The 143,812-nt window shown below is 49.7% G+C and overlaps 2 protein-coding genes across 2 annotated transcripts; one reads left to right on the top strand and one right to left on the bottom strand.

The window, feature by feature from the left end:
* Positions 1 to 19,076: 19,076 nt before the first annotated feature.
* Positions 19,077 to 20,165, top strand: LOC311512818 (4-galactosyl-N-acetylglucosaminide 3-alpha-L-fucosyltransferase FUT6-like; the record flags this gene model as incomplete). The annotated part of the gene is made up of 1 exon (XM_084614176.1): positions 19,077 to 20,165. One exon carries the CDS (start codon positions 19,077 to 19,079, stop codon positions 20,163 to 20,165), a length of 1,089 nt encoding a protein of 362 aa, XP_084470302.1.
* Positions 20,166 to 62,848: 42,683 nt separating this feature from the next.
* Positions 62,849 to 137,245, bottom strand: NRTN (neurturin). Its single transcript, XM_084614707.1, has 3 exons — positions 137,081 to 137,245; positions 74,154 to 74,388; positions 62,849 to 63,780 (listed from the first exon to the last, which is right to left on the bottom strand). The coding sequence occupies exons 2-3, from the start codon at positions 74,359 to 74,361 to the stop codon at positions 63,332 to 63,334; spliced, it is 657 nt and encodes a 218-aa protein (XP_084470833.1). The 5' UTR covers positions 74,362 to 74,388; positions 137,081 to 137,245; the 3' UTR covers positions 62,849 to 63,331.
* Positions 137,246 to 143,812: the final 6,567 nt, after the last annotated feature.

Genomic DNA, 143,812 nt, shown 5'->3' with positions numbered 1-143,812 from the left:
TGCCTCAGTTTCCCCTCCCACCTTTTGCCTATTGTCATTTATTTAGCTTGTAAGCTCTTTGGGGGCAGGGACTGTCTCTCAGGGTGTATACAGATAGCACCTAGCCCAGTAGGGCCCCCATCTCAGCCTCTAGGTGCTACTTTCCTACAAATAATAACAGAGTCACAGAGAAGAGGGAAGCCCAAGAAAATCCATGCACAATGGCTGGCTGGGTTGCAATGGAAGGAGTCGTTAGTTAATTGCTGACTATCTTGCTGGAGACAGCCCAGCTCTTGTATACTTCTCGGACTAATGAGACGTTTACATTTCAGCCTGAATTAGGTCACTGAATGTGCAGTCACCTATGCATTTAATATAGTAACGGCCAAGAAGAACAATTGCAATTTTTCTACTCTCACACATTAAATGACTTCTAGCTCTTGGTCTTTTTCTGGAGACCTGTGGCAGACCAATGAAAAATAATCCACCCGAACTGCTAAATCTCTCCGTATTCCCTCCCCCCAAACCACACTACCTTCCTGCGTTGTTGGGCTGAAACGACTCTTCTTGGTACCATTAATCAACTGCTTTGGCTCCTGGATGCCTCATAGTCTGTGTATACTTGGGGAAACCCTCTCATTTATAAAACACCAGGACCTCACACAGTCTCCCATTCCCCATGACCCCAGAGAGGGGGTTAATATACATTGTAAGCCAGCTGTGTGGGAAGGTTCGAATATTTATATGGCAGGCCATTAGCAGCCATGTCTTAGCTCCCTTCTGTTGGAATGGATGCTGGACCCCATGGCTCTCGGTCCTATGGATAGTCCTATGGATAGGTCGTTGCCTCAGAAACAGAATGACTTCGTCCTTTTTTTCTGGCCATCCCAGCTTGTGACTTGATTCCAGGGTATAAGTAGGCTTGGCAGAATTCGATTATGTGCTGGATAATATTGCTGTTTATTTTTAAGATTGTTTTTCTTCTAATTTTTATTTATTTCAGTGTTTACAGTTGCCGGAAATTAGGGGGGGGGGTCAGATTTCGGGGGGGTGGGTGGGTGGGTGTCAGACAATAATTATTTAATGACAGTAGATGTAGAGATTCAAAAAGTTAAAACTTCATAATCATGAAAACACAAATAGTCAACATCTCATGCAAAATATACAAAGGAAATGTCCTTAAATCAAAATCATCTTCTCTCTCAAGCCGTGTTTTTCTTACGTTGCTGAGCTGTCACTTTCAATGATCATTGATGGAAATTTTTTTGTCGGATTCTGTGTGTACAGTGAAGTTGACATTTACCAATAATTGTCTAATCCTTTTAAACCTGTTTCAGAGTAGCAGCCGTGTTAGTCTGTATTCGCAAAAAGAAAAGGAGGACTAGTGGCACCTTAGAGACTAACCAATTTATTTGAGCATAAGCTTTCGTGAGCTACAGCTCACTTCATTGGATGCATGTACTCCTTTTCCTTTTAAACCTGTATGTAAGTGCCTTCATGGGGAGAAAATGCCGGGCATTAAAAGGCTCTTTAATGTAGCATAGAAAGGTATAACAAGAACCAATGGCTGGAATTTAAATTCAGATTAGACGTAAGGCAAAACATTTTAACAGTGATGTTGATTAATCATTGGAACAAACTGCAAAGAGACGTGGTAGATTCTCGATCTCCTGAAATCTTCAGATCGAGACTGGATGCCTTTCTGGAAGATGAGAGTTAGCCCTGCCCAAGTGTTTGGGCTCAAAGCAGACGTAACTGGAAGAAATTCTCTGGCCTGTGTTATACAGAAAGGCAGACTACATGATCTCATTGTTCCTTTTGGCCTTAAAAATCTATAAAACCATTATATTTTGTTGGAGTTTAAACTTGACGTTGTCACATCCTTCCTGATATTACCTCACTGACTTTGAGTACAGAATGCAACTGGTTGCAATGTTTTAATCAAAACTGTTTATTACCAAAAAACGGCTTCTCTGCCAAAATTCTGTGGAGGATTTTTAGTCTGGTTGCAATTTGCCAGTTGCAGTGTGTTTGCCGTTTTAATCCCCACTGTAAGTGCAAAACACAACTCAACTGAACTATGCCTCCGGAGGGGCATTTCTGTAGTGGAGATGAAATAGGGCTAATTAAAGATAAGCAACTGCCTGACTGTATTAAAAAGGAACTTGAAGGAACCCAGTCAGTTCACTCCAAAAGAAGCATTTACACTAAAATCTTTTTACACGGCACTTACCCTGTAAAAGGCCATTCGAATGAGTATAAATGTAATTTATGCACATTTACATCCCCTTAGGGCTCTGAGTGTGAATGAAAATCCGGCTCTATGTCTTTCTTTTACAAGAAAAGACCATTTGATAGAGTGGACTGAGGGTACCTCCAAGCAGAGAGACAATTCATTCTTGGCAGAAGTTTTTTTAAACTCCTGGGATGACATAAAAGGGGAACTGGAGAAAAATGTTCAAGTGTCAGGCAGGACAAGGAAAAACAAATGATGAAAGCGGTGAGGAGGAGGACAACATTATGGGGCATGGATTGCATGCATCTACTGGGCATTGTGAATGGCTCAGTTAATAGACGTTAATCATTTGCAGCCCAAACAGTTTCACCCAGCAATAGATGTCCCACTCTTTAATCATGTACCCACATCAAGCCCTTTGTACTAAGTGTGCCCAGGACTGCTTTGTTGGAAGTTAACTGAGAGGCAACACCCATGAAGATGGAAGCAATTGGCTTGGCAACGACACTCAACGGGGAACAATATGTGACTGAAATGTACAGAGCTGCCTTCCTGGTGGCATGTGACGCAGCAGAGCTCTGTCAGAGTGGGAAGGGTAGAGCAGTGTGTGTGCTGGGATTCAAAAGGCACATTCCAGGTTTCCTTCAGCTCTTTACAGAGCAAGGAAGCTGGGGATGGGTGGAACAGCCCTCAGATTTCTGCCCTGTTATCTCCAGCGTCGGCCCACGTGCCCCGCCGAACACAGGAGCCTGTGAAAAGCTGCCACTCTCCACCCTCCTCTTTCCCCCACCCTGCTTCTCTGCAGGGCCCCTTTGTCATGGAGGAGTTGCCAAGGCTGATCGGCAACAGAGGCTAGGGACACACAGAACGTGGTGTTGGATCCCTGCCCATGCTGGCTAATAGTCATTGACGGACCTATCCTCAGTGAACTTATCTAGTTCTTATTGGAGCCCTGTTATAGTTTTGGCCTTCACAACATCCCCTGGCAAAGAGTTCAACAGGTCGACTGTGAAGAAATACTTTCTTATTCACCCATGAAAGCGTATGCTCCAATACGTCTATTAGTCTATAAGGTGCCACAGGATTCTTTGCCGTTTTCACAGATCCAGACTAACACGGCTACCCCCTCTGATACTTTCTTAGTCTCTAAGGTGCCACAAGTCCTCCTTTTCTTTTTGCAGATACAGACTAACACGGCTGCTACTCTGAAACTTTTCTTTTGTTTGTTTTAAATCTACTGCCTATTAATTTCATTGGGTGACAACCACGTCCTTGTGTTATGGAAGGAGTAAATAACATTTCTTAGTTCAAGTTTTCCACACCATTCATGATTTTATGGACGTTTATCATATCTCCTCTTAGTCATCTCTTTTCCAAGCTGAAAAGTCCCAGTCTGTTTAATCTCTCCTCATATGGAAGCCATTCCATACCCCCTAATCATTTCTGTTGCCCTTCTCTGTAGCTTTTCCAAATCCAGTATATCTTTTTTGAGACAGGGTGACCAAATCTGCACTCGGTATTTAATATATAGGCACACCATGGTTTTATATAGAGGCAATATGATATTTTCTGTCTTATTATCTCTCCCTTTCTTAATAATTTCCAATATTCTGTTCGCTTTTTTCATTGCCATTGTACATTGAGCAAATGTTTTCAGAGAACTAGCCACAAATACGCCAAGACCTCTTTCTTGACAGGTAACAGCTAATTTAGACCCCATCATTTTGTACGTATAGTTGGGATTATATTTTTCCAGGTGCATTACTTTGCATTTATCACCATTGAATTTCATCTGTCATTGTGTCGCCCAGTCACCCAGTTTTGTGAGATCCCTTTGTAGCTGTTTGCAGTCAGTTTCAGACTTAACTATCCTGAGTAGTTTTGTATCATCTGCAAATTTTGCCATCTCCCTGTTCACCCCTTTTCCAGATCATTGATGAATATGTTGAACAGCACTGGGCCCAGGACAGACCCCTGGAGGACACCACCATTTACCTCTGTCCATTCTGAAAAGGGACTCTTTATTCCCACGTATAATGACAGGTTTCAGAGTAACAGCCGTGTTAGTCTGTATTCGCAAAAAGAAAAGGAGTACTTGTGGCACCTTAGAGACTAACCAATTTATTAGAGCATAAGCTTTCGTGAGCTACAGCTCACTTCATCAGATGCATATCGTGGAAACTGCAGCAGACTTTATATATACACAGAGAATAGGAAACAATACCTCCTCCCACCCCACTGTCCTGCTGGTAATAGCTTATCTAAAGTGATCATCAGGTGGGCCATTTCCAGCACAAATCCAGGTTTTCTCACCCTCCACCCCCCCACACAAATTCACTCTCCTGCTGGTGATAGCCCATCCAAAGTGACAACTCTTTACACAATGTGCATGACAATCAAGTTGGGCTATTTCCTGCACAAATCCAGGTCTTCTCACATCCCCCCCACCCCCATACACACACAAACTCACTCTCCTGCTGGGAATAGCTCATCCAAACTGACCACTCTTCAAGTTTAAATCCAAGTTAAACCAGAACATATGGGGGGGGGGGGTAGGAAAAAACAAGAGGAAACAGGCTACCTTGCATAATGACTTAGCCACTCCCAGTCTCTATTTAAGCCTAAATTAATAGTATCCAATTTGCAAATGAATTCCAATTCAGCAGTTTCTCGCTGGAGTCTGGATTTGAAGTTTTTTTGTTTTAAGATAGCGACCTTCATGTCTGTGATTGCGTGACCAGAGAGATTGAAGTGTTCTCCGACTGGTTTATGAATGTTATAATTCTTGACATCTGATTTGTGTCCATTTATTCTTTTACGCAGAGATTGTCCAGTTTGACCAATGTACATGGCAGAGGGGCATTGCTGGCACATGATGGCATATATCACATTGGTGGATGTGCAGGTGAACGAGCCTCTGATAGTGTGGCTGATGTTATTAGGCCCTGTGATGGTGTCCCCTGAATAGATATGTGGGCACAATTGGCAACGGGCTTTGTTGCAAGGATAAGTTCCTGGGTTAGTGGTTCTGTTGTGTGGTATGTGATTGTTGGTGAGTATTTGCTTCAGGTTGCGGGGCTGTCTGTAGGCAAGGACTGGCCTGTCTCCCAAGATTTGTGAGAGTGTTGGGTCATCCTTTAGGATAGGTTGTAGATCCTTAATAATGCGTTGGAGGGGTTTTAGTTGGGGGCTGAAGGTGACGGCTAGTGGCGTTCTGTTATTTTCTTTGTTAGGCCTGTCCTGTAGTAGGTAACTTCTGGGAACTCTTCTGGCTCTATCAATCTGTTTCTTTACTTCTGCAGGTGGGTATTGTAGTTGTAAGAAAGCTTGACAGAGATCTTGTAGGTGTTTGTCTCTGTCTGGTTTATGGATCTTGGGTAGTAGATAGAATATCCCAGGTCGGGGTTCCAGGGGTGTGTCTGTGCGGATTTGATCTTGTGCTTTTTCAAGGAAGTTTCTTGAGCAAATGCTCGGCAGCTCTCCAACACGAGTTTCTACAAGCCATTACCCTCTGATCCCACTGAGAGTTACCAAAAGCAACTACAGCATTTGCTCAAGAAACTTCCTGAAAAAGCACAAGATCAAATCCGCACAGACACACCCCTGGAACTCCGACCTGGGATATTCTATCTACTACCCAAGATCCATAAACCTGGAAATCCTGGGCGCCCCATCATCTCAGGCATTGGCACCCTGACAGCAGGATTGTCTGGCTATGTAGACTCCCTCCTCAGGCCCTATGCTACCAGCACTCCCAGCTACCTTCGAGACACCACTGACTTCCTGAGGAAACTTCAATCCATCGGTGATCTTCCTGATAACACCATCCTGGCCACTATGGATGTAGAAGCCCTCTACACCAACATTCCACACAAAGATGGACTACAAGCCGTCAAGAACACTATCCCCGATAATGTCACAGCTAACCTGGTGGCTGAACTTTGTGACTTTGTCCTTACCCATAACTACTTCACATTTGGGGACAATGTATACCTTCAGATCAGCGGCACTGCTATGGGTACCCGCATGGCCCCACAGTATGCCAACATTTTTATGGCTGATTTAGAACAACGCTTCCTCAGCTCTCGTCCCCTAAAGCCCCTACTCTACTTGCACTATATTGATGACATCTTCATCATCTGGACCCATGGAAAAGAAGCCCTTGAGGAATTCCACCATGATTTCAACAATTTCCATCCCACCACCAACCTCAGCCTGGTCCAGTCCACACAAGAGATCCACTTCCTGGACACTACAGTGCTAATAAACAATGGTCACATAAACACCACCCTATACCGGAAACCTACTGACCGCTATTCCTACCTGCATGCCTCCAGCTTTCACCCAGACCACACCACACGATCCATCGTCTACAGCCAAGCTCTGCGATACAACCGCATTTGCTCCAACCCCTCAGACAGAGACAAACACCTACAAGATCTCTGTCAAGCTTTCTTACAACTACAATACCCACCTGCAGAAGTAAAGAAACAGATTGATAGAGCCAGAAGAGTTCCCAGAAGTTACCTACTACAGGACAGGCCTAACAAAGAAAATAACAGAACGCCACTAGCCGTCACCTTCAGCCCCCAACTAAAACCCCTCCAACGCATTATTAAGGATCTACAACCTATCCTAAAGGATGACCCAACACTCTCACAAATCTTGGGAGACAGGCCAGTCCTTGCCTACAGACAGCCCCGCAACCTGAAGCAAATACTCACCAACAATCACATACCACACAACAGAACCACTAACCCAGGAACTTATCCTTGCAACAAAGCCCGTTGCCAATTGTGCCCACATATCTATTCAGGGGACACCATCACAGGGCCTGATAACATCAGCCACACTATCAGAGGCTCGTTCACCTGCACATCCACCAATGTGATATATGTCATCATGTGCCAGCAATGCCCCTCTGCCATGTACATTGGTCAAACTGGACAATCTCTGCGTAAAAGAATAAATGGACACAAATCAGATGTCAAGAATTATAACATTCATAAACCAGTCGGAGAACACTTCAATCTCTCTGGTCACGCAATCACAGACATGAAGGTCGCTATCTTAAAACAAAAAAACTTCAAATCCAGACTCCAGCGAGAAACTGCTGAATTGGAATTCATTTGCAAATTGGATACTATTAATTTAGGCTTAAATAGAGACTGGGAGTGGCTAAGTCATTATGCAAGGTAGCCTGTTTCCTCTTGTTTTTTCCTACCCCCCCCCCCATATGTTCTGGTTTAACTTGGATTTAAACTTGAAGAGTGGTCAGTTTGGATGAGCTATTCCCAGCAGGAGAGTGAGTTTGTGTGTGTATGGGGGTGGGGGGGATGTGAGAAGACCTGGATTTGTGCAGGAAATAGCTCAACTTGATTGTCATGCACATTGTGTAAAGAGTTGTCACTTTGGATGGGCTATCACCAGCAGGAGAGTGAATTTGTGTGTGTGGGGGGTGGAGGGTGAGAAAACCTGGATTTGTGCTGGAAATGGCCCACCTGATGATCACTTTAGATAAGCTATTACCAGCAGGACAGTGGGGTGGGAGGAGGTATTGTTTCCTATTCTCTGTGTATATATAAAGTCTGCTGCAGTTTCCACGATATGCATCTGATGAAGTGAGCTGTAGCTCACGAAAGCTTATGCTCTAATAAATTGGTTAGTCTCTAAGGTGCCACAAGTACTCCTTTTCTTTTATTCCCATGCTTTGTTTCCTATATTTTACCTGGAATGCCTGTCAATGCTTTCAGGATCACCAAAAGACCCTTAATTTAATGTAATGACAAGTCTTTTGTTCTCTTAATTAACGTAATGTAATTAATGTAATGACAAGTCTTTTGTTCTCTTAATTGCCCTGCCTGTTTATAAACAAACTCCCTGCCCCAAGGGCAAAAGGTGGGAGCAGAGCAGAACCCACCACATTCCACACTCAAACTGTGTTGCAGTTAAGAACTCTGTGTGGATCTGTTGTGTGAACTGTGAGCAGATCTCAGGTACAAAATTAGGGTTGGGGCTAGAGCCCTCCCCTCCATCCCTCTTAAATGGCATATCTGCTATGACTCCTGCAGCCTGCAAGAGCTGAGTTGGACAGGGACATGGATATGGGGTCTGCTTCAGAGAGACCAGCTGCTCGGTTGAGTGGGTCTTGTCATAGGCACCTCCTGCCCCGCCCCGCCCCCATTCCAACCCCTTCCCCAAAGTCCCTGCCCCAACTCCGTCCCCTCCCTGCCCCTATTGGACTCCTTCCCCAAATCCCCGCCCCAGCCCCGCCTCTTCCCCACCTCCTCCCCTGAGCGTGCTGTGGTCCCGCTCCTCCCCCCTCCCTCCCAAAGCTTGTTACGCCGCAAAACAGCTGTTTTGCGGCAGCAAGTGCTGGGAGGAGAAGCGGGGAAGGCGCGCTCAGGGGAGGAGGCAGAGGCAAGCTGGGGTGGGGTGCCGGGGCGGGGAGCTGCTGGTGGGTGCAGAGCACCCACCAATTCTTCCCCGTGGGTGCTCCAGCCCCAGAGCACCCATGGAGTCAACACCTATAGGTCTTGCATCTCAGTCAGTGGGGAGAGCCATGCTCTTTGTTTGCTGTGACTGGAGAGAAAAAGAGAACTTGTTCTTTACAATTTACTTGCCTGGCTGCAATGGGCTGGTGCAAAAAGGAAGCTACACATGAAATCAGGATGAAATCTGTTTAAATAGATGCACGGATTGTTTGACTTGAATTATTGTTTCGGAATGGAGGCTGCATGGGGTAGGGGCTCAGGCTGGGATGTTCAGGAATTTGGGGTTAGAAAAATGTAAAAGCTATTTCCATTGGAATGACAACCCTTCAGCTACAACGTCCCTGGCACATGGGACAGAATTAGAGGTCCCGTCCGACTGCTGACCTGCCCTCAGGCGCATCCTGCAGCACTGGAACAGCTTAAGGGTATGAATCTGTGACCCAAAAACAGAGGGCACAGAGTTTGACGGGGATCCCCTGGGTCAAGTGTACAGTAGAACCTCAGAGGTATGAACACCGAGAGTGCTAAAGGAGTTGGCGGATGTGATTGCAGAGCCATTGGCCATTATCTTTGAAAACTCATGGCGATCGGTGGAAGTCCCAGATGACTGGAAAAAGGCTAATGTAGTGACCATCTTAAAAAAAGGGAAGGAGGAGGATCCTGGGAACTACAGGCCAGTCAGCCTCACCTCAGTCCCTGGAAAAATCATGGAGCAGGTCCTCAAGGAATCAATTCTGAAGCACTTAGAGGAGAGGAAAGTGATCAGGAACAGTCAGCATGGATTCACCAAGGGCAAGTCATGCCTGACTAATCTAATTGCCTTCTATGACGAGATAACTGGCTCTGTGGATGAAGGGAAAGCAGTGGACGTGTTGTTCCTTGACTTTAGCAAAGCTTTTGACACGGTCTCCCACAGTATTCTTGCCAGCAAGTTAAAGAAGTATGGGCTGGATGAATGGAATATAAGGCGAATAGAAAGTTGGCTAGATTGTTGGGCTCAATGGGTAGTGATCAATGGCTGCATGTCTAGTTGGCAGCCAGTATCAAGTGGAGTGCCCCAAGGGTCAGTCCTCGGGCCGGTTTTGTTCAATATCTTCATTAATGATCTGGAGGATGGTGTGGATGGCACCCTCAGCAAGTTTGCAGATGACACTAAACTGGGAGGAGAGGTAGATATGCTGGAGGGTAGGGATAGGATACAGAGGGACCTAGACAAATTAGAGAATTGGGCCAAAAGAAATCTGATGAGGTTCAACAAGGACAAGTGCAGCGTCCAGCACTTAGAATGGAAGAATCCCATGCACCGCTAAAGACTAGGGACCGAAGGGCTAGGCAGAAGTTCTGCAGAAAAGGACCTAGGGGTTACAGTGGATGAGAAGCTGGATAGGAGTCCACAGTATGCCCTTGTTGCCAAGAAGGCCAATGGCATTTTGGGATGTATAAGTAGGGGCACAGCCAGCAGATCGAGGGGCGTGATTGTTCCCCTCTATTCGACATTGGTGAGGCCTCATCTGGAGTACTGTGTCCAGTTTTGGGCCCCACACTTCAAGAAGGATGTGGAAAAATTGGAAAGAGTCCAGCGGAGGGCAACAAAAATGATTAGGGGGCTGGAGAACATGACTTATGAGGAGAGGCTGAGGGAACTGGGATTAGTCTGCAGAAGAGAAGAATGAGGGGGGATTTGATAGTTGCTTTCAATTACCTGAAAGGGGGTTCCAAAGAGGATGGATCTAGACTGTTCTCAGGGGTAGCAGATGACAGATAGAGGAGTAAAGGTCTCAAGTTGCAGTGGGGGAGACTTAGGTTGGATATTAGGAAAAACTTTTTCACTAGGAGGGTGGTGAAACACTGGAATGCGTTACCTAGGGAGGTGGTGGAATCTCCTTCCTTAGAAGTTTTTAAGGTCAGGCTTGACAAAGCCTTGGCTGGGAAGATTTAGTTGGGGTTGGTCCTGCTCTGAGCAGGGGGTTGGACTACATGACCTCCTGAGGTCCCTTCCAACCCTGATATTCTATGATTCTATGACCGGTCAATCACACACCTCCTTTGGACTGGAAGTGCACAATCAGGTAGCAGCAGACACGCCCCTCCTCCCCCCCACCCCCCCAAAAAAAGAAAATCAAATACAATACTGTACTGTGTTAAACGTCAACTACTAAAAAAATAAAGCAAAAGCAGCATTTTTCTTCTGCACAGTAAAGTTTCAAAACTGTATTACGTCAATGTTCAGTCACAAACTTTTGAAAGAACAACCATAACCTTTTGTTCAGAGTTATGAACAGCCTCCATTCCCGAGGTGTTTGTAACTCTGAGATTCTACTGTATGTGCAATAATTCACCAAAGCATGGCATGTAAGATCTCTACCCTGCAGACCTGTGGGTCATAAAACAGGCTCTGTTCAGGGAGGGGGCAGGAGATGCGTAGCTTTCTGTCTGGTCATTGTACTTTGAGAGACACCCAATGTAAGTCTATTTTGATATGGAGCCTCCAGCTGATTAGGACTGTGAAACTTGTAAGTGATCACAAAATCAACAGGAAGCAAGACACAGCAGGAGCATGTCCCACTTAGGATTAAGATCAAAGGATTCGTCTGATATATCAGGAGAGAGTAAAGGGACATATAGCATCCTTCACCTAGGGGACAAGCTGACAGCATGGCTGGTCTCATGGAAAAGGGATCACAGGCTGTCTGGTTGACAAGCACTGATGAGCAACACTGTATTAAAGATGTCCCTTGTGAATTAATGCCTGGTTTTATTTTATATGTAGCCCTTTGTTTCCAATATTTCTACTTGCTATCACTTGACTCTATACATTGTTAAACAACTTTTTCTTGTGTTCACTACAAACTTACCTAAGTGCTGTGTTAAATGGAGCAGTGCTCAGAGGTGTAACTGGTAGGCTTTGGGAGCAGTGGATGTGTGAATACTGTGCAGCTCCAGTGGACCAGGGACAGGATGCTCCAGTGGACACATGGAGGGCTCAAGAATAATTGCATTAAGCATCTGCCAGGAACTGCAGTCAAGAAGGGATATGGTTCTCCTCTTTTCATGAAGTGAAGCCCAGTCATTGGTTGAGTTTCCAGATATTGAGCACCTTGAGCAGAGCCTTCAGATCGGGCTTCCCAACAGCAGGGGCCATCACAGAGCAGAATTTCAGAACTTTTCTTTTAAAAATCTACCTGGTTGAACTCTTATGTTGTGGGGGAACAATTACTCTGACTCACCCTGCTCCTATGTAGCCCCATCAAGTCACCCCATGGTTCAGGGTGATACTTGTCAAGGGTATCACAACCTGCCCCTTTGTTTTCTGGGTCTGACACCTTTAAATGGCTAAGGAGCCCACGCGGCTGCCATTTTGTCAGACAGAGCAGATGCAACCTATGCCAGAGGAGATACACACTCTTCTCTTCTAGGAGAACTTTACTTTCGTTCTTTGTTGCTCCCTTTAACCCACAGTGGAAGTTATCAGACACAGAAGGCCTGGTTTTCTGTTGTGACACAGTTCCTTTGCTCCACTGGCACAAAGAGACCATAAGGGAGTAACCCTCTCGCTGGGAATTTCTTTGGCATGGGGGAATCCTGGGGGCAGGGCTGGTGCTACCAGGGGACTGAAGGGGTACATTTGCCCTCCCAAACAATCTTCAAGGGGCCCCAAATGAGAATGAGGCCCAAGGTGCAGGTAAGAGAGAATCAGACCCAAAGCTTTACAAAAGTGAAACATACTATACGCTCTGTATCCTAATAAAATGAGAACCTGGCTACACAGATTCAAAGGCAGAGTTAGAAACCAAGAGAAGGTTTATGTTAGAGCTGGTTGGACGTTTTTTGTCAAATTTTTTTTTGGATGAAAAATGCCATTTTCAGGTCAAAGTATCAAACTGTTTCCCTTAATGTATCTAAAGGCAGCAGTTTGATTCTGCGCAGAATGATTTTTAAAATAAAATAGAATATTTTAACTATTATGTTATATTATGGCAAGTCCTAGTAGTCATGCATATGATGCATGACTATTACGGACACAAAATAATGTAAAAATAATGAAAATATTAAAAAAACGGGGGAGAAAATAGAATATCCAAATTTCAAAATGAAAGTTGTCCAAACCTGAAATTTTTCAGATGTTCTGAAATTTCAAAAATCTTTGTTTTCGTTCCAATTTGGACTAAAACCAAATTTAAAAACATCAAAATTTCCCCATCAACTGGAAATGTCAAGTTTCAACATCTCTTGTTTAAAATGGGGCAACATCATTTTGGCAAATGCAATAAAGAGCAGAGAAAACACAAGCGTTTATTACCTGGCTCCAGTATTCAGGGTCAAGAAGCCATACGGTAGAAGCCTATATTTTACAATAAGCATCTGACACACACAGCAACGAGGAAATCAAAGACCTGTCTCAGGAACATAAAACATGCATTGCATTTCAATCTTGCCACTGCTACCAGCTGTCATGGGCAGGGCATGGGTGCTCCGGCTTAGTGGGTAGAGCTGGAGTTAGGGGCCTGGGACCTGAGCTAAGGGTCAGAGCTGGAGTCGGAGATCAGGAGCCAAAGCAATGCAAAGGAGCAGGCTGTGTCAAAGCAGCCAGCTGAGTATCCACCCAGTTGTACAGAAAATTTTCTTCTGTGCCCTCCAGGCTTAAATAGAGCACCTGGATCAGTCAGGGAACTGGGAAGCACTGCCAATCAGACCCTTTGTGGGCAGCAGCGCCTTTCAGCCCATGGCACCTGCTTCCCCAGAGCTATGCGGTGGAGATGTGGATGGGGCAGACACCCAGGGACCAGCAGCCACATGTTCTGGACCCATGGATGCTCACACCAGTGCTGTTAAGAGCTCTTTCTTGGGACTGCTCTGACTAGACCTCCATGCTTCACTTCAGCAGGGAGTCTGCGTGAACAGGGGTGGTTAGCGGATCAGGCTCCAGCATGGCTTCCAAAACCAAGGACAGCAGCCCTGAAAGAAGTGGGGAAGCCAGTGAAGTCTGAGGATGGAGGGAGGCAGTGTAGCGGGGGAGGTTTCTCAGCATGGAGGGGAGTAGCATTCTGCAGAAGCTGGTGCCTGGAGAGTGGAGATTTGAGGAGGCCAGCTGGAGAGTAGGTGCAACTAATCCAGGGGAGCGAGTTTCAGCAGAGGAAGAGTGGAGCCGGTGTGAAGTGGGTTACACAGTGTCTGGAGGTGGATTATGGGGAGATTATTTTTATAGGCACAAAGAGCAGCTAGGCACCCACTGAAGGGTCACCTATAGGGGATTTGAGACACGAGAGAGTGGTCAGGATCAGGGATGATCCCAAGGTCATGAGCGTTGGGAGCAAAGGCATATTTTAGGCCTGATAAGAAGCCTGCTCTGATTTTTAAGAGCCTGGTTTGGTGACGTTTAACACAGTGGCAGATTTAGAGTTAGTGGGGCCCTGTGCTCAGCTTCATTTTTGGGGCCCCTCCTTGGGACCCGGCCAAGAACATTCTCTCTTATCTCCTCCCCCACCCCCGTTTTTCATTCTTTTTTCCTCCATCCTCCTCCTATAAGTCATAGGAAGTAAATGAATATAAAGGGAGGTACTTTGATTGTTTTTTTGTAGTCTAACTTATTTTTCCACAGACCACTTGAAAAATCGCTGAGGGTCTTGGCAGACCACTTAATGCTCTTTCCAAACATTGTTTGTACCGTTCACTAACTATTGTAAAGCGCTTTGGATAGGAGTGCTTTATAAAGTAAAAAAAGTTGGGGTGTGGGGTCTGGCCAGGACTTTGGGGTGTGGGAGGGGGCTCAGGGCTGGGGGGTGCAGAGTCTGGGTGGGAGTTAGGGTGCAGGATTGGGCTGGAGGTTGGGGTGCAGGGTCTGGCCAGGAGTTAGGATGCAGGAGGGGGCTCAGGGTTGGGGCAGGAGGTTGGGGTGTGGAGCGCTTACCTGGGGCAGCTCCGGTTTGGTGCAAGGGGTGCAGGTGGGAATGTGTGGGGGGGTGCAGGAGCTCCCATTTGGTGCTCAGGGTGGGGGTATGTGTAGCGGGTGCAGGAGTCAGGGAGGGCAGGGGGCTGGGGTTGTGGGGGTGCTCCCAGGTCCCTGCAGCTCATGGCAGGGGGAGGGGTATGTGTAGGGGGAATACGGGGGCCCCGCCTTTGCTCCGCCCTGCCCTGATTCCACCCCCTTCCCCAAGGCCCCGCTGCTGCCTCTTCCCTGCCTCCTCCCCCGAGTGCGCTGTGGCCCTGCTCCTCCCCCTCCCTCCCAGAGCGACCTGAGTAGAACCTGTTCCTTTTGGGGGGGAGGGATTTGAGCATTGGCCTGCTAAACCCAGGGTTGTGAGTTCAATCCTTGAGGGGGCCATTTGGGATCTGGGGCAAAAATTGGGGATTGGTCCTGCTTTGAGCAGGGGGTTGGACTAGATACCTCCTGAGGTCCCTTCCAACCCTGAGATTCTATGATTCTATGAGTGCTGGCAAACAGCTGTTCGGCAGTGGGGAAAGCAGCACACTTGGGGGAGGAGGCGGGGGAGAAGGGAGCTTGGCTGCCGGTGGGGACGAAGCCTGCAGCAGGAGCCGACAGGGCCAAGCTTCTGGCCCCGCCGCTGCCCGGCCCTGGGGCCCCCTGGCCGAGCTGGCATAGCTGGGGCAGGCTGGCTAGGGCTCCTGTGGCCGCGGGGGTGGGGTGGTGGACTTAGGACTCTGGCAGGCGGGGGGCAGGGCCTTAGGCAAAAGGGGTGGGGTCATGGGGCTAGACTCCCCAAAGGTGGGGTTCACCTGCAGCCCGTGAGAAGAAGGAATTCTGATATTTTCTGACACCCAAAGAGCACCCAGAGGCTTTGGGGCAGGAGGAGAGGGAGAAGGTGGTTTTGTCTCACATTTAGGTGCCCTGTATTCTGGGGCCAGTGCAAGTTTAGAGCAGCCTGAAGGCCTCTGTAGTTTGCACCCAGCTGCCTATGCAGTCGAGGGGTTATTCCAGCAACTGGGAATAGGCAGAGCACAGAGTTATGAGGATACCCCCTTTTCCTTAGGCACACCCCCTACGCACCCCCCTAAACTGTGGGCTGCTGGAAGAGGAGGAATTCTGAAGAGCTGCTAACACCAGTTCTACAGCCCCCTGGGGAGTCGCCCAACACCAGAGAAAATCCGGATCCACTTGGCACCAGCAACATATGTTACACGTAAAGGGACACAAGCAAACAAGAAGAAAAGTCAAGTCAAGTCTTCAGGAGAGAGCAGAGTGCGTCTGTCCTGTGGCTCTGTCTCACAAAATGGTAGTTCCTTACCCATTTAAAGGTGCAGTACACAGAACACCCCACATGAGCTGGGATCTTCAGACCCTGAGGGATAGTCAATAGGCAGACCATGGGCCAAATCCAGACCTCCAGATGCTTTTGAAGGGACCCCCAATTTTTGTATTTACTTATTATCATTGTTTTTTTAAAAAAAATTCTCTGGAATCTGGACCCTGACTATACTTTGACCAAGAAATTTGGACCTTGACAAAAAAAATAAATTGACTACCCCTGGGCTTCTGCATCCAACTACCAGTGACAGACTCCCAGAAAGTGCAGTGGTTTCAGACCCTTAAACGCTTTGGAAAACCCCAGTCATGATGGTTTTAATAAAAGGCTCCTTCTGCCCTGTGATATTGCACCAGCCCAAGTGCTGAACCCCAGTGCCTGTGTCTGTCTCCCAGTGAAATAAACCAGAGAACCCACTGCCTTTCCTGGGTAGCGTTCCTGGAACGCAGGGTGGATCAGCCCCAGGTCTGACACAGCTTTTCCCAGTCAGGAATTGGAGTCTGTGACCTCAGGCACTCTGGGCAACCAAACCCAAGTATATCGCTCCCCTTTGCTCGATGACATTTTTCATATTCCTCCCTGTTAGAACCCTACCCTTAAAAGCAGCTCCAGTCTGGAGGATGTACCTGGGGGCAAGCCTAGGGGATAAAAGGCACCTCTAGACCTGACCCTTGTGCCTGGCACATAGGGATTAGAAGAATTTAAAAGCCCTTCACAGCAAATTCCTGAACATCCCATGCCTGATTCCTGCCCCCCCTTCCAGGTGCAGCCTCCATCCAGAAACTGTAATTCAAGTCAAACAGCCCGCGCTTCCATTTAAATACATTTCATCCTGATTTAATGCATGAACGTCCTTCTCATGCCAGCCACTTGCAGCCCGGCAGGTGCACAAAAAAACAATTCACCCCAGTTGCAGCAACTGAAAAGCATGGCTCACCCCAGTGACTAAGATACATAAGACCAACTCATCTGGGTTGCCGGGGAGGGGAAGGGAGCCCAAAGCAGGGCCTGGCGAGCATTGTAGCAGGACAGGGCCCCCCATAGCTGGTCTTCCCCAAGCAGAGTTGGTATCGCTCCATGTCCCTGTCCAGCTCACCTCTCAAGTGCTGTGAGTCACGAGGGGATGAAGGAGTCAGAAGGCAAAAGCTTGAAGGCCTTGGTGACACGTCCAGGCCTGAGACCCCGGTTGAGGTTTTCAAAGGGGGTTTGGCAGCACACTGGAATCAATGGGAGCTGTGCGGCTAAATCTGCTCTTTAGCTTTGAAACTCGTGGTGACTAATAAAGTCCTTATCAGCCTAGGCAATGCCTCTATGGCAAAGGAGAAATGGAGGGTGGAGAGTGGCAGGTCTGCACACACTCCTGTGTTCTGCAGGGCATTTGGGCCATCTCTGCAGCTGATGTCTGTACCGGGCAGAGCTCTGAGAACTGTTCCATCCATCCCCTGCTTGCTTGCACTGCAAAGAGCACTTGGGAGCTCAAGAAGATCTGGAATCCCAGCAAACACACATTGCTCCGCCCATCCCATTCACAGGGAAAGGTGGAGCGTCACATCCAACCAGGAAGGCCAATCCGATATGTTTCAATCTTGTATCGCCCCTCTTTGAATGCTGTTTCCAGTCCAATTGCTTCCCTCTTCTTTGGCATCAGCGCTCAATTAACTTCAAACAAATCAGTCTTGGGCACAATTGTTACGAAAGGGCTTGGGGTGGGGATGTTCAAAGAGGGCAGGACTTATTTCTTGGGGACCTTGTTCTGGCTGCAGTTGATTAGCATACAGTAAACAATTGGCCCAGAGATACATGAAATCCACTCCCTGTAACTTTGCCCTCCTCATTCTGTTTTGCGTCACTTGCTTTCTCTTATCCCACTTGCCGCTTCAACTCATCTCACAAGAGCACTTTGTAGTCATTTCAGGAATTTGTCAGGACGGAAGCCAGAGGTGAGTCGCTTTCTTCACTGCTGTCTGGAATGCTGTTTGGGAGGTAAATTCTCTAATCATAGGCAGTCTGGTCCAGGGTCTAGGGGCACTGGCTGAGGTGGCAGGATCCCTGGGTTCTATTCCCACTTCTGCCAGCCATCTGGTCTATGACCTTGGGCAAGCTGTTTCTTCTCCTCTGCTGCATCTGTGTTGGTGTGAGCTCTTCCGGGACGGGACTACGGCAGTGCTGAGTAGATAGCACCATGAATCCTGGACTCCTTGCTGCTGTACTGTTATGCAAATGAATTTCTAAAAAAGGGACAGGGAAAAGTGGAGTAAAAGGCTGAGGAATAACTGAGGTGGGCGGCGGTGAAGGAAACCCCAAGGCCTTTGGAAGATCCTATGTAACCCACCGGCGAGTGTGTATTATAGCAGACAGCTATGGCGCCTGGTATCCTCAGCTCACGCTTTTAGCTCTGGGAGTTCCTGGTACGTCAGCCAAAGGGGTGGCAGTCACATCTAAACTGGTGGGTGTTCCCACTGTACTCTGAATGAGGAACCGGGTGAAACTGCAACCTGGAATTACCTGATGCCTCCCTAAATCCCTCCTGCCAGCTGGAGATGGCCATCTCCATTTTCTGTCCTGAGACGCCGGCTCCATTTACACAACTGTAACGCTTGTGGGGGTGACACCCTAAGCCGGCGGGAGAGAGCTTAATAACTCCACCTCCATGAAAGGCGGAAGCTAAGTCAACACCGGCGCCTAGGTTGGGGTAATTAGGGTCACTCAGGGATGTGGATAATCCACACCCCTGAGAGATGTAAGTTCTACCAAAGTAAACTGTAGTGTAGACGAGGTCTAAGTGGTTGGAAAGGACTAACCATTTCAGTTTTCTCTGGGCAACCCAGTTTGCTCTGGGTAATTCCCAGCCACAAGGGCAGCATCATACCTAAATGAGGTTATTTCAGCGGGGGCGCATTGGTGTAGGGCGCCAAAGAACTTGTTTGCCTTTGGTGTGAGTCTGCGAGTGATTCTGCTTCACGTTGCTTCAGATTTGTGGGGAACACTTTCTAACATGCTTTGCCAGTTCTTGGCATTGTTCCTTCCCGCCCAGCCCCACCATGTTCAGTTATTGCTATCACTAATCATGCCATTATTGGTGTCTCCTGCATTCCCAGGCCAGCAATGCCGCTCAGCAACCAGAAGAAAAGCCCACCCTGCAAGCACCTCCTAATCTTTATTCTCTCCCAATTGGTAACCGCCTTCTGTTTGTTTCTTTACCTTCGGCCCTCCAGGGACCCTGGCCTAGAGGCCTGGGCTGGCAATTCCTCTTCAGTCACAGTCCATCCTGGAAACAACCCCACAGCTCCAGAGGCTGGTTCGGAGCTGACCATCCTCCTGTGGACCTGGCCCTTTGGGCAACGTGCTGCTCTGCAAAAATGCTCCGAGCTCTTTGGCATCCAGGACTGTCACATCACGGCCAACCGTAGCTGGTACCACAAGGCCAATGCAGTGATTGTGCATCACAGGGATGTGTGCTCCAGCCCAAAGAAACTGCCCCAGGCCCCACGGCCGCCTTCCCAGCACTGGATCTGGTTCAACTTGGAGTCCCCCAGCCACAGCCCTAACCTGGGCTTCATGGATAACCTCTTCAACCTGACCATGTCTTACCGGAGGGACTCTGATATCTTCACCCCCTACGGGTGGCTGGAGGTCCTCAGCCAGCCCCAGAACGTCAGCATCCCAGCCAAGTCCAAGCTGGTGGCCTGGGCAGTGAGTAACTGGAATCCAGCCTCCCGCCGGGTGCAGTACTATGAGGAGCTGAAGAAATACCTCCACGTGGATATATACGGCAGCCATCACATGTCTCTGCCCCGGGACAAGCACTTCTCCACCCTGTCCCAGTACAAATTCTACCTGGCCTTTGAGAACTCGCTTCATGAGGACTACATCACTGAGAAGCTCTGGAACAATGCCCTGGGCTCAGGGGCTGTGCCTGTTGTCTGCGGCCCCCCCCGAAAAAACTACGAGCGCTTTCTGCCCCCCGATGCCTTTATTCACATTGATGACTTTCCCAATGCTCAAGGGCTGGCCCAGTATCTCCAGGAGCTGGACAAGGACCCAGCACGTTACCAGCGCTACTTCCAGTGGCGAACATGGCTAAAACCGTCCAAGCAAAGTTCCTGGACCATCCACTTCTGCAAAGCCTGCCGGGCCTTGCAAATGACAGAGACCTACCAGACCAGGCCTGGTTTGGCCAAGTGGTTCCGCTAGGAGTTACATGCTCAGTTTGCTGTGTTTAGTGCAGATCATTTCCTGTGGGTTCAGTTGCAATTAGCCAAGACTGCTACTTTTCTTTGTATAGAGACATGCCTGCATTTGTTACAAGCTGTGTAGACTTTGCACCAGGAATTGGCTGTTCCGTGCACCCCGCACCCCTCTGCTCGGCTGACTAGCTTCAAAAATCTGAAACTGTGAAATGCAGAATGAGGAAGAGATAACAGAACAAAAGGCAGCTTCTGGGAGTGAAGGGAGGGGACCAGTTTGTTGGAGCTCTGGTTATGGCTGGTCTAGGACGTTGGCAGGAACTCAGTCTTAGTTTGAAACAGTCAGGAAAGATCTGCTTCACCCTTGGAGACTGACATCGCACAATGGCACTGTAAGAACCAGAGGGCAGGCAAATAAGCTGATGAGGGCTAGGAATAAAGAACCCTTTGTGGATTACTTGGAGGGGGAAGATAATGGGGTAGTGAATAGAAGGATGAGGGGCTCATGGGGCATTGTGGCTTTCAAGCTGAGCAATTTTTAGGCCTGGTTGAACTATTAAGGGGCAGGTGTATGCTAGACAGATACATAGATCAAGGCCAGTTCTAGGGTCCTTTTATGGTGGAGCAGGGGGCAAGTGGGTATTTTGGGTCCCCTGGATATTGCAGTTAAAAAATAAACCAATCAGAAGTCCAGGGGCTAGTTAGATCTTTGGGAATGCTTGGATTTTAACAGTTTAATAAAGAAAAAAAAGTCAGACAAGTGTGTCAATATTTTGCTGTGATCTATAATTTAACTAAGGAACGAAGACTCTCCAATCTGCGGCTGTTCCACTGCCCAGCGCTGGATAACGTTACATATTTTGGCCTTCCTGACAATAATTTGGGCCCCCTTGAAGTTCATTTGGTGTGGGGGTGAAGGAAGGTCTTCTTTGCCCACCTGGTTGCGCAGAGCCTGAGACGATTAGATTGATAGATAATTTTGGCTCATCTACGACCTTACTTGGTCTTCATCTTCTGCAGCAGGTGACCCTAATGTTAGGGCTAATAGGAATGGGAGCCCAGATGGGACATAACCTCAAGAGCCATGCAAGGGTAATGTCCAAATTACCGAAAGCCCCTTTCATGCCAAAGTTTGCAACTCTAACACCAACACACTTTATTAAGTGATGAGAAGCTGCATTCAGAGGGACCACCTCGCCCAGCAGTGAAATGCAGCCACCTCTCAGGTGTAAATTACCAACGTTTGAACTGTACAGAGCTAGGGTGACCAGACAGCAAGTGTGAAAAAAATCGGGACAGGGATAATAGGAGCCTATAAGAAAAAGACCCCAAAATTGGGACTGTCCCATAAAATTGGGACATCTGGTCACCCTATACAGGGTAGAACTTTAAAAAGTTCAGGCCAGAATGCATCTCCTTGCTGTGCTAGTGGATTTCAGGCTGGCTGAATGTAATACATATCGATTGGAATGTGCCCAGCTCTTGAAAGAAGAAAAACCAAACCAAAAAAACCACCCCAACCAACAGGACTCTGGTTTTGCCTCCAGCCTGCAAGCACCCTGCAGGGGGTTGGCCCTTTGAGCTATTAAATCAAGTTCAAAGTCTCAGTCCTTCTCTTCAAAGCACTCCATGGTCTGGTATGCCCATGCACCTGTTCTGTGTTTAGAGCTCAGAAGCAAGGTCAAAAAAAATGAGCCTTGCGCATGGGACTGGAAAGTGGGGAGGGTTGTGATGGTCCCTTGTTCCTGGGGGAGTTCATTCCATGGTCTCAGGGCGGGACTGCATTAGAGTGACCCAGCAACATCGCTCAGGGCGGTGAAAAATCCCCACCCCTGGGCAATGCAGTTAAACCGCCCCTAAGACCCCGTGTAGGCAGCACTAGGGGTGTTATCACATGGCTTAATGCAGTGGTTGTCAACCAGGATTCCGGGGCCCCCTGGGGGCCATGAGCTCATTTCGGGGGGGCGGGGGGAAGCACCAAGCAGGACCAGCATTAGACTCGCAGTGGCCCAGGGCAGAAAGCTGAAGCCTCACTGCATGGAGCTGAAGCCCCAGGCCCTGAGCCCCACCACCCAGGTGGAAGCCAAAGTCTGAGCAGCTTAGTTTCACGGAAGCCCCTGTGGCGTGGGGCCCCAGGGAACTGCCCTGCCCCTAATGCCAACCCTGGCTTGTACACGCTGAAAACCAGTTGTTGTTGTACAGGGGTGGGCCGTGGCATTTTTAATCTTATGTTGGGGTAGGAGGGCTCAGAAAGAAAACGGTTGAGAACCCCTGACTTAACGCACCACTGGAAGGAGCTCAGATACTAGAAAAACGAACTAAACGGGCGCAGACTCAGCGGTGGCGCCCCCTGCTGGTCGTCTCTGGGAATTAGCATCCCAGCCTCCGGAGCGCCCTCTTCAGGCCGGTGTCTCACCTTGCTCCTGGCTCCCATGTCCCTCCCAGGACCCCGGTGCCCCTTCCACTGGGGGCTGCCCCCTGGCAGTACACCCACAGTTCTGGGTCTCCCCCTCCCAGGGGAACCCAGCCACCCACCCACTATCCCTACCTCGCCTCAGTTGTAGGCTCCTGCCAGTCACCAGCTAGCCCCCGCGCCCTGCAGCATGAGCCACTCATCACCGGCAAGGTTGGGCTTGGACCTGCTGCCTCTATCTAACCTTGGGCTGCAACCTCAGTACCTGTTGGGCCTAATAGTAGGCCACAGCCTTGGGCTTTCCTGGCTGGCCCTCCCCAGCCCTGCTCCAATCCAATTTAGGTACGCTGCTTAGAGCCCCTACAGCCAGGTCCTTCCCTCTCAGAAGCTAACAAGAGTACACTCTTCTCCTCCTGGCCTCCCTGGTTTTTATAAGGCCCACGGGCGCAGGGTCTGTGTGGGGCGTGGCCCCCAGCTGCGGCTGCTCTGCCAATCAGCCCAGCTCTTCCCCTGCCCCAGCCCTCTCCCAGGGCTATCTTAAACCCCTCTGGGCCCGAGCGGGGGGGCTCACCCCGCTTCAGAACACAATGGGAGCAAACTGCACCTGCAGAAAAGCAGCAGCTTTGAAAACATCTGACTTCTTTTCTAAGCACAGTCGCTCCCGGGATATTCCTGCCAGCCACAGGGCAGCACACCAGCTACTAAGCCGCAGCCCTGTGGAGGCAGCTGGCGTTTAAACTGTGGTTGAGTGGAAAAGTGTGTAAAACCTTCGAGTCAGTAGTGTCTGAGCACCTCTCTGCCTCTTTCCAGCAGGCAGCTTGCTGATGGGAAGACCCAGGAGAGAAAGAAAGGGGAGTTTTTACAAGCGCACCCCCCGCAGCTTGGCCGGGGAAGCCTGAGCCGAGTGGAAGGAATGCTGAGATGTGAAGCAGCTTTGTGATTTGCTCAGGCTGCGGGAGCCAGAGGAGGAAATGTGGAAGATCAGGATTGAGCCCCCTTTCTGCGTGGCCCCTGCCAATGGCCACCAAAGAGACGCTCACTGTCTCCTGGGTTCTCTTCCTCATGGGGTTCCTCAGACCCTGCCGTGAGGGGAGGCAGTTTAAAACCCTGTGAGCGGAAGATCCTGTAAATGCCCCCCCCGCCCCCCCTGGAGATGTGGGCTGTATTTTCACAAACAGCCTCTCAAATCAGCTCCTGCAGTTCCCCCACCCCTAACTCTTGGCTCCAGCAAAAGGCCTCTGGGTGTGTAAATCGGCTTCTCAAATGCACGCCCTCTGGCAAACTTGGGGGCCTGGCTGGACAGTGCAGCTTGCTCATAAAGTGTGTGTTTTGCCACGCTCCAGCGGCTGGCCCACATAGGGGGTAAAGGCAGACTACTGCTGCCAGGGAACGGAGTTACTCTGTCGGCTTGTGGGGTAGAGGTGAGAACTGTGGCGGAATAGGGCCTGGACTTCAGCCATTTGATAGGGGTTGTCATGGGAGCGTATTGGCCATAAACTAAATTTTACTGCAGCAATCCAGACTACAGACACTCAAAAAATTTAATTGCTTTCCCAGCAGGAATCCTGGGTTTCTCTCTCTGCAGGATCCTCCAAGCTTCCCCAAACCCTCTAGCCGGGATCGAGAAACCCAGATAGGATATTGGAATTTTGCTCAGTTTGATCCCATGGGCTGTTCAATGTAGAGGCTCTGGGAATCCATCCTGCCCGGTATGGGTTACATCAGACCCTCCTCTGATGGGATTCTCAACCTCACAGCCTAGGCTGTGCTCTGGGGACAGGGGGAGGCAAAGCTGGGGCATAGAGCAGAGTAGTACCAAGGTAACTGTTTCTGCAGGGGGTTGGTGCACAGGGACTGCTCTGCAAAACCACAGCAGCACAAACCACCTATAATCCCAGAGACCGGCTAGCTTGTCACCCAAGAAGGTGGCCGTGGGGAGTCCCCTACACCTCGTCCCCTCGTAGCTGTCACCACGGAGCTCCACTGGTATTTGTATTCCAGTAGGACCTAGAGGGGCAGATAAAGATCAGAGGAGCTGCTTCCTAAACACATAGCAACAAACAGCCCATGTCTTGAAAAGCTGGCAGTCTAATTAGACTACGAGGAGGAGGAGGAGATGCCTGCTACTAACAGGTGGCTCTTGTCACAAATGCAGCTTTTCCAAGGAGGGGAGACTCATTAGTGGGAAACTGAGGCACAGAGAAGGGAAGCTGGAGGTGGGTGGCAGAGCCAGGAAAGGAACCCTTGTTTCATAGAGCCACAGCCATGTAGGGCAGGAAGGAACGTGAGGGGTCCTGTAGTCCATTCTCCCACTGCTGCGCTGTGGCAGAAGTAGGTATACCTAGACCTGAGCTCTGCTCCCATCCCCTGGACGGTTCTTAGCAGAGTGGCTGCAATCCCACTTAGGACGTGAGGACCCTCTTTCAGTGGCAGCTCTTTGGCTCACTGGCAGTGCCTCGTCTAGCTTCATAACCACACTGCAGATTTCACGTCCAAGGCAGGACACGGGCATACAGTTAAGTACATGCAAGAGACCTGCAATGACATCAGTCTCGCGGGGCTGTGGAGATCCCCAGACAGCTGGATGGGGTATTCCAGGGGTGGCCAACCTGAGCCTGAGAAGGAGCCAGAATTTACCAATGGACATTGCCAAAGAGCCACAGTAACACGTTAGCAGCCCCCCATCAGTTCCCCCTTCCCCCCCACTCCCAGCGCCTCCTGCCCACCGGCAGCCCCACTGATCAGCGCCTTCCCTCTCCCTCCCCGCACCTCCCGCTCAGCTGTTTCGTGGCTCGCAGGAGGCTCTGGGGGGAAGTGGGGAGGAGCGAGGGCATGGCAGGCTCAGGGGAGGGGGCAGGAAGGGGTGGAGTGGGGGCATAGCCAGGGGTTGAGCAGTGAGCACCCCCCGGCCCATTGGAAAGTTGGCGCCGGCAGCTCCAGCCCCGGAGTGGGTGCCTGTACAAGGAGCCACATCTTAACCTCTGAAGAGCCGCTCCTGGGCTATTACCTGGGGTAGAAACGGTGAGTTTCCCCTGTGCAAGCTCAGTCTGTAACCAACCCTCAGGCCTTCTGAGCAAATCCGCATGGGTTACGATTGAAAAGGGTTGTTTATGGCCAGCTGTATGTGCTAGCTAGGAAGACCCCACTCACCACTGAGTGGTCGATTTTGGAGTGGAATATACAAAGTTACAGCCTGGGGTCTCCTCTCGACTGACGCAATGGGAACAGCCAGCCCAGCGGAGCCCTGGGGGCTGGACAGGAGCCCACAACAGGCGGTGGTTGGGGATGTCTACACTGCATTGGAAACGTGGGGCTGGGGGACCCAGGCTCATGGACTTGGTGTTTCCAAGCCCGCGCCTGAGCCTCCGCACTGCATTTTAAACCGAAGCTTACAATTGCTGGACCCTTGTTTCACAGCCTTGCTGATGTGGCCATAGAATCATAGGAGATCAGGGTTGGAAGAGCCCTCAGGAGGTATCTAGTCCAACCCCCTGCTCAAAGCAGGACCAACCCCAACTAAATCACCCCAGCCAGGGCTTTGTCAAGCCTGACCTTAAAAACTTCAAAGGAGGGAGATACCACCACCTCCCTAGGTAACACATTCCAGTGCTTCACCACTCTCCTAGGGAAAAAGCTTTTCCTAATATCCAACCTAGACCTTCCCCACTGCAACTTGAGACCATTACTCCTCGTTCTGTCATCTACCACCACTGAGAACAGCCGAGCTCCATCCTCTTTGGAACCCCCCTTCAGGTAGTTGAAGGCTGCTATCAAATCCCCCCTCACTCTTCTCTTCTGCAGACTAAACAAGCCCAGTTCCCTCAGCCTCTCCTCGTAAGTCATGTGCCCCAGCCTCCCAATCATTTTCATTGTGCTCCGCTGGACTCTCTCCAATTTGTCCACATCCCTTCTGTAGTGGGGGGCCCAAAACTGGACGCAGTACTCCAGATGTGGCCTCACCCGTGCCGAATAGAGGGGAATAATCACTTCCCTCCATCTGCTGGCAATGCTCCTACTAATGCGGCCCAATATGCCGTTAGCCTTCTTGGCAACAAGGGCACACTGCTGACTCATATCCGGCTTCTCATCCACTATAATTCCCAGGTCCTTTTCTGAAGAACTGCTGCTTAGCCAGTCGGTCCCCAGCCATATGTCAGTACACCGACCGTCTAACTCAGGTCTGCGGCTTGAGCTGTGTCCATGCCGCAAAATGACAGGGCTGGGACCCAAGTTACAGCAGGCCTCAGGCTCTGACCCCTCCACCCCACTGCAGGGTCCTACGACCTGGGCCCTGCGTAGTTGCTGACCTGAGTCAGACTGATTTGTGTGTGGATGGAAGAGGGGCTTAGGCTCAAACGTGAGACAGAGCCTGGGCTTAGTGGGCAGTGGAGACATACCCTGGACTTAGAGCACATCTAGACAGCAAAAAACACCCTGCGAGGCAACGAGTTTCAGAGCCCAGGTCTACAGACTTGGGCTTGTGCTACGGCCCTAAAAATAGCCAGGAAGACGCTCCAGCTTGGACTGCAGCTGATGCCCAGTGAAGGGGGTGGGTTTCAGAACCCCGAGCTCCAGCCAGAGCCGGAACGTCTACATGGGTGGTTCTAATGGTTCAGACCCAGGCTCTGCGATTCGCTGCCATGGTGGTTCCCCTGCCCAGTGTTTTTCCCTGACGCGGTTCACCTGTGACACTTAGAAGGGAGCTCCGCAGAGGGAGTTTGATGCCCCCTCCTAGAAAGTGAAGCCTACAGCTAAGCAAGAAAACGTCCAAGTGAATGGTGCATCCATTGCTAGGGCTTGGCCAATGGTCTGCTTCTGTGGTAATGGTGATAAGACTCCTTAGGAGAGTACAGCAAGGAGCAGTGAAAAGGTCTCTCAGACTTCAGTGCACAGAGGGGCCTGTTTCTCTGTTGTTCCACATTGCTGGGCCAGATCCTCAGGGACTTGATTTCAGTGGAACTACACCAGCCGATCTAGCCCACTGAGTTATTTACACCATTGCAAAATGGGTACCAACCACCACTGTCCTGGGGATACTTTGAACGTTACAGGAGCTGTCTAGTCTGAAAAATGGTGCTGACGTGAGAGAGAAAAACCCCTGAACTCGTTTCCCTTGTTGAGTCCTGCTGCAAACACCATGGCCCGATTCCCTGTTGCCTGCAGCTCATGGAGTCATTTAACACCTCTGCAAAGTGAGTGTACGATGCCGCCATTCTGATGTGGTGGCATTTCACACCCGCTTGGTCCAATGTAAACTGTGGCACAAGGTGCAGAGCGATGGAGAATCCCGCCAATGATGGCTCATTTTGCTCTCAGACTCGGGTTATTTTTAAATGGTGAGACAGGCTCTCTATGCAGAAGCAGAGCTGTGATTCTCCTGGCTGTAAACTCCAGATCTCCTTCTGCATAGGCACCAGCCACCAGGTTTTTAACAGCTTCACTTACAGCCAGCCAATTCAGGCAATGATACACTGAGCCACAATGCATTCAGCAAGCCATTCCAGTGGGTATCTGGCCAAGACTCTAGGGTGTATCTGACCACGGAGTCTGAAGCGGCCAGACCAGACACAAAGCCAAAGCCCTGTGTCAATCAACGGCAAAATGTAGATGCAAAAGACTGTCTATTTTCCCAAGTGAAATTCACTTTGTTCTCTCATAAATCCAGCTCTGTGCTATGATCATTTCAACAGCGACTGTAAAAATAGGCTTGGCAGAATTCAATTTTCATTTTTTAGAATTTCAGCGGATAACATCAGTGTTTATTTTTAAGCATTTTAAAAACACTTTTGATCTAGTTAAATGCTCACACTTGTGCAGAATCATGGGGCTTTTAAAGCATGTTTCAAACTTTTTTATCAAGTTACATTTTCACAGTTGCAGGAAAAATTAAAGCTTTACAACTGTTTAAAACCAAACAGTCAACCTCATATATCAAAATTTTAGTCATAAATCAAACTTCAATCAATTCTCAAGCCGCATTTTTCTTACTTTGCCTATCTGTACATTGCTATTATTATCGATGGAAGTATTTTTTTTCCATCGGTTTGTGTGTGTCCAGGGAAATCAACATTTATTGACATTTACTGATAAAAATCTAATCCTTCCAAGCCTATATATATATATAAAAAATACCCTGAAATAATAAAAAAAATTGCCAAGGAATTAATGGAATAACTCAAAACTGTAAGTGTTTGCTTTCAACACTGTCAGCGCACACCTGGCCTCTCCAAGTTCACTCTCGAAAGCAGCCCCATTTCCAAGGTGCTTACGATTTGCACGGTGCATTAAGCTGATCTGGTAACAATATTATTTATACTGGCCTAGTGGCTGGTATGCAGTGTGGAGGACACCATGCAAAAGGCAAGTACTTGAGAATATGGACCATGTGTTTGTCCATGTTTGTACAGCACCAAGCACTGCATAGCTCCGATTAGGGTGTCTGAGTGCACAGTATGGCCCTGGCCTCTAAAATATTCAGGCCCCAAAGACTTGCTTAACGGAAGTTCACAGTCCAATTGGACTACTTCCAGGACGCAAGTTTAGCTCTATTTTCCCATAGGAATGGGATCCTCATCTGAGTTGGGGCCTCTGGATGCTACTGCAATATAAATGATCATGATTATTATTGTATTACTAATACAAGAGACTGGATCTGACAGGCAGAGGAGGGAGCTCAGGTAACAGTGAGCAGAGTGATAAGCAACATAGAATCATAGAAGATTAGGGTTGGAAGGGACCTCAGGAGGTCATCGAGTCCAACCCCTGCTCAAAGCAGGACCAACCCCAACTAAATCATCCCAGCCAGGGCTTTGTCCACCACCTCCCTAGGGAACCCATTCCAGTGCTTCACCACCCTCCTAGTGAAATAGTGTTTCTTCATCTCCAGCCTAGACCTCCCCCACTGCAACTTGAGACCGTTGCTTCTTGTTCCGCCATCTGCCACCACTGAGAACAGCTGAGCTCCACAGCCATGGTCAAGTTTTATGGAGCCATCACAACAGAGGGAGTTTTAAGGAGGCATAGTTTGTATTATTATTTATTATTGGAGTCCTGCTAAGTGCGAGGTTTTTTCCCTTTCCCTGAAAGTTGGGACACAGGATGAGATTTTCACCAGGATCAGGTGGGGGGTTTGATTGGACCAGCTAGAAACATCTCTGGCTATTTTTGGAAGTTTTCAGGAACCTGCACAGTGAATCATTTGGCCCTTTGGATCGGGTTTTCCATCAGCTGCCAAGGCTTTAGGAGCACAGGCAAAATAAATACCCTAGGTTACGATTTATGAATATTGACTTAGCTGGTCCAACAGCAATATAGCTCCCAGCACGGATGCCCAAAATGGCAATGCAACCTTCAAGGGATCAACTGAACCCTCTTATTTTAACGACACTATAAGCAACGGGATCTGAGAATAAAGCACGGTGTAATGAATGCCCCATGCACAAACAAACACGGGCCATGTGCTTTCCAACAGGAAAACAAGCTTTTATTAACCCGAACCTCCCAGAACTGGCAGCTCCCAGTTTATTGACTCAAAGAAAAGAGAAGTGAGCTTGCAACACTGAGCCATGGAGTTTGAGTTCATTATTGGAAGGGAAAATCGACACCGCAGCCCAAAAACGATGTAATGAAGAAATTCGAGTGAGTGAAACATCTGGATTCCTGGACTTCAGAGGACTGGCTGCCAGGGAGTGGAGAATTACTCTGTAAATGCCAGGCCCATTTATTAAACAAGAGCGCAGGATCGGGGGAGCATTGCTAGGAAGCAGCATGCTTGCTTTCCCTTTCTAAGTGCTCAGTTTCTCCAGTGGCTTAGCCCCCTCTCTCCTTTCAAACAGGCCTTCTTGTTTTACAAAACAGCGGTCCAGAAAAGCAAAAAGAATACACCCAGGTGCAATCACAGGGTGTATGCAAACAGTGCCACGAGCTTGAGAGAAAATTCTGTTCCCAAATTTGGTTCCTTTCCGTAGATTTCCCGGAGGGCGCACGAGTTTTTTAATCAAGGGTTGTTTTGGTGGGTGTTGAAAAAAAAAAGACACCTTCAAACATATGGAACTAGGCCGAACAGCATCATCCAAATTGCAACATGCAGGGAGGTGCAGTTTCGCAGCCCCTGGGGCGGGAACTGTCTTTTTGAGACTGACTGTTAGATAGTTTGGATGGTGAGGCTGTGTCCGGTGGGACTCGCCCCATGTGTGAGGGGATTGGTGGTATATGAGGCTCGGGAGTAGGGGCTAGTGGTTGCAGCATGGGGACTGGGAGTCAGACATTCTGGAGCGTATGTTACTGACTCAATAGCCTTTCCTCAAGCAACCAGAATAGATGGTTCATCTGTATCAATCGCCCCAGCATCCTCATTGTCTCTGCATGGCCCTGTAGCACATGGGGAGCACTCACACATGTGCGGGAAGGAGGATACTGGCCTTCCCGTACAAAGGGAAACACGGAATGGACATTGTGGGGGAAGGAGGCCCATCCTCGCACTCGCCTCCTTTGACGAGCCACGCTGCAGGACCCCTCAGATACTGCACAGATGGGAGCCAGGTAACCGAGAAAGGAACGCAGACCGCCCATTTTCCCAGCAAACTGACTGGAGAGATAACAAGGTCTCCTTCCAGCAGTCAGGAAAATGACTAAATTAACCCCACACAGGGGATTTATAGCTTGCTGCATGGGAATTCTGGAAGAGGGTAACTGAGGCTGGGCACTGCTTTCAGATCTGCCACGCTCTACCATTTGGATCTGGTAACATTCTAGCAAAGGTACTTATCTGGTCCCCGTCATGTCTGAGCCCCTCATAATCTCTGACATGTTTATCCTCACGATACCTCGGGAGTATAGAGGGTCTTCACCCACCGCTCTAGCACTTCTAGGGTAGATCAGCCCTAAGGGACTTGCCCAAGGTCACCGAGGAAGCCTGTGGCAAAGCACAGAATTGAAACCAGGTCCCAGGCTCATGCTCCAACCACTGGACCATGCAGCCTCTGTGCTCTGCCCATGTTGTTCACTGGTGTAAATGACTAGGAGAGATGCAGAGCCATGGAGAATCAGGCCCCATGCATCTCTACTCAGCTGAGGATGTCTGCATATCTAAGGAAAAAATCGTTCCCCCTTTGTTCATTGACTTGGGCATGGCGAAGCTAAGGATGGACACCAACTTCTCCAAAGTTGCTTTGCTCTGTCTAGGAACGAACTGTCAGGAAGAGGTTGGGGATTATGGCCAAGACACAGTCTCCTTTCAGGCCTCTTGTTGCAGGGAAGAATGTGTGTGACACTCTGTCCCTCGCGGGAGTGCCCTATAACCCCCATATATAATTGTGATATTTCATATAAAGCATCCTATGTAAAGTACCATGGGAAAAGTTATGATCTGCTGAAACCCATTGTTCCATCTAAATATGGATATCATTCGTGCAAATGAAGTTATGAGATTGCGTTGTATGGTTGTCACTAAAATATGCTGTAAATTTGGGAATTGCCCAGATATTAACTCCCCAGAAATAACACTAAGGGAGGTAACCAATGCCCAGGCAGGGATTGAACAACTAAAAAAACAGCTATTATCAAGCAAGGGAGTTAAAATTCAATGGCTTACTTGCACAAGGCCACACCAGTGGAATTGTTCAACCTTGCCGGGTGACTTAGCAATGCCTACCAGACACACCTGGAATTGTGTTCTCTATGCACATGGAATGAGGATATAAAATAGGACAAAAACGATTTGGCCTCCGTCCCCTTTCTCCTCTCCTACCCATGCTGAAGGCAATAAGAACGTTGGAGCTGAGGAGACTGGTCCCCAGGCTAACAGGGAGAGCCTGCATATGAAAGACTGTAACAAACCTGCAGTATCCAGTAGGGTGAGAAAAACTGCTTAGTTCGGATATTGTCTAATTTAATAAGGTTGAGAATTAAACTGTGTCCTTATCTTTTATTTTCTTTTGGTGACTACTATGACTTTTTCCCTATCACTTATAATCACTTAAAATCTATCTTTTGTAATCAATAAACTTATTCTAATGTTTATCCTTACCAGTGAGTTTGACTGAAGTGCTTGGTAAACCTGCTCAGGTTACAAAGGCTGGTGTATGTCCAGCCTTTCCATTGATGAAGAGGTAAATCAATTAACAAACTTGCATTGCTCAAGAAAGAGTCTTGAGCAGTGCAAGATAGTATATTCCTGAGGTACAAGGCTGGGAGCAGGGGGGGATTTGGCTGGTGCCTTTCTCTGTGTGCTTCGTGAGTGTCTCTGGGATTCATGCAATCTAGCCGGATGTTGGGCTCCACATGCAATTGTACTGAGTGGTAATAGCACCTGGAAGGGTTTGCTGCTTGTTACCAGTAAGGCATTGTGAGAGACAACCCATGGTAATGAGTTAAGGGGGCACAGTGGTCTTACAGTCCCAGGTTGAACCCCAGGGATCCTGTCACATTGTGTTATCCAATAGGCTCCTGTTACATCTCTGAGAACAACCAAGTGGCCTGGGACAAGGGAGTCTTCATTAACCGTGAGCTATTTCAAACATCCCATAAAATAATCACCCCTGGGATAGGGGGCCCTCTGCAGCCCTGATTGCAAGAGATTTGTAAATGCTGCAGAATCAGAGCACATGGGGGCAAGGGCTCCAGGGGCTAAGGGCCAAGCAACTTCTTCTGGGATAGGAAAAAGGCCTCACAGAGGCCTTATCCAGAGAGATAAGGAGAGATGAGAGTGTAAGACTGATAACTGTGCTGCTTATCAGGGATCATGCCACCCTGCTGGGCAAAACCTAGTGGAGTGAGGCAAGGGGTTGGAAACTAACTGAAACGAAAGTTGGCACAGATAATCTGTAGCCTCTGGGAGAAGGGAGCAGCAGTCTCATGTAAATTGGTCTGGTGTTGGGACTAGAACGGAGTGAAATTTTCTGAACAGACGCTTTTTTGGGGAGGGGTGAACAATGCAAATTTGGCAACATCAAAGTGTTTCATGAATTTGCAGCGGTCTCACGGAATTGTTTTGGTTGTTAATAAACCCAAAAATATATTGTTTCAATGTTTTCTAAATGAAACATTTTGATTTTTTTTTTTAGTTAAAAAATTTCTTAAATTTTTTAAATCGTAAATCTTTAAAAATTCTGTTCAGTTCACCCCAATTTTTATTTTTTCCGACTTGACAAACCCATTATTTGCACAGATCTAGTCATAACCTGCTAACTATGCAGAGTCCCAGGGTTCTCTGAGGAATCCAAGCCTTTATCCCATAGAGCCTTGGGACACCCGTGCAGAGTGCCAGACCCTCTGTCCCAAGATAATAGGGGTCCACCCCATTTCACCCAATGAAATCAATAGGCTGCAGGTTTAAAACAAAAAAGGAAGTACTTCTTCACATAATGCACAGACAACCTGTGGAACTCATTGCCAGGGGATGTTGTGAAGGCCAAAAGTATAACTGAGTTAAAAAAAGAATGAGATAAGCTCCTAGAGGATCATAGAATCATAGAATCATAGAATATCAGGGTTGGAAGGGACCCCAGAAGGTCATCTAGTCCAACCCCCTGCTCAAAGCAGGACCAATTCCCAGTTAAATAATCCCAGCCAGGGCTTTGTCAAGCCTGACCTTAAAAACCTCTAAGGAAGGAGATTCTACCACCTCCCTAGGTAACGCATTCCAGTGTTTCACCACCCTCTTAGTGAAAAAGTTTTTCCTAATATCCAATCTAAACCTCCCTCACTATGATAGATCGGTCCATCAATGGCTATTCGCCAAGATGATCAGGGATGCAGCCCCATACTCTGGGTGTCCCTAAACCTCTGGCTACCAGAAGCTGGGAGTGGATGACAAGGGGTGATGAGATGGTCGGTGCTCATTGGAAGCATCATCTAGTGGTTAGGGGGTCAGGACCTCCTTAATGTGGAAAGGGTTTGGTAGGGGAGCCCGGGCCCTCCCAGTCCACTGGGCTCTGGCCCAGGACCCCGTAGAAGTTAGCAAAGGTCCAACGTCCAGGAGCACCTTGAGGCTGCCCTCCCTGGTCCACTTCCTACCACCCCTCTCTTGTCCAAGTTTTACAATCTGTTGAGAAAAGGTAATAGAAAAACACACACACTGTGCCTTCAGTTTGTCTGGGCCCAGCAGGTAGGGTCCTTTTCTCCAAAAGGAGGCTCCTACAGCATGCCTCTTCAGGGGCTCCCAAGGCAGGTCCTTCTCCCTGCCTTCTCAGCCCCCTTCCTTGTGGTCTGGCTTCCTTTTAAGCTTCACCTCCACCTGGAGCATGCTTTGCAGGTGCGGCTGGGCGGGGTCGTTTGGGCCTAGAATTGCCCTCTAAACCCTTCAGTTCTAGAGCAGAGTTTATACACCCAGTCACAGATGGATCACGTGTTAATTGCTCTATTCCTTTCATTCCCTCTGATGCATCTGGAACTGGCCACTGTCGGAAGACGGGATACTGGTCTAGATGGACCATTGGTCTGACCCAGTCTGGCCGTTCTTATGTTCTTCTCTCCCGTCAATACAACTGGCTTGTCAGGTGTCCTGCCATTGTACCCCCACCTTTGGTTCCTGGTTTGTGTTCCTTCCTCAGGGGTGGCATTTAGCGGGTGCTGGGGGGGAGTCTTGCCCCCCCCAAGTTTCTTACCTGAGGTCTGCTAACAGCACATGCCCTAGCCCCAGACGTGGCTCTTAACAGCAACACAGCTTGTGTGTGATATGTGACGAGTTCTGCGCTGCTCCCAGCTTCTGCCCTGCAGGAAGTTTGTTTATAATAGTTCAGTGGTTTGTGCATTGGCCTGCTAAACCCAGGGTTATGAGTTCAATCCTTGAGGGGGCCATTTAGGGATCTAGGGCAGAAATTGGGGAGTGGTCCTGCTTTGAGCAGGGGGTTGGACTAGATGACCTCCTGAGGTCCCTTCCAACTCTAATATTCTATGATTCTATAAACAGAGCCAGGGTGATTAAATTAAATTAAATTAAATTAAGGATCCTAAAATGATCCTGAAAGCATTGCCAGGCATTCCAGGTAAAAGATAGGAAACAAAACGTGGGAATAAACAGTCACTTTTCAGAATGGAGAGAGGTAAATGGTGGTGTCCCCCAGGGGTCTGTCCTGCGCCCTGTGCTGTTCAACATATTCATCAATGATCTGGGAAAAGGGGTAAACAGGGAGGTGGCAAAATTTGCAGATGATACAAAGTTACTCAAGATAGTTAAGTCCAAAGCCGACTGCGAAGAGTTACAAAGGGATCTCACAAATCTGGGCAACACAATGGCTGATGAAATTCAATGGTGATAAATGCAAAGTAATGCACCTGACAAAATATAATCCCAACTATACATACAAAATGATGGGGTCTAAATTAGCTGTTACCTGTCAAGGAAGAGATCTTGGAGTCATTATGGAGAGTTCTCTGAAAATATTTGCTCAATGTACAGTGGCAATCAAAAAAGCGAACAGAATATTGGGAATCATTTGGAAAGGGAGAGATAATAAGACAGAACATGTCATATTGCTTCTATATAAATCCATGGTACGCTCACATCTTGAATACTGCGTGCAGATGTGGTTGCCCCATCTCAAAAAAGATAAATTGGATTTGGAAAAGGTACAGAGAAGGGCAACAGAAATGATTAGGTGTATGGAACGGTTTTCTTATGAGGAAAGATTAAAACAACTGGGATTTTTCAGCTTGGAAAAGAGATGACTAAGGGGAGATATGATAAAGGTCCATGAAATCATGAATGGTGTGGAAAACTTGAATAAGGAAATGTTCTTTACTCCTTCCCATAACAGAAAAACTTGGTTGTCACCCAATGAAATTAATAGGCAGTAGATTTAAAACAAACAAAAGAAAGTATTTCTTCACAGTCAACCAGTGGAAGGGGATGTTGTGAAGGGGATGTTGTGAAGGCTGAAACTGTAATAGGGCTCCAATAAGAACTAGATAAGTTCATTGAGGATAGGTCCATCAATGGCTATTAGCCAGCGTGGGCAGGGATCCAACACCATGTTCTGTGTGTTCCTAGCCTCTGTTTGCCAGGAGCTGGGAATGGGCAACAGGGGTTGGATCACTTGATGATTTCCTGTTCTGTTTATTCCCTCTGGGGCACCTGGCATTGGCCACTGTCGGAAGACAGGATACTGGGCTGGATGGATCATTGGTCTAACCCAGTATGGCCGTTCTTATGTTCTTATATAGAACCCAGCTGTATCTGCCCCCTGCTGTAACCCACTACTCCCTACTTCCCTCCCAGAACTGAGATACAAGTCCTGATGGGGTCTCTCTCCTGACAGAGTTAATAACAAAGTAAGAATATACATTAAAATCTTAAACCTAACCAGTGTCCCTTAAGTGACTTGCCACAAGATGTCAGAACATGTTAGTATTAGAGCTGAGTGGATCTAATATTTCTTTAATTTTCTTTCTTTTATATAGGAATTAGCTACAGTGCTCCTGCCAGCTAATTGCTAAGTTATCTGCCAAAAAAACTAGAGGTTTCAAGTCCCTAAGTAGCCTCTGGAATCACAGTTAAAGTTGCCCTCCACCCCACCAAAATCTTAAATGGCGCCCCTCTCCTTCCCCCCCTCCCCCACATTCTTTAAATCTGTTTCAGAAGGGTACCAGGAAGGGATCTAGGCAGTGAAGCAGAAAGAGACGGTAGCATTAGGAATTTCCTTATTTTGATAACATTTCTTTTCTGTGTTAGGAGAAAGTGAGCTGGATACTCAGCAGCAAATTATCATGGACTTCAATGGTGCTAGGCCAATGTGCGAAGGATCTGGCCCTTGGCCTGTTTTTGTGATTTTTGTCCATGGTCACATGCCATCAAATGGAAAGACCCGTCAGGAATTGGCAGCTGTACGTTATTTGCCATTTGACAAGGAAGGCCCCATCCCGTTCCTGTCGGAATCAAAAGCAATCCCGCCTTGATTTCAACAGGGGCAAAAGTAAAGATGCCAAAGCAATAGGAACGCGGCAGACACCGTTACTACACTGCCGTCTATTGCAGCAGAACGTTCTGAATTGCGTTGGAATGCTGAGAAAATCCAGCTGTCTCCTCGGTGTCGATTACGCCTGTCAAGCTGTCCTGAGCGACATGAGCACCAGCCTCAGGGCAGACTGGTTAGAACCAGGGCACAAACCCCAAACTGGTTGTGAGTGGTGTACTTAGATTTCACCAACCAATTATCCGGTGTAAACATCTCAGGTGCTCTGACAGCTTTAACACGGAGTCACAGACAGTCCCCTGGTGTACTCCGATCTGTCTTGCCACCCAGGTAAGCCTGCTTTTGTGATAAATGGTCCCGTACACAGCAGTATTCAGGTCACTCCCAGTCCCAAAGGCTCAATCACTTACTGCAGGTCAATTGCACCTTAGATCACACACCAAAGACAATGCTTTTAGCCAATCCTATAATAAACTAACTACAGATTTATTAATAGGAAAAGGAAAGAAGCGTTGTTTACAAGGTTAAAGCAGGTGAACATGGATACACAAATGAGTTACAATCTTAAGTTCAAAAGGTAATAGAAGCTTCTATAATAAGCTTACTCAATAGGTCCTTTAGGGCTAACCCAGGATAAACAGCTGGGGACCTCTTGCTTATGCCTAGAAAATGTTGACCTCCAGAGTCCAAGCAGCTTAGAGATACAGTTTTTTATTGTTAGGGGTTTTTATTCTCTTCCCGCTTTCACTCTGAGCTGCAAACTCAGCTGATGGGAGGAATTCACTTGCATGACTCATCTGTGTGGGGGGGAGGGTGTGGGGGGAGGAAGAGCAATCAATAAAGTCTTTTGTCTTCTTTAATGTTCCACAATAGTTTGTCTAGCACCAATGGGCCTTCCTAGTTGGCCAGAACATAAGACCTTCTGTTGGAGATCAGCACTCTAGTTAATGTCTCTCTCCTATCTGGTGACTTACACTATCATAGAGGCTTATAATATATACATTGAAATATTACCTTACACTATGGGTTGCAGATGTTATAAGCGAAATGAATGCAGGCAGCAACTTCCAAGCGTTCAACAAGGTCTAAACGCTAAGCGTATTTAAATCATTTTAATACCTGTTTCAACAATATTAACACACAGGTGAGCCAGACTGATTCCAGATACGCATTCATCAGCGTCCCACAAGGCATGGGGACCTTGGCGTGTGCTGGCACCTGGTCGGCCAGCATCACAGCTACAACTGTGGGGGCTTTGGGGCACGAACCAGCGTTATGCTATGTGTTCGGACAGTGCTTAGCACAATGGAGGCCTGGTCCATGAAGGGGGGGCTCCTAGGTGCTACCGCAGTATAAATAATGAATTCTCATCATCAGTGGCAAGTGGGAAGCTCCCTGTGGTGAGTGAAGGTGCCTAAATCAAGCCACCATAAGAACCAAGGCCCCATTGTGCTCCGTCCGGTACAAACCCAGAACCCAGCGATGGTCCCAATTTCTGCAGAATTTAAGATTTCTTTTTATAAACAAATTAGGTTTCTAGCCCTCCTCGATAGGACGAAAACCTGCCACACATGATCCCTGGGCAAACCAAGACAGTGCGGTCTGCCAGAGTTTGTGGTCAGACAGCTCGCCTGGTTAGGCTGCTGCACATAGCTTTGCCAAACAGTGCAAGACACCAGTCAGTTTCACTGCTGCTATCAGTAAGTTTCACTCTTCCACTGCTTGGGAAGTCTCTGAGCCTCTTGGTAACTCTTGTCCCTGGACCTATCTGATAACCCTGCCCACATCTCTTGGGTCATCTTTTGTCTGGTAGGTGTAGTCCTTTTGCTATAGGCTGGTCATAGGGAGGTTGCCTCCAGAATGCCCCATTCTGGCCTCAGGGTAGACCTGCAAGCAGCCCCCTGCCTCAGTTTCCCTCCTGCAGAAAACCCAGTAACACGCAGCCAGTTTTTGGAGTATAAATAGCCCTTTGTGGGGTTAACTTACTACAGAAGTCCCACCACCACAACTGAGATTTCCCCAGCACAGTCCAGACAGTACAGTCCATCTTCAAGTCCTAGAAGTCCACTCACCCCCCCGAGTAGAGCTCTGGCATTTCTCACCATGCTCACCACTCAGGTATGGATCTGGAGTCTCTCACTGCGCCTCACCCCAGCCCCTCTCCCTGGGATGCTTCTCTGCCCTGCTCATGCTCAAATTAGGCTCTAGCTCTTCACCAGCGGGGTCACTCCTCTATCATTCCCCAGCCTTCAGCTCTCACAGGCCCACCGGCTTCAGCGCCCAGAGAGCCAGCAGGCATCTCCCTCTGCAGCTGCCAGCCTTCAGCCCTCTCTGGCCTGGGGAAGTCTGTGTGTGAACCCCGCCCCCGACTGCCTGCCGCTTTCACCCTCCTGAACTGACTCCACTACTTGCTAGGGAACTCTGACCGCTCCCTCCTCCGAGGGTGTCCCCTCCCTGACACTCTCAGCCCAGCTCTCCTGAGCTCTCTGTGCTTCTCTGGACACCCCAAGCTCTTCACTCTGGACTCTTCGCTTGCCTTTGGGCTGTCTCCCATTTATAACTCCCGGGTCCAGCCCCACCCACTCATTACCCCAAACTAGGGTGCACCTGGACTGGAACTGGGGAGCTGGGCCCGATTTCATTTACGGGGCCAGCTACCCTGTTGCATAGATCCTCAGCAGGAGTTCAACTCCTGTCACTTGGGATGTGCCAGATACACCGCAGACAGTCCAGATGCTGGAATGCAGGACACCTGGGTTCTATGGCAGACTCTGCCAGTGACCTGCTGCGTGATCTCGGGTGAGGTGTTTCTGTCTGTTGCTGTTTCCTCCCTCACCCTTTGTCTGTCTTGCCTATTTAGATGGTAAACTCTGTGGTGCAGGGACTCTCTCATCTGTATCTGTTCAGAGTCTAGCACACCGGGGCCCTGGTCTAGGATGAAGCCCCACAGTGCTAACATAATAAACATAAACCTGTCATGTTGAGCACCACTGGGAACAAACCAAACCAAGAGGTGTCCAAGACCCACTGCAGTTTGATTAATCCCAGGAATCCAACGCTATGTGAAACAGACAACAGCAGCTTTTCAATGATTGAGACACCAGCCCTTCAATAGCATCAGCGTTTCTGGCCGAGCCGCGTCTGAGGCTTTTGCAGCTGGTTAAATGCCAGGATGAGGTTGAGCCTCCAGTCCTGGAACAGAATCTATATGGTGCAAGAGAGGAGGAGAATCCAGCAGAACGTCACACTCAAAAGAAAAATGAGGTGTCCCTGGCCTCATGGAGACAGCAACTCTGCGCTCATTTGTGCTTTCGAACTTTCTCCTGCTACCTCTTTGGGGTGGGGCTCGTTTGATTTCATTTGCCTCAATGTTTAAGGCCAGAGGAACCATCATGATCATGCAGGCTCAGTGCTATGAACCCCAACTGCTTAGAAACCATAAGGGCAGGAAAAATCTTGAGATTGGCTGGAAAAATCACAACCTTTTTCAAAATAAACTCGGGGCGGGGGGGGGGGGGAGGGCTTTTTATTTGTCGCCCGGTGTCATTGCTTAGGGAGTTCGAGTTTTCAAGCTTTTCTCTGCAACCACAAGGGTTAAAAACGTATTTTGTATTTAAATGCCAGCTGCGATTCTCAGCTAATCACATGCTGCCAGGAGCTGGGGCTTTAGGAAAAGCACCAAATGTCAAGAGACTCGTGATAAAATTGCAAGCACTAGTAATACAGCAGTTCGCCCTCTTGCATAACGCAGGCCCGACAATCTCATCCGGTGGCTCCTCCATGAAACCCAACAATGTGACGGTGAATGTCCCACATCCCTTTTTGGATCTGTCATATACAATGGCTCACTACCCTCATTCTGCACATCATTTGAATTTTTCTGCCTTCAACTTCCAACCATTGGCTCATTGCCTGTTAGCTTATAGCACTGTCTAGTGTCAGATATTTTTCAGTGTCCTTGTTTTTATGTATCAGCTGGGATAGTTGCACACGATCAACCCGGCACAAATAGGCTGCTTTTCAGAGGTGACAGGTTTCAGAGGAGCAGCCGTGTTAGTCTGTATCCGTAAAAAGAAAAGGAGGACTTGTGGCACCTTAGAGACTAACAAATTTATTAGAGCATAAGCTTTCGTGAGCTACAGCTCACTTCATCGGATGCATACAGTGGAAAATACAGTGGGGAGATTTTATGTACACAGAGAACATGAAACAATGGGTGTTACCATACACACTGTAACGAGAGTGATCAGGAAAGGTGAGCTATTACCAGCAGGAGAGTAGAAGGGGAAATAAACAAGGGGAAATAGTTTTACTTTGTGTAATGACCCATCCACTTCCAGTCTTTATTCAAGCCTAAGTTAATTGTATCCAGTTTGCAAATTAATTCCAATTCAGCAGTCTCTCGTTGGAGTCTGTTTTTGAAATTTTTTTGTTGAAGAATTGACACTTTTAGGTCTGTAATCGAGTGACCAAAGAGATTGAAGTGTTCTCCAACTGGTTTTTGAATGTTATAATTCTTGACGTCTGATTTGTGTCCATTTATTCTTTTACGTAGAGACTGTCCAGTTTGGCCAATGTACATGGCAGAGGGGCATTGCTGGCATATGATGGCATATATCCCATTGGTAGATGTGCAGATGATCGAGCCTCTGATAGTGAGGCTGATGTGATTAGGCCCTATGATGGTGTCCCCTGAATAGATATGTGGACACAGTTGGCAACGGACTTTGTTGCAAGGATAGGTTCCTGGGTTAGTGGTACTGTTGTGTGGTGTGTGGTTGCTGGTGAGTATTTGCTTCAGGTTGGGGGGCTGTCTGTAAGCAAGGACTGGCCTGTCTCCCAAGATCTGTGGAGTGATGGGTCGTCCTTCAGGATAGGTTGTAGATCCTTGATGATGCGTTGGAGAGGTTTTAGTTGGGGGCTGAAGGTGATGGCTAGTGGCGTTCTGTTATTTTCTTTGTTGGGCCTGTCCTGTAGTAGGTAACTTCTGGATACTCTTCTGGCTCTGTCAATGTCTCCTGCTGGTAATAGCTCACCTTTCCTGATCACTCTCGTTACAGTGTGTATGGTAACACCCATTGTTTCATGTTCTCTGTGTATATAAAATCTCCCCACTGTATTTTCCACTGTATGCATCCGATGAAGTGAGCTGTAGCTCACGAAAGCTTGTGCTCTAATAAATTGGTTAGTCTCTAAGGTGCCACAAGTCCTCCTTTTCTTTTTTCAGAGGTGAGTTCAGCAGGCGTTTTGTAGGCTCAGCACCAGCGGAAAAATGAGGCCCAAGGACAAGTTCACATCATTGCCCAGTAAACGTGTCAGCAAGAAAAATGTCCCTGAAAGGAAAAAGCTAGTGAAGAAAGGGAGGCCCCAGTGATCAAATCTCTCATCACATGACTAAAAGACTGGGTGGGGCCTGCCCCAGAGGGACCCCAGCTGACGTCTTTGGGCAGGGTTCTGTATCTGAGATCCCTAGAACAGGCCAGCCTGTGTCTCTGAGCTACAGAGCAAGAACAGTTTTGGCTGTTAGCACTTACCTTGTGTAACCCTTCTGCCCGTCAGAGTTGGCAGCAACAAGGGCCGGGTTCAATATCTAGGGGTTCCATTCCAGTAACACAATGCAAACCGGCTCGAGCCCCCACCCAGTGACCTGGGACAAATATATACCACCCCCGCTGGGCGCTTCCAAGAAGCAATACTTCCCCTCTCGCAAGCACATAGTCTGAGTGTAGCAAAAGCCTTTTAATAACAGAGAGAAACAATGTGGCATTATGTTGGGGAAACACCACCAACAGGATTCATAACACAACCCATGAGCAAAAAAAACCCACCCCAGGCAAATTGGGGCATGCCCTTTTCCCTTTGGTTCTTGAGTCCAGCAACCCCAAATCACCCAAAGTCCCAAAAGTCCAATGCCCCAAAAGTCTCTGTCCCTGGTCAGGGCAGCCCCAGAGTTCGAAAGTTTATCTGCAGAGCTTTACCTCCCAACCTGGGTGGAAATGGGACGGGGGTAAGAGGCACCTTACATGATCTGAAGCTGACCGCCCCATAGCTCCATAGCGGTGCTCCGCTCCGCCAGCCGCCTCACAAACTCCTTCGCTCAGCTGCACTCCGCTCCGCCAGCCGCCCCACGAACTCCTTCGCTCAGCTGCGCTCCGCTCCGCCAGCCGCCCCACGAACTCCTTCGCTCAGCTGCGCTCCGCTCCGCCAGCCGCCCCACGAACTCCTTCGCTCAGCTGCGCTCCGCTCCGCCAGCCGCCCCACGAACTCCTTCACTCAGCTCCACGGCCCACAAGCAGCTCCTGCCATCCACACACTGCTCCGCGTCGAACTGCTTCACCAGCCGTCCCGCAAACTGCTCCACAATATATCTTCAAGCTCCCCCACTACTTAACACAACACTCAGTGATTTCAGCTCTTAGGTGAATTCAGCTTATAGTAGGGGAGCCCCAGTGCTGGTGCACTGTCAGCCCAAAGTGAGCTCAGCAGCCTATAACTAGACTTCTAATGAAATCAAAATTAGCTCTGATATTCCACAGTGGAGAGAGGAGGAAGTGCAATTAGCATGTAAGGCCCTCACCAAGGGGCCCATGCCACTAAGTACTACTACTTGTCCCCAGCCTCTCTCCATTCACACAGTTTTGGAACCCATGACCCTTGCCTAGCGAGTGCTACTTAGTTGATGGTGAATCCCTCCATCATAACAAAAGGCCACGTACAGTTCCAAGCACAGTTCCCATAATCAGGGTAATAACAATTTATTCTTCCTGCCCCAATAACAGGGACACTGGGGATCCCACAGCAGCCAAAGTGACCATTTGGGCAGCTATGGTCTCATTCTAGGCGGGGTGGGTGTGCCTATGCAAATGAGATCGGCCCCTGAAGTTCTTTTCCACAACTTGCCACACCTCACCACCAGATGTCAGGGTGGAGCTCATCCTGACACTGCTTACACTTGGATGAATGGAGGGGGATGTGCAGCCACTCACGTGCCTTGGGCATACAGTAGTAATTGTGAGTGCATGGCTCCCTTCTTTCCCATTCCACAGATAGTGCTCCCAAGGAGGGTGGCTGACACGTCTCCATCTAAACAGCTTTTTTGATGGAAAATTGGGGTTTTTTTGCAACTTAATGAAATTTTTCACAGAAAGTGGCCACTTTCCACACAAAATTTTGATTTTTCTTCAAAAAACAGAATGTCCGAAATCGGAAATACTTGTATTTGAAAATGATGCTGCAGTGCCTCGTGGGACATGTAGTCTGGTTGCCTCATATCCTCATTCTCCTCGATGGGCCGGGTTCCCCCCCTGGATTACATCTCCCATGATGCACTGCCTCCCCGCTTCAAGAGGGGAGGCAGTGATGCAACATGGGAAATGTAGCCCAACCAGTGATCCCAGCCCATAGAAAAGAATGGGAGCATGGGGTACCCGAACTACAACTCCCATGAGCCACCACGGCAGCACTTCCAAAGCAAAATATTGTGGTAAACCAATTTTCACTGCAAAAAATCAAAATTTTGTGCAAAACACCCCCTTCCTCCCTTTTTGCTCACCAATTCAAGTCCCCTGGCAGAGCTCAGTGCAGGCCCAGGACCCTGTGGTCATAGCTGCTGACATTGTTTAGTGGTGAGGAAGGCCAACCCCCAGCTCCGCTTCTTCTGGCTCCTAATTGGAAGGACATGAGGAAGGGGTGGTGCATCTGTGGGAGAGTATCCAGCTCTCAGCTCCCCCGACCCTTCCTTATCTTGAAAAGGAGCAGAGTTGGCAGCCACCCTCTCGCCCCCTCAGACAGCCATGTTGGCAGTTGGCTCCATGAGCCCTGACAACACAGAGGTGGTCGTGGTGTGGAGGCCGCTGCCCTCCGGGGCAGCCCCCGTGGCCCATCAAGAGGGCTGCAGTCTGGGAACTACTGTCTGAGCCTCTCACATCAACTGTCGTTTCTTTAAACTGTTGTCAGATTTTCCAGCGGCCTTTTCCAATTTGATCATTAAAAATCAAATCTCCCCCCCCCCGCCCCACTTGGTTTTTGACACAGGCTGGCAGTGAGAGTGTAGAATTTTTCCTGCTTCAGGCACGCACACACACACACACAAAGAGATTTATGAGTCTCCGAAGATGGTTCCTAAAATATTTACAGAGTGTAGCTTTGAATGTGAATGATGGAATCCCCCACAAGCCGGCCGCCGCGGTCAGGAATCTGGGTGGCAAGTGGGGAAAAGTAAACAGACCTTTTTCCATTCCCCCCAAATGCTATAAATCTTCTGGTCCTCCCGCTTTTCCTATTTTTCATCTAAAATCCATTCCCCCACCTCCTGGCCAAAGAGCCCAGCTTAGCTGCAAACCGTGGGGCGGATCAGTCATCAGTCTCTTTCATTCAGATTGGGCGTTCGGCAACCAGGCCCCAAGATGCTTATCTACCCACGCCCACGAGGCGCTGGGTATTTTTAGAGCAGCAGTAAATTAAATCACCTTTGCAGGAAAGAGTTAGGATATGCCTATGCTAGACATTTTTTTGCTAGCATAGCTCTACTGGCAACCCCTCCTAGTGTAGATGCAATTTATACCAGCATAAAAGTATTTCTGCCAGCCTAGTTTACACCAGTTCCCCGAGAGATGTAGGTTATGGCTACACTTCAAATGCTGCAGTGGCCCAGCTTCCGCACTGTTGTACATCCACCTCCCCGAGAGGTGGGAACTAGGCTGATGGAAGAATTCGTCCGCCAACCTAGTGCGAGCTGCACAGGGACTTCAGTCAGCTTATCTACGGTGCTCAGGGGGGTGGGTTTTTCACAGCCCCAAGCGACACAGTTGGGTCAATCGAATCTCCTGGTGTAGACCAGCCCTCATGCCGTAACAGCAGATGCACCGTCATGGGCGGTAGGTATCGTAGGCAAGGGGAGGCGGTGCCTCCCCAAAGAGCCGACTGGCACCCCGCGCCCAGGCCAGCATGCCTCCTGCAGCGACTTGGGCCCACCGGGGTGGCTGGTGCCGCTCTGCCTGCCTGGCGCTGGCCACCCGAGCACTGGGACTGGGGGCTGCCCGGAGCCCCGGGGCTGGGGGTGTGGCGACCGCACTGCCCGGCCGTCTGACCCCCAGGGCTGGGGGCACGGAAACCATGCTGCCCGGCCACCCGCAGCACTGGGGCTAGGGCCTCACCTCCCGCCATGGCCGTCTGGTGCTGGGGCCAGGGGGCCGTAGTGGGGGCGCTATGGGCTCCTGCGGGGGAGATACAAAGGGAGGGAGAGGGGGCAGAAGGGGAGGAGCGGGACCTTGGGCACACGGGGAGGGGCCGGGGTTAGCCTCCCTGGGCGGCCAGGTCGCTGGCTGCCCATGCACACAGTATATGTCAGTATAACTGCATCTGCACTAGGGTGTATACCAGCATAGCTATGGCAGGGCCAGGCTACACTACAAAAGTAAGGCGACCTAACGTCAGCCGCTTGTGCGTGTCTACGCTTTGGTCCTTGGGTTGGCGGTGCACGTCCTCACCAGGGGCACAGCACCCACTGAACTGTGGGGCAGTGTGGGACAGCTTCTGAAAGCCAGCAACGGTCGACATCAGCAGTGCAGTGCCTATATGGACGGCGCATCGAGCTAACTACATCCACTCTATGCTGCTCCTGGAGGCGGGGTTCTTAAGTCAGTGCAGCGGGCCAGTTATGCCGATGGGAGCGACATTTTAGTGTAGACACTTCCCTGGTTAGATCGATGCACGCTGCCTTGCGCCGACCTAACCCTGTAGTGTAAACCAGGGCTCGGTAAAACAATCACACCCCAAAGCCTGCACAGATATGCTGGTTTAAGTTTTAAGGGTAGACCAGGCCTAAGATGGGATTGTTGAGAAGTGCAAGGTAATAGAGAAAAGGTAACATTTTCAAATGCACCTAAATGAGTTAGGTCTGCGCTATACACAAATATTGTACTGGTAAAAATAATTAATATAGTTAGGGGGGTGATTTTTACTGATATTTACTGATATACTGGGACAACCTCTAGTGTAGACACAGTTATAGTGGTATAAAGGTGCCTTCTACCAATGAAGCACATTCCTCTTCCCATACTGTAAGCCATACTGGGCTAAACTCTCTTATATGGGTATAAGTGCATCCACACTAGGGGGTGTTGTACCACATTAACAATACTGGGGTAATTAAAAGGATCCAACTTTTGTGTGCAGACAAGGCCGTAGGAGCCTCAGTTCCATTGACTTTTAATAGGGCTTAGGCCTGGTCTCCACTACAAAGTTCTGCCAACATCCCGACATCACCACCCGTTAGGTGATAAAGCTCTTCCGGCAAAACCCCCAGTGCAGATGCAACTAGGCTGAAAGAAGAGGACTTCTGCTGGCTTAGTTCATGTCATTCGGAGAGGAGGTGTTACTATGTCGGCAGAAGAACTCCTTGTGTTGCCATATGCAGCGCCTATGCTAAGATGGCACAGGCTCTGTAACATAGACATGTCCCTAGATTTTTAGCAGAGGTTCATGCTTTAGATCCAGCCATCTCAGGTTCAATCCCCAGAGATGACCCACCCGGGTTTTCGTTACAGGGAGGGGAAAACAAAAGTATTTGCCCACACCCCGCCACAAACCTGTTTTGGAGAAGGCCAGTTCCAGGCAGCGGCTGAAGTCCATGCTCTGGGTGAAGCCTCCTGCGGCAGACAAGGGCTTGCTGGTTGCTGACGGAAGAGGTGCAGAGTCAAAGCATTGGTTCTGAGCGCTCGGCTTTCGCCCTGCTTTTCAGGGAGGTTTCCACGCACTAGGGGGAAGTTCCCCGCCCAAAGCAAGGCCAAGGTACCATTTCAAACCCATTGGAACCTTTTCAGTAGGGATGAAGCGGTGCACAGGCCCTAAACCCTGGTAAATTACACTCAGCAGTGCAGAGACATGAATAACTCTGGATGCCTGCTCTTAACATAACGTGGGTTACAAGGGGGACATAGACATGTCAGGCAGGGGTGCAAACAGGCCCTTGTCAGGGCCCATACACTTAATGGTGAACTGGGAAGGGAAAACATTAGGGTGAGTAAACAGCCTCAAAGATGGTTCAGGCATATCCAGCCTCAGCTCCTCTGCACCTTGTACAGTCGTTTGTACCAGTGCAAAATACTACTGATATGGGAGATTTTACATCCACTCGTGCCCTTGCTTTGCAGAGGTGTCAATGACTGCACAGGGTGAAGGGTGTCAGAGACTCAGAGCCGTGCTTGTTCCCCAAGTCAAGATGCCTTGCTATAAATAATAGCATAACAGAGCACATAATGCTCTCAGCAGCCACCTTGAGGCTTCAGAGCTGGTTCCCCTCAGTTCTGCTCTTGCAGGACTAAGTCTTATGGAACTAAAGGTTTCCGGTTTTGTTTCCAGCCTGCAGTTTCGTTGATCTTTGTGCCAAACACCAGCCGGGAGGGTATGATTTTTGGCCGGTGACTTGTTTGGCTTAGAAAAGCATCCACCAGCAAAAGAAAACTCCAGTGTAGCAGAAACCCTAGTGCAGCCACTCCATCAGAATATAAAGAAGGGTTTTTTCCCTCACTCATAAGCATCCTCAACATCCCCAACAAGAACAACTCATATGCAAACAGGAGTTTGGTGACATTTGGCAGGAGAGAAAGGCTTCAAAATATGCGGCTCCCCCTGAAGCTGCCGCAAGGTCAGTTCTTAAATGCTCACTAATTTCAGTTTAACAGCTTGTGTGATGAATCACATGCAAACCAGAGATCTTTTCCCAAATGCTAAGCCCTCACGCATCCCCTTGCTTTCAGTGAGAGCAGCAGCTGCTCAGCACCTTGGCAAACCACGACACTTCTATTTAGGTACCTAAGTGTGGATTCCAGAGCCCAGTTAGCGCTCTCTGAAATAAGGAGAGCTTGGCCCTGGAATTTAGCTGACAAGTAGAGCTCGGTGGAATATTCTGGACGAAGAGCTTAGTCATCAAAAATGCAGTTTGGGGGTTGGCTGAAACTATTTGCGAATTCGGGTCAAATTTGCAGCATAGTTTTGGCTAAAAAAAACAGGAGGGGTGGGGGATGGGAAGAGATTCAGAAGGGGATTTAAGTGCCATTCACCAAAGCACCAGAGGCACTGGTCCCTTTATACCACTAGCCCAGTGGTTCGGGCACGCCCCTGAGATGTCAGAGACCCAGGTTCTAGTCCCTATTCTGGAGCAGGAGTGCAGGTCTACCCCCTAACAGGAGGGTGACCTCGGCGTTTGGCTACTCGGGGAGCTCACTTGATCTCGCTTGTTGAAGCTCTTTGACTTTGGGCCAGAAAGAGAGGGTAAGAATCACTTGCCAGCCGGGGGAGGGGGTGGACTCTCCCAACACAAGGATGCCTGGTCCATCCCCGCTCCAGGAACTAGTTAATTATTTTACTCCCAAGGGCATTCTGTGCCAAAAAATTAAAAATTCTGCACCAAAAAAATAAAAATAAAAATTCTGCACACGATATTTTAAAATTCTGCAAATTGTATTTGTTAAACAAATGAGGCTCCAGCATGGCACTGGGGAACACAGGCCACTGGTTGCACAGGGGTGGGAGATCATTGTGCAGCTCCCCCCCAGAACACAGACTCAGTGATGAGGCTGTGCCCAACCCCAACACAGCACAAAGACTTGGCCTGCCCCAGAAACACCCCAGGGCCCTACCCCTCCATGCCAGGTGCACCAGGTGTGGGCAGGCAGGCTCAGCAAGGTAGGAGCCAAGTGTGGAGGGGCTTAGTGTGTGGGTCCAGGTGCAGGTTGAGAGGGTTCTGTGTGTGGCAATCTGGGTGCGGGCGGCTCAGTTGAGAATCTGGGTGCAGGGGGGATCTGGACACACAGGGGCTTGTTGTGGGGTTCTGGGTGCAATGGTAATGGGACTCTGCAGTGGGGTCCAGGTGAAGGTGGTTGGGGCTTAGCAGAGAGGGGTCAGGGTGTGGGGGGGATAGAGCTGGCAGGGGTGTGTGGGGGTGGGGAGCTCAGTGGGGGGATCCAGATGTTGGGGGAGTGGGGCTCATTAGGATGTGGACCCAAGTGCAGCTGGTTGCGGCTCGGTAGGGTGGGGATCCAGATGTGGGTGGCTTGTTGGGGTGGTCCAGGTACAGGTAGGGGGTGAGGCTTGGCAGGAGGGTCTGGGTGCAAGGGGGTCTGGATGCACGGGGGTTGGGTGGATGGGGGAGCAGCTCCCTGTACAGAGATCCCTCCCCCTGCAGCTGAGGAATGATGGGTGCAGGAAGTGCACGGGGGCGGGGTTGGGGAGAGAAGGGAAGAGAGTATGCAGAGCTTCCTACAGCTGGGGGAGAAATCTAGGGGTGGGTCTCATATGGCCCCGGATGCCGTGCAGGGGAAGAGTAAGTCCCGTCCTCCCCAGCCCAGCTGGGACTAGCAGCTGAGCCTGGCGCAGCGTAGGAGCCACTATCCAGGTCTTCCCAAGTCCCGCCCCATCCCCCACAGTGATTTACCTCTCTGCCAGCTGCTCTGGGCACCTGAAACATACTGCTGGGGAGAGTTGCATGACCGCTCTTGTACCTTCCTTTTCCTCCCATCAGAAAGTCATTTTTCTGCGGAGAAGCGAAGAAATCGGTGGGAGGCATATATTCTGCACATGCACAGTGGCACAGAATTCCCCCCAGGAGTATTATTTATACTAAGTGGAACAGCTTCAACAGGAAAGGTTGACAGCAACCCGGCTTGGACTAGCCTAGTGGTGAGTGCTGCCTCCTTGGAGGAGAGAAATCCTGGCGCCAAGTCCCTGCTCAAAGGGGGTGTTCAAGTCCCAGGCCCCATGGTAGTGCTCTAGCTTTTGGGTAGAAGTGGGCCGCCCCCTCCTTCTCCTTGGTTTTGTGACCCATCCCTTCATTTCCTTTGCTTTTATTTCAAAGAAGGTTAAAATGCCTGAAAATTAAATGAACCGTTTCATTTCAGGTTGAATAAAATGTTCCATTTGACCCCAAAGCAAAACTGTTCTGACTTTTTCAATTTGCGAAAAATTGTGAAAAACTCTGGTTTCGATTCGACTGGGCTCAACAGTTTTTCTAATATTTCAAAACCACCAGCGAACTGAAACATCAGTTCTTTGTCCAGCTCTGCTGCCAACAACGCCAAAACGCCGGGGCTGCCAAATAGTGAAGCAGATTCTTTCAAGACTTGCTGAAAAGGATCCTGAATAATATGGTAATACGTGGTAATTTTCAGGTATAGATCTCCAAGAGCTTTACACAGAAGGGCCAGTATTATTAGCCTCATTTTACAGATGGGGAAAAGGCAGGACAGAGAGCTTAAATGCCTGGACGTGCTGTGTAACCTCAGGCAAGTCAGGAGCAGAGTCAGAAATGGACCCTAGGAATTCTAGCTTGTAGACTTTGTAGTTGAGCTGGTGTAGAGCTGTAATGTAGACAATTCCTATGTGGACAGAAGGGATATTTTCTGTTGATGTGGTTAATCCATCTCTCTGAAAGGCGGTAGCTAGGTCAGTGGGAGAATTCTTCCATTAACATACCTGCAGCTACAGAGATAGGTTGACCTATACATGGCACTCAGGGCAAAAATTTTTCACAGCCCTGTGCAAGGAAGCTAAGTTGATCGAATTTTTAAGTGCAGACCAGGCCTTAGTTTTACATGCTATCCACTGGAAGATGCAGCCAGAGAGACAACAAAGGGAACAGCTGGCTGCACTGAGACTGAACAAATGAAAGAACTTCTTAAACACTAATACAAATTAGGACCAGGTTCTCCCCTGCTCTGAAAGCTTTGCCCAATGGGCCAAGTGAGGTCCATGTGAATAAAGTCTACAGGGAGGGCTCCCATAAGGGCAGCTTTGTTCGGCTTTTTACCCAGCTCTAGCCGTTGCAAAGTTAATAGCAAAAAATGAATGCCATTGATTAGACAGAGACAGAAGTGAAAGAAAATAACTGGACAGAAATCAATACAATCCTCACTTTATTTTCACCTTGTCGTAAGTATGTAACAGCATCACACCTGGCTTTAGGTTGGTTTAAAAAAATCATACGGCATTTTATTCACTGTTCAGAATAAATGGTAAAATGTAATAAATGTAAACTGCACTGGCACCATTTTTGCTCAATAAATAAAAAAAAAAAAAGAAAGAAAGAATGCTTTATGTCGACTGCACACTACAGTATCTAAATAAATAACATAAGTTACTTTGAATAAATAGAGATCATCTCAAATACAGATGCATTGCATCAACTTCTTGCAGTTGGTCATTCAAGCCCAACAATGCGGGAATGGAAGTGGTTGAACCAATGAAATTGACCAGTGCTGAAGAATGGACCATGGTTACTAGGAGGAACCCAGTAAAACAACTTGATCCTGTGTAATTTACAAAGAGAAAGGAAATGCTGGTTCCCATTCCCATTGTGTTTCTTTCAATTAATCTGAAACTACTCTCCTCTTTGAAATTGGGACTATGCCATAACTGTATTCCTTGCTCAACCAACAGTGAAAGTACTCAGTAACCCTGTTTATTAAGAAAACAGATTTTTTTCCCTCCCTAAAAATAATTTGTCTTCATAAATTAGGCAAACCGATTTAACAAAAAGTTTCTGGAACTATTTAAATAAAGAATAGCCCATTTGCCAATGGTTTCACTCAAATGAAAACAATGAAATAGGGCTGCTTCTCACACATACACCAATGCAAATCAGAGGTGACTCCATTTCAGCCCCCTGGAGAACTCTGGCAAAAAGCAGCATGGAATCACTGACTTGGACAGGATGGATTCACCATAAATTTACTAAGTCAAGAATTCCAGCCTCAGTATTTCAGCCACGGCCTTCAGATCATGAAAAATATGGAGGCGATCATCAGCAGCCTCACAAACTGCATCTTGTCACTAGTGTGGAGTTGCAACGGGTCTTAATGACAGAAGGACTAGTCTCCTAACTTCACAATCCTTCTTGCACTGGCCAATGCTATGGATATGTAGCAAAAACACAGTGAATTGTGCTGTAGCTCATTATCAGACAGAAGAGGGTAAAATAATCCAATGCTCATGCTTGATCACAACTGCCAGAATTTTTTTTTTTTCCTAATTTGTCGTGCCTGGAAAGCTTGTCATTTTTCAAACGCTATGAAATATCTTCGCCGCCCTTTATTGCTGGGTAGTATTTAAAGCTAATGGCCGATCTGCAGCATACAGATATGCAAGTTGCAGGGAACCTCCCCCCCACCCCCTGTCCTCATAACAGATGTTACACGCCGTTTACTGTTATTAACAATAAATAATTCATGGGGTGGTGAAGAAAGAGCCAGGCGACAGATTTGAATGTTGCTTTCATGTAGAGAATTTTCCATCCTTTTGCCCTTTCTGCATTTTAGACATTCTTTGGGCGGCCTAAAATCTCTTACTGCAGCCGAGAAGGAGAAGCAGAAGCATTTGTCAAATAATAGAAAGAGAGCCTATTAAAACCAGATTTCAGTGAATAAGTAATGGAGGAGCACCCGGAATGTGACCGATTGAGCAACATTATTATGTAACACAAACAGAGGGACTTACAGTTCCTCTGTGTGATGACCCCAAATACAGCACTGGACAGAGACACACACATTAAAATCCTTTGGCGAGAGGATCCGTGGATAAACAAAGGGAGGGAGCTTGCATTCTGAAACCCAAACTTTAACACTCACATTCAAACAAGAAATCAAACCAAACCAATTTAAGCAGGCCACATTTGTGGTACGGCACTGCAGAGATCAGGCCTTCGAGTGCCCTCTGCTGTGCTCCTGAATCATTTCCTTGGTTGTTCACTAACAATGGGGCTGTGATTTTTGGAAAGGGGTTTTACTAACCGACGCCTTGCCTGCAAACGCCAGGCGGAATCGCCTTGGGCTAGAGCAGGTTGGTAGCCAGAATGACAATGCAGTCAGCAAGGCTTTCAAAGGCTTTATTGGGCATTCGGATAGATCAGAACATTTTCATCAGCTTCAAGACGAGAAAAAGCAGGCCTCAACTATCGCCTGGAAAACTGAGGCAAACAGGGCAGCTGTAGCTCCGAGTTAATGGATGGCCTCAACACTCCATATAATGAAACTTCGCTTTTCCTTGGCAACCCCTCCTGTCACAACGATTCAGTGCCGGCCAGCCAGCCAGATCTCAAAGCACTACACTAACCCATTGTACAAACGGTGACCAAATTCTGCCCTTGGACACATACAAGTGACATGCAGGTATCTGAGGATGGGACTTGGTCCAGTGTACACAAGGATTCACTCCCACTCCACCCCCCAAAATTCAGCCTCCTCTGGGGTGAAACTGAGATCGGCTCAGGAGATGTCACTCCACAGTCCCTCCTTCTGTGGCACCTTTGCAACATCAGAGCCAAGGTCCAACCAATAGGAACCATCTCGCTCCTTGTCTCACTCCTGTTTCCATGCCTCTCACTACAACTGCTCCTTGAAGTCTTTAAACCACGGTTTGAGGACTTCAATAGCTCAGACATAGGCGAGAGGTTTTTCGCAGGAGTGGGTGGGTGAGATTCCGTGGCCTGCGTTGTGCAGGAGGTCAGACTAGATGATCATAATGGTCCCTTCTGACCTTAATATCTATGAATCTAAGTCTCCCACATGTCTATTCATCACATCCTCTTCTAGAATTATGTGATACCTGCCACCTTGGCTGGTACTCTGGGGATCTGAAGCGGGGAACCTACAGAGGCCAGAAGCTACAGCTGGGGCTAAATCTCCCTAGCCAGGGCAGTAACAGACATATCCTCTGTGGATCAGGCCCAGAGCGGGACCTGTAGCTCTCACTGACCCGTGAGTTAGCCCATCTCTACATTAGTGTCAGCGTGGGTTTCTGGAATGAGAGGGAGAAGAGCTGGACTGCTATATAGGAAACAGTCGTACTCCATGAATAAACTCAAAGGGCCTGATTCTGACTCACACAGGTTATAATGCTGGCTCACTGGACCCATTTCTGTTTCTCACACAAGGGTTGCCAGCCCTCCTCCAGGACTGTCTGGAAGTCTCCAGGAACGAAGGAGGACGCTTTAATTCAAGATGCTGTCATGTGATGAAACCTCCAGGAACACGTCCAACCAAAACTGGCAACCCTGTTTTACACCAGCATAAGTGATTTCAGAATCCAGCTCGAAAGGCCAAGATTTTCTGTTGTGACCAGCAATCCTCAGTGCCCCGCTGGAGACACCTTTAGGGGGCCTGATTTCCGGAGCGGGGAGAAGAGGGCAGCTCAGCCCTTGCTGAAAATCAGGGTTGCTTAAGATAACTCAGGTCAGGAACCCAGAATTATGAAACATTCTGAAAATCTTGGCCTTTGGGCCTGATTTTGACACCACTTAAAACAGGTGTGATCCCACTGACATCAGTGTAAACCAAACTCTTCCCCCCAATTCCCACTGACTTCAATGGGAGCCCGATGTGAAGAATTTCCACTGGATCAGACCATAAGAGTTTGTCTTCCCTGCGAAGGTAAGTTGAGTGTTCCCCTAACTCAAGTCCCAGCCACACACAGAAGGCTTCACTGGAGTATGGCGGTGCATTTAGCTGCAGTCAGCTGGCCTGTCCGGGGTTATAAGTCACATCTCGAGTGAGCACAACTCATCAGTTGCTAACACAGCCACTCCGTAGTGTGGACGCAGGGTACGGCCACTCCCACACCTCTGCTCCTCCAGAGCCTTCCCACAATTCCCCATGTGCGGCCAGACAGGAAGCTCTCCCAGAATTCACTAGGAAATCAGTGTCAGAGCAGCTCTGCTTAGTGCAGGCTCAAGGCATTATGGGATAAATATCCACAGAAGTCTTTGTGCCACACACGTGTGAGTGCGGCCCCAGTGGGGACATGGCCGCTCGAGGGTTACCTTGTGGTGTGGCTGCTTTCAGTCAAGCTTGGCTCACATGAAAGGAGCCAACTGGCATGCAGATAATTCAAGTGGAGCTGGTTGGGAATTAAAAAAAAAAAAGGTTTCAGAGTAGCAGCCGTGTTAGTCTGTATCCGCAAAAAGAAAAGGAGGACTTGTGGCACCTTAGAGACTAACCAATTTATTTGAGCATAAGCTTTCGTGAGCTACAGCTCACTTCATTGGATGCATTCGGTGGAAAATAAAGTGGGTTTTTTTGGTCAGAAGATGCTGATTCATTGAAACCAAAAGTTTTCCCAGGAAAGAGTTAGTTTCGGGAAGGTTTCTAACAAGAAAATAAGAGAGACACCTACTCCCGCTATCTCCCAGAGTAGCCAACGGCCCAGTGATCAGGGCATAGTCCTGGGGTGGTTGGGGGAGACCAGGACAGTGGCTCTCCCCATATTCCATGAGTGGGCTATTGGCTATTCTGGGTGTTTCTCTCTCTTGTTTTCCAAGACAAATTCCAAAAGGTCTCGATTTCATCACACTGTGGAACAGGGAACATTTCGAAATCTCAAAAATTTTGGCGGGATGGGAAAACCGTTTCCCGCCCGAGTGAATTCTGCAATGAAGACCTACCCCAGTAAACCAAGCCACAGAACCCCTGTTCCCTGTCTGTGGCATTCTGGCCCCAGCCATAGATCATCTTTTCTTTTTAAACCGGAGACTGCAAACAAAACCAGGTTTGCTTTTAGAGTGGAGTTGGATGGGAACCAAATGCTCAAGAGGCCGTTTACTCATCTTCCGTTTTTTTAGAAGTCGGAAGAGCGCGTCTGTTATCTCTTGAACATAGAACATGCCGTGATCACAGCTCCCAAGTTTAATGCTATTTTATCTGCCAGCCAGGCCCACGGCCTGAACCCGTATGAGGTGATTTTTTCATTCAGAACTGGGACTGTGACACAAGCCATGCTTGGAAACAATAATTTAAACAATAATTGTGTAGGCAGTGCTGGTCAGACTGTTTGCGGGGAATAAATCCATTGAATATTTGTCAGCTTTCGGCCCCCCCACAATGAATTGATCCAGATTTTTTGCACCTGCAATCATTACTGACAAGCATTTACCTTTCACAATACTTAGCTCTGTAATAGCACTTTGCAGACCCGATCGAGCACCCACTGACTCCATGGGAAAACCCCCATTGTTCACAAGCGAATGCAGGGTGGTGCATGAAGAAGAGCCATTCCCCAACCAAACTCTTGTTCCTACCAATAGCCAGGACTAGCAGATGTAACAGCAGGGGGATAAGAGCAAAGGAAAACAAAGAGCTATTCGGGTCTTGAACGACCGCTCCCAAACACTATGGCCACTTCTCACATTGCATCAATTCGTCCATCATAATTTTTCTGCATGCCTAAAGGAAATGAAAACCAGGAAGAAATTAGCACTGATCTTCCCTAGGGCTCTGCCACGGACCACAGGGATTATCAAAGTGCCACGCTCCAGTGGTCCACCCCATCTGGTTTCTTGTCTCCAAAAGTGACATTCAGTTTACGTACACATGGAATCTCTTGACCGATGCTAGCATCCCAGGTTTCCCCCAGACGTAAATATCACCCTATGCTGATTCTGGCAAAGTGCTAATGTTCATCACACTTGTCTACAGTGAACAGTCATAAAAATCACAGGTGTCTTTGATTTTCCTAGCACCTGGGTGACATTCTGATCTGATTTATACCTCGGGCAATCTCCAGGAAGCCTGTAAACTGGATTCTCCAGTCACTAACACCAACTTCACACTGATGCAACTCCTCTGACTTTAACACAGTTGCTCCTGTGAGTGGAGAATCTTAGCTCCTTGGAGTTGCATCAGGGCTTGTGGGGGCTGGCATAAGACATCACAGAATTTGGCACATCAAATAAAATGAAAAGCAAAGGCTTGAGACACAGGTGGAATGATTTAAAGGGACCAATTCGCCTCTCATGGACCACAGTGCAAATCAGCAGTAACCCCACTAAACAACAGACTTGCGGGAGTAAAAAATGGTGTAAGTGACTGTAGAATAAGCCCCAAAGAGGGGATTTCCACCACATAGCCTCAGGCTGAATTCTCGTGCACAGCCTGCATTAGGAGGTGGAACTTCTTCTGCTACATTCACTGCATTGTTTTTTAGAAAATATGCACATTGGCTTTTGCCACTTCTGAACTAGCGGGAGCTTGGGTTAGCCAAGCCTGCTGCTGAAGAGACTTTACAGTGCACCGTGTTCGCATCCCCATTAGGGCTTTAGACATGGGCTGTAAAGCTGGATATGTGTCAACCCGGTAGGAGCAAAGCATTGTGGCAAACAGCTGCCTTTTTGCAAACTGACCAGCGGTTTTACATGTGTCGACAAATCCAACAGGTGGACTTTATTCCCCTCTCCTCCGGTCAGTTTCTACAGCTGGCCTCCTCTTTCAAAGGTGAGGGTAAAGATTAGGGTTTCAGAGCCCAGCAGCCCTTTTATATGGGAGCAGGGTACAAGTGAGGCAAAGCCTGCTGAATGATGATGTTTATATTGCTTTGATACATCTTGGCTCCGTTCAGCTAAGAGCAGCTTTTAGATCCAACGCAAAAAAGCCTGACCTTTGGCAGGGGTCAGAAATCTATGCTATTTACTCTCCATGTTACATTTTTCGTGTCTCGCAGAAGAGACACACAAGAAGCATTTTGGTTCCCATTCACATTATGGGCTGGGATTTTTAAAGTCAGGCTCCCAATTCCCCCTTGACATTTGTTGGGAATTGGGTGCCTAACTCCCTTTGACTCCTTTGCAAATCCCAGCCGAAGCTGCTAATTATCTATGCGAACAGGAAGGAAGAAACACATTTTACCTGACTGCTGTGAAAAAGAAACAAGCGGGCCAGATTCTGATCTCTGCTACTCCAATGTGGAGTGTCTTCCGATTTATATCGGTTGTATCTGGGATCAGAGTCTGGCCCACGGTTGAGCAAAAGAGAGGGAAGTCAATAACAATCAAAGAATTCCAGGCCTGTTAGCTTTCCATTGTCTTGGTGAATGCCCAGTACATGACACCAATATTCTCCTTCTGTTTATCATTTGCATTAGTTGGGAAAGGAGCCAAGAGGAGAAAACCAGCTACTCCAAGCGACAAATATAGCCTGTTCAGAGACTGCAAAAGTCTGTAGTCTCATTTATTTCCCCACATAGTAAACAACACTGACAAGGCTGTAAACGCTAACCATAGACAGAAAGGGTCTGGTTCTTCTCTCACCCATGATACAAGCTACTCTACCCTACTGAAGTGAATGGGAATCACTTGTTGCATTCAAAGGCCACTGTAAGTTGGGTTCTTAAGACTCCTGTGGATTTCAGCCCCATCTTATCTGCAGAGGTGCAAGCTCTAGGGTGGCCAGGTGCCTGGTTTTCGACTGGAAAGTCCAGTCGAAAAGGGGACATGACAGTGCTCAGTCAGATCTACTGACCAGACAGCCAAAATCCAGTTACTGCGGGCGCGGGAGGCAGGGACGCGCCGAGTCATCACCCGCTCCAGCCCCTACTCAGCCAGGGCCACCTCCTACCTGTGTTGGGCAACTGCAGACGGGGCAGGGGAGGTGCTGTCACTCCTGCTGGAGGGTCCGGTTTTGAAATATTATGAAGCTGGCAACCCTAGATGCAGCTCCCGATGGACCTGATGATTTCAATGCTTCTGGATTGGGATCCAGCCTTTCTGGTCGTCATTGACCTTCTATTACAGCTCCGGCTAGGATGTTATTGCTGATATGTATCCTAATTTTATCGTGCTGGTTTTCTGCTGTATCACAACCCAATGCGTCCCTAGCCCTCAGACTAAAACGCCATCCTATGGCAACACCCATCTCTCCTACTCCAGAGTGTTTCTAAATCATTTTACCAGGTGCACTGAGGACAACCTGGTCGGGTGAGCCGGTCACCTGACACCAGCGACGGTGGAGGAAATGGAGACTTGATCCAGTTACGGTAGGTTGGCATGAGCCTTAAGACAAAAAGCGGATGAGAAGGAAGGTGGGAAAGAGCTCGTTCCAATGAGTGGCCAAACAAGAGGTGATTAGAATGGATGTGAAGGCCTATACCAGCTCTTGTGAGATGGGGAGGGCTTTCTGCTGATCTCAGTGGAAATTGGATCAGGCCCTAAGGGAGGGAAAACACCAAACGTTTGTCCATTAAAAAGTCCCATTTGAGGTAAAGTTGTGTTTGAATGCCAGGGAACTCTTTTTCCTTTCAAAGGACGGCCCAGGCTGGAGCAGTGCCCTCCTGCCCCCATTTTTTGCAGAGCCAATTGGAAGGCTGGGCTCAACAGCCACCCTGGTCTCTGAGAAAGTGGAGTCCGAGGCTGGTATTTGGCGTTCGATGCCCAAATCCCATTCAAAATGAACGGGAAGCCCCAAGGCAGCGTCAACACTCTCAGCCTTACTGGCTAATCATCCCCATTGCATGAAACTCCATGGAATTTGGGTGCCTAACTCCCCTAGGTGTGGCCTATACACAGATTTTGTACTGGTATAATTATTGGGGTTAGGAGTGTGATTTTTGACCAGTATAGTTACACCAGTACAGCTCCTAGTGTGGACACAGTTATGCTAGTATAAAAGCTGCTTTATAGTTTATTCTCCTTCCCTATACTAATATAAGCACCTTTATACCAGTATAAGCGTGTCCACACTAGGGAACTTGGACCATTTTAATTACACTGGTGTAGTTAAAGCGATATGACCCTGATGTGTAGACTAGGCCAAAGGGCTTGGCTACACTTGCGAGTTACAGAGCAATAAAGGAGCCTTGGATGCCCTAGCTCACTACCCGTCTGCACTGGCAAGGCATGTAGAACACTCTGAGTCTGCGGCTACAGCGCGGCTGGTCTCCACCTCGGTGCGTGGAATAACGTTTGCTGCACCCCCGCTGGAGCGCCATGGTGCCAGCGTGAACGAGGTGTTGAATTACTGCGCTTTGACTGACCGTCCCATAATCCCCTTAAGTCAAGTGGCCACTTTTGTCATTGTTTTGAACTCTCTGTAGGAATGCGGATATGCCCTTTCAAAGCTCCGTTTCTGAGAGCCGGCTGCTTATCTGCTCTGGGACAAAGGAACCATTACTGAGGAATGCTGCTTGCTTTGAGCGAGTGAGAGAGAGGCGGGGGGTGGGAGGTCTGCTGCTGTCTGAACTTACAAGACAGCATGCTGACATGCTCTCAGCCCCCCTAAAACCCACTCTCTCCCCCCCCCACATACACACAAAACACTCCCTGTCACACTCCACCCCCCATTTGAAAAGCACGTTGCAGCCACTTGCATGCTGGGATAGCTTCCACAATGCACTGCTCTCTGTGGCGTTGCAAGAGTTGCTAATGTGGCCATGCCAGTGTGCTTCCACCTGAGAGTGTAAACACTCGGCAGCGTTTTCCCTGCTGCAGTCTCCGAAGGCGGGTTTCTACAACTGCAAGTCTACCCATGCCCTGAGACTCCTTTGCAAACCCAGGTCTTAGGCCAGGTCTACTCTACACGCTTACTTCGGTATAACGTCACCACTCAGGGATGTGAAAAATCCACAGTCCTGAGCAACGTGGTTATACTGACAACCCCCCATGTAGACAGGGATGGCTGCCGCCTCTCGTGGTGGTGGAATTATTAAGCCAACAGGAGAGCTCTCTGTCGTCCGCTTAGAGCGTCTTCACCGGAAGCGCGATAGCTGCAAGTTTGTAGTGTAGAGCTGGAGCACGGCCACCAGTAACTCTATTGCCGTGTCCCTGAAAAGCTAGTCCCAGGAGGGGCATGGTGGTTTATTTCAGCAAGCTAGAAGGCCTGCCAGATGGAAAGCAAAGGAGGTGCTCAAAGCAGTAGAAACATGGGAAATTATGGCTTCTTTCTCAACCATCACATTTCCTGACTGCCTCAATGCCTCATCCTGAATGTCAATATGACGGATGGTAAAGTTGAGATGTTCAAGGCTGCCTAGGAGATCAGAACACCCAGTTCCTATTAAAAAATTAAGGCAGCTTTGAAATTCTCATCAGCCCCATGTTCCCACGCCAATCCTCTTCCTCCCCGTCTCTCTGGTTAAAACCACCAACTGGACAGTTTGTTAAGATCACTATCCTGGCCCAGGGAAGCATCCAATAGTTGTCCATTGACCTCACTAGAACGTTGGCAGAATGGCTGTGAAGGAATGATAGTATTCTGCGATTGCCACCAATATTTATCTCTCTCTCTCTATATATATATTCCTGTATATTTACAGAGCATGAATATACTGCATGTCTACAATAAAATAAGGGTAAGATATGATCTTAGGATATAAAAGAATATTTCTTGACCGCTCAGTCATTTATCTGCACCCAAAAAGGTTCCATCCACGTGAACTCCATGCCCTGGAGCAATTCTCTTTAGGCCGCAACCCGTCTCGGAGGGGAGCCTCTGAGAAGAGGCCTCAGTTTTCGTAGGACTAGGAATGCCAATCTGACTCCGCCTTTCCAACTGGATCGCAGTTCCGGAGCTGGCCGCCCAATTGCATCCAAAGACAAGGGCGACTGGCACCTTTTGGACTCGAAATACTTGGCCAGCAAAACTTTCCTGCTAAATCCCTTCGTGAGAGCAATAAAATAAAAGCCCATGTGGATGCCAGGCTGGTGCTGTGACTGATGCCGGCATCCCTGAGGAAATCAGCAGGTGTTTCCTCCTACCTCTCCATTCCCCAGCTCCTCCTTCTTAGAGCATCCCAACGCTCAGGGGCACCGGGCTGGCGGGGGGAGCGCGGAGGCACCTGTAGAAGTGTTGAAAGGCCCCTCGATCTCTCTCAAAACACAACCCAGCATCAAGAGTTTCCCTGTTGCCCCTAGAGTCCAACCACAGAACTGAGGTAGACTTGGAAACAGTTGCCTTCTTGACTCTCTCGGAGCCTGGGTCCCCTCTTAGTTCCCTTCACTCTCGGAACGCAGCAATGTCCCTTTAGGCCCTCGCCCTCTTGGCTTTTGGGCGCTGCCTTCCAGACATCAACCTTCCCAGGTTCCCTTTCCCCACTTCACACGCAGCCACATTCCTTGGCCGACAGCTCGTTGACGGTGTAGTAGCGGTTGTAAGTGTCCAGGAAGGAGACATCGTCGTCGTACGCGAGAGGCCTGCAGCAAGGCCGGGCTCTCACCTTCTCCTTTTTGATCTTCTTCTTGAGCCTCATGTTCTTCAGGGAGAGGTCATAGTTCCTGATGGCTGTCTCGCACGTACCAGTGCAGTAACGGAACAGGACGATCTCGTCTGACTCGTAGCCCAGGCCCAGCTCGCTGACGCTCACCTCCAGCTCCTTCAGGGCGCAGGGTTTGTGGCGGGCCCGGGCTCGCTTCATGCGGTTCCCAGGCTTGGGGAAGAGCGGCAGCTCATGCCCCCCGGAGTTCATGGACTGGCTGTACCTCTCGACCAGCGTGGAGATCAGCTGCCGGATTTCACCCTCCGTGTAGCTTTCAAACAAGGTACTGTCTGCAACAGAACAGGGACAGGGGTTAGCGAACCAGGCAGCGGGGAACGGCAAGCACAAGCCCCGGGAGCTAGCCACCCAGATCTCAATGGAATCTGGCCACCTAACTCCTTTAGATTACGTTGAAAATCCCAGCCCCAAATATTTCTACGGATTGTGGGTAAACTTTCAAAAAATGCTTAAGTGACTTAGAAACCTAAGTCCCATTTACTTACAATGGGACTTAAGCTCCTAAATCTCATAGGTCCCCCCCATCTTCATGTCCCCAGGCTGCACGCACAAGCAGGAAAGAGCCTATAAAAGGGACAGGAGAAAGTGATGGGTGTTAGGAAATCAAGGCTCCAATAATTTGCGAAGCCCCTCTGAAACGTTGACTACGTTCTACCCAAATCTAAGCTTCCATTCAAGTCAGCAAATTACCTGCCGAGCATTTCGGCTTGTGAAGCAATTGGCCTGCACAATGAAACAGGCGCGCTCCTGCCTGGTTAACCCGCCTTGTGGAAAACTGGCCCCAGACAAACTCCAGCACCATCAAAGGCTGACATTCACCCCTCTCCTCCACCCTGCTTGCTCCTTAGAGGTCAGATGGGCCCGCTTTATTTAGCGGAGCAGAGGCCTTATCTACACTAGGGCTGAAAAAAAAATCACCAGTTCAAGTATTGTGGTTTAAGCACTAGAGCAAGTGGGGTTTGGGCCCTGCCTATTGTACAGTTTAACCCAGGGAAGCCAGAACCCCGACCTTCACAGCGATTGTTTTGATGGTCTAGTACGGTCCCCTGCACAACACAGGCCAGAGACCCTCCCACAACAAGCCCTGCACTGAGCCCCCCGCCTGTCATTGAACTGGGGCATATCCTTCAGAATGAGGCGCCCGCTTGAGAAAGGTGCTCCTGGGTCCAGTGTAGTCAGAGCCTGAGTGTGTTCTAAACCAGTTTACAACACCACGGTGCGTCTAGTCTGGTTGGACGGGAGGGGGGGGGCATCCGCCCCTTTCGTGGGGCTGCAGGCGGACAGAGCGAACCCGTTTCATGGAGGAAAAGCAGCTGCAAAGCGACGACTTTCAGATGCCACCAGCCTGATGCCCTGCAACCGGCTAGTGCCCCAGTCCACTTGCTTCCTACTGAAGTCCTTCCTAAGGGCTGAACGAATTCATCCCAGGAGAGGCCACCGGCACCTTGGCCTCTCTAACACTTGTTGAGCAATTAACCGGAAGCTCGGTATTTATGGGGACCACGGCTTTTGTGGAGACTGAGCTTTCGGATGTGTACAACCTCTCCGAATGCCTGCAAACAATGGCATGCCCAGAGCGGCTTACGACACGTACAAGCCCCTGGGGAGGGAGTGGGTTTGGGGGGATGCACATTCTAATGACTGGTCTCAGTCAGCCAATAGCAGAAGCCCTTTGGAAAAGGGCCCGGTGCCAGTCATCCCATTGGCCTGTGGGGGTGAAAGGGACGAAAAGCCAGCAGAGCTGTGCAAGAGGTTATGGAAGTCAGTTGCTCGGTGTCAGCTTTGGCCCCCACCACCTTCCCAGTCACTGGTGCGGGGGGAGCGGGTTCACTGGGGCCAAGATCCATACGTGGGGAAATGCTTTTCTTGGACCCGTCCCCACTAGCAGCCCCCCCCCGAGAATACAAGGCAGCACGAATTAAGGGCCCGTTCTCCCCACCCGAGGGTTGGTTGCAGAGGCAGGGTCCTCCAGCTCTGGGAGTCACCCTGCTAGGCAGCCAGAAGCCAGTGCATCAACGAATGCCCTGTATGCCGATTCGCCGCCCCAGGCAGTCAGCTCGAGCTCATTGATCTACTGGCTTGGGTGGGGCAGAACCCCGTTTCCATGGCCACGGGGTCCCTCTCTCACAGGGTGAGAGAGTTAAAAAAAAAATACAAGAATGAGTCAGGACTGAAGCGTCTTATTGAAACAGGATGAAAAATGGTTCAACCTCAGAGTGAGAGGCTTTAACGACAGCTTTCCAATTCAGCCCAAGGAGTCAAGCTGGCTCCAGGTGGCACAGATGCTCTTGGCTTGGAGGATGTGGCCAGGGCCCAAGAGACAGGAATGCTCCAGGTGAGGCTGCCTTAGGCCTTGTCTACACTTGAAAGGATTGGCTGGTTGACCTATACCAGTAATGCACCCACCTCCCCGCCTCACCCCCTCAGCCAACTCCCAGTGCAGATGCAGCTTATACGTCCTAGCATTTCCAAAGCGACCTCACTTTGGGTTGTGTTTCCATGGCTTTTCTTAAGCTAAGCACCATGTGGTTGGGTAGGTGTTTGGGTAGGAGACCTCCAGATGCTTTGGCCAATGCAATTTCCCTTTGAGTTAATATTGGCCAGCATGGGGCTTGCTTTTATAGGACATGTGAACAGGGGCGGTGAAGCCCTCCCAAAAGTGAGGGGGTGGGGCCAGGGGCCGCTGTCTGCTCTGTGGACCCGCCCATGCCCCTCCTCTTCCCCCCCCGAGGCTCCACCCCTGGCCAAGCCAGAAGCCAAAGCGGGGCCAGGGAGCCTGGGTGGGCTCCTCCACCTGCCCGAGGTGGGGGGTGGGGCTGAGAGCAGCCCCCAGCCTATGTTCTCACCCCCTGGACTCCCATCCAAGGCAGGTGGAGGGTTCCCCCAGCGGCCCAGGCTCCCCGGCCAGGCTCCAGCTGCCAGCCTGGCCAGGGCCTTGGGGGGAAGAGGCGGCCCATCCATTTTCAACAAGTGGGAGCACCGTGACCCTCTGGCCCCCCCGTTCCGGTGCCCCTGCATGTGAAACTCCAGTCCTGACCACTCGTGGCAGTTTCTGTAAGAATCAGGGATGAGTTAACCCTGGCATCCAATTCCAGTTCAGGCAATTACATTCCGTTTAGCGAAATTCCCTCTGCAGTTTCACTTGAATACAACAGTTTGGATTGGGTCTTGATCTGCTAGGTGATGTAGCTGGGTGGGCTTAACCAGCTGTGGTGTCCTATCCCAGAAGCAGCTACGTTTCAAGGGTGGGTGACATAATCTCGGTGTCAGTTAATTAATGAATGCCTGCAATCTGTGATCGTCAGGTGAAAGACACATTAGAAATTCCAAGCATTCCCGTGGGGCCAGTTCCTGGTTTTATTCAGTCCTTACTCGCTTTGATTTGAGCAGGAGTAAAAACTTAGTAAGGCCGTCGGGGTTTGGCCCACTGTTGCTATTGGCAGTAAAATATTCTAATTCTTCTACAGATCAGAGAATGCCGCAGTCCCATGTTATTTAAACATCAGAACTATTTGTTTCAGCTCCGGTTGACTTGAGTCCACGTGCAGTAGAATTGGTCGGGAAATGGTTTTCCTGGTCTGTAAAAAGTAGATTTCAAACCTTTTGGGGATGAAATGGAGACCTTCAGAACCGTTTTTGGAAAACCACAGCGCGCAAGACCCATTCCACAATACCCTGTGGTTAGGTGCTCACCTAGGATGTGAGAGACCCCCGTTCAAATCCCCACTCCGCCTGATTCGGAGTAAGGCCCTGCACCTGTCTCACGGCCCGCATGAATGCCCTAACCCCTGGGCTAGGGTCTGTTCTGGGACTGTGCACTGGTTGTCTATTTCAGTTACATGCTAGACCTGAGGAAACCATCTAGATAAAGGAGCATTTTCCAAAGAAAAACCATTATCAAAAAATTCCTGACCAGCTCTCATCTACACGTTACTTCTAGGATACGGAAAAGGAAATTTACTTTTTTGTGGACTAGTAACACTGGAGTGGGCGTGCGTGTTTACATGCACATGGGTGTTTTTACATTACATTGCACATACTGCTCCAAATCTGCCAACCTGAAACCCATGTTGCTAGAGAAGATTCTTTTCATGGGGCACCCTCTCCTCCCAACACCACACTGCACAGTTACACAGCTGTATGCCCTGCGAGGAAGGGACTCCAGGGATGGCTGGTGGGCCACAGGCAGTTCACAGTTTGAAGCTGCTGTGAACCCGAGGCCCCACACACTAGCATGGATACCTCTGAAGAGCCAGGGAGGTCCAGCTGTCCTGCAAGCTAGGACCTGTTTGAGATGCCACTGTAGTAGACGCCAGCATTCGAGCATGGATGAGCCCGGTGCAGGGGAAGGATCCTCAGACAAGTGTGCAAATTCATTCCCCATTACCGCGATGGCGCCCCCAACTGAGCAGGACATGACTATCAACTTTTCATTAGTTTGCTCGCACTAGGAGAGGTCGTGGCACCAGGAAGAGAGGGCGGGCTGTTATCTGCTGTTCGTGCCCCTCCAGAGTTAGGCGAGGGGATGGGTGTGTGTGGAGTGGTTTGTTTACGTACCCGGGGATGCCCCTTGAATCCTGTTGAGAGATCGCAATGAAACTTTCATGGAAGTCCTCTGCAATCCTCTCCCAAAGGTCTCCAGGCATGGCAGCCTTATTTCTTCCTCTGTGGTAGGACACATTCCCACGCCACTCAGCAATTACTGCCAGGGGGCCTGCCAAAGCAAACGGGCTAGCAGCCTATGGACCCGGGCGGCTTTGGGACATCAGCAACAGCTGTGGGAGGGGAAGGGACTTCTGAATCTTAACTTCCGCTTTCCATCATGACTCTACTGTCCATGGTACCTCTGCGCGTTTCATCTGTAGCTGATGCCGTTGCGGCCTTGAGGGGTTCTCCCTCCACACCTGAGTCAGAGAAGGAGAAAGAAGAGGACCCGGGTTGACCTGTTCAGCGAGATTCTTCAAGCCAATGTTGCAACAGACCAGGAACAGAGGGGTGGCAGATGAGTATAGCAGAGTGCATGTAGAAGGAAAGAACGGACAGGAGAAATGCGCAGGAGGCCCAGCAGGAAAAGGAGAGGGAGATGCACCAGAACATAATGGGTCTTCTCCAGCAGCAAACACAGAGGCTGCAGCTGCTTGTGGACTGACAGGTTCAAAAATCCCAGGCTCACCTTGGAGAACTCCATGGTCACTGCTCCCGACACCCTGCGACATTCCACGTGGCATCAGGAACCACATCCCTACTTTACCCCTCTACACAGGGGGACGTGAAGGAAAACCACAGCTTCACCTACGCTGACCTGGGAGAGCCATGGTTGATGTATGTGTAGCTAAAATGGACATGAACGTTCCTTCCCTTTCCTTAAGCTGTGTTCCAAAAAAAGAAAGTTCCTCCTTGTAGCTTTCTGAACAGTCCTGTCTCCTTAGAGATGTAGGCATCATGCACCTTCCCTGGCTAGTCAACTCTGATGTAGATGAAGCATCCCGGGTGATCCACCAGCTCTTTCATAACCATAGGAAAACAGCCCTTTCTGATGATGTGGTCTGTGGCAAGGGGGTCTGGTGCCAAAATAGGGATTTGCATCCCGTCTAGTGATCCATTCGATAACCTCATTGCTGCAAATCCATCCCTTATGTCCTGCACATTGCTGACAGCCACAGTCCTGCGTAGCAGAAGATGGCCCTGCACATCTGCATGACAACCACCCCCGCAGTGGATTTTCCAACTCCAAAATGATTTCCCACTGACCGGTAGCAATCTGCCGGGGCAAGTTCCCACAGCACGATGGCCGCTCACGTCTCCACTGTCAGCCCCGCTCTCACATTTGTGTCCCTGGACTGGAGGGCTGGGGCGAGTCGGTGCACAGATCCAGGAATGTGGCTTTGAGCATCCGAAAGTTCTGCAGCCGTGGCTCATCATCCTACACCTGCATTACGATGAGATCCCACAAGTCACTGTTTGTAGCTACTCTGTGAATGCCACCGAAAACCTCGACTTCGTTCTCGCTGTGTTCCACAGCAATCCGCCCTTCAGGAATCATCATGTTCCCCGCGACTCCAATCATAGCTCTCAAATATTGGAGGCTCACCAATCCTGTGCTTGTCCTGGGGGCTTTCGCCTTTCCTGGGGTTTTTCACCTTCCTCTGCAGCACAGGGCATGGGTCACTTGCAGGTTTAAACTAGTGTCAATGGTGGATTCTCTGTAACTCAGGGTCTTTAAATCATGATTTGGGGACTTCAGTAACTCAGCCAGAGGTTAGGGGTCTGACATGGGAGGGGGTGGGTGCGTTTCTTTGGCCTGCAACATGCAGGAGGTCAGACTAGATGATCACGATGATCCCCTTCTAGCCTTAAAGTCTACACGTCTAACTCTCATGGCAATAGTCCAGAGGTGTTCAGAGCAGAGGTGACGGACAGCAACAAGTCCCACGCTGGTTTGTGGGATTTTCTGAATAGGCGTGAAAATTATGGGATCGAGATAGCATTATGGGGTGGAGAAAGTCGCATGATGGGACCTTGACGCTGCGGTCCCAGTCACCCCGCGCCACTTGTTTCTGCCCCACCATTGCACCATTGGTGGTGAGTTGCACCCTGGGATACCGCATGGTGCACTGCACTGGGCATCGACACAAGCACTGCTGGTGAGCACACACAGTGCTGACACAAGGAGCCAAATGTGTTTGTGCATAAGCGATATACTCACTTGAGTTGGCAAAAGTTTGTAGCGTAGACATGCCCTGAGGTAACTACGTAACCGAGACAGTTACAGGCTTAATCGGAGGCAATTAACTTGTTATGGTGGGGATTGTTGACCCTCGGGGGCAGGGATTAGGCTAATGAAGTCATCAGCTCAACACAGGAAGAGCGAGAATTGGCAGGAAGTAAGAGGGGAGCTCCGAGACTGGGCTGGGCGGGATGGGGAACGCTGGGTGGAAGGTTCCTCCTGTACTATGTCCTGAAATGCTGGGAATCCAGAGATTACAGATACATGTGGGGAAAAGTAACAGACTGTGTGTATATTGTGAATAAGAGACCGCACAAACGGGCCAGGCCCACGGCACACCGGGTAGCTGAGGGAGCAGCCCATGACAGAGGCCTAAGCAAATCGCTGGGTGCTCTCGTTCACCCTGGCTAAGACGTAGCCAGGGTGGGCAGGGATGTTCTACTGAACGATGATCTTCCGCTGCTGAGCCACAAGGAAAAGGCTCCTTTAAAGGAATGTTGTCCCCTCACCCCCATCCCACCTTCCTGCTCCTTGGTTTGAAAAGATCAGGTCAATATCTCTTCCAAGCTAACTCCAATCCCGCTCCAGGATTCTGCTGGAACGCCTCCTGGTCTCCACACCCCTCACTTTGTCTTGTTTATTTTCCTACCAGACTTTCACAGCTTGCAGCAGCTCAGGCCGCCCCTCACTGCATGACACTTAAAGTGCATGCTTAAAAAAAAAAAAATCAAACATTGGGTGAATAAATAAAACGAACTCCCGTTGCATTCATGACTTCCAGATGCCTTGCACACAGCCACGTCGGAGACGCTGGGAGGAATCACGGCTTCCTCCGGCGAGAGGGGAACGGGCAAGCTTGTGCTGCAGTGAACGGTTGGGCACAGCGTGCTCCCACTCGTGCAGGGGTCACAAGCAATCAAAGCATGGGAAAGAGGGCAGGAAGCAAAGAGATGTGGCACCAATCTATGGGGATCACAGCGCTTGGGTCTTGGGCAGCTGAACTGTCGCTATAAAGGGCCCGGTTCTGATCTAATCAGCCGGGTAAAGCAGGAATGACTCTGCTGGAATCAAAGGAGATGATTCCAATCTCACTCCAGTGTCACACCGGCGTAACTCAACATAGGTCAAAGGCGTGACCCCTGATTTGTACAGCTATAAGTGGGAGGAAAAATTGGCCCATAGGAGTTAAACTGATGTGAGTTCAGATCAGACCCAAAAGCTCTAACACCATTAAAGCCAGCTGTCACTCTGGATCAAACTATACACTATAACAAGCCTTGGCTATTCTGCCCTCAGTGTGAACTCTCAGGGCCTGACTCTCATCTTACTTCAATAAAATCACAACCTAATCCTCAGAGCAGACGGCATCTAACCCTTCCAGACACAGACCTCAATTCAGAGCTGGGGTGTAAGAAGCAAGAAGAAGGCATAAAGGACAGCAAAAAGTTGTATCTGTGACCCAAAGGTTATCGCCCCAGCAAACTTCATGACCCTGCTCCAAAGCATGGACACGCCGGAACTCTGCAAAGAAACAGCTGAAAAGTCTCTTTAATGTTACCAACACGATCTGACTTTCCCTTTGCCTCAAGCTTGGAAAGGGCTGAATCATTTTCAGTGAAACTGACCAAAGCAATTCATCCAGTTGCAGAGATCAAGAATGGAATATTTCAGCCACAACGGTTAAAGTCTGGCAAAGTTATAACCAGCGGAAACCAGGGGCTGTCTGATAATGGGATGTACGAGGCCACCCTTGACTCTCAGCATTGCCACTAACTTTCTATTTTTACTTTTGTTTCCTTTAGCACCTTTCAGCCAGGCTCTCAACCATTCGTGGACCCGCACAGACCCCCTGCGAGAGACACACGCAGAGAACACAGCAAGGCTTCCCCTCACGTCTGGGCCAAACTTAGTGTAGAAACCCACACCTGACTGTCCTCCTTCAAGGTTGGATATTAGGGAACACTATTTCACTAGGAGGGTGGTGAAGCACTGGAATGGGTTACCTAGGGAGGTGGTGGAATCTCTATCCTTACAGGTTTTTAAGGCCCAGCTTGACAAAGCCCTGGCTGGGATAATTTAGTTGGGGATTGGTCCTGCTTTGAGCAGGGGGTTGGACTAGATACCTCCTGAGGTCCCTTCCAACCCTAATCTTCTATGTTTCGAAATCCCTCCTTAAATTTCTCCTCGACTGTGATACTTACATAAAACTTTACAACGGCCAGGCTGCTGACGTGCTGAGACACTGCCCATCGTGACCAACCCTGTCTCATTGTTTCCTCGTGCTACCCCATCTGTCTGTATCCCTCTGTTGTCTCTTGTCTTAGACTGAGAATGCTCTGGGGCACAGAGGGTCTTTTTGTTCTGTGTCTGTGCAGCGCCTGGCACAATGCGGTTGTGGGGCATGATTAGGACCCCTCTAGGTGCTAGAATAATACAACAAATAATATTTTCATCGGCAGAGTCAGGAGCCGACCCAGATCTCCTGACTTGCAATCCCCTGCTCTCACCACCAGACCGTACTCCCTCTCAGTGAACCCACCTAGAATTCAATGAGGACCTAGCAACCTCAGCCTGAACAGAAAGTGGTAAACACCAAAGGTCAAAACCAGAATTTCATTGCTCCTCCGAAGGGCAGCAGCCATCTCACAAACACCATCCTGGGGCACTGGCTCACCACCTTCTGTGCAAGGTCCTACCAGCATGTCGGTGCTCCTGGAAAGACCATCTCTCTAAGTACCCACCAACTCTGACTATGCTTTAGGGAGCAGAGCACAGCTGGTTACAGCTGCAGGCCCACAGCCCCGGGTCTAAAGAGAGCGGGCTGGTTTTGATCATGTTTTTAATCGCATGCTGTCCATCGTATGCGGAATAAGAAAAACCACATGCTGTCACACCATGGATAAGGAGGCCGCGGGTAAAGCAGAAGAGGAACAAAACCCCTTGTCTGGAGGGGTCAGTCTTGGATGAGCAGAGAACACAATGATCCCTGCAGCTTAATTAGCTTGAGAACCTAGTCGTGGCCCAGCTCAGACACTCAGGGTCTGTCTACACTGCAATGGAAGCCCTGGGTTAGGAGAACTTGAGTTAACAGGCCCTGGGTTTGTTAACCTAGGACTTGAGCATCTACACCCATTTGTAACCCCAGGTTAGGAATTGTTGAACCCCGGGTCCCAGATTGGGGCACCAGCATCTACACTGCATTATGCAGATATGAATCCAACCAGTCGTATCCCCGACTTCCTAGCACCCTCCCAAAATGTGCCTGCTCGAGCCTGTTGTTCGTGATGCAGTGTGAGAAAACTTGACTGTCCAGATGACAAAGTAAGTCAGCTTGTGGGACAGGATACAGCAGAACCTCAGCGTTAGGAACACCAGAGTTACGAACTGACCAGTCAGCCGCCCAACTCATTTGGAACCAGAAGTGAACTGTCAGACAGCAGCAGAGACCCCAAAAAAAAGGAAATACAGTACAGTGCCGTGTTAAAGGGAAACGCCTAAAAAAGATAAAGGGAAAGCAGCATTTTTCTCCTGCCCAGTAAAGTTCCAAAGCTGAATTAAGTCACGGTTCAGCTGAAAACTTTTGAAAGAACCATCCTAACGTTTTGTTCCAAGTTACGAACCGCCTCCATTCCCGTGGCGTTCGTAACTCTGAGGTTCTACTCTCTCTTTGGAGGACTCAGAGCACGTCTACACTGCAAAGCAACGGGGCTTGAACCCTGGGTCTTGGCTTGACTCAGGCTCAGACCCTCCAGGGTATATCTACGCTGCAACAAAAACCCATGGCATAGCCGTAGCTCTCCGTTACCCCACCCTCTCCATGTATGCCAGGGCCTGGGGAAGGAACGCTCTCCCCCAGCAGTGCCAGCAGCGAGATGGCTCTGAGCAGATGGAGTCAAGGCAAAGCATGCTATAGCTTACATTGAGAGATCAGCGGGTCACGGCGCTCCAGGGCTCGCGGGGATCTCCGCTGACCTACAGGCAAGGCAGAAGAGGAGGCTGACCTTGACGGCGAGGAAGGGAAGGGGCTGTATTTCCGGCTTCTGTTGAGCATGTCTCTACAAACTAAAATGGACAACATGGAACTGAGGAGCATCGAGGCAATGGCTGCAAACTTCCATACCTTCATCTTAGACCAAGTCAGAACATTGAAACTCTGCAAAACAGGCAAAACAAATATCCTTATTACAAACCCTCTGCCCCCGACCCCCATCATCTCCCCGCGGACAGATCCCCAGTAATAATGGTCATGCCGTGGGCTGCTGAGAAACCTTCCCTGGGAATCTCAGAGCAATCACACGCATTCCTTCGATTGGACTCTCCCACTCCCTTGGGTCAGTATCATCCACATCCCTATTTTATAATGGGAAACTGAGGCACAGAGAGGGGACGTGACTCGCCCAGAGCCCGGCAGCGAGTCAGAACCCAGGCGTCCTGATTCGCAGCCCTATGCTCTCAACGGTGGACCTCACTTGTGCCATCACTTTCCCATCATGGTAACAGGCTGCTCCGTTTGTGGGACAGAGGACATTTACAGAGAATCAGCTCTGAGGAGCAGATTGTACCAGGTGCTAGCAAGGGCAGACAGGGGAAGTAGGGCACACGCATGCACGTATGTGCCCTGGGAATGGGTGGGGACCAGGACACAGGCGCTGCTCAGCTGCCCAGTGCAAGAAGGCTGTGCAGAGGTGGTGCAAGGTGTGCCAGGTGACCCCCTCCTCACCCCAACCAGCAGAACCGCCTGGATGCTGGAGGAACCTCAGCTGCACCTTTCAAAAGGCAGGAGATCTCCCTGATGCTCCCCCAGAGGAATTCTGGATAAGGCGAGAAGGATTCTACCTGGGATTGCAGGTGATGGATCATTTCCTATTGCGGGCAATGCACAGTCTAGCCTGATCAGTTTAAATCCATTTAAAAAAAATAGAACCAGGGGCCAGCATGTTTCTCCTCCAGATAAATATCCATAATTCTGCACCCAGCCCAGCCAGAGCAGGAAGGATGTGAGTGCCGAGTAGGATTGCTAAATCTGAGCACTACCTCCGGAACAAGATGGGTCTAGAAGCTGCTGCCAACAACCACCCACGGAAGCAATTCGCACTTCGCTTCTTTTCCAAAGACCTTTTGCCTGATCCTTCCTTTGCACTGTGCCTTGGGAATTCACCTCCTCCAGTGCAAAGCAAATGCCATTCTGAGCTATTCACACCCACTTTGCCCTGGGTACCAGAGGTGACACAAGGTGTCCCTGGAGTCTAATGAGAAGAGAAAGTCTTCCGAGCCCGGCCCCTTTACAGCAGTGACTAGAGCTGGCCAGGAAATGATTTTCCCCTAGAAGGAGAGTTTTTGAGACATCAAAAAAATTTCCCAGCCCGAATTGGGAAGAAGAGTCAAAATCTCAAAAATTTTGGAGAACTGAAAATCCAAAAAAAAAAAAAAAAATTGGTTTAGGTCAATTAGAAGATTTTATTTATGTAATTTTGGAACATTTCGTTTTGATAGTTTTGAAACATTTTGTTTTCAACCTTTTTTTCTTTTTTCAAACCTCTCGCTAGTCTAAATGTCTTCAAATTTCAGGATGAAAACCGGTTTCAACTCAAACAACCGGAACTTTGGATGTCACAAATGTGGACGTGGGACATTCTGACAACGTCAAAACACTTTTTCCCAATAATTCCTCAGGTCAGGAGATTTGGCAAAATCAACCCTGTTTCGCCAATGGTTTCGGTCTCAACAAATTGACATTTTTCAGCCAAAAACAGCTTGTTGAAAAATTCCAGACTTAGCCTTGGTCTACACAACAGAGAATGACTCTGGTATAGCTACGTCACCCAGGGGTGTGAATAATCCACCCCCCTCACCGACGTAGTTACACCGACCTAAGCGCCAGTATGGACAGCACAAGGTTGGCAGGAGAAGTTCTCCCATCAGCCTCTTGCAGAAGTGGATTAATTTTGCCAACGGGAGAGCTCTCTCCCGCCGGCATAGAGTGTCTTCATTGAAGTACAACAGTGGTGCACCTGCCTGGGTGCAGAGTTTTAAGTGTAGACCTGCCCTTACACCAGTTGCACTGGTCTTTATTGTTTGCCCGGCAAAAACAGCTCAGCTAAGGGAAAGTCAGCTGGAATCTGTTCTTCCTTGGGCCCGGTCAAGAGAATGGTTTACAAAGTTCCAAGCAGTCACACCTGTGGAAACTCCATGAGGACATTGGGGTTTCGCAGAGTCACGGTGGGCCTACGTTTCAAAGCAGGGGAAGCCCTTGGGTAACAGACAGGCTAATTTGACACACCAACCCTTTGTTAGTGGTGTTGATGCGTGAGAAGGAAAGAACCTCAGGGTGTGTCTGCATTGCAATTAGAAACCTGCGACCGGCCGGCCCATGTCAGCTGACTCAAGCTCAAGCTAAGAGGCTGTTAAATTGTGATGTAGACACTCAGGCTTGGGCTGCAACCCACAGTAGGGACCCTTACAGAGGGGGTGCAAGCGGCGCACATCCTGATTAGAACCAGGAGACATTTTGGAGGCTACTTTTTGGGGTGAAAAACGCAGCAAAACCTTTCACGAATCGGTTAGAACAACAAACAAAAAATAATTCCAAAGAGTTTGAGACGGTTCAGCGTTCTCTCAACGAAGTGCTTTGATTTGCTGGTGTGAAATGACTTGGTCGCAAACTGTCCTTTAATCACACTGTGTATTTTTTTAAAAATGCAAAAGCGTTTCAAAGCGGTCACAATAAAACCATTCTGATTTTCTCAAAATGAAACATTTTGTTCGACCCAAGACTTTTTTTATGTAGGACTTTTTCAAGCTGCTGAAAAATTGCAAACGTTTTCGGTTTTTTGGCCTGATCCAAAATGAATTCCCCTCCCCCACCATTTTTTGGAACATCCAATGAACTGCAAAATATATTATTCTCCCCACTCTCATTTTGATCTGGTAGCCGCTTACCCGCTCTTTGCACTGGGGTAATTGACAAGGAACAGAGGAAAAGTCACAGGAGTCTTGGAGAGACGACACACAGCCCTACGATATCGTTTTTTATAGTCCTTTTCAGAGCCGTTCCACAATTGAATGCATTCATTTCAAAGGGAAAATGCGATGTTTCTAGATATCCTGGCCTGGGGAGGGACAGCTCAGTGGTTTGAGCATTGGCTAGCTAAACCTAGGGTTGTGAGTTCAATCCTCGAGGGGGCCATTTAGGAACCTGGGGCAAAAATTGGGGATTGGTCCTGCTTTGAGCAGGGGGTTGGACTAGATGACCTCCTGAGGTCCCTTCCAACCCTGAGATTCTATGATATGCCACATTCCGGTTGTCAAATGCCCTGCATCCTGTTCTCCAGCTAGTGGAGATTCTTGAGTTCGTTACCAACAATTCTTAATAACCAAGTCACAATTATGGGCCAAATCGTACAGTCCTCACATGGGCCTGATTTTCATTGACCCTAACTCCCCTTTACACCTGACAGCGAAAGGGGCCTTAATAGTGAGTGTAAATGTAACAGGTCCAAAGCCAGGCCTTCTTATATGGCTATGGGCCTTTGCATCAATGAGAATCAGATCCACTGAGTTTAATAGGAGTGTTTCCTACACAAAGTCTACACAAACCACAGGAAGTTGGCCCAATAATACCAATAAATTATATATTGGGCACCCTGTGCCAACCCACAAGGTCTCCGAGCACCTAGCATGCAGTAATAGGACTCATTAAAAACCACAGAGCCAATAAACTATCGAGAGAGCAGAAACGAACGCCGCTCCCCTGAGCTGGCCTCCTGCCCTCCGCCCACGGCCCGCCACACACGCGGACGCCACCCAGAGCCAATCCTCCCCCACAGCAATGGCAAGCTAGCGCCGAACCCAGACGTCTCTTCAGCCTGGCTCGGGAAGGAGGCAGACTCCAGGGTCCAGGCATATGCCAAGAGGGAGAGAGCAGCGGGGGTCATGGGCCCATGACCTCCACTGCCCTGCCTCCTGGGCAGTCAGCAGCTCTACCCCATCTGATCAGAGCTGCCATTCCGGGGCACAGAACAGGGCTGGGAAGGGGCGTACTACGCCTTTAAAGGACAGCCTGGCGCTCACAGCAAGAACTGCCTGGATTGAATCAAGGAGGCTCCCTCCTCTGCCCTCGGACTGACCTGTTTATACAGGGAGAGGGAGCCGTGCTGGAGAGAAGGACGAGAAGCCATCCAGGTTGCCCCCAGTGGCACTCTCTCCCCACCTGGCTGTTCTGGCTGCGAGCTCCTGGCAGGCCTCCGTGGGGCAGCACGCCAGCTCACGGGCGCAGGCCAGGCCGACAGCACTGAGCGTCCTGAAAAGCGACTGGAAAGGCGGCTCTGCATCGACCGTCTCCCAGCGACCCCAGAGCCCAGCAGGGCTCAGCTGACAAGCACAGAGCAGTTTGGCTGACATGCCACGTGAAGTCTTAGGGCACGTCTACACTATCAAATTAAGTCAACCTATGTTAGGTCATGTCCACACTAACCTCCGCCTGTTGGGGCCATGTGTGCTCACCAGGAGCGCTTCCGCTGACTTAAGAGGGGCAGTGTGGGGGGCTGAGAGCCAGCTGGGAGCCCGGCTGCCACCCGGACACTCAGCTCAGCATGGCGCTCCCTGCCAGGAACCTGACTGCCCCCCGGGGCTCCCGGCAGGGACCGGGGAACGGAGAGCCCGGGAGGTGGCTGGGCTCACGGCTGGAGTCCCCTACCCACCCTGGGGTGACCACCCCAGCTGTGAGCCGAGCTCAGGGTTCACGGCAGGGATCCGACCAACTTCATGGCTCCGGCAGGGCCACGTGACCTCGTCACAACTTACAACTTAAAGCGGCGCAGAAAACACCCGCAGCTCAGCGGGGCAGGACTAACCGGGATCAGAGGCACCAACTTCTTCTGGCCCCGGCGGGTGCTCAACCCGCCCTCTGCCCCTGGCCCCGCCCCGAGTCCACCCCTGCCCCGCCCCCATTCCAACCCCTTCCCCAAAGTCCCCCCCCCAACTCCGCCCCCTCCCTGCCCCTATTTGACTCCTTCTCCAAATCCCAGCCCCGGCCCCACCTCTTCCCCGCCTCCTCGCCTGAGTGCGCCACGTTCCCGCTCCTCCCCCTTCCCTCCCAGAGCTTGCTACAGCTCTTTGGTGGGGAGGGGCGGGGACGTGGCACGCTGGGAGGAGATGGAGGCATGGCGGGGAGGGAGGGGCGCTTGGCTGCCAGTGGGTGCAGAGCACCCACTAATTTTCCCCCGTGGGTGCTCCAGCCCCAGAGCACCCACGGACTCGGCGCCTATGAGCGGGATGGCAGGGAAACGGGTGTTCATGCTGGAGTCGTGAACCAGTTCCTCTGCGGAGGTGCTGCCCAGCGACAGCACTGAGGTGTGGATACGATGGGGACTGAAGCGATGTCGGCCAGCAGACAGCATCTGATTTCATGCTAGTGCCAGTTATCTGGGCCAAGGGCACACTCTGGAGGCTGCCAAGTCCACTCCAGATCCCCAGGAGTGAGGACCCAGCTCCCACTAGGATTACCACAGCCGCTGCCTTCTCCCAGGCCTCCCTGGTGTCCTGGACTGCATGCTTAGCCTAGAGAAGAGACGCATAAGGGGCCACCTGATGACACTTGCCATGGATGGTCTAGGTTCACTTGGTCTGTACTTCTGTCCAGGGCACTGGACTAGTTGACCTCTCGAGGTCCCTTCCAGCCCTGAGGTTCTATGAGGCTACATGTCCCTCCGTATCTGCCTGGCATCTCTTCAGCTGCAGCCTCCAGAATCCCCCCATCTTCGCTGTCGCTCTAATCCCATCACCTCCCTCCCGCTTTCCAAGGCCTTCCCTGCTTCTGCCTCCCCCAAGCCCTCCCCGGGCACTGCACCTCGGTCACCCACCACGCTCTGGCTCAGACTCTGTGCTCTGCCAGTTCCACCCCAGTCCCCTTCACGCCCCTTCTGCAGCCAGCACCTCCAGGTCCTACTACTACTTATAGATTTGGGTCAGATTCAACAGACAGTTTATACAGCTGCAAGGCTGGTTTGATGTGGTGGCATATTTCACGCCCACTCTACAATCCGCTTGCATGGATGCAAATGAGTGCCCAATGGGTAGGGCAACTAAGAATTAGTCCTTAAGCAGAAGCAGCAGAACCGGGAGGGGGCGGGGTGGGCGAGACCGATCTAGATCTCTGACTCCCCCCAACATCTTACGGAGGTGAGAGCAGAATGGGACCCAGCGATGTCCTGAACATGTGCTGGGGGTGAGGAGCGACAAGAGTTGGACCCGGAGGAAGGCTGGAGCAGCCACTGCAGTGCACAATATCAGGCCAGCCACTGGGGAGTAGGACTCCTCTGACCAGCCTGGTACTGCTCTCCAGGTCCTAGTGCAGATGCCCAGCCCCGGAGAGGGGCAGGACCATGTGCACCAGCTGCTTGAGTGGAGTAGGGGACAGGACAGGGCACTGTCAGCTGGGCGGGGTCAGATGGGCATCAGCACGCAGGGCACCAGCCACCGAGGAACTGCCATGGGAACGGCAGGAGGAACTACCGGGAAACCCCTTCCCAGCCTGGAGCTGGCTCCGCTCTCCTCTGGTCTCTAGCTCCCCTTGCTCCTCCTCCTATCCCACTGACCCACGGCCTTATGTTCTGTGGATCCTGTACCATCAGGGGGATGGGACAGCTTCCGTCTGAGGAGAGATTAGAAAGTCTGGGACTGTTCAGCTCAGAAATGAGATGGAGGGGGATAGGATAGTGGTCTACAAAATCATAAGGAAGCGTTAGTTACTCCTTCACAGAACACAAGAACCAGGGGTCACCCAATGAAATTAACAGGCAGCAGGTTTAAAACAAACAGAAGGAAGTATTTCTTCACACAGCGCAGAGTCATCCTGTGGAGCTCGTTGCCAGGGGATGTTGTGGAGGCCAAAAGTATGACTTGGTTCAAAAAAGAACTAGATACGTTCTGGGAGGAAAGGTCCATCCATGGCTATTAGCCAAAATAGTTAGGGCTGCAACCCCATGCTCTGGGTGTCCATAAACCTCTGACTGCCAGAAGCTGGGAGCGGATGACAGGGGATGGATCACTCGATAATTGTCCTGTTCTGTTCATTCCTTCTGAAGCACCTGGCACTGGCCACTGGCAACGGCAGAACACTGGGCTAGGTGGCCCAGTGGTCTGACTTAGCTTGGCCATTCTTATGTACCATTCAATTCCCTGTACAGGCAGGTTTTCATAAAGCCTGTGATTTCCTCCCTGTTCCTTTCAGCTCCTTGCAAACTCCAAACATGTCTCCATTTTAAACAAATTCTCCAATCTAGAGCCACAGCAACAGAAAAGGAACATTTGCCAAGTGGGAAAAAAGTGAGTTTAAGCGGGGAAAGAAATGTTTATTGTAAAATGGAACATGACAGATTCTTCTTTCATGTTACCACAGTAAATAATGAAAATGGAGCTAGGAAGCTGCTATTTGCCAATACCACTTTATATTACAGGATGTAAATAATGACATGTTAACTAAGACAGTAATTATATGCCCTGCAGGTTACAGGATAATTGTCTAACCCAGCCAGAGTCTAAATATTTTAAATGGACTTTAAACAAAGCCAAGTTAGAAAAAAGGATAGTTTAGCCATATAAGGAGGTGAGATTGTTAAAGACACCCAGGTTAGCTGTGTATGGACCTGATCCGGCCGGCAACAATGGTGAAATTCGCATCCGTGCACAGGGATAGCGCAAGGATTCTACAGGTCACATAGGATCCGCTTAAGTCCTATTTCGAGAGCTTAGTAAGTAAGTGGTGTATAAGGCTTGTGTGGGTTCTCTGCACAAAGTTTGTATCACAGCAGCAGCTGTAGTCCCCAGCTGAGATCTAGGCTCCACCGTGCTACACACTGCATATACACACTGTAAGAGACAGTTCCTGTCCCAAAGAGCCGACAATCTCACTAGACAAGGCAGAGCACAGGGTGGGAGAAAGGAAGGTTTATTCTCCCCATTTTACAGAGAGGCAAATTTCACCCAGCACGACCATCAAATCCACCCTGGCGAGCGGTCACACCTGATTTCGAGCGGCAAGCCCCTCGAGGGAGGGAGCAGAAATGCACCCTGTGACCTGCGAGTCCGGTCCAAACAGCTGGAACGAGGAACCCCTCATGTGATGAAATGCCCGAGGGCTCAGAAAGGTTCACAGGAAGGATTCAGCTAATAGCTTAGAAGAACAAAAGATGGAGCAAATTGCTGTATATTCTTGGACAGACAATTCATTGCTTCTCCCCTCCCCAAAAAAGAGAAAGGGGTGAAATTCAGCACATACCACAGGCCATGCTCAAGAACGCTTTTCATTCCTTATTGTAAGTAGCATTACAGTAGAAACTAGAGGCCCCAACCAAGATCAGAACCCATTACACTAGGCCCTGAACGTACATCTCCTAAGAGACAGAGCCCACAATTTAAATGGACAAAGGATGGGAAGGGGAAACAACTTGCCCAGTGCCAATTAGGTCAGGGGCAGAGCTGGGCCCTTTACCCAGGTCTCCTGATTCACAGTCCAGGGCACCTAACCACTACCCCCTCCCACCCCCCGTTGCTTCACTTTCTCCACTTTCATCCACTCTCAAATCACTTTGACAACTAAAAAAGCATCACAACACTCCCTGTGAGGCAGAGAGGCATTTATTAACCCCAGTCTACAGATGGGGTAAACTGAGGCCTAGAGGGACGCATGACTTTCTCCAAGATCACAAGGGCGTACGTGGCACATTCCAGAGCAGAATCCATTTCTCCTGCGTTTTAGGCTTGTGCCGTCACTATAGGAACATCTTTCCTCTCCCCTCGGTAGAGACCCCAGACTGGCCTGGGGAATGGCGTTTCAGAGATGAAGGACCTCAATTTCAACCGTGCCCTCTAGCGGCTGCAGTGCAGACTCGCCGTCATCTGTACCTCAAGCGGCAGACAGCCTGGGCTCGTAGGTTACAGGTCTGGGTCCCCACTGTGGTGTGGGGCTGGCCCTGCTGCCAACGACTAAAGGCTCCGTTCTTAGCGCTGAAAAGCGGCTAGTGCATTTGACCTGCAGCGGTGGGATGTAAGTGACAAGGTGGCTGCTCAGCTGTCTAGTTACCAGTCCCCATGGCTGCGCCAACTGGAACAAAACAGCTTGCGACCTAGCAACGGTACCAAACCCACGTGTGGCAGGGAAAATACAAAATTACCAGGTAAATCAGGCACAAAAGTGGGGAACCAAGCCTAGAACCCCCGGTCCTTCGCATCAAAACGCAGGCCTCTGCCCTTGAGGTAAGGGAGAGCTCCTTCAGCTCACTTTTGCGGTAGGGCTAAGCTGCAGCCACTAGAGGGCAGCGTGGCAACCACTCATTCACACAAAGCTAGAGCATCACACAATCGCCTCTTGGCTTCTGCAGCCAGACTAAATAACCTAAACCTTGGCAGGAGAGAAATGAAACGTCACTTCCGCACAGTGTTCAGGGGAAGGGCTGCTGGATGCCTATGTCTGAGAGAGTCAACACAGAGTGGCAGTAGGGGGTACTGGTTAGAGCGGGGCCGCTGCGTCAAGAGATGCATGTTCTACTCCCAGCTGTTTTTACTGCGTGGCCTCGGGAAAGGCCCCTCAGGAGACCTGGGGTCAATTCCCTGCTCTAGCCCAGACTAGATGTGGGGAAAGTCGCTTTGGGCTGAGAGCTGTGTCTCATTGCTCCGGCTGCACGGTGGGGATGACAGCATTGCCCTACTACACAGGGGTGTTGGGGGGGTAAATATAGTAAAGATTATGAGGGGCTGACATGCTACAGTTAAGAACATAAGAATGGCCATACTAGGTCAGACCAAAGGTCCATCTAGCCCAGTATCCTGTCTTCCGGGCCAGCTGCCCCAGAGGGAATGAACAGAACAGAGAAATTATCGAGTGATCCATCTGCTGTTTCTAGTCCCAGCTGCTGACTGTCAGAGGTTATGAGATGCCCAGAGCATGAGGTTGCATCCCTGACCATCCTGGCTAATAGCCATTGACTGACCTATCCTCCACAAACTTATCTAGCTCTTTTTTGGACCCGGTTATAGTTTTGGCCTTCACAACATCCCCTGGCAATGAGTTCCACAGGTTGACTGTGTGTTGTGTGAAGAAGTACTTCCTTTTGTTTGTTTTAAACCTGATGCCTATTAATCTCATTGGGTGACCCCTGGTTCTTGTGTTATATGAAGGGGAAAATAACACTTCCTTATTCACTTTCTCCACACCAGTCATGATTTTATAGACCTCTCTCATATCCCCCCCTTAGTTGTCTCTCTTCTAAGCTGAAAAGTCCCACTCTTTTTAATCTCGCCTCATATGGAAGCTGTTCCATACCCCAAATCATTTTTGATGCCCTTCTCTGCAACTTTTCCAGTTCTAATATATCTCTTTTTGCAATGGGGGCAAGTGCAAATACACACAGTATTCAAGGTGTGGATATACCATGGATTTATATAGTGGCATTATGATATTTTCTGTCTTATTAGCTATTCCTTTCCAAATGGTCCCTAAAATTCTGTTCGATTTTTTGACTGCTGTTGCACATTGAGCGGATGTTTGCAGAGAACTGTCCACAACGACTCCACGATCTCTTTCTAATTTAGACCCCATCATTTTGGATGTCTAGTTGGGATTCTTTTTTCCAACGTGCATGACTTTGCATTAGGGCTGTCGATTAATCGCAGTTCCCTCAACGCGATTAACTCAAAAAAATGAATCGCCATTAATTGCAGTTTTAATCTCACTGTTAAACAAGAGAATACCAATTGAAATTTATTAAATATTTGGGGTGTTTTTCTACATTTTCATATATATTGTATTCGGCGTTGTAATTGAAATCAGTGTATGTTATATTTGATTATAAATATTTGCGCTGTAAAAATGGTAAAGAAAAGAAATAGTATTTTCCAATTCGCCTCATGCAAGTGCTGCAGTGCAGTTTCTTTGGGTTGGAGTGCAGGGGGTGAGGGCTCCGGCTGGGGGAGCAGGTTCTGGGGTGGGGCCAGGGATGAGGGATTTGGGGTGCAGGAGGGTGCTCCGGGGCTACACCAGGGAGAGAGGACTCCCCCCAGCGCTCTCTCCCCGCAGCAGCACCTGGGCCGTGGGGGAGAGGCACCTGTCCCCGCCGCAGGAGCTCTGGGGCTGGGGCTGCAGGATACGCACCCCTCCCCAGGCCCCAGCAGGTCTGGGCTTCCCGGGCCACACCACTCCGGTTGCACCTGGGGACGGCCCGGGCTGTGCCGCCCTGGCAGGGTCCAGGCCGCTCCGGGGTCCATCCAGGCCGCATCATGGCTGGGGCTGGCTTGGACCGTGCCTGGGGCCACGCATGGACCTGATCCCAGCCGTGGCAGGTCCCCGGGAGGGTTCCCTAAGCGCCCGCACGGCGCTAAATAGGACCGTTGCACGGCTGTGTAGCTTATAGGGAACTCCGCCTCTCTCCATTGTGAAAACTGACCATTTATTCCTTCCCTTTGTCACCTATCTTTTAACCAGTTACTGAGCCAAGCGAGGACCTTCCCTCTTATTCCATGACTGCCTACTTTGTTTAAGAGCCTTTGGTGAGAAACATAGGCACCGACTCCGTGGGTGCCCTGGCACTGGAGCACCCATGGGGAAAAAGTAGTGGGAGCTCAGCACCCACCAGCCACAGCTGATTGGGAACGCTGCCAAACAGCGGGAAGGGCTTGGGGGAGGGCGGAGATCTTGGGGAAGGGGCGGAGTGAGGGCGGGGCTTCAGGGGAAGGGGCAGAACGGGGAGGGACAAGGCAGAGCGAAGGCGGGGCTTTGGGGGACAGGGTGGAACACCCCCAGGGAAAAGTAAAAGTCGGCACCTATGGTGAGAGACCTTGTCAAAAGTTTTCTGAAAAGTTCATACACTAGATCTACTGGATCCCCCTTGTCCACATGTCTGACACCCTCAAAGAACTCTAATAGATTGGTGAGGCATGATTTCCCTTTACAGAAGCCACATTGACTCTTCCCCAACATATCGTGTTCATCTGTGCATCTCATAATTCTGTTCTTTACTATCGTTTCAACCAACGGCCTGGTACTGAAGTTAGACTTACCAGCCTGTAACTGCCAGGGCCCCCTCTGGAGCCTTTTAAAAAAAAAATCTGTATTACATTGGCCATCTTCCAGTCATCTAGTACAGAGGCCGATTTAAGTGATAGGTTACAAACCACAGTTAGCAGTTCTGGAATTTCATATTTGAGTTCCTTCAGAATTCTTGGGTAAATACCATCTGACCCTGGTCACATATTACTGTTTAATTTATGTGTTTGTTCCAAAACCTCTCTACTGACACATCAGTCTGGGACAGTTCCTCAGATTTGTCACGGAAAAAGAACGGCTCAGGTGTGGTCATCTCCCCACTTCCTCTGCAGTAAAGACCAAAGCCAAAAATTAATTTCGCGTCTCTGCAATGGCCTTGTCTTCCTTGAGTGCTCCTTTAGCTCCTCAAACATCCACTAGCCCCACTGACTGCTGGGCAGGCTTCCTGTTTCTGATGTACTTAAAAAAATATTTGCTGTTAGTTTTTGTGGCTTTAACTAGTGTGCTTTCAAATTCTTTCTTGGCCTGCCTTATTATATTTTTACATATGACTTGCCAGGGTTTATGCGCCGGTCTCTTTTCCTCACTGGGATTTGACTTCCAGATTTGAAAGGATGCCTTTTTGACAAAGAACTTCTACTGTGGCTGCAGCTTATACTAGCAAAAACCTGCACTTTTGCTGGTCTAGCTTGTTCCAGACTCCCTGCCCCACCACACCCCCTAAGCGAAATATGTTATACCGGCAAAAGTGCAGTTTTGCTGGTCTACTTGGATCTATAAAATCCATAATAATAGTCTTTACCTCACAGGGGTATTTTAAAGCTTTATTAGTGTTTGAAGGCTTGGCTCTCCCTCTCTGTCTGAATCAGGAGCAACTTCCCTGAAGTTCCTGGCATAACACAAGGGTTAAATTGGTGTAAGTGTGTGGTGAATCAGGCCTGGAGCCTTTCCGGGCTTTCAATGAAAGGCGCTCTAGGAGCACAAAGCCACGAGGGATCAGTATGTCGGTTTCAGACTCGATGTAGAGACGAAATGTGGGACGTACATTTCTAGCATCAGCTATTCTACGGCCCTCCAGAGAGATGGCCCTGGGTACAGTAAAGGTCACGTGCCGACCGCACGCTTTAAATCAAACTTCACTGTGCAATTGTGAACATTGCTGGAGACCACGTCATACTAATCAAGGCATGTTGCTTGTACTTTATAAACTTTATGGCATTTTGGGATGTATAAGTAGGGGCATAGCGAGCAGATCGAGGGACGTGATCGTTCCCCTCTATTCGACATTGGTGAGGCCTCATCTGGAGTATTGTGTCCAGTTTTGGGCCCCACACTTCAAGAAGGATGTGGATAAATTGGAGAGAGTCCAGCGAAGGGCAACAAAAATGATTAGGGGACTGGAACACATGAGTTATGAGGAGAGGCTGAGGGAGCTGGGATTGTTTAGCCTGCAGAAGAGAAGAATGAGGGGGGATTTGATAGCTGCTTTCAACTACCTGAAAGGGGGTTCCAAAGAGGATGGCTCTAGACTGTTCTCAATGGTAGCAGATGACAGAATGAGGAGTAATGGTCTCAAGTTGCAGTGGGGAAGGTTTAGATTGGATATTAGGAAAAACTTTTTCACTAAGAGGGAGGTGAAACACTGGAATGCGTTACCTAGGGAGGTGGTAGAATCTCCTTCCTTAGAGGTTTTTAAGGTCAGGCTTGATAAAGCCCTGGCTGGGATGATTTAACTGGGAATTGGTCCTGCTTTGAGCAGGGGGTTGGACTAGATGACCTTCTGGGGTCCCTTCCAACCCTGATATTGTATGATTCTATTCTATGATTCTAACTGATAGACACGGATCTGGGTCTTCCATCAGTGCAGGGAAACTCAGGAAGCAGCTAACAGGACAGCAACGTGAGCTAAAGGTTTAGAACAAGATGCCAAGAAGATTATTGCATTCGAATGGAGGCTGCTACTCAGACGCACTCCCATGGAAGGTGATGGGAATTTGCTTCTTGAGGGCCTGAGTGAAAATCAGAGGTGGGCCTGTGAATTGTGGTCTATCGTGAGCAGTCAGTAGATGTGATCGGACAACAAAAATGGGCAACAAAAATGATTAGGGGACTGGAACACATGAGTTATGAGGAGAGGCTGAGGGAGCTGGGATTGTTTAGTCTGCGGAAGAGAAGAATGAGGGGGGATTTGATAGCTGCTTTCAACTACCTGAAAGGGGGTTCCAAAGAGGATGGCTCTAGACTGTTCTCAATGGTAGCAGATGACAGAACGAGGAGTAATGGTCTCAAGTTGCAGTGGGAGAGGTTTAGATTGGATATTAGGAAAAACTTTTTCACTAAGAGGGTGGTGAAACACTGGAATGCGTTACCTAGGGAAGTGGTAGAATCTCCTTCCTTAGAGGTTTTTAAGGTCAGGCTTGACAAAGCCCTGGCTGGGATGATTTAACTGGGAATTGGTCCTGCTTTGAGCAGGGGGTTGGACTAGATGACCTTCTGGGGTCCCTTCCAACCCTGATATTCTATGATTCTATGACACTGTCAGGTCCCCTTTTCGACTGGACTTTCCGGTTGAAAACCAGGCACCTGGCCACCCTACCAGGGCCTCAGATTCACATCTCCTCTGACAGCAGCTGCAGAGCACGGCCGAGCACATGGGGTTGGTTTGGGTGCACAGGAAGAGCGCCCCCTGCTGGATCCCCAGAACGGCTTCCTGCGCCGCCGCCTTGTTCCGTGGAGGTCTCTCATGCAGCTTCTAGGCCCTGCCTGGCAGCTTTTAGCTTGGGAAAGCTGGCCCGGTTACAGCACAAGGGGGCATGGCTGCGGGCCACGTGAATGTTTGCAAAGAGACGATCTCAAAATACTTTTTCCAGAACAGGAACTAGTAAACTGTCAGCAACTCATAGGCCCAGAAATAGACAAAGGGAGGCAAGTGTCCCTTTCGAGCGAGGATAAACTGCTTGTTTAAAGGCTTGCGGTGGGATTCGCACCAGGAATCGGAATGCTGGCAGGAGTGGATGAGCCCCCGGGGGGGTCACCATCAAAGGGACGGAGTTCTTCAGCAAGAACAGAAGGAAGGGAGATGAAAGAGTCAGCTATTTGCAGAGACTGCTCTGCAGAAAGGCAGCTAATTTCCCCCTCTGTAACAAGTCAGGGCTCCGGGGAATGGAAAGCCTTTGTAGAGGTAATCTGAGCACCCTAGCTTCAGGAAATCAGCCAGCAGCCCCACACAGCGGGAATGTACTCGGGTAGCTTTACAGACACTCGAGGCAGGCGTTCCAGTCTAGCTTTTCTATTCAGGTTAGTAAGAGGAGGAGTACGACAGTAGCGCCTAGTAGTGCCAGTCATGTGCTTGGTACTGTACAAACACCGAACAAACAGGCAGCCCCTGCCCCACAGATCTTACAGTGTAAGATTCTTGTCACCGTGGGATCTGAGCTCGTGACACCGCTAGCAATGCGGGACCCCACGCAACTCCATCACACACTCTTCGCTCCAGCACACTCCAGGAACATTATGACGGACTCAGAGAAGGGTATCCCAGCGCCTCACGCTTTGACTCTAAGCGGACAAAGCAGGCAAGCTGCTCTCTTCCCCGCCCCGATGTCCATGCACAGCCAGAGCAGCCGTGATGGGGCTTCACCTTCATTCCCCCACAGCACGGGTAAACTGAGAACGCCCTCTGGGCTGGAGTTTGCTGTGGTTTATGCCAATGTAATCTGGGGCAACTGCACGGAAGTCAAAAAGGGTTTGCTCTCGGTTTACATAGGCGTCTCTGAGATGAGAATCTGTGTGAGCGTGTGTCTCTCTGGTGGTTCTTGATTACCAAGCAGGTAAATTCCAAGGACACAGCACTTTGGCCTGCAGCCTCACCATCTCTGCATAGAGCAAAGCACGTCTAGTTCCTAAGAAGACCCTTCAGTCTTGTCTACATGGGGACACTCAGTAAAAATTAATTCAGATTAATTTTCAATGTGGATTAATTAAACCTCAAACCCCTGTCTGGACACTCTCATTTGGAATTAAAGTGGCTTTAGGAAAATTAATCCAAATTAACCAAAGGTGCGAATTCGAAGCAGATTAGTTACTAATCTGCTTTGAATTCACTCCTTCGGTTTATTTGGATTAACTCTCTGAAGTGTCCCCGTGTAGACAAGCCCTTCTTTCAGTCTGATTTCCCACAAAGCAAGGCCACCAAGAATTTATGAAGCAAATCTGGAAGAAGGGAAAAGGCACCACTGTGTGTGCAGTAATTTCTGGTTCATCCTGGCCAAGAGAAACCAAAGTACTCAGGAGATTTCCAGGCCAATTTCAAGACGAGTGAGCTTCTGAAAGTCCTTGAGTAAACAGCTGATCTTCAGTGTAGCCATGTTCTGTGTGGTTTGTCCATCACTAGTCAGAATGTCCAGTCAGTTCAGTCCAGATCCCACTAGCTGAACATTCTCGTATGTTTTACCTTTTGCATCGAGGAGCTGAGATCTCTGTAATTACATGAATACAGTTCTGGTGCCACAAATCGGCAGGCATCACATCTCCTTTCCATCTTGGGACCCGTCTTCCATCCAATCTGCATCGCAGGCAGGGACGGCCACTGTGGGGAAAACCTCAGTATACCTCAGAAAGGTCTGGAGGCAGAAGGGCATCACGCACGCAGGCTGGGATTTCAAAGGTGCCTAAGGGTGTTAGGCGCTGAACTTTCACTGAATTCCAATGGATCGGGGTACCTAAGTGGAGATGGGTGAGTTACTGATTTTTCACTTTGGCCAGCAAACTGAATATTCGGTTGGGGTCCAAAAATGTTTGGTGCACATCAACAAACTGGAAAAGTCCACGTCAAGCCAGCAAACCTCTTGGATGTATCTGCACTGCAATAAAACACCTGCGGCGCCGAGTCTCAGAGCCCGGGTCAATCAACTCAGGCATGCAGAGCTAAAAACTGCAGTGGAGACATTTGGGCTTGGGCTGGAGCCCAGGTTCTGAGACCCACACCCCTCCCAAGGTTTCACAGCCCAGCCTGAGCCCAAATGTCTCCACTAAAAGTTTTAGTCCTGCAGCCCGAGCCAGCCGACCCAGGCCAGCCGCAGGGTCTTCTACTGTAGTGAAGAGCATCCCCCATGTGACTGTCAGCCAAGTAGGTAGGATGCTTGCCTGCAATGCGGGACAGCCAGACTTGAATCCCCACTCAGGAGCAAGGGCTGGAAAGTGAGATCATCCCCCTGCCACGTGTGGGGTCTAAGCCCCAAGCCATGGGCTGTTCAGGGGGAGGGTGCTCTCGCTCTCCTGTCAAAGCTGTTCCAGTGTGAATATATCCTTAAAGAGCCACGGGGCCAGCCAGCACCACTCTGTAACCTGGTGATTAAAGCATTCACCTGGGAAGTAGGCACTGTGGTCAAATCCCTCCTCTGAATCAGACAGAGAAGACTGGAACCCACAGCGTCTACCTCCCAGATGAGCAGCTCCATCATCAGGCTACAGATTCGTTCACTGGCCCAATGAATAGGTAAATAGTTATGAAAAGTTTCAGAGTAACAACCGTGTTAGTCTGTATTCGCAAAAAGAAAAGGAGTACTTGTGGCACCTTAGAGACTAATCAATTTATTTGAGCATGAGCTTTCGTGAGCTACAGCTCACTTCATTGGATGCATGCCGTGGAAACTGCAGCAGACTTTATATATACACAGAGAATATGAAAAAATACCTCCTCCCACCCCATTGTCCAGCTGGTAATAGCTTATCTAAAGTGATCATCAGGTGGGCCATTTCCAGCACAAATCCAGGTTTTCTCACCCTCCACCCCTCCACACAAATTCACTCTCCTGCTGGTGATAGCCCATCCAAAGTGACAACTCTTTACACAATGTGCATGATAATAAAGTTGGGCCATTTCCTGCACAAATCCAGGTTCTCTCACCCCCTCACCCCCCTCCCAAAAACCACACACACAAACTCACTCTCCTGCTGGTAATAGCTCATCCAAAGTGACCATTCTCCCTACAATGCGCTTGAGAGCAGAATGGCCTATGGCCTGATGGCGAGGGCATTCAAGAGGGAGACCCCCATTCAACTCCTTGCTCCTCTGACGGCCCTGGCTATCTCCTTAGGGAAGGAGAAGGAGTCAAGCTGGGGAACTAACCCTTTCTGGAGCCTGACGTGAGGCTGGGAAGCAAGGGCAGGTGTGTTCCGAGATCCAGAGTCAATCCAGACACTGCTTGCGGGGGCTAAGCGGGGAGAGTCTGGTGTGGGAGCAGCTCTGTGGGGATGACGGGGACTCCTAATTAAAAACCCCATCGTGAAACGAACAGCAGGGCCACGGAGGCTCTTTGATTCCAAACTGCTCATCTATAAAAAGGCTTCCTAGCTGGGAAAGGAATCCTGGAGAGGCACAGAATGTGACAAATGTGTTAACAGAGCACTGGGCACCGGGCTGCACTGCAAGGCAAGAGAGATGTGATTCTGGAGTATAAACAGCCCAGGTGGCGCTGGGGAAAGCGGGAGGCAGTGACGCTAACCAGAACTCTGCCGTCCGTTTGAAGTTCCCTCAAGAAGTTGTGCCAAGGCAGCTGTTGTAAACCTCCAGTCGCTCCGGCGTGGGTCTCCAGAACCCGTCACGCTCCGTTCTGACCTCGGGCCATAGAAAGCAGAGGAGAGCTTGAGCGCTCTGACTTGCAACCTCTGGTTCTACCCTGCTGGCAGAACTTTGGCTCCATCCCTGACCTCGCCCACCGCGCGGGCGGCACATGGCAAACGCAAAATAATTCCTGCCCGTGCACAAAGATTTTTTTGTTTTTGAGATGCACGGCCAGACAGAAGCAAAACATGCGGGAGACACTGCAAGAAAAATAAAAGAGCCACAATAGCCAATCTCAGAGCCTGGGTCCACTGACTTGCGCTTGCAGGTCTCGCGCTACCGGGCTAAAAAAAGAAATGTAGATGTTCGGGTTTGGGCTGGAGCCTGGATTCTGAACTCCGGGGTGGGAGGGGGACGACCTCGGAGCCCGGGCTCCAGCCTTTGCCCCAAAACCCACACTGCTGTATTTTTAGCCCCATAGTGCGAGGCCTGTGAGCACAAGTCAGCTGACCCGGGATCTGAGACTCACGGCCCCAGGTCTTTTTGCAGTGTGGATGTACCCTTGATCTGACCATTTGGGAAGCTGGAAGGTAAAGGCCCCTGTTTTATTTCACATCCATAAAATTTTAGGAGAAATATTGCAGCCAGGCAGCAGTGCTGCGGGGAAGGATCTGGTTTTGTGCCTTGTTCCGCATGCCCTTAAACAGTTTTGCAAAGCCTAATATCAAAATAATTGTTTTCATTATTTTATGTCTTAATATTTAAGGGAAAATAGTTGTTTGAGGGGTGGAGACATCCCCGTGAGGTCCCCGGGAATGCCAGGCTAGTGCAGCATGCCTCCAACTCTCATCCTATAGACCAGTGTTTGTCAACCTTTCTGATACCAGGGACAGGCTTGCTGCCTTCCTAAGCTGTGTCAGGGAGAGCTCAGGGACCGGTGCTAGTCCACGGGCCGGTCATTGAGAAACACTGCTCTGGAGCATTTCAGAAAGCAGATACTTCTCACGGATCCTGCTTCTCTGCCAAACCCCTATTTCTGTGGGCCACAGGAACTGGCAGACTGGAGCAGACCCAAGGTCCATCTAGCCCAGTAGCGTCTCTCTGACAGTGGCCAGTGCCAGACTCTCCAGAAGAAGATGTAAGATACCTTGCAGGGTTGGTGGATTAAACCGCCCCCATGGAAGTCTCTTTATCTCCCTTCCACCACTAGTTTTTTTAAAGTAATGACTGTGATAAGTAGATATTATGGAAGATCTCTGCATATTCCTGGGTCTCCATCGACCAAACTGTCAGGACCACTGTGAAAGTGTAATGTCGACAGACTCTGGTCGGCGGGCAGGATCGAACCTGGGACCTCTGGATTTATATGCATGAGCCTCTATTGCATGAGCTAAAAGCCACGTGGCTCTTAGCTAAGGCTGTAGAGCAGACTCATTAATCTCTCTCTAACTGGTCTCGGGGCCACTCAATGGGACAGAGTACCACCCCCAGGAGGTGTGTGGGTTACAAGATCACATCTGAAATTCATTCTCCAAGCTGAGCAAAGGGCAAGAGCAATGGGAGAACATAGGCATCAACACCAGGGATGCTCGGGGGCTGGAGCACCCATGGAAAGACAAAGTGGGTTTTCAGCACCCACCTGCTGATCAGCTGTTTTGCGGTGGGTGGGACTCGGGAGGTGGAGCAAGGGTGGACAGAGGTGGGGTGAGTGTGGGGATGGGGGCAGGGCCTCAGGTCAAAGCAGGGGTGGAGCATCTACCCAGAAAAATGAAAGTGAGCGCCTGTGTGGGAGAAAGTCAATGAGATTCTGACATCTCCTTGTTTTAAAAACTGGCAGCAGCATCACAGGACGGGGGGAGAGTTTCTTTTTATATATATAGTCATTGTTATTAGTTATTGAAGCCAGGATATATGCAGAGAGCAGTAGTAACAACTTAGCTCCCAATTCTGCAAGCCTTCCTCGCAGCCAGGTCGAGAGGACTGTTTGCATAAACGCTGCCGAATCTGGGCCCTTGGTCTTCTTCCCATCTGGGGCAGCGAGAGGTTGTAGCATTGCAGAGGCGTTTTCATGCCACCCTTCCAAATGATTTTGGACGGCTAATTCCTTGTCCTGACAGATAACAAACAGCTGAAAGGAACGTTATCCACCGGTGGGCTCCAAAGGCTGTCAGATCAACTTGTGCCCACGGTGAGGCAGCCTGGTCTAATGGCTAGTGCTGGCCCGGGAGACGGGACAGCTGGGTTCTATTCCTAGCTGTGCCACTGTCCCGCAGCATGCCCTGATGGGAGTCGCTTCTTCTTTGAACCTGTTTCCCCTCCCACCCTTTGTCTACTGAGACTGTGAGTTCGCCGTCTCTCGCCAGGTGTTCGTACCACGCTTAGCACCACACACAGCCCCATTGCGGCTGGGGCGTCCCGATTATCTTGTAATACCGATAACCAGGCCTGGTTCTGTGCGCAGCGCTGAGACTGCGAGCATAGGCCTGCCCCAGAGATGTTAAACACCACCATGTCCATATCAGTAGCTTCCTGAGCCCGCTCCCAAGAGGTCCGTACTAGTCCAGAAGTAAAAGATCTACCGCCGTGGCCCCTAATCTCCACTGTACAAATCAATCATCTATCAGTACCGGGTTCTGTAAAAAAGAAAGGTTTCTACTTATGAAGCCGGAATCACTGGCCTAAAGCGCTTTTAAAAACCAGCTCCCTGCTACAAGTGCGCAAGATGACAAAATTACATAACGCTCCTGTTCCTTTCTTTGGGATTTTCTTGCACTGGTCAAACCACAACGTGTGTGCCAGCCAACGGGGGATCTGAAATTCACAGAAAAACAAATTACAGCCCATGACTCACCCAGCCTTTGTTTGAACTGTGCTCTCGGGCTTTTCATTGCCATTTGCAACTTGCAAAACCGTTTTTGATTACAATAAATAATAAGAATGGTAGGGCCTCGGTTGCTTAACCAGCAAAACACGTGTCTGGTTGGGAGGTGCCGTTGCCAAGAGAATCCAGATCACAAAAATGACGGGTGCCAACAAAGCTGACTGTTTATCTCCAAACAGCCCGAACGCACCCCTGCCCACGGCCAATCTCACACTTGGAACGGACAAACCTCTGCATAGCTGCTTCCTCTCCCCATTGACTCCTGCAGCTCGACGGCCTGCCTTCATCTTCTATGGATTGAGTCTCAGCCACCTCCCTGTCAATCCAAGCCCCAGTCCCAGCCAGGCATTGCGTTAACTGACAGCTGATAAAAACAGAAGGCATCAGCCCAGATCTTCTAAAGAACTAGGCTCCCGTTTAGGCACCGAAATTAAGTGCCCAGCACCTGCCATTAACAATGGAGAGTCCCCCAGCCAGGGTTGCCAATTTTGGTGGGACGTGTGCTTGGAAGTTTCTTCACATGACATAATCTTTCATGAAAGATTCATCTTTACGTTCCTGGAGAGTCCAGGGCAATCCTGGAGGGCTGGCAACCCTCCCCATCACCTTCGGGGTTCATGGGAGCTCCTAGTTGTTGAGCACTTTCAGAAATCTGGACCACTGCACAGACGGCCTCCCCAAGACCCTCAGCCTTAATATCTCCCCATAGGTGTTGAATACAAGAAGTGGCAGAACTGAGCTGTCTGGTGTCCTATAGGAGAGGGCCCTGCCAGTTTAGCAGCTGCCATGTTGCCCAGAATTTATAGCTGAGCTGTAAGGTCGAGAGAGGAGGTCATGACTGCAGGCTCCTTGGCCTTTCTGTTGAGACTGCCAATGAGACAGCCAGCTAGTGGGGGGGATGTTCTATCCATTAGCTCCTGCTCAGAGACCCACCAGCTTATTCTGTGTGGGCCTTCAGGAGCCAACAGTTCTGGCCAACAGAGCTTCAGTATGGAGAATGAGGAGCCCCACTGCCAAACTGATCCAGCTGTCATATCAGGCTCACAGCACGTTTCTGCTCTCCGAATTCCCCAGGGGGCTGCATGGGTTAGTCTCTCTCCCACTCCGCCTTCTCCCCTTTCCTCGCTCCAGAACCAAACCCCTGAGTGCTGGCTGCCACCAGCGATGTCTCACTCAAGCGGATACAGAGCTAGCATCAAAAGAAAAAAAAAAAAACAAAATACCCCGGGGGCAAAGATCAGAAAGCCCTCAGCATTAGCCTGCTAAGCTGCACTGACAGGCTGAACCAGGCTTCTCGGCAACTGGATATTTCACATCATAAATAGTGACAAAAGCTAATGTGAAGTCTCGATCCTCCTGGCATAGCCACACCTGCTGGTGAGGAAATGCCAAGCGACCAGCCAGCCCTTCACCCTGTCCTTTAGACACGCGCTTGAACTTGGCCACTAGCTGCTTTAGATGAAAGATGCTGTGTGTTGTAGCAGCCGATCTGTTCTGGGGTTGCTTTTGAAAGTTTGTATCTAGTATCCGGCCGGAACCTAGCAGTCTGAAAGGGAGATTGCTCTAGGGATTCCTTAATAACTACAGGTTTCAGAGTGGTAGCCATGTTAGTCTGTATCAGCAAAACAATGAGGAGTCCTTGTGGCACTTTAGAGATTAACAAATTTATTTGGGCATAAGCTTTCGTGGGCTAAAACCCACTTCATCAGATGCATGCTTTTTAGCCCACGAAAGCTTATGCCCAAATAAATTTGTTAGTTTCTAAGGTACCACAAGGACTCCTTGTTGTTTTTAATAAATACAATTAGCACGCATATGCCTAAATTGCAAAGCAATTGATTAATTATTATTAATTATTTGTATTACCATAACCTCTATGAGCCCTACTCACGGACCAGGACCCCGCTGTGCAAGGTGCTGTACAAACAGAACAAAAGACATTCCATCCTCCAAAAAGCTTCCAAGCCAAGTTTAAGACAAGACACGGCAGGTGGATATAGAGAGACAGGGGAGTGCAAGGAAACTATGAGACAGCCCATGTACATGTGATGGGACATGGTCTCAGCATAGCAGCATCCTAGCCAATCTCAAGACCTTTGTACGCATCGCAGCAAAGGAGAGATTTGAAGCACAGCAAAATGGTTTTGTGGGAGCGCCTCTCAAGCACGAGGGGCGCTTGTCTGCCGATTCGACAACTGGGTTATGGAGGCTGGCACTGTGGGTTGATCATTAGCCCAATCATACAGGTGGGGGAACCAACACGCAGAGTGGGGTACGTGGCTTGCCCAGGAGTTTTGATCAGAGACACCTTGGGGATTCGAACCCAGCTCTTCTGCTGCTAAGCCACCTTACCCACTGTACCATGCTGCCCTGCCAGGGATCAGAGCACTGCTGTAGAGGTACATATATCAGATATGGGACTTCAGAAGACAACCCCCATCCCGCTCCAGTTTCCTGAATTACACAGGCTTAGCAGAATTCGATTTTTTAAAATCATTTTGACAGATAATGTCAATGTTTATTTTGAGGCACTTTTTTCCATTTAAATGTTCACCACTGCGCAAAGGGATGGGGCTTGTGCATCTTTTTTACGGCTAGCGGGGTAAGTTTTCACAGTTGTGGGAAATAATTTTTTTAATGGCACTAAGGTTTTAACTTCAAAAAGGTAAAGCTTGAGAACTGGTAAAACGCAACTGGCCAACATCACACATCACAGTAAACAAAGTAAATATCCTTAAACCCTAATAAGTTCTCAAGCAGTATTTCTCTTTCTTCACCTATCTTCACATTTCGATTAACATCAATGGCAAATGTTTTTCCGTCTGTTTCTGAGGGTCCGGTGATCTCAACATTTACTGATAAAAATCGAATCTTTCCAAGCCTAATTACACAGGAGTCTTCAAAGCAGACCAGACTGCCAAAATAGGAAGAGAGCTCAGTTCTAACAGAACTTTGGCTTATCGGTTATAGGGCCAGAAGAGCCACGTATACTTTACACCTGTTTCAAAAGATAGCATGATGAATACAGAATGTTGGAACGTGCCTAGGAGATGAATTGTCTTATCGTATGTGTAATAGCTGTAAAAGAGTGCTAAAAATATTGTTCTAAAGATGCTGCGAGCCTACTTTTCCATTGCCCTTGACTTCAGGCAGTCATTTAGACCAGGGCAAGAGCTGTAACTTTACTATACAGGCAAAGACTGCTTTGCTTCTATAGAGAAGCCGTGTGGTCTATTGGCTAGCAGCACTGACTAGGGCCCTGACAGACTTGGGTTCTAGTCTCACCTCTGCTGTGTAACCATGAGTAGGTCTCTGTTTCCACTGTCAGTCTTGTTTAGACTGCAGTGGATGTTTGTGTAGGGCCTAGCCCAATGGACTTCTAGGCCCTACTATAATTCAACAAATAATGCGAGTGAATCTGCAGCCATGGGGGAGCCAGCTAGCTACCATTCTGGCTCAGGTACCAGCAATAAGATAATGAGCCACATATTGACTGCAAAATCAGAGTGAATGGCAAGGGTATTATCGTCATGTGTATTGTGGAAGTAGCACCTACGTGCCCCAGTCGTAGGTCAGCCCTGGGCTAGGTTCTGCAGCAACACAGAACAAAAGCCAGTCTCTGCCCCAGAGAGCTTACAGTTGAAGTATAAGACACAAGACAACAGGTGGCTACAGATGGCAGAGCATAAGGACACAGTGCTGCTTTGTAGTGGTATAGGCCGGGGTCTGAGCACACCCGCTGCCTTGCCATTGTCAAGTGCAATATGCAATCCAGAAAGCACCCAGATTGACTCTCAGATCCCAGGGGGAATTTTCAGCACTGGCCTTTAGAGAAAAATCATCTTTCTGCTTGTAAACTGAGTAGCTTTGGCCTAGGAAATATTGGACAGAATGATGGAAGCGTGACGGATGTGGGACTGCTGTGTAACACTGTCGGATTTCTGTATGTGATTGGGTCACTGGAGCAATTACTGTATGAACACGCTGGTTCAGTTTAACGGCAGAGCTTTGGGGACAAAAGCAGGAAGGCAGAGCTTTCGGGAAACACATCCAGGGTCAGAAAGAGACAATGCCTGAGCTATTAAAAGGGAAGATATTCCTTCCAGCCCCCAGCCATGTTACAAACCTCATTTTGCCAAGACTGAGAATGAACACATCGAAAGGACAAACAGCTAAAAACTCTCCGATCTGAGGTGGGACCAGTTGTTCCATAGCTGTTCATGGTGAACAGACTGACCCAGACAGCTGTGTGTGACTTTGAAGTCACTCCTTCCTAGCTTTCCAGGGGGATGGTGACCCAAAGGTAAGAGACCTGCATAGGGACTATTAATTGTTTTAAACTTCCTTTTATCTTATGCTTTGCTTTGTTCCTGCTGTTCAGATTAAACAATACTTTCATAAGAGAAAGCTGCCTGGTCACCTGCCTTAAAAACTAGTTACAAGTTCCTGAAGGGAAGACCCACAGGTATCCAAACGCAGTCAGATCTGTTAGGGATAAAATGGTTGATAGCAGGTCCCAGAATACAGCACCCTGAGTCTAAATGGAAGGATCACTTCATTCCATCCAAGGGAGGTAAATGCACAAAGCCTCGGACCTGATGGGGTGCACACAGGGGGAACAGAGAGCGGGTCAGAGGTGCAGCTAGTCTGGTAACCATGACATCCAGGAATGGGGACAAATCGGAAGGGCCAACATGGGGAATATTTTCTAACTAATTATTTCAACTACACATTCACTTCCATGAATATGGACCCTCACAATGTGATTGTTCCAAGTTGCTTTTTCAAATTAGATCTAGAGCTAAGCTAATAATTGATTTTTCAAGTTGGTGGCTGTCCTGAAAAAAAAATCGGTTTCAAACCGAAACTGGAGTTTTTTCAGTTTTTCTTGCTGAAACAAGAAACTGACAAAAAATGTTCAGGTCGAATGAAACGTTTAGAACGTTAATTCAAAACGACATTTTCAAAACAAACCAGTTTGATGTTTCCAAATGTTTGTTTTCAGGGGGCTTGTTTGTTTGTTTTTTGGAGGAAACAGTCACCGAATTCAACTAGAATAAATGAAAAGTTCAGTGTCCCCAAATGGATTTCCCAGCAAATTTACTCTTGGCTGAAGGTATTTTGCCCAGCTCCAACAAGTTCTAGATCTGAGTGAATAATATTATTTACTGTTCAGGGGCCAAACCAAAATATTCAAAAGAAAATCCAGTTTGATTTGCACTCAAACAACTTTTTTCAAATTTATTTTTGTCCTATCAAAAAATTTCATTTTGAAATGACCAACATTTTGAATAGACCTGAAACAAATATTTTGTTTTTGTTTTTTTAATCAATTCAAGTCAACTGAAGCTATTCCCCCTCCCCCTCCCAAGGTTTTTATTTGCATTCAGATGTTTTTCACCCCTTCTTGTGTGTGTGTTTTTTTTAAACTGACCAAATTTAAAATCAAAACACTGTTTCAAACCAAAGAGCCAAAAAGAAACATTTCTAAAGGGTAGAATCTTTTAAAAAGAGATCCAGCCCTGTTTAAAGACCTCAGGTGACATAAAATCCACCGTATTCCTTGGTAAATTGCTCCAATGGTTAATTATCCTCACTGTTCAAAAAAATTATGCCTTATTTCTAGTCTGGATTTGTCAACCTTTAGCTTCCAACCACTGGATCTCCTTATGTCTTTTCCTGCTATACTAAAAAGACATCTACTAATAGAATTCTCTTCCCTGTGTAGGCACTAATAGACCATGATCAAATCACCTCTTTACCTTCTCTTGGATCCACTAAACAAATTGAGCATCTCTCTTATTTTCGGGCAGGCTTTCCAGACTTCAGATCATCCTCATACTTCTTTTCCAAACCATTTTCCATTTTTGTCAACAGATGTTTATTGAAAGTCTTATGACATCGAATGTTTTTCTTTAAGCCCCAGCTCCTGGAGTCTACTCAGCTTCTAATTAAAGGGGGGAAAAGTAAGTTTCTAGGCCTCAGCAATAGGGGGAAAACAGCTTGGGAACATGACTGCGAAAGGCTTACAAAACCAAAGGCAAACAGAAACCCAGCATGTATTATATTTTTTATATCTCCTGATTTTTAAGCCAAGCTCATAATTTTGGGGCTTGGCATGATTTTTGAACGCCATACTGTAATAATTCATAAGGACAAAAAGTTACCACTCTCATGGTGCCAACAGCCTCTCTCAAGATCAAGGCCTTACTGGAACATCAAAGAGAATTTCCACCTGCCACCCTATTTATTTTAGTGCCTTAAATGGGAGCTGAGCTGCTTTGAAATCCTGGCCCTTCATGACTCACTCAAGCGGCATTAAACAATTTCCACTCAGGATCAACATACTAGTAAAATAACTCCAGCATTTGCTGCGAGGTGGCTCCTCCGAGCTGCAGCCCCTACAGCAAAACCCGACTCCTGTACGGCGTGGCCTAGCAATTGAGGATGAGCAGATTGACGCAGTAATGATCCCGTCCGAAAAGCCGCCTGAATTAACAGCTCGCAAAGACAATACCAAGAGAGTAGAGAATGTCTGTCAGCCAATAATCTAAACGCAGCAAAGTGCCAACATTCGGGTGGATGGCCTGGCCTCCCAGATGGGGGCTGTATGCAGTTCAAAGAAATACATTACCAGGAATGAGGGGAAAAAAAGTTCCTTTGGGAAAACTGGGGGGAGGAGGGAAAGGAAGAAGGGGGAAAAAAGGCGCGCGAAAGAAACTAAACTCTCAAGTTACTGACCCACTTCTGGGAAATTAATTGCTTATAAACCCCCCCCGAATTGAAAGGAGAACCAAGCAAATCCCAGAACAAGGCAAAAGCTGCCCAAAGTGAAACAAGACCCATACAGTGAAGCTAGAGCCTGCTGCAGCGTAAAGCTAAATTCACGTGTTCAAAAATCAGGAATCCCCCTCTGCCCCCAAAAAGCATGAGTTTTTTTATAAGGTTATAGTAGGTGTTTTGCTCTGACTTTTGATTTTGTCCTACTCTGTGTGTGTGTGTGTCCACCCCCACCCCCCCTTCTGCCAAGGGCCCACCCTGCCCTGCCTCTCCCCCAAGACTCCCCACACTCGCTCCTCTGCCCATCCCTTGCTGCTCTCCCCCTCTGCTCCAGCATGAGTTGCAAACCCCAGCTCCAGCAGGCCACCTGGGAGGGCAGGTCAGCAGAGCGAGCAACCAGGCAGCCCCCCTGGCGAGCTAGGATGCGCCCCTTCCTGCCTGGCACCTTCCCACCCCCCTCTGAGCTGCCTGCCCAGCAGCGCCCATCCCCGCCCGCTCGAGCTCTCCCTGCCCTGGAGCTGCCTGAGAGCATGGGCAGGGGAAGCACTGGCTGGTGGGGCAGCTCACGTTCCTTCCATCCCGGGGAATGTTCTGTGCCCGCTGGGAGCCCTTTACCCTGCTCGCCATGCCCCCACCCCTGCACGCTGTCCTCTGCCACAGCCCTGCAAACCATCCTCCTCAGAGGGGCCTCCCGAGCGGGTGTTTGTGTCTTGTCACAGGAGCCGCTGCTTCAGGGCCAGGCGCCAGGCTGCCACTCCCCCCCACCCACCCGTGGTAACCGGACTGTTGGTGTCCGGTCAGCACATCTGACTGGACACTGCCAGGTCCCCTTTTCGACCTGACTTTCTGGTCGAAAACCATATTTATTGAGGATGGTGATTTTGGCCCTTCCACAGCTGGAGCTCTCACCCCCACATCTGCCCACCCCCCAGCCCAGCAATTAATTCTCCGCCCCAACACTGATATGAAGCCTGTTCCACCAGCCAGATCTGCCAAGGGCAAAACCGTCTTCCTCACCTGCCAAGCCAGCCCAGATTATCCCCCAAAGCTTCCCCAGATGCGAACAGAGAAATCTTCCAAGATACACGATACATAGGGACATGCATCCCACTCCCGCACCCCAACCCCAGACATCTCCTCCAACCCAGAGGCACACAGCAAGATTTCCCCCCCACACACCGGATCTCCCAGCCCAGGAGGTAGAAGCAGCCAGGCAGGAGTCAGTGAGGCCTAGTCATGGCTCCTCTGCCTGGAATCCCCTACAGCAGCCTCTTCCCACGTCCTCCGGCCTGGAGGCTCCTCTCAGGATCGACGTCAGGGAGTGGCCACCATCCCCATACATGACCCTACCCAGTCCTAGCAAAGAGAGGTTGCCGACACAACAGCAGTGGTGTTTGCAGGATGGGAGGAGGTGGCCAGAGGGAACCAAGGCTACCCCAGTGGTACCAACTTTTTTTTTAATCACGAAATGCATCATATTTGGTGTTTTTTCTTGAAGCTCCAGCTGCCGGAGTCCCGGGATTACACATCAACCTCAGCTCCCATTGAAAAACAAAAAGTAAGTTTCTAGCCCTTGGAGGACTAGCTTGTAAATGAGAACAGAGTGTGACCCCCTAAAGGTTTATAAATCAGACACAAAAAGAACCCCAAATGTACTATTCTTTAAACTGCATGATTTTTAAGGCCATCTCAGGATCACGGAGGGGCCCAACCCATGACTTGATCACCTGGGGCTGGCCATACTGCTACATGTTCTTGGAAAGAATATTTTAGACGCACGCACATGGTGACTTGTTATTGTTTCTTTCTCGTTCTTCTCAGGCCATCTCCACCCAAGCCTAAGCAAAACCAGAGCTTCGGTGCACCACAGATGGTTCCGCTTTCCCTCCTGTCGTAAGTGAAAACCATCCAATGTGAAAGCAAACACAAAAGCCTTTTCCTCCCACCCCCCACTTTTCCCTAGTGCCCCTCCTCAGAGGCCAGCCTCCCTAAGACTGACCCCTTTTCCCTCGATCCCCGACCCCTTCTCTGGAGAAGCCTTTTGGATGACAATAAAAGCCTTTCTGCAGAGCCCCAGTGGATATTCCGCCTCCTTGTATCTAGTGAAGTCACGAAACCACAGCAGCTAAACGCATCCCAGATTTGCAGGATCACAGACAAGAAGAAGACCGCAACTATGTTAGGGGATTTCTAGCATTCCAGGCAGGATGGAAACACCATCGGCAGGACATGCTAACCAGCAGCAAGCTGTGGCGTTCCTACCCTGACATGAAATTTACACGCGTCGTGAATTGCAGTTGGGGTGGTTTAACATCTGGGAACAGCTGTGCAAATGCAACAAGGTCCCTGCCACACAGGAGAAGGTGGCTCCGTCCAGAAGCACTGGTCGATGCCTCCCTGGTTTGCAGCATGCACCTAGTACCAGTTTCCCCCAGCAAACGGTTGTCTGGATGTTGAAATGGATGTGCTGCGACTCCGTTCTTGCCCCGCCGGCGTTAGCATCTCGCGAGTGAGTTTATGAGCAGAAGCATTGGCAGAAGCAGGACATTTTAAGCCAATTTTGCAAAAAAAGTAAGTCTCAAATTTGCAATCGCAACCATTGCCTGGGAAAGCTGGCTCAACGGCCCCCTTGCACCTGGTGCCGTCATTTGCACCAACACAAAGGGGCGTGAAATGCTACTGTTCTGATCTGGTATTGGAGCGGGGTAGCCATTTGCTGAGCACCCCCTTGGGGCCAGGGGTCACCTTGCAGGCACCCTGCCCCTTTTGGCCCTCTCCTGCGGTCCCCCTAAGAACTGAACACAGGCTTTCACATGGATAACAACACACACACACACCCCTTGCCTGGGGCTGGCTTAATAACACAACAGTTCTTAATCCTCAGGGCCCCAAAACGAAGTTCATGGCAAAACAACAGCTCTGGTGTCTTCTCTCACTGCCAGAGCTCTCCTTCTGGCCCACTCTGTTCTCACAGCCCGTCCCCCCAGCTCTTCCTGGCTGGAGCTCAGCTTCCTGTCTCTGGCCTCTAGGCCCAAACTCCATCTGGGTTTCCTCAGTGCAGCCTCTCCCTCCCTGGGTTCCTCTGCCACACTGCGGGAGCCCTCACATTCTCTACAGTGTCTCTACCATTTTCTGAACTTTCCCTCTCTTCATGGCAGCCTCCTGATGCTCTTTATAGGGCAATCACCCATCTCGCTCTCAGGTGGGACTCATTCTGCAATGTAATCAGAGTTGCCTAGCCCCAGCCCTCAAGGGTCAAGCCACCCTGTTACAGGTATCATCATCATTTATTATTTGGATTGCACCTAGAAGCCCCACTGTGCTAGGCACATGCAAACACAGAACAAAAAGACAGTCCCTGCCCCAAAGAGTTTCCAATCTAAGACAAGAGACAACAGGTGGATACAGAGAGCGGGGAGCCCAATCAGACGACACTGAGGAGCATGATAGGCAGTGGTTACATTTTTGCACCAGGGTAAATGAATATATGAGGTGCAGGGGATAGAAAAGCAGACTTATCCAATCATGGAACAGAAACATATCATGTGACCCATGTGCCCAATCAAAAATGCGCTTATTTGAATACATGATATCATGAGCGATGGGTCAAGAAACGCAAAAACAGTCTGGCAAATAATGTAGGATAAAGAGTAAAGCAAGAAATTTATAAAAAGAAAAGGAGGACTTGTGGCACCTTAGAGACTAACAAATTTATTTGCGCATAAGCTTACGTGAGCTAAATTCACACCCTGATCTGCAGAACCCAGCCTGGTATAGTCACAACCTATTCATCTCCTAAATCAGGCCACGTCTATAGTCAAAGATGCATTGATTTAACCTTAAGTTGGCCTAAAAAAACAATTTAGTGATACCGGTGCACAACAGAGTGTGGAAACTCTTAATTTGCTTTAAACTTGGCTTATATCAATTGAGCTAATCTGGATCTTTATCAACCAATGCTGGGTTTACATGTAGCCCCAGAGTTTGTTATGCCATTGTCTGCTAGATTACAAAGACCTCTAGTATCAGATCTCTGCTCCCTGCGTAACTAGTTATAGACTGTGATGAAATCACCTTTTTACCTCCTTTTCAAGAAACTAAGCAGACGGATTCCCTTAAATCTCAGTGCCAGGTCTGTTTCCCACACCTCTGATCATTTCTGTATTTCTTTTCGGAATCCTCTCCAATTTTGCAACATCTGTTTCTAACTACAGACACCAAAAAATGAATACAGTATCCCAGCAATGGGCTCACAGATGCCATGTAAAGAGATGATATCACCACTACTCCATATGCCAGTGTCCATACATCCGAGGATCACATAAGGCCTTTTTGCCAGAGCATCACAGTGAGAGTTCGTAAGACGTATGTTAAGACCGATGTACATTTGACTGTATATACACAGTATTGGACTGTTTCCCAAGCAATCCGTATCGCCCTGCCCAAGTGACTTGCCCTTGTCACAATTCAACACTCTGCCAATCATCTCATCTGCAAATTTGATCAGCAATTTGATCTTCCAGTTCCTCCAGAGTACAACCCTCCTCCCCACTGGGGTTAAATTTACCCCTGGGCAGAGGGGACCAGCAGAAGACCTAGGCCCCACTTCTTGCAAGTCGCACTTTAGCCTTCAAAGTGGAACTTGAGTGGTACACAGGCCCCTCTGCTTTGGAGTGAATGTAGGCCCCGTGGGAATAAGGAGGCGCAGGCAGGGTCCTGATGTTCACATGGGAGAAGGAAGCACAAATCGGATCCACTTTGGAACTAGGATCATATTAAATTCACAATTGCACGCCGGATATTGGGGAGGAGTCAGCTGGTTGGAACATTTCTCCATTTCTCCCAAAGGGGGATCTCTGTGGGGGGGACCTCCTATTTTACATCCTTTGACCATGTGCGGTTCCCCTGGCAAAGCAGACAAGCTCCTAACCATGAAGAAGGGGTTGTTACACAGAGGCCCAGCCTAGCTATCTGGGAGGCAGCCGGGTCGCCTTTGCATTCCTTCCCAGGAGGTCCAGTTCTGGTTCTTATTTTGCTAATCAGGCAAAATATGCAGCTGACAGAGTTAGGGAGAGAACCTCTTTGCAGACTCTGTTGTCTGGTCCTCGCCCCTGATGCTGCTAGATTTCCTCCATAAAGGCCAGTTCAGGAAGTGATATCCACCCTTCTTTACAAAGCGTAAGAAATGAATGGCACTGGCAGGAGGGCAGAGGAGGGGGAAGGGGAAGGGCCCCGTGTGGAACGTTCCTTCATGTCACTAAGGACCCACGTGGATGGCACGTTTTATTTGGCCATTTCCTTGCATGGCTGCCTTGCGCCATCATCAGGCTGCCGGGCCCTGATGGCCAAAGAGAAACGTCCCTGTGCATGGTCTGTGTCCTTGCACGTAAGAGGAGCAGATGCACCTAGGCTCGGATGCTGGCAGTATGGCCCAATAGGTAGGGGTACTAGGCTGGGAATCAGAAGGCGTCAGTTCTAATCCCCGCTGATCTGCTACGTGACCTTGTGCAAGTCACTTCCCCTCTCGGAGCTGGCTTCCCCTTTCACCCTTGGTCTTGGGCTCAAGTGAGGAAGGCTTGGGCTCAAATGAGAGTCAGAGGCCTGTCTACACGACCATGATTTTAGGTACAGCACTTTAAAAGTGTTCACCAGTCGTGGTTGGAGACAAGGTGTCAGACTTGCCTACATTAGGTCTGTCTGGTCTTTGGGGCAGCTGTATAACTGTACACAGCCTAGCACGACAAGCTAATGTTGGTTGATGACCCGTAGGCACTACTGCATTGCAGACGTGATGCTGTCTTCTTTCCATAGCCCTCCCTTTGCCTCCACATTTCGTCCAGCCCTGCTGGTGGCACCCCTCGCTCCCTTTGGCTGTCCAGCCCCTGGTCCATAGATAGGCAAGGCCAGCACTGAAGGTAACGAGGGTGAATGAGGAAAGGGTTAGGAATGCTGGCATTTGTCTTGCAAATTTCAAGGCTGGAAGCAAAACCACCAAGCTCGCTGCCTTTGAAGTTAAACTTTCTCATGTCAACTGTGGGCTTGGCCAACCATGATGGATGAAGACTCCATCATAGCCACGGGACACGACTCCTTTTGCTTTCCCACCCCACTGGTCCACAGCTGCTCTATGGTTTCTTTCCTAACCACACACCACCAGGTTGCTGTGGCAACGACCCTGAGGATCATGCCCACCCCGTGTCGGAATAAGTAATAGAATGGCCAAGGCAATATAGATCCTGCTGTTATTCTCTTGTCAGCACCAGTAAAGAATGAGGGAGGAGAGAATAGAAATCTCTGGGCATGGCCCAACACAAAGAAGGTTGCTAGAGAGAATGCTCTCCCTCAGGCATCTGCATTCTTTAAACACAGATCAGATCCAGTGCCAGCAGGTGTTACACAATGGCTTGCTGCTTTGGCATGGTGTTATTTACAAAGGAACTTAGCAAATTAGCCATGCAAGATTTTATTCGGGTGCTAGATAATAAGCCACAAAAGCCTGTTGAGTGCCCTTGGGTGCTGGTCCTCTGATTATCACCAGATCGGAGGGTTCAAGGTTCTGCATCCCGCAGGGTTGAGGAACCCTGGGCAGGCACAGCTGAAGCGGGAGGAGACACCAGCCTGGCTGCCATCTGGATCCTAGGGGTCTGGAGAAATGGGGCTTGGGTGGCTGGAACAGTCAACTGAGTGAGTAGCATAGGACCACCTTGTTATCCAAATGATTCTGTGAGGCTCAGAGAAACCCTCTAGCCCAGGGGGTTCCAAGAGGTGGAACCAGCAAGCACAACCCCCTTCCTGGTGTCTGGCGGCCCTGTTGACAGGCAGAGGGTCTGCAGCAAGAGGAAGACCATGCACATCTGAGTGCTTGTAGGTTGGAGGTTGAACTAGGAGCCTATAGGTGAGGTGAGCCAAGTGTTAAAGTCACCGGGCTATAGTTAAGTGACCCAATTATTATTTACATGGCAGGAGCACTGAGAGGTCACAACTAAGATCACAGCCCCGTCATACTGGGAGCTCTACGTCCACAATCTAAATGGACAAGTCAGACTCAGGGTGGGAAGTGACTTGCCCACTGTCACCCAGCAGATCAGTGGCCAAGCCAGGAATGGGACCCATGTCTTCTGAATTCCAGCCCAGTGCCCTGGTCACACTGCCGTTCAACCCTAAGCCTGACCATTGCTGGGGCTGGGTCTCACATCCACTCTATGCGGACCTTCTGATGGGGGGTTGAGGCTTTACCTGTATCCACATTGCAAAATGACAGGGCCTGGCCCTGAGACGCAACGGGACCTGGGGTCTGAAGGCACGACTACACTGCAGAACAAAAACATCTAGGGCAACCTTCGAGCCCAGGTCAGCTGACTTGGGCTCATGCAACGGGGCTAAAAAAAGCCACATCGATGTTCCGGCTCTGAAGCCTGATGGGGGGTGGGGACTCAGAACCCAGGTTGCAGCCTGAGCGAGATCGTCTACGGGGCTACGTTAGCACCAGGATCCTGGGTCAACGGACTCTTTTTGTTTGAAAGACTCGTTGCTACTGGGTTTTTCCCTTGCAGTGTAGACCTACCCTAACCATCCACCCCAGCAAGGTCCTAGGACCTAGGTCCTGAGTGCTTACTGACCTGCCTGTGGACGGAAGGAAGGCTTGGGCTCAAATGAGAGTCAGAGGCCTGTCTACACGAGGGCAATCAGCTGTGTTTGAAAACACATTAGGGACCATGATTTTAGATACAGCACTTTAACAAGTGTTCACCAGTCATGGTTGGAGACTAGAGTCAACCCTGACCAGCCGACATGCTATTAAAGGTGGCAGACTTGCCTACATTAGGTGCAAAACCACGTGCAAAATCGTATTAGCCAACGTTTTCACGCATAACCAACTTGCCTCGTCTAGACGCAACCTTTGTATTTGTACAGCCCCAAGCACAATGGGGCCCCAGTATCGGACCCTAGATGCCACATCCCATCCACAGCGCCAATCACTTTGTTGCCCTTCCCTGTCCCTCCAGGCCAAGGACTGTCACATTATTACATTTCATACTCTTTTCCGTCGTCTCAATGTTTCTACGTATTACAACATGTTCCTGACTCCGACCCGGCAGAAACAAGCCATCCAGCTCAATTTTAGCTGTGTCGCATGGGGCAGGTGGACCATTTTTTCCATGGAAAGTGTCATTTTTCATGGAACAAAAAAAATGGCAAAAGTCACAGGCCATTAAATTTCCCAAACTTATTTTAATGGCCCCATCAACCAGGGGATCTATAAGTGCTAGAAATGCCTCTGTACAGCCCAAAGGAAGAATTTTCGTTCACTCCTTCACTTGTTGGAGCTCTGCTTTGAAATACTCCAAGAAATAAAAGGATAATTCCAGTGTATAACCTGACCATTGGGAGCAGCGTGTACTAGAGAGGGGGAAGAGGAGCTTAGAATCTTTCACCTGACTGTCTTGTGTCCAGCCCTACTCTGGCATTCTCACTACCTTCAGTTGTCCAGCTCCTGGTCCAGAGATGATCCACAACGTTCTGCTTCCTGTCCGCACTAGAGCTCCCAGACACTATGATTCTGTAATCCACTTAAGTTCAGACCTGATCCTGAAACAACTTTGAGGTTGTGTGGCCTACTGGATCTAGACTGAGACTCTAGAAACCTGGGTTCTATTCCTAGCGCTGGCCTGCTGGGGAACTGTGGGCAAACTACTTGGCCGCTCATTTCCCCCTCTGTAAAATGGGACACATTTCTCCTTTGGAAAGCGCTTTGAGACCTATTGATGTAAAGAGGTGTTATTATTTGAGATCAACCAGGAGACTATGCCCTGTCCCCCATGGTTATTTATTTTCCGTATTAACCTTTTTATAAATTGTTGCAATTCCAAGCGCACTAAGTACACTGGGCCACCTTTGACTAGCTCTTCCAGTCTCCTCCAATAGTTCAGAGAGTATGAGCTTCCCTTTACAAAAGCCAGGGTGGTTTCGCCCAAACTTGGCCCAGGGTTGCACATCCTCATTCTGTCCTCAGGCTTCCTGCCCATTCCACTCTTGCCAAGATTAGACTCGTCACATCTAATTGTGCCTGGCATTTTCCTTGGCTCCTTCTCTGAAACTAGGCCCCTGACAAGCAACTTCCCTGATCTTCAGGAAGTGTTACTAAATATTATTCACAGGGCAACCAAAATTGTGCTAGGCATTTCCAGGGCAAATGCAAAGAACGTCCGATCTAATTTTAGACAGGTGAGAGCAACAATACTGGAATTTTGGGGGGGACAGAGGGGCAAGAGATAAAGCCGTTCTCCTTGGGGAACTGAACACAGACCTTTCAGCACTACAGCAAAGGGCTCTACCCCTTGAGCTAAAGAAGCAATTCAAACAGTTAGTAGCAGTAGTAGATCATTACCCTTTTATATGGACTAGCCACTAAAGGGGAATATGTCAAGGTTACCGAGTTATGGTATGTGTGCATCTTGATGGGACCATTTAAGCCATTGGGCCAGAGCCATCTCTTACACTGGTGTAAAGCAGGAGTAAGATCAAGGAAGTTAGGTGAGATCAGAATCAGTCCCATCGCTTTATTCCATTGATGGTAAATTAATTCTCTTCTTGTAGGTAATAGGGCAGAAGTTACTGGTTTTAAGCACACTATGTGGGCTGTGTGCCAATTCTTGTTTCCTCCATCCTGGTTCCACACTGTCGGAACTCCACTGACCTGTGAGAAGTGACTCCTGAGCATTTCCACCCCTGGGACTTCACACTTAGTTTCTTTCAGCTGAATAACATCTGGCCCTGATGATTTATGCTCCAGTTCCACAAGTTCATTGGCAGCTCCCACCACAGAGAATTCCCTCTCTGGCACAGTTATGCACCGAGATGTCCCACCAAAGGGAATTGCAAAAACCCTCCCCAACTTCTAGGAGAAAAACTGATGCAAAAAAACCAACAACAATTCTTACACCTTTGCTACCACTCTAACATCCTCTGACTGCCCCGTCTCAACTCCTGCTTTCTTCCCCAGTCCTGAAGACGAGCTCCATGCAGCTCAAAAGTTTGTCCCTTCCACCAACAGAAGTTGGTCCAATAAAAGATATCACCTCGCCCTCCTGGTCTCTCCCATCTCAACCTGATAGTCTAGGGACTCACCAGTCAATCGCCTACTTTAATATCTCCAGCGGTCTGCCCTGCCTATTGGGGCCAGCCTCCACTGCCTGGCTTCTTCCTATGCTGATTCAAGGGGAGAGTAAACCATTAACATTCCAGAGTGTTTTGCCCCCATGGGGTAAGTGATGGCCCAGGGTGTCAGGCAGGGGAGAACTGGGCCCAGATGACACCTACATTTCTAACGAGTGAAACAAACAAATAAAAAAACCTTCCACCACCTCAGAGCATGCTCCTTCCCAAGCCTTCATCCATCAGAAAGAAGCAGTTTTCCCTTTGCGGGTCACTTTTAAAGCCTGGGTCCTACACCTTGGGTTGCCCATCATTGAACAGCCTCTCAAAAGTGCCTTGGGCCAGACACAAGGCCAGTTGTCCTGGTTCACCGCTGGCGGGGCTCTCAGCCCTTTCCCCACTAGGACCGCACCTTACAACATAACAAAAGTGCCCGGACCCCTCCTCCCATACATTCTGCCCTCCTCCCTGATCCAGCTCTGGACAGAAAGAGGGTGATTGCAACCTCCTGCCAGCTGTTCCCAATCCCCCCGCTGAGAAACTCGGCGCTAGAGATTAATTCCTAATTTCTCCAAAATCGATGCCTAAAATTGGGTCCTCAACTCGCATTTAGACACCTAAGTTCGTGGCTGATTTACCAACTCAAGAGCTGCCATTGAGGCCTTTATTTAGGGGTTACGGAATGGATGTAAGGGCCTGACTTTGAAGTTTTATTTTTTTTTAAATCTGGGCCTTAACGCGCTGCAAAGCTGCAGAACCCAAACTAACACCGCTGCGACCAGCCTCCAAACGCCTGACCTGGGACATCATTCAGTCCCAGAGGTAAGCACTGTGTAATGGCAAGTACGCATTACAAAACAAAGCAGGTACTTATGACACCCCTGCAAGCCAGGCCAGCGATGGAGTTTGGAATGCTGGCAGAGAGGATGTCTGGGAGTTGCAAGGGGAACCCCTTTCTCCCAGTATATCCAGGAATCTACGGTCACGTCTACACTAGGGACCCTACAGTGGCACAGCATGGTAGCAGAGATGCTTCCTGCAGAGACCAAGAGGATTTTTCCATCACGGCAGGTAATCCACTTCTCGGAGCGGTGGATTGACGGAAGACTTCTTCCATCAATTGGCCGTATCTACACTGTCAAGTCAGCATAGCTAGTATGCTCGGGGGGGGGGGCGGGTATTTTTCACACCCCCTGAGCGCCATAGCTACAATCAACCTCACTTTTAAATGTAGACCAGACCTAAGATAGGAAACATGCAGATAGGACGATATATGTGGAGGGTTAAAGGCAGTACCTTGGATGTCCTTCATGCTGGGGGATTACAGTTTACATGCCACAAGGAAAGCAATTTGTAATTCTGCCCTTTCCCTCCTAATCCTTTCTGCACAGAAGTTGCTGGCTCACGAAAGCTTCTGCCGAGGATTGAATTGTTCGGCTCTGCTCAGGACAGAGGGACCCGTTAGAGATTTGCAAATCCAATTTGTCCTAAACCCTTCCAGTGGATTCTGGCCTGAGCGCAGCCCAATATCATGTTAGTATTTACTGTCCTGCTCCGGAAGCAAGTGGAGACATCTTGAACCACTTAGAGCAACGCAAGAGCAAACAAATGCAAAATACCTCACAATAGGACAATGCCTTGAAGAGAGACCACAGCAACATGAAAGGTAGGTCGGGAGGCGAGAAATAACTAACGAGGGTGGAGGATCAGAAAAGTTTGGGGAGGAGGAGGTGGTAGCTATCCGAGGAAAGGAGCGTGACCCCCCTGTGCACTGCCTACCTGCGTCCAGTCTGTGATGCATTCTGGAGTCTCTATGAAGAACCACTCTGGATGAGGCTTTGCAAAAGTCCCTTCTCTGAGCAATCGCTCCCTCTCTCACGTGACCTAGGAGCTGCTGGCAGCTGTCTATTGGATGTGCAGTTGACTACAAGAGAGCCCTTTGGGCTGAAGTCTCCTCTGCTTGGTCTCAGCCTACAAGTGTTGTGGGTGTGGGGGGGGGCTTAAGTTTGATGATACCTTGGAGATGGACCCTTTACTCTCAGATCTATCCCATGGATCCATGACTACAAACAACATAACGCAACCCCTCTAAATGGGTCAGCAGTGGCAAGGATCAAACCCACGACCTTTGGGTCTCAAAAAGCAGGCACTGCTACTACTTGAGTGAAAGAGCCCCATTTCTTAATACAAAGGCTCTAGCAAACTCGAGGGCTTCTAGACACGGACAACCCACAAGAGGGAGACAAAGACACATGGATGCCAGAATGGCCAACTCAACCACGCGCCCTGCGTTGCCTTTACACCCAACGACACCAACCATGCAAAGGAGCACCGCCATCTGCTCTTCTAGCAATAGAGCTTTACAGGTACGTCAGCCCCAGTCAGGCATGGTTTCCAGTAGAACGTAACATCATGGGTGAGTCACTGCCATTGAGCGACAAGCCCACCGAGAAGTCAAAGGGCTCTGCGGATACCACAGCAGGCCTGTGTGCCGGGGCTCAAGGGACAGAGTTCTGATCCCGCTCCCAACGAGTGTGTCTGATCTGCAACACCTGGCTTTGTTCCACACGGGAGGTGGGCAAACCAGCCACAGCACAGCTGGTGTGAATCAGGGGGGAGGGATAGCTCAGTGGTTTGAGCATTGGCCTGCTAAACCCAAGGTTGTGAGTTCAATCGTTGAGGGGGACATTTAGGGATCGGAGCAAAAATTGGGGATTGGTCCTGCTTTGAGCAGGGGGTTGGACTAGATGACCTCCTGAGGTCACTTCCAACCCTGATATTCTATGATTCTATGAATCAATATTCTGGAGAGTCGGCTTATTCGGGTTAGGAGTTGTCAGGGTACATGATCTCCTGATCAGTGCTAGTGAACTGAACCACTGCGGGTTTCAATGTGTTCCCAGTGGTCTCTGTCCTTATACATCACCAAGCCACTCCTGAGCACCGTTAGCCCCACTCCAGCAATTTCCAGATTGCAAAACTAAAGTGCTCATCAGCTCTGAAAAGTGACCCTTTCACAATGAACTCCTGGAGCTGGCGTAGATGCCAAGTATTATTATGATCCATATTAATTATGATTACAATTCCCATGACGTTTATTATCCCTCAGGGACCCCGGATCAAACATGTGTAGTTTCCAGGTCAAGGGATGAGGTTTTTTCCTAACTGCCACCACTGCCAGTTCAGCCTGGGATCAGATTTCCTTCTGGTATATCATTCGTAACCTGCAATCAAGAGTCCGAGGGTCAGATTTTGCCCTCAATGACACCTGTGCAGTCACCAGTCAGTCTGCACAGGTGTAATTGATTGACTGGAATTCTCTAAGACTCTAAGTGCCAAATTTTTAAAGGTCCTTAGGAACCCTAAAGTGCAGAGAGGGGCCTACTTGGAATTTCCAAAGTACCTCTGGGGGTTAGACACCTAGGTGCTTTTGAAAATCCCATTGGGCACCAATCTTTGGCAGGTGCCGAAATACCTTTAAAAGTCTGGCCCGACGTTAAAGCATTCAGCATGGACTGAGGTCAATGGGACTTAAGTACATGCTGAATCAAGGCATCAGTAAGCAACGCGGAAGATGCTGCATAAGAAGACACAGGCTCCAACTGGTTCTCTCTTAGCTCGGCAGCAATACCAGGAGTGGAGAGCAATGAAGAGGTGTCTCTGGTCAGTGCAGCGAGCAGATCAGACCTGGATGCACACAGGAGAGAGCTCTGATAAATAAGAAGGGGCTATTTTTATACAGGCCCTTTTCGGAGCAGAGCTTTACTTGAAAGTGCTGGAGCAAACTGAGAAATGTGCCTTCACATCTGCTCCAAAACACGTTCCTTATGTGCTGCTGGCCTCCGTCTTAATTACACCCCCACTGCTCATATCAGAGCACTGTAACCTGTAAATACTCTCCTCGGCCCCAGTCCAGCAATGCTCACGTCTGTCCCTGATCAGCAAAACACTTAAACACATGCTTAACTTGAAGCATGTGCTTAGTTCAGTGCGTTGCTGAACAGGAATGCGCGGCTAAATGGGGGTCCCAAAATTTATTGTAGGGTTTTACACTGTTTCCCCAGATTCCTACCGTGCACCAGCTATGTGCCTCACAGATTAATTTTCACCGCGTGTACTGGCCACATTTTTCCCAGCTGAATTGGAGCTGGTTGTTTTCTGCCCATGTTGCTCATCTCTCTCTCCATCCCGCTCCTCCCAAATTACTATCATCTGCAAAGCTCATCAGCATGCTGTTTACTCCCTCTTCCAGATCATTCATAAGCTGCCTCCCCAGTGCCTTTAATACAGTGCTATTAACTGGCAACACACCGATGTGCGGTGTGCCAGAGAAAGTAACTAACGTAGGTGCAGAGATAATTGTGCTTGTACACAGAGCTTCATGCCTTGACCCAGCTCTCCTTGTTTCAAGATTATACAACCCCGATAAACCCGATGTGTTAATAAACACATCAATAGCAGGCGGCTCTTCGCCGGCCCATGGGAAAAGAGTTGGCAGGTCTCATTGACAACCTAGGGAAAGCCATGATCACGTCGGCATCAGGACCATGCAGGCTGAAGCCTTGTCAGACCACTGGAGATCTCTCATGGGCCCAGCATTACTAGAGCACCTAGAATTTCCAGCTAAGGTTACGGGCCAATAGTGCTCGGCGTTGTACATACACACGGCGAGAGGCAGTCCCCGCTCAGAATTGATCACTAGATCACTGATTAAAGCAGAGACACAGAACTTAAGATGGATAGAAAGCTGGCTAGATTGTCAGGTTCAACAGGTAGTGATCAATGGCTCCATGTCTAGTTGGCAGCCAGTATCAAGTGGAGTGCCCCAAGGGTCGGTCCTCGGGCCGGTTTTGTTCAATATCTTCATTAATGAACTGGAGAATGGCGTGGATTGCACCCTCAGCAAGTTTGCAGATGACACTAAACTGGGAGGAGAGGTAGATACGCTGGAGGGTAGGGATAGGATACAGAGGGACCTAGACAGATTAGAGGATTGGGCCAAAAGAAATCTGATGAGGTTCAACAAGGACAAGTGCAGAGTCCTGTACTTAGGATGGCAGAATCCCATGCACCGTTACAGACTAGGGACCGAATGGCTTGGCAGCAGTTCTGCGGAAAAGGACCTAGGGGTTACAGTGGACGAGAAGCTGGATAGGAGTCAACAGTGTGCCCTTGTTGCCAAGAAGGCCAATGGCATTTTGGGATGTATAAGTAGGGGCATTGCCAGCAGATCGAGGGACGTGATCGTTCCCCTCTATTCGACACTGGTGAGGCCTCATCTGGAGTACTGTGTCCAGTTTCCGGCCCCACACTTCAAGAAGGATGTGGAAAAATTGGAAAACATCCAGCGGAGGGCAACAAAAATGATTAGGGGACTGGAACACATGAGTTATGAGGAGAGGCTGAGGGAACTGGGATTGTTTAGTCTGCGGAAGAGAAGAATGAGGGGGAGAAGAATGATAGCTGCTTTCAACTACCTGAAAGGGGGTTCCAAAGAGGATGGCTCTAGACTGTTCTCAGTGGTAGCAGATGACAGAACAAGGAGCATTGGTCTCAAGTTGCAGTGGGGGAGGTTTAGGTTGGATATTAGGAAAAACTTTTTCACTAGGAGGGTGGTGAAGCACTGGAATGGGTTACCTAGGGAGGTGGTGGAATCTCCTTCCTTAGAATTTTTTAAGGTCAGGCTTGACAGAGCCCTGGCTGGGATGATTTGTTTGGGGATTGGTCCTGCTTTGAGCAGGGGGTTGGACTAGGTGACCTCTCGAGGTCCCTTCCAACCCTGATATTCTATGATTCTATGATTCTAACTTCCTCAAGGTCACGCAGCAGGCTAGGGTGGAGCGGCGAACAGAACCCACGCTTCCTGCAATGCAGGGCTCTATCCACTGGCCCATGTGACCGCCCCTGCTTAGGGTGCGGTTTGCACTGATGCTCCCAGTGCTGCACCTGTTAGCCGGCTAGAGCGAGACCTTCCCACTCCACACGTAGTCCTCAACCTCACACCTTTCACCAGAGCTAAAAATCAAAAGCAGGGAATCAAGAACACACCCATGGCAATACTGTGATGCCTGCCAGTTAAAACAACCCAGGATTTATCTTCAGCCGCACAAGACTCAGAAGATTAAAGCTCGGGTGACCAGATAGCAAGTATGAAAAATCAGGACAGGGGGTGGGGGTGTAACAGGCGGCTGTATACGATAAAGCCCCAAATATCAGGACTCTCCCTGTCAAATCAGGACATCTGGTCACCAAAGTGAAAGTTGCAATGGAAAGGGGAGAGACCCCTGGGGCTTCACAGATGCTTTTCCTCGCACGCCAGGAGCACAAGCAGCCACAGAAGGTGTTGGAGCTGGTTGAGAAAGATCTCCCAGGTGAGGGGAATAATGGTTCCGCCTCAGAAATGTGCTTCTCTGCCTGGCCTCGCAGAAGCCTGCTGACCACAGAGAGGGGCAGCAAAAAGACACCACCACAATCGTTGCAGCAAGCCCACCTCGCTCTGGTTTTATCTTGCAATTCCAGGTCCCCGTTCAGCAAGGTACTTAGCCACCGCCCCCCCCCAGCTTCCAGGAGTTCAATCTTGCACCCCCACCCCAGCCGTGCATCCTAAAATCATGAGTGAGGCCCGCACTATCATGAAAGTGGCTTAAAATAACTGGGTTTTTTTTTTAAAAAAAAAAAAGCAATAACATTTGGGTTTTCTAATGGCCTGCTGGTTACGGAGCCTCGGGTCACAAGCTTTTCCCTGCAGCCACGAGGGCAAGAAATGTACTTCTGTTTGAAAATGAAAGCGGAGTGGCTCACCTAATCACATGACTCCAGGCACTGAGGCTTTGAGAAGAGCACCAGATGCCACAAAAGCTGGCAACGCTGGCACCCCATTGGCTGACTCGGGTGCTTTAACGTTAGGCAGATGCTACAAATATTTGAAGTAAATTTGGCCGAATTTATTATTTGTATTACAGTAGCGCCCAGAGGCAATCAGCTCTAAAGGAAGCCCCATTATGTTAGATGTTACACAGACATCCAGTGAGAGACAGTTCCTTTGCCCTCTTTGAGTTTACATGTACAAACTATATATATAAGCCTGAAGCAAAAGTTTTGCCCGGAGAGTTAAAACCGACAGGGGAGAACGAACAGAACATATTTAGAGCAATTATTCTTGTCAGTTCTTTGGGGCAGGGACTGTATTTTTCTTCTGGGTTTGTACAGCACCTAGCGTAATGTGGTCCTTTCTGGTCTCTGACTGGAGCTCCCAGGTGCTGCCATAAATTCAAATAAACACTACTACACAGGACTTACATAGCAGTTTTCAGTAACTGATCTCAGAGCCCTTTACAAAGGGTGGGTAATATTTTCCCATGTTACAGAGGGGAAAATGAGGCCTGGAGAGATGAGTCAGGAAGAGAATTCTGGTGTCCTGACTCCCAGTCTAAGACTCTAGCCACTCGGCTGTGTGAGCATAAGGCCAAGACAGGGAGTGGAGGGCACGGGGGACACGAAGCTGGCACAGAGGCAAAGGCCAGTAGACCTTAGCCAAGGGCATCTGGCAGGAGCAGAGACTTGGGGACAGAGGAGAATCTTTATACCAACTGTCCTAGATATAAAGGGAAGGGTAACCATCTTTCTGTATACAGTGCTATAAAATCCCTCCCGGCCAGGGGCAAAATCCTTTTACTTGTAAACAGTTAAGTAGCTCAGGTAACCTGGCTGGAACTGACCCAAAATGACCAATGAGGGGACAAGATACTTTCAAATCTGGAGGGGGGGAAGGCTTTTGTCTGTCTATGTGATACCTTTGCCGGGAACAGATCAAGGATGCAAGCCTTCCAACTCCTGTAAAGGTACTAAGTAACCTAGTTAGAAAATGCGTTAGGTTTTCTTTGTTTTGGCTTGTGACATTCGCTGTGCTGGAAAGAATGTGTATTCCTATTTTTGTCTTTTTGTAACTTGAGGTTTTGCCTAGAGGGATTCTCTATGTTTTGAATCTGACTGCCTGTAAGATTATCTTCCATTCTGATCTTACAGAGTTGTTCTCTTATCTTTTTAAGTTCTTCTAATAAAGTTCTGTTTTTTAAGAATCTAATTGGGTTTTTTGGTCTTAAAAATCCAAGGCTGGTCTGTGCTCATCTTGTTTATTCTCAAGCCTCCCCAAGAAAGGGGGTGTAAGGGCTTGGGGGGATATTTTGGGGAAATAGGAACTCCAGGTGGTCCTTTCCCTGATTGTTTGTTAAATCACTTGTTGGTGGCAGTGTTTTACCTAATCCAAGGGCAAAGATTTTGTGCCTTGGGGAAGTTTTAACCTAAGGTGGTAAGAATAAGCTTAGGGGGTCTTTCATGCAGGTCCCCACATCTGTACCCTAGAGTTCAGAGTGGGGAAGGAACCCTGACACCAACTGCTGACCACTGGATCTGTGCCAGCAAACCAGCAACACCCGCCCGCCCCAGCTGGTTTAGATGCTCCTGTTGAGACGGACCTAACTCCCCTCTGATCCACCCAGTGGCCCTTTGCACAGAAACAGCAGGGCCCTGCACTGAGGGAACCTCTGCTGTCAGGGCTCGGACCCCCGTTCATCAAGGTATTTACGCACGTGCCTAGCTTTAAGCACTTTGTTGGGGGCTACTCAGGAGTTGAAGTCGGGCAGCCACCTCTGAGATGCAGAGAAACTGGCCCTTGGCCACCTCCCCACCAACAAAAAGGATCCTAGTGTTGACTGCAGCTAATGCAGCCCTCCATGCTTGCCAGGTCACCTAGACACACAGGAGCCCTTACACCCACCCATCCAGGAGCTTCAGCCTTCGAGGGAGCCTCCTACTGTCCCCTCCTAGGAGCTTCTGACTCTCCGACCCAGCTCCTTACCCCTGCCTGCTGGCAAGGCTTGGGTCCATCCCACATACTGGTCTCCAGCACCAAGAAAAGCTGCACTAGTTTCAGCAGATGGTGGACCTGGCATGCAGAGTGGCACCCAGATGCCAACCAACTCCTAGCCATGCGACGTGTGCAGTAGTTCCCAGATCGCTGCACGGCCGCACGTGCACGCAGCTTACAGGGAAACGTTGGTCCCAAGTGTAAAACAACCTCAGCACACAAAATTTTTGCACCAGCAACTGGCAAGGCAGTACAAGAACTGGCCAGGCTGGTTACAAACCGGCCAGGTGGCAACTCTTGGTTGAAGGTAGGCCCATGCTTGCTGAATACAGCCCTCCGTGCACAGTGTTGAAATGACTTGCATCACGTGTGACTCTTATCTAATAAGCCCATCTGCATCGCTCAGGTACTTGTTATAAGAGTGTTATAACACCTGCATGAGGGTGTGCCATAGTCTGCCACTCAGCTGGGGCATGCGCCTATGAGAATTCAGCCCCACCCTTAAGGTCTCCAACATGCCGCCCACACTATGGGATTGAGCATCTCGTGGCAGAAGACCAAGATCCAGAATGTTGGCTCTGGGCTACCAGAACCCCCAGGGCAGGTGGGGTTGAGTGCCATGGAGAGCATGGACCAGTTCGTCTACCTAGGCTGCAGGCAGAGTTCAAATGGTCACAGCAAACCGACATTCTTCAACGAATAGATCTCGCCACCTCCTGCATGATGTCCATGTTTGGCTTATGGATGCAAGTGGGCTACCTGTATTACTATATGGGTCAGAAACCTGGCCCCTTCTTACAGGCATTCCACATGGGGCTAGAGGCATTCCATATGCTGGGTCAGCACCAGTTCCTGAGCATGAAGCGGCTGGACTTTGTGCAAAATGTCAGAGCTTTGGAAAGACCTTCTCTTCTTTTAGTCATTCGTTATATTGGAAAGCAGAGTTGCATGTCACCTGGATGGACAAAAACACCCCAACACACCATGCCCTCAAGTTCTCCATCAACGTGCAAAGGGGTGCCTGCTCTGACCCTACCTCGCACTGCCCATGGGGCTGCCCCGGAGATCCGTGGATTGGCCCAGATCTGGGAACTTCACAACATAATGCCTGGTGCGACACCCTCAATCGTAGTCACTCTAGTGCAGTGGTTCCCAAACTCGTTCTGCCGCTTGTGCAGGGAAAGCCCTTGCCGGGCCGAGCCGGTTTGTTTACCTGCCGCGTCCGCAGGTTTGGCCGATCGCAGCTCCCACTGGCCATGGTTCGCTGCTCCAGGCCAATGGGGGCTGCTGGAAGCTGTGGCCAGTACGTCCCAGGGCCTGCGCCGCTTCCAGCAGCTCCCATTGGCCTGGAGCAGTGAACCGTAGCCAGTGGGAGCCGCGATCGGCCGAACCTGCGGACGTGGCAGGTAAACAAACCAGCCCGGCCCGGCAGGGGCTTTCCCTGCACAAGCGGCAGAACGAGTTTGGGAACCACTGCTCTAGTGTAATGGTCCTTAGCAGACTGTGTGTGTTTCATTGGTGAGATGAGAATTGCTGCTCCCTTGATCCCATTGTAGGTCAACCAAGCCAAAGCTTCGGGGCTGGAGTTCCAGACCGCACCCCCTAATGCAGGTTCCAAAGACTGATGACACCTACCCTATGCTTCTGCCCCAGGGAAGTTCTCCCACGGTCCCCAAGAGCCCATTTCCAGGGCCTACTTGCAACCAAGGCGATGGGCCGGTCCCTGTCTTGCCAACCTGATACCGAACACGTCTCGTTACAGAACGAGGAAGATGGTTCAGACATTCAGTACTCAGAGAAATCCAACTTGATCCTCCCAAGAGCGGCGGGCTCCTTCTCGACAACAGGGCCGGCGTGCGTTACCCCTGCCTGCCAGAATCGACACTAGCCAGCACCTCCCTTCTTGCACAGGTTACTTTCTCCAGCAATGATACTTTTTAAGCCCCGCCCTCAAGGCGTTACTCCCGTAGGCCCCGCCCACAAAGTGACTTAGCTTCTAAAGGCAGCAGCAGCCGGACAGCACCAGCAAACAAGGCCTCTCTCACCCGGCGAGGAACGGCCACAAACAGATGTGGTTTGTCGAATCCTCTCTTCTCCGTTGGTGCGGCAGGGATAACGTCCCTGGCACGAGGATGTCATCCTCGCTTGGGCACAAGCTGTTTATGGCCTCTTGCATTCCTTTGCCGCATGCCGCATCCTCTCTCTTGGCACCATCCCTTCCAGCCAGCCCTGCAAATCTGCTAAGCCTCAGAAATGTGCTCTTACTAAGCAAGTGCCACTTAGCTAAGGCAGCAGCTGCCCTACCAGATTGGAGTCTAGCACTTACTCGGGGCTGACATTCAGGGAAGCTACTGAAGCCATTCTGCCTGTTGCGTGCATGTGTAGGAGACGATGCGTTGTGCCAGTGGGGGGAGACCGAACGCATGAACGTACACAAGATGCAGTGAGCCTGCTCTGCAGATGGGGGGTGTACACTCTGAGCTCCTTCGGGGAATGTTCTGCTTTATACCCTGGAAGGGGCTCCCATCATGGCCTGCTCTAAGGGGATTCTGATATTTGCTTATAGAAATCGAAGGCTTTCTTGGAACGCTGCAAGTATCAACTCCAGCACACACAGGCAGGACTTTATTTCCGCCTAGCCTCCTCCATGTTCTCCTAGCTTCCTCTGAACCCCCTATCCTGATCAGTTACAGCAACATACAACCACCACTAGGATAAAGATACAACACCATCTACTGGTGGCGCCATCATCGATTGGCTCAGTGGTCAACACTGATCTGTATAGTACGTCTACATGGCCCTCTTAACCCAGGCTCTTACCCACATGTGTGTGTCAACCTCCCCTCCCCAGCGGGAGGTACATTAAACCCATGCTTCCTGACCTGGTTATGGGGTGGGTTAGAAACCAGGCTCTGCTTTAACTTAGACTGATATATTCTCCCCACAGCTGATTTGGAAAGAATCCTTGAGCATCTCAGCCCAAAGAACCAGGGCTCCGTCCTCAGACACACATGGCAAGTGCAGAAAGTGAGGGCACAGTAGCGCGGGTATGGCTTTGCCATGGGGATGTTCACACCCAGGGGCTAAGCTAACCTGGCTGCTCAGACCTGGGGGGGTCAATGGCCCAGGCTAATGGGGCCAGACTCTCCGTGGCCCTGCCCCTTGTGCAGCCATTTGCACTACTGCAGAGCAAGTGCAAAGTGGGTGTAAAATTCTCCCACCCTGACTGGGCAGCGCTCTGCACTTGCTTTGCACTGATGTAAAGGACCACTCAAGATGCAGGGTAATGGAGAATTGGGCCCCATGAGCACAGGGCTGGGTTTTGCACTGGTTTTGCATACGTGGGTGCGAATGGGACATGGTAGGTGTTGGCTACAGGCTGAGCCTTTCCAGTTGCCTCACCTCTGGTACAGTAGGGTAGTGTATTTTTTTTAACAGGAATCCAGTGTCAATCGATGGACTTCACCTTGCAGGGCAGGTGGGAACCAAAGGACAGCTGAGATGCGCAGGCAGTGCAGCCCGGCAGCACCCTCAGAGAGGGGTGCCCATGTGCCAGAGAGAAAGCCCTGCACCATTGCCATGTCCTGTCCATCAAAGATCCCCTCGGCCTTTCCCCACCATTGCACAAGGAACCCTGGGAGAGGGCAGTGCCCCTCCTACGTCCCCACAACATGTAGCTCGATAGGAACTGTGATGCTTTTCTAAAGGTTATTTAAGATCCAGTGAGGCCCAAATATTCCTCTCTGAGCAGCACAGCCGCACTCTGCAGCATGGCGTAGTGGGTGTATTCGGCTGTGACGTCAAGAGAAGTTGCAAAAGCAGCATGCACAACGGAGAGCGAATACGCGGCAGCAAACGCAAGAAGAGAGCCCGGCTCTAAGACAAGACAATGCTGGGTCCTCTGTCATCACCACCTGTCTCTATGTCTCGGGGTGCTGTGGAAATCGCTTTCCTTTTGCTTCCCCTCCCAGCCTCTGTCTATCGAGGACCCATCTCTTACTGTGAGTTTACATGGCGCCTAGGCGCTCTGATCTCAGCTGGGTCCTCCAAACACTCCTGTAACAGAAATAACGATCGCAGAAATCATGGCGAGGAGACAAATCCTCCCTCACAACCTCCGGGACTGTGTAGATGCAGCTGGGAGCAATGGTTCTGGGGCACTTGGAGGGAACTCAGCTCTGTGGAGGTTCCCCGACCAAGGGCTGGTGCTGAAGAATTCTCGGTCTCCGCCTTAACTACAGCAGAGCTCTTGCTCCACTGGAACGTGCAACTTCCATTGCAAAGAGGAAGCCGTAGGGCTATGGAAGGGCTTAGGGTCTGTCCACATTGCAGCTGGGTGGTGTGATTTCCCAGCGTGGGCGGATGTGCCCATGACAGCACTCAATGATCATAGCGTATGGAAAACTGCTTGAGCTAGCATGCTACAAATAGCAGTGGGGTCCCAGCGTGAGGCTAGCCCATGCCAGCACAGTATGTCTACACATGCTGCAATCACGCCTCCCCGCTGCAAGGTAGACATACTTTCTGTGGCCTGATTTGGAGAAATCCTCCCATTTGCATTTCCTCCGTACCCAGCCCCTCTAGGATCTAGCTTCAGGTTTACAGGGGCGTGAAGGTTACTGGGAACACAGAGCAGAGGGATTAAAAGATGCACCCAAAAATCTGTGAGAACACGAATGAGCAGGGGCTGTTCTCCAGCCCTCGTTAGAGCTTGTTGCCCAACATTGGAGCTCCGGCCCAACTAAAACACCAGCCGGCAATAAATATCCTTTCCAACAAGCCTGAAGAGGCCACAGCCAAGAACAACATAAATAAAGGCAAAGAAGCCACCCAACGCTGTGCAGAAGCTCAGTTCCTGCCTGGAGATTCAAGCCCTTGCTCCCTTTCCAGACAGCCTCGCTGTGTACCCTCCAGCTCAGCAAAAGCAGGAACGTCACAGCCAGGCACGCTGGCCCAGGGGAAACAGATCTGGGCAAGAAGGGGTGGGTATTCTCTCATCCGCTGAACTGTATAACTGAATTTGTTATATTTCCTGGAATAGATCCTCAGTTGTAAATCTGTACAGCTCCACTGAATTCACACTCAATGTTCATACTGTATGGAAACCTGTGCTAACATGACAAGCTCCCTCTTTAAGAGTTAGGACTCTTCTGGGCTTTCTGGCAGGCTAAGGGGCTCTGTAGGGAAGTGTGTGATCTGGGTCTTCTGCAGTTAGCTTGCAAAAAGCCAGTCTAGAGCAAGGTGGGGTGAGTTGTGCCTTTTTGCCGTAGAGAGCAGCCTGCTTTGCCTCTGTCTGGTTTTGTTTCCTGTGAGTTAGGATTCTGGATTCTAAGAAATAAAATAGCATCGCATTGCCACCTTCCAGATTGTTTTCCATCTAACTTATCTATGCAGATGCCATGAAAATAACAATGATGTACACCAGCTGAGAACTGGGGGCCATTTCCTTTCCAAATCAGTGGTGGAAGAACTTGGCTTGATCCATTTTCAAGCCAATTCTCAGACAAAATGAAATTGACACCTGAGCAGAGGGCCATCACAAGGCCCCGGTAAATCTTGAAAATTATTATGATGTAAATTGCTGTAGTCTCTAGGAGTCATGCAGCAAGGCTCCATTGTGGTAGGTGCTGTACAAACACAGAATGAAAAGACCCTAGGAAGCCTAGAATTTAAGTAGTACCTGGTTCTTGTCCCGGCCCCCTCTGCACAGGAATGAATTTCACCCGCACTTTGAGTGTGATAATTCGATTCATGCCACAGAGAGAGAGAGAGACAGGCTGGGGTGGGAGGAGCAGAGAAAGTGAAAGAGGGGGGGAAATAGACTGAAAAATAGAGAATAGAACAGAGCAAAGTGCAAAACAAAGATGGGGAGAAGGACAAGGAGTCAGAGAGAGTGAAAGTCTCTAATGAAAAAATAAATACCTTCTTGTGCCAACCTCGACTTTGTGGATTCTTCTACCCCTTCCCCAGTCCTGCCAACCCACAAGTGTCCAAAACTCATAAGCTAGACACCACCCCCTGCCCCAAAAAGCCATGAGATTTTAAAGAATAATAATTGCTACATTCTTTTTATTCACCTTCTGGCTTTTGAGCCTTAAAGGGGCATGTTTCCAAGCTTTTCCCTGCACCATAAGGGCTAGAAACTTCCTTTTTTTTACAAAATTAAATCAGAGATCTGTCCAATCACAGGACTCCAGGAGCTGGGACTTGAATGAAACCACTAAATATCATGAAACTCACAAAACAACCCTGCATGGATCAGCAACACTGCTTCCTGTTAGCTAGACGACTTTTTTAAAAAATGTCAGAGCCATCTTTAAGCCTTTCCATACACTTTAAGCCACGGTCAAAAACCCTGTTCATGATTCCACACCCTGGAGTGAAACGTCGGTCGTCAATGAATTTCGACAGTCAAGCAGACACAAGAGGAGTGTCTTTGGCACTGTTTGCTTAGCTACCACTCTCGCTCGGAGATGGGGATCCATCCAGAACAAGGCTGAGACATATTATCTATATATTGCTATAGCGCCTAGAAAGCAGCCAGGCTGGGTCCCACTGGGCTGGGTGCCGTACAAGCATATAGAAAAGGATAGACGCTGCCCAGAATTGCTTATAATCTAGGAATAGATTTTCAAAATTGCTCAGGACGTCTTTTTCAGGTGCTCGGTACCCAAAGGTGAGGCCAGGATCTACCCGTTAACACAGTGGGCACCTTCTCCAGTGTGACAGAGGAATGTGGTGGACAAGGAACTCCGCGGCTTGATCCCAGCCACAAATGATTCATTATGTTACATTCAGGGCTGGAAAATCAGAGCCCTTCACTAGCCATCAATCCACTTCAAAATATATTTGGGCTCCCACCGTTTTCTCGGGCAAGCATCACGAATAATTATCTCCACCGTTAGATGCACAGGTGCCTTCTTTGCTAATTCTCCTCCCAGAAATCATTCCAAGCTTGGCAGCTCTTTGGTAATAATTAAGTGCAAATTCGTGGATACTGTGTGGCCACAAGAAAATACAACATGGGTAGGCTTGGCAGAATTTGATATATATCTTTTAAAATTTCAACAGATATTAGGGTGACCAGATGTCCCGATTTTATGGGGACAGCCCCAATTTTTGGGTCTTTTTCTTATATAGGCTCCTATTCCCCCCCACCCCACCCCCATCCCGATTTTTCACATTTGCTGTCTGGTCACCCTAACAGATATCGAAGTTTATTTTTCAGCCTTTTTAGACCTATTTAAAATTTCCACAGTTGCACAAAGTTAGGTGCGGGAGAACAATTATTTAATGGCAATAGCCCCTGAGATTCAAAAAGTTAAAGCTGTATAAGGCGTTAAAACATAAACTGTCAACATCCCGTGTTAAACTATACAAAGCAAATATCCCTAAAACAATAAACCATGCCTGTTTTTCCTAGTCATTCATCGGTCCATTTGGAACAAGCCAAATTCAAATTCAAAATCACTGTCTGCCGTCTTGTTGCTGTGTCCGTACCAGGATATTAGCGAGACGAGCTGGGTGCACTGACTTCTGTTGGTGAGAGAGACAAGCTTTCGAGATACACAGAGCTCTTCTTCAGGGTGGGATTTTGACTGTAATTAGCTCCGAAACAGCATTTTTCCTCCTTTGCCTGCCTGTAAATTTCCATAATTGCCAATGGAGGGGGGATGAAATTGACATTGACTGACATTTCCTGATACAAATCTAATCCTTACAAGCCTAAACATGGAACTCCTTCATGTCAGGGCTAATCCTGCTCCTCTCTTCCCTGTCTCCGGCATGGCACTAGCATATCAAAAGCCTCCAGCACCGCCTTGCAGAGAAGCAAGGAGGTCCCGCGTCTCAAAAACAGAGCCTGATTAATGACAGCAGCACTCCAAGGATTAAGTTTATTTAGATGAACAAGCTGAGCCCAGCATTGCTGCAAAGGGAGGAGAAGCCCTTGGCCAGATTTCCCCTGGCACCCTCCCCTTGGTGTGTGGCTTTGAAGCAGATTGGAGGGCTCAGAGCTGAGGGACACATGCTGCCAGGCCACATGGGAACAGGCCGCAAGGATTCGGCACATGTGTTTTGGGTTAGACAAGTAATGAAAGCCTGCAGCCACTGGAGAGGGGGGGGAGGGAGACAAAACCACAACTGTTGTGGATTGTGCATCAGTAGCCCCAAATCCCTGTGTCAGAGACTTTGTCAACAGTGGAGTCCTACTGTTTACCTCTTTCGTTCTCCTCGCCCCAGCCTCAACCAGCAGCATACGCCGGGTGAGACAGAAAGACTAAATATCCCGACGGTTGGCCTCAAATGTTTTTTGCCCAAATTATTTATTTATACCGCCAGAGCGTCTGGAACTCTCCACTGAGATCAGGGGCCCGGCTGTACAGACCCGTAGGAGAGCCCCGAAAGCATGCAAAATCCAAACAGGCCAAGTCTCCGCACAGCGTCTAGCACAACGGGGCCCTGATCTCAGTTGGGGCCCCTAAGCACGGCCAGAATCCAGATAACAACAATAGGCAACAAGGGCTTGCAGATTTAAGGTCCTATCTCGTGCAATCTAGAAATTAAATGTTAAATAGGTGCCCATCTGTGCTGGAATTCGTAGGCGGAGGAGAAGGTGTGGATACCCGTGTCCTGGGTGTATGTTTCAATGGAGCGTTTTGCTCAAAGAGAAGGGGAAAACGGGAATTGCATTTCCAATCTGACCTTGGGGTAGCTGTTCACTGAGGCGGGCCAGAAGCAGGACAGTGGGATGTACTCATGAGAGGGACTGAGATGCAGGGGCCCTTCCCTTGTATGGGGTAGACCCAATCCAAAGGGGGCTTAAAGCTGGAGGCAGCTTCCCAAGCCAAATCTCTGCACCTGGGTATAATATTCCTCCCATTCTCTGTCTGACAGAGGCACCGGGCGCTGAGCAGTCAGAGCTCCAGACTCTCTCTAGTACGTACCCAGGCTCCCCGCTGGGCTTGTATTTGGGCAGCTAGCTGGTCTGCAGGCCGCCACTGTCACAGCTGTTGGCACCCAAGCTAGCTAGATCAAAGCTAGCTGGGGAATGCAACATAGACAAGGCCCAGCACTGAATGGAACAAGTACGGTTTTCAATCCAGAGGCCGAGACACCGATGCCAAGACCAGAAGGTTTCAGAGTGGTAGCCATGTTAATCTGTAGCAGCAAAAACAAGGAGGAGTCCTTGTGGCACTTTAGAGACTAACAACTTTATTTGGGCATAAGCTAGACCAGAAGGAACCATCACGATGCTCAAGACCTCCTGCCTAACACCAGCCACAGAACTGCCCCACGATAATTCTCAGAGCAGATCTTTTAGAAGAAACATCCAATCTTGATCTAAAAATTGCCAGAGATGGAGACTCCACCACAACCCTCGGTAAATTGCACTAACGGTTAATTACCCTCCTGGTTCAAAATGTACACCTTATTCCCAGTCTGACTTTGCCTCGCTTCAACTTCCAGCCGTTGGTTCGCCTTACGTCTTTCTCGGCTGGATTGCACTATGAGGAAAGAAAAACGCATTTTTAATGAGACTTTCACAACGGCAGCTGTTTGAAAATCGCTCAGGGGGCTGGAAGGTTAGAGGCAGCCGTGGCAGGAGTGGATTAGTGGGCAAAAGGCAGATGAGGAGGTCAAAAGAGCATGAAGAATGCTCGTTAGCACAGGAGGCTGGAGCTGGTGACGTCAGAAATCAGTTAATTTAGCCCACTGACAGCATCTGTTTTATAAGCGCCAACGGGGGCCGGGATTCTCAGGAGGGGCTCGTGGTTTGGGGTGCCTCATCGGAGACATTTGAAGAGAACAGATTTTCAGAGGGGCTTGTAGCTCACTTTCTGAAAATCAGGCCCCTTTAAGAGGCCTCAGGTTGGGTACCTCCAAATCGCAAGACCGGGGGTGGCCAACCGGTGGGTCCGGAGCCACATGCGGCTCTTCAGAGGTTAAGATGCGGCTCCTTGTCTAGGCACCGACTCCGGGGCTGGAGCTACAGACGCCAACTTCCCAGGGTGCCGGGGGGCGCTCCCTGCTCAGCCCCTGGCTCTGCCCTGCCCCCACTCCACCCCTTTCCGCCCCCTCCCCTGAGCCTGCCATGCCCTCGCTCCTCCCCTTCCGATCCTCCTGCACACCACGACACAGCTGATCGGGAGGTGCAAGGAGGGAGGGGGAGGTGCTGATCGGTGGGGCTGTCAGTGGGTGGGAGGCGGGGGGAGTGGGGGAGCTGATGGGGGGCTGCTGACGTGTTACTGTGGCTCTTTGGCAATGTACATTGGTAAATTGTGGCTCCTTCTCGACTCAGGTTGGCCACCCCTGCACTAGACACTCCCAGCAACCTTGGCCAAAGCGTATAGGTAAAAGGAAGCAGGTTGGTCATGTGCTTAGGGCCCTGGGCAGAAAGTCATGACTGGGGGGTCTGTTCTCGGCTCTCCCACGGACTTGCTAGACAACAAGCTGCTTCACTTCTTCATGCCTCAGTTTCCACACCTGTGAAATGGGGATAACGTTCCCCGCCCCTGCAGGGGACAATGTGAGACTAAACACATCAACACACACAATACTGGGGTGATGAGCGTCATAGAAAAGCCTATGAACATCCATAACTCGCTCCCCACTTCTATAACCCATTCAGAGAATTAGGCAGGAAGTCCTGAGACCGCAGTGCACTAAGGCAGCAGGTCTGACCACACCTATGCTGCAAGGCACAGCCCAGTCTTTGCCAACTCCCTCCTGCCCTGCTCCCAACTCGGATCTGGGCTGTGAGTTACTGGCATTCCCCGGCACTCGCTCCGCTCCCCGGCTCACTCCTCTATGGAATCCCTCTTTTCTTCCTCTCCACATTGCGGACACGGCTGGAGATAAATATTGAGTGTAGCCTGACTGATCCACTTTGTAGAGCATTCAGCTGGCTCGCCAGAGAAGGGGATACAGCTGAAACTGTTGGCTGTGATTTATTTTGTGTATTATTACAGCATCTAGGAGCCCGTCATGGACCAGGACCTCACTGTGCGAGGTGCAGTACAAACACAGAAGAAAAAGACTCTCCCCACCCCCGAAGACCTTACAAGGCTTTGGAACTGCCGGTTGCCCGACCGAGGCCGCATACGATTCATTACACGTGTGGCACTCAGATCACGCGGGGTAGTGAAGTATCGATTGAGATGCAATAAAAAGACTTTGCTTTCCTTGGCTGACCCTGGGAAAGCCGCTAGAAAATAGTCTGTCCGACCCTTTATGACTACAATGCACTGAGAGATTTGGGAACAGTTTTTCAGGTGGCGTAAGGTTGACATAGCTCCATGAAGTCAGTGGAGCGAGGCTGATTTACACCGGCTGAGCATATGGCCCTCAGACTTCAAACCCCCCGGCTTTGGATCAATTGTCCCCTTAAACCTTTCTCCTGAAATGCCCAACCCTGCAGGTCTCGTAAAGCCATCAGCTTTGGCACTTGCCCTGTGAGTCAGCCCCAGTGCCTAATGCCGATGGCATTTCCTAACTGTAAACGTTAAGTAACCAAAACGCCTGCCACTTGCAATCACCATCTGTGGTGCCTACTACCTGTGCGAGTGGGCACTAGCATGAAGCGCACTGAGATAGGAAGCAGCTCCTTGATACCAGTTCTTTGTGCCTGTCATTCCATCTCCCAGAACCTACTCCTTGCTTAACGGGGAGGTATTGTTGTATTAGGAAGGTCAGTTTCGGCAGGGCTGCTTGAAAGAAATATAATAAAACCAGAGAGTCAAAAAAACCTCTGACTCACGGTGAGTTCAATCAATCAATCAGCCAATCCACCTGCCTGCAGTGGAGAGGAACCAACAGGGCTGAGTCTCTGTCCCAAGGGAAGGGAGGAAGAAGAGACAAATCACAGTTTGTGTGAATCTCACATTCCGCCACAATCACACACACCCTTTCTGACAAGATGACCGTCCTACAGACTAAAGGATTAGACTAGAGATTGGAGCTTTAGCGAGTAAAGCCCACAGCATACTGAGCCTAATTCTTCATGGTCCTGAGCCTCATGAAGTCATTTACACTTGTGCAAAGTGGGTGTGAAATGCCATCAGAGCAGAAGGGGAGTGATTTAGGCTCCCTGGTGTAAATGGCTGCATAATGCACAGGGCCACTGTAGAATCAGGCCCTGCTTCTTCCACATCAGAGGACAATACAGTCCTCAGTCCGAAACATTTGCAGGATCAAGCCCTTCCTTAGATAAGCCGACTCTCTGGGCCGCTCTGAAGGTGACTCGCTCATTTCATTCTGCTGGGATCATTCTGTAGAGGGGGTTGGGAATGTCAAACCCGCCAAGTGCCCTCAGCCGCCCACACTCACCAGGCTGGAATACTAATTGCCAGTTACTGACCAAGAGGATCATATTCCGAGTTCTCTGCTCTGACTTTCCCCAGCCCTTATTCAAGCAAGAGTGCCACGGACGCGAACAGGATTTTGCATGAGTTGAGAATGGAACGAGGGCCTCAGGTTCTGCCATTTATTTAACACTGGAATAGTAACAGTAGTAAAACTGGCTTCTGCTACAGCTTCCCAGCTGCTGGTTATGGAGTGCTCTAGTGAATAGTTAGCAAATCAGATCTTGCTTGTGCGGTGGGTCCCACTAACCCCATTTTACAGACAGGGAACCAGAGACTCAGCAAAGATCAAGGCCTGGTTTTCAGAGATGTTTTGCAACTCCCATGTTCTAGTGAAGTAGGTGGCTAAAAGTAGGAGCAGGAGTCTCCTAAAACCACAAGTGCTGGAGGCAGGAATCACTGGATGAGATTCTCTGGCCTGTGTCGTGCAGGAGGTCCAACTAGATGATCATAATGGTCCCTTCAGACCTTAAAATCTTTCCATCTGTGAACATTTAGATGCCCAAATAAGGGCAACTGCGGGTGCCCTGGGCCTCTGAAAAAGCAGGCCATAAACAACTCACTCAATGTCACCCAGGCAGGCAGTGATGGAGCAGGGAAAAGAACTTCCCACCTGCCGACTTCTAGGCTTCAATTTGTGACTAATCTCACTTCACTGCCACTTCGGTTTCCTTGGTAGTCATCCAATTTCCTTGTGATAAACTATCTACTCAGCCCATTTTCTAATTGAGGGTTGGATCCAGAAGCAAAAATATGATTTAAACCCACCTTGGCTACCAACCACCATATATAGGTAAGAACATAAGAACTGCCATAGTGGGTCAGACCAATGGTCCAGCTAGCCCAAAGTCCTGTCTTCCGACAGTGGCCAATGCCAGGTGCATCAGAGGGAATGAACAGAACAGAGCAATTTATTGAGCGATCCATTCCCTGTCATCCACTCCCAGCTTCTGGCAAATAGAGGTTAGGGACTCTCAGGGTATGGGGTTGCATCCCTGCCCGTCCTGGCTAATAGCCATTGATAGGCCTATTCGCCATGAACGTATCTAGTTCTTTTTTGAACCCTATTATACTTTTGGCCTTCACAGCATCCCCTGGCAATGAGTTCCAGAGGTTGACTGTGAATCATTTGAAGAAGTACTTGCTTCTGGTTGTTTTAAACCTGCTGCCTATTAATTAGTAAGTAATCACTGCAACCATATGCCTTTAAAAACTTCCCTGGTTCACATTTTTAAACCTTCACCCAGCCCCAGCAATACTGGGAATTTCCCTTCCCTTCGTGCAGAGGTAAAACTGACCTGACGGCCCCTGCTAAGCTCTCTGGATACAATGAGGAGAATTCAGAGGGGGCTTAGTACTGGCTAATAAAACTTGCAAGAAGGTGACAGGTTTGCGAAGGCAGGCAAAGTGCAGATGCAGATTCTTCCGTTTCTTAAAATAATATTTAGACAGGACACATTTTCCCCCCTAACATGAACAAACCCCGCCATGACCAGCTCTGGCTGTGTTTGTGTTTCTGTGCAATGGGATTGCTTCATACTTGGAGACAAACTCCCCTCTCTAGACGGAAAGGACTTCTTGACACCAACCCAGCCGCGTGCACGGGGGTTTTCCTCCAGCTGGATGGGAAGCGGGAGACGTGCATGTACTGGGGACACGTGGGAAGGGAAACTGTGCTAGGCATGGGTCTGGCTCCCACCGTAAAACCTTCTTGTGATAAACCCGCTTAATGAAATGACAAGATCATCTCCATTTAGGGACACGCTGCACCCCCTTGGCGCTGGGTGCCGGGCGAGGGAGAATCGACTCCATCGACTTCAGGGGCTGTCAGAGCCAGCCACGGATTGGGAGACTTGAAACGTTCTCCACCAAACTTCACTACAGAGCAGTCCTTCATTCTGGACAGACTCCAGCAGACAGACGGGAGCACGATCCTGAGTCCAAGCTCTGAGCGGGCCACATTCTGTCCCCCGAGGATGCAGCAAGTGTAACTGAAAGGCCTGAATTTGACCCATTGACTTCAATAAGGGTTTTGCCCAAGTAAGAGCTGCAGTATTTGGCCCCAAGTTACAGGCCCGACTTTGCTGCCTTTGCTCGCATTGAGCAGCATCTCGCTAGGTTCCAGATCCAAAGTCTGCGAAGGTACAGAAGAACCTGAGAGTTAGGGACACCAGAGTTACGACCTGGCCAGTCAACCCCATTGGGAACCGGAAGCACGCAACCAGGCAGGAGTGGAGACCAAAAAATAAAGCAAACACAGTCCCGTGCTGTGTAAAATGTAAGCTACTCGAACGTGAAAAGGAAAAACAGCAGCTTTTTCTTCTGCCCAGAATGGTTTCGAAGCTGTATTAAGCCAATGCTCAGGTATCAACTTTTGAAAGTACAGCCGTAACGTTTGGTTCAGAGGTACGAACAAGCTCCAGTCCCGAGGGGTCTGCGACTCTGAGGTTCTACTGTAACGGGCCTCCTCTGGAGGACAGGCACAACTGAGTAAAGGGGGCAGACTCCGGCCCCTCGCCCCAGGTCAGCACTCTTACAGGGACGACTTGTGATGGTTTTGCTCCTGCTCTACTAGGACCTAGCGAAGATCGGATCCGGGACAACACCACCCGCCCATTTGTATTTTTAAAAATAAATACAGCCCCCCCCACACACCCTCCCCCGAAGCAAAGGTAGAAACACGTGAAAAGCAGCCAGCAGTTCCCCCACCCCTGCTGCAGGGTCCCTACCTGCCCTTATAGTGGCTAGTGATCCCAGGACAAATCCACCCCCTTTCCCTTTCAATGAACCAAAAGCATAAAACATTTTCTAGCCATCTGGAGATCTGAGGTTAAAAAGAGCCACCAGGGAAACCAGCTGAGCCAAGCGACCAGAGGGGAATGGTTTATTTCACGCATATGTAAAAGCAGCAGAAACTTCTGATTTACCAGCCTGCTCTCCGGAACACCCATAACCAGGAAACTGGGCTAAGATCCCTTTGGCTTCTTTATGATCTTTCAAAGGCGGGAGGGGGGATGAGAAGCAGCCTCCCCAGACGGACTTAGTCAATCAAACCTTGCCTGTCCAGGTGGACCCACCCTGTGCTTGCCTAGGGAGGGGCTCAGAGCCGGGGGGGGAGGTATCCCTCCAATGCCCCCCCCCCCGCCGCCCCCAGACTGGGGCTGAAGGAGCAGCCCAGGGAGGCAGGCTATCCCTACCTTTAAGCCCGGCCAGTCCAGACTCCTCAATTGCGTCTCCTGCTGGGTCCCGAGGGAGAGAAATCTCTCCGCTCCCGAGCCATGAAGAGCAGGGTCAAGTCCCCCGGGTCCACGCCCTCCATCGAAGGAGCCAGGCAGCGCAAGGACCAGTCCCCACACGGCCGATTAACTCCTCACGCCAGGCTGGAGCAGCGGGCAGGCTCCGGCTGGCCTCCTGCTCGGGTCCAGCGCATCCTCACCGGGAAGTCCCATCGCGGCCCCGTCCAGGCTCCAAGTATCCAAGAGGCGTCAGGAGCATCGCAGCCGCCCGCCAGGGGCAGGGACCGGCGCCCGCCTCCCCGGACTAGGGTCGGGCTGGCTGAGAGAGGGGCCCCCGGAGTCCTGCACCCCAAACACCGCGCACGTGGCTGGGAGCCGGCTGCCTCTCCCTCCCCGTCCAGGCGGAGACCCAGAGGGTGGCAGGCGGCTCTCCGGTGCCCTTGGCTGCCCTGCAAATCCAACCCACCCCTCTCCAGCCCCGCGGCAGCTGGGCAGAAGGGCTCCTTGGGGGAGGCGAGCGCAGGCAGCCGCTCCGACCCCTCGCCCCCTGGGTACGGGGGGTGATGCCCCAGGGATCTGGTTAGCTCTGCCTGGATTTCGCAGGCGCCTCCTTGCCTAGGAGCGGGGCAGCTGCCCTACCCTCCGCCCGGCTAATTCCCCTCCGGAGCCCAACAGCGGCGGGCGATCCCCGAGCGCCTCCTCCTTGGGCTCCCACTTCCAGGTCCAGTTCCTCCTGCGGGCAGATCCTCCTGGCCCGGCTCAGTCCCTGGCGGACCCCGCAGCCTCTGCCCCGCACCCCCCGCCTGCCCTTCTGCGCCCCGAGCAGGACCCTCCAAGTGCGGGGGCTGCGCTGGGCACGGAGGAGGGGGAGCGCGCTGGGGAAAGGTACAGCGACTCTCCGGGCTCGGCAGAAGATGCAAAGGGAGGAGCCGGGCTGGGGCGGGGCCCGGCGCGAAGGAGGCAGCCGGGTGGCGGGTTTGGGGCGGGCTCCTCCCAGGCTCGGGTTACCCGATCTGCCAAATAGGTTAATGGGGCCCTGGCTGCGGGGCGGGCGGGGTCGGAGAGCCAGGCAGGGACCGAGACGGGCAATGCGAGGAGCCAGTCGCATTGCGAGGAGAGCCACGGGGGATGATCTGCGATCCGCGGGGAGGGGGGGCATTCATCGCTCTCCAGCCGGCCGCCCCCCTGCCCCGGCTCCAGCCTTCCCCCTGCTGCCCCCACCGGCTGGCGCCCCGCTTGCGCCGTGCGCGCAGGGCGCATCGCCCGGGAAAGCGCCGCCGAGCCCCGGGACGTGTCCTCGGGGCAGCTCCCAGCACGGCTCCGGGCAGCGCCGGGCCGCCGGGCCGAGGGAGAGCGCTCTGGGGGGAGCTCGGCTGAGCCCGTCCTGCCGCAGCCAGCCCCGAAACCACGCGCTGGGCTTGGTCCGGACGCAGCTCCGAGCCGGAGCGCGGCCGCCGCCGCAATCGGCCAGCAAGGTGGATTAGCCAAGCCCGCGGGTGCTTCCGGGCCATGCTGGGGTGTTTCACTTCTGCCATCTCTTCCCAGGCTGGGTATTGATCTGACTGCTCACGGCTGGGAAGGGAGCAAGGGTCGTCCCCCCACCCCCGGGCAATGCAAAGGTGTGAAAGGCCTTATGCAAACTAGGGGAGCTGAGATTACCCCAGGCCTTCTCAGGGAAAGCGATTCTGTTGCGAGAGCCCTATTTCTCACCCCCATTTCCTCCCGCCCTCATAACTCCCTCATCGAGGTAAAAAAATGCAGTCCAGTCCCTCTGGACCTCTGATTTCCGTGCAGACTTGGAAACAGGTTTTTTGGAATAAAGGGGTTCTCAGACCGGGGGTTGGGACCCCTCGGGGGTCGCAAGGTGGTTACATGGGGGTCAGGAGCTGCCAGCTCCCTGGGGTTGACAGGCCTGAGCCCCCATTAAATTAAACTGCCCTGCCATTTTTAATGTATAAGGGGGCAGGGAGTCACATGCAGAGGCTTGCTGTGTGCAGGGGGTCACCAGTACAAAAAGTTTGAAAACCACAAAGATGATGGAGGAGCAGCAGTGTCTGGATGGTGCTTTCTGTGGTTGGCCTGAAATTTCCCATATTTGGGGTCCCAGTCTAACAAATAGAATACCAGGCTTGGACGGGACCTCAGGAGGGCATCTAGTCCAACCTCCTGCTCCAAGCAGGGCCAATCGCCAATTTTTGCCCCAGATCCCAAATGGCCCCCTCAAGGATTGAGCTCACAACCCTGAGTTTAGCAGGCCACTGCTCAAACCACTGAGCTATCCTTCCCCCCGCTGCTTAAGATGATTAACTTGATGTATGCTCATAAATAGTTCCATCTGGCCTGATTCTCTGGGGCCCTTGTGCCAGTGGGTGCAGAACTGGTAAATCATAAAGAAGCCAAAGGGATCTTAGCCCAGTTTCCTGGTTATGGGTGTTCCAGAGAGCAGGCTGGTAAATCAGAAGTTTCTGCTGCTTTTACATATGCGTGAAATAAACCATTCCCCTCTGGTCGCTTGGCTCAGCTGGTTTCCCTGGTGGCTCTTTTGTGATTGGGTAGCATTTGATGCCCATTTTGCACAGGTGTTGATGACAGCAAGGCTCAGGGCAGTGGAGGATCAGGCTGGAATATCAAGTGCAGTGCTGGCCACCGCAGCCCCTTACCAGAAGCTGGGCATGGACGACAGAGGAGGGATCACTGGATGATTCCCTGTTCTGTTCATTCCCTCTGAAGCAACTGCCATTGCCCGGGACACTGGGCTAGATGGACCATTGGGCTGACCCAGTCTGGCTGTTCTTGTATGATATTACGGAACGAAAGGTGGTTCAAAGGGAGCAGTGAGGATGATCAAGGGCCTGGAAAACCTCCTGTGGAGGGAGGCTGAAAAGATTGGGATGGTTACATTAGAAAGGAGATGAATAAGAGAGGACATGATGAAAATGTATAAAATAATGGATGGGATAGGGAAGGGAGACCAGGAGCTTCTGTTTTCCCTGTCACATGACCCAAGAACCAAAGGAGAGAAATTCAAGAGTGATGAAAGGACATGCCCTTTCACACAATTTATGATTAGACTGCGGAACTCACTGCCACAAGAAGTCATTGAGGCCACAAACTTAATATTTTTAAAGGGACAGGACACTTATGAATACAAAGAATGTCCAGAGTCATGTCTCAGGCTTTAAGCCAATCAGGCAGATTGAGACAGAATGTGAGGGGCAGATTTATCCCACCTCTGCTACTGTGGGGTTCTGACACCTTCTGCTGATGCTGGTCAATGTCAGAATTGGCAGGATTCAAGGCTGGGTGGACCCTGGTTCTGATCCAGTCTGGCGATTCATATGTTCCTACTCATTGACTTCAATGAGGCTACCTTACATGCCTAAAGTTACTCCTGGGTACAAGTGTTTGCAGGTGTAGGGTCTTGATTTATCTGCCCACAGGTTATTTTGTTTTAAATAAAAGCAAGGAGCAGTGAACATATTTTAAAATTCTTGCCACACTTTTTTAAACTGGTCAACAGAAGAAATTGCTGAAATTTGAAACTCGGCCTCGATGCCATCCATGTTTAGGTGTACGTTGTTTAAAGGAGGGAGATGGGGTAGGTACCTTACCAGCCCTAGGTGATGGGTGTGAAAGGTGAAGGAAGTAAGCAGTGGAAGTGGGATAAAGGAGAGACAAGGTGGGAAGGGGGGTGGCTGCTGCTTTCTCCTCTCTGGAGTACTGGAAGTGAGGGGCTGTGAGAAGCAGGCATTGGCTGACGTCCTACATCTCACTGGGAGCAAAGCAGACAGCCAGACTCAAAACTGAACCGAACCAGGGGTCAAAACTCAAAACAGAGCCGAACCTTCGGCCTCTTAGAAGTTCACGAAATCTGTCGAGAACATTTGCGTACATTGGACTTCACATTGTGCTCCAGGCCCTGCTCTTCTAGGCAGCCAGCAGCACCAGAAGCTGAAGCGCCAGACGTTGTGGTCCTTTCTCCGAAGGAAGCAGGCAATCAGTAGGGTTGAAATGGCGCTCTTGCAGTCAGGGGAGTTTGTTGCATAAAGCATCCACTAGCTCTCTCCTGGCTTTCCTTTCCGACTCCTGCCTGCAGCTCCCCCTTGTGTCAAGCATGTATTCCATCTGCTCTCCCACTCTGCTAGCATTTTGGCTGGATGGGGCAGCCCTGAGCAAAGGGTGGTGCATGAACTGTTCCACCTCGCAAGCCCCATGACTCAGAGATGCCCCTTTGAGTCACACCACCTCCCTGCTTCCTCTGTGCTCCCAGGGGATAGTAATTACTGCTGGCCTACATCCCCCAATGCTGGCTCAGCTCCTCTGGCAGGTGAGTAAGGGTTGCAGATATGTGCCTACCCATTCCCTGCCTTACACACTCTCTGTCTCTCCAAAGAAACACTAAGCAGGCCAGTAGCCCGTTACCCTTACATGGCTGGGTAAGGGTGGGGGGTTCTTATTCTTTGTGCAGACGTGTTGCTCAAGTTACACCCTAGTCCTTAGCACTGGGCACAATCAAAATACCATGTGGTGGGCTGCTCAGAGGGTATCACTGGCCCAGGTGGAAGGATTAGAAGCATCCCCGCAGAACCTGTTTTTCCAGCCCAGTTTGGCAGACTCATCCAAACCGAACCAAACCTGTGAGCCACTTTAGCACATAACTCTCAGAGAGAGGCTGTTGTGATCTTTCTTGGCATGATGTTTTTGTGGGCAGCTTTGAAGGGAAGGGGGGAAAAATGCAGAATTGTGTTTGGAGTGGGGGACAGTGCACAGCGCAAAACTGCCCTGGTGGTCTACTATTTTCTGGAAATTAAAGCCAAATAGCAATTAGAAATAAGGCCCAAACTTTGAACAGAGGGCAATTAATGATTGGAACAAACTACCAAGGAGAGTGCTACTTTAAAAAAAACCAAACACCCCACTCTCTCTGATATTATGGTAAGGGGCCAGATAAGAGTCTCACACTCTCAGACTTGCAACAGCCCTGCCAGGTAGGGAGATGCTTTTATCCCCATTGTAGAGATGGGAACTAAGACACAAAGCCCCAGATCCTCAGACATATGTAGGAGGCTAAGTCCCATTGAAATCAATGGAAGTTAGGAGCCTCAGTGCTTTTGAGGATCTGGGCCCAAGTCATAGATGGCTGATGAACATATGCTTGGCATCCTCTTCCCCTGCACAGCCGCTTTTGTGGAAGGGGGGGCGGTGGGAAAGAGATCAGACCCACGTCTGGGAACCTCCCCCAGCTGCAGGACGCTCCATAGCTGCTGCCTTCAGAGCAATCCCACAACCTCCCCCCTTACGACAGCTTTGCCATCCCCCACAACTCTCGTTTGGGTCGGGACCCCCACGGTTACACCACCATTACATTTCAGATGTAAAAATCTGAAACCATGAAATTGACTATTTAAAAAATCCTATGACAGTGAAATTGACGCTGAATTTGGTAGGGCCCAAGGTCATAGCAGTAATCTGTGGCAGAGCAGGGAATTGAACCCAGCCCTCTCAGGTCCCAGGCTTGTGCCTTACCACCACTTGGGTTGTCTCCATCTCTTGAAGGCTTCCCATCAAAACCGGCTGCTTTTCTGGAAGATGAGCTTTAGTCAGACAAGTGACTGGGCTCAGTGCAGGAGTAACTGGGTAAAGTTTGCTGGCCTGCGCTAGCCGGAGGAGGTCAGACAAGATGATCCAGTGATCCCTTCTGGCCTTAATATATATATATATGAATGAATCCATGAACTGAGCTAGCCTATTACAGAGGAAGTGGTCAGGAATCCGCTCGCACTTTCAATCCTGACGTGCAGCACCGTGTGTTCTCAGTTTTATTAATGTCTCTAGCAGCAAGAGCTCCTCAGTCTCTTTCCCGGCACAGCTTGGGCAAGACCAAGTCAGATGATGCTAAATACCAGGGTGACAGACATGTACAAAATGCCAGCTTGAGAGATTTTTCTGGGTCTCCAAACCAAGACTGCGACGATGCTCTAATATGGCAAAGACACGTTGCTGGGAGAAGTTATTTTTCATAATAAATCATCCAGGTCGGCTCTGTACAGACCGATGTCAAGGAATTTAAATCCTTCAAGAAGCAACTTTTAATTTAAGTCAGATCTGGGCCCCTTGAAATCTGACAGACCCTGTTGGTTTAGAGTAGTTCAAAGGGCGTGGGCTGTTCCAGCTGCATTTGCTAAATGGTGGCCAGATTCCAGAGGGGACTTAATTCTTTTGTGGGACTTCCTGTGTCTAGGGACCGGCTTTGCTGTGTCTGCCTGTGCACCCTGCAACTCCAACCAGGAGCTTAGTGTGTTCTAGATGAGCCATAAATGAGCGTCGGCCCCTCCCCCCGGAAGACAATTAGGGACAGGCAAATCCCCTTGATTGCTCTTTGCTAAAACCCAGCTAATTCTATTGGGGTTCTTCTATGCCCCCATCCCAGAACCAGAGAGTCCCAGCTCCTCACAACACACCCATGAGGCAGGGAAGTACCATTATCCCCACTGCATAGACAGGGAAACTGAGTCACAGAGCACTTGCCCAAGGCCCCACAGGGAGTTCGGGGCAGTGCTGGGAGATGAATCCAGATCTCCAAGTCTCAGTCCAGTGCACACAGCTAGTTTGCGCTGAAACATCCTACTTTCGTAACCCTGTCCGTCTCACCCACCTGTCGTCTCTCATCTTAGATCAGGAGCTCTTTGGGGA

This window comes from Lepidochelys olivacea (genome assembly GCF_965140295.1).
Source record: "Lepidochelys olivacea isolate rLepOli2 genome assembly, chromosome: 25".
In the NCBI taxonomy this organism is placed as follows: domain Eukaryota; kingdom Metazoa; phylum Chordata; order Testudines; family Cheloniidae; genus Lepidochelys; species Lepidochelys olivacea.
Note: the sequence above shows the minus strand (reverse complement) of the source record. Positions and strands in the feature narration are given on the sequence as shown.

Bases quoted from the DNA above. Each gene is read 5' to 3' on its own strand.
- NRTN (XM_084614707.1), bottom strand. From the start codon at position 74,361: ATGAAGGTATGGAAGTTTGCAGCCATTGCCTCGATGCTCCTCAGTTCC. The intron at 63,781-74,153 runs GTAAGCTATAGC...GTTCTGTTGCAG, and splicing joins TGACCCGCTGATCTCTCAAT to ACAGTACCTTGTTTGAAAGC.